The 135246-nt window shown below is 39.9% G+C and overlaps 1 protein-coding gene and 1 pseudogene across 5 annotated transcripts; one reads left to right on the top strand and one right to left on the bottom strand.

Annotated features, from left to right (window-relative positions):
* Positions 1 to 17362: 17362 nt before the first annotated feature.
* On the top strand, positions 17363 to 117648 carry LOC128579623 (rho GTPase-activating protein 15-like). Of its 5 annotated transcripts, none has more exons than XM_053581602.1 (5): positions 17363 to 17832; positions 31766 to 31827; positions 42799 to 42886; positions 75872 to 75961; positions 117603 to 117648. In XM_053581602.1, exons 2-5 carry the CDS (start codon positions 31766 to 31768, stop codon positions 117624 to 117626), a joined length of 264 nt encoding a protein of 87 aa, XP_053437577.1. In that variant the 5' UTR covers positions 17363 to 17832; the 3' UTR covers positions 117627 to 117648. The 5 variants fall into 5 exon arrangements, 2 of the variants coding, with proteins under 2 accessions (XP_053437577.1, XP_053437578.1); XM_053581603.1 differs by lacking the exon at positions 17363 to 17832 and adding an exon at positions 22922 to 23032; XR_008378226.1 differs by lacking the exons at positions 17363 to 17832; positions 42799 to 42886; positions 117603 to 117648 and adding exons at positions 58691 to 58744; positions 59361 to 59429; positions 60892 to 60957 and having other exon boundaries at positions 31787 to 31827; positions 75872 to 75934.
* Positions 69793 to 71419, bottom strand: LOC128579622 (methionine aminopeptidase 2-like; annotated as a pseudogene).
* Positions 117649 to 135246: the final 17598 nt, after the last annotated feature.

Genomic DNA, 135246 nt, shown 5'->3' with positions numbered 1-135246 from the left:
GATAACCCTCAATATGCTATCACTACCATTGGCAATGGCTTATTCACTGTCGCGTCCCCACACCACTCAGCAGAGTCCCCACTAGGTTATTAGCAAATGTTTTAAAGCAGATATGCTTTGCTTTTAGTAGAACTTGGATTTAAATTAGGTAAATACAGTTTGAAGTCCCTCATGACTACCAGCCTTGCTTTTCTGCTAATTTTGTGATAGCTATTAGAAAATCAGCATCCATGTCTGAGCCTGGCTGCACGGGTCACTGTCACTTCTTACGAGCTACCCCGAATCCTGCCCCAAAGTTCTCCAATATACATCCACAGTATGCCTCACTCAGAGGTAGACCTTGAGGCAAGCAGAGTGAACACCAGGACAGAGGAAAAGAAGTGGTCCAGGGAAGGGAGGGCAGATATCTGTTAATAAAAGTACAATATGAAATGCACTGCCATCGTGGGTAGTAGGAAATGGTGTAGAACACTTGCTCAAAGTCATCCCACTTGAAGGATAAGCTGAGGGCTGCTCCTGCAGGAAGCTGATTCCTGCCAGCAATGCACGTGGGCAGGCGTAAAGTGACCTTCCAGAGAAAGCCTCTGGTACAGAGATGCAGGCAGTCCCAGAGAGAAGCAGGCTGGAGCTTCTGGGCTGGAGCACAATGAACAAAATGTCAAAGTTCAAGGGATGTGGGAATGTATTTATAAATATTACAAACTCCTGCATGGCAGAATCAAGTTTCCAACTGCTAACTCACGAACAATGAAGTGGACGAGATGCCATTATCCTGTTGGAGCACCTCCACCTTACAGACACTGGGCAAACAGCAGTGAAATGCAGTGAGATGATTAGTCTGGGGCATGTACTGCCTTTGCTTCTATTATGATTTATTTAATTTTAATTTTGAATAGCTTAATTTTTATTTTTGAGACAGGGTCTCAGTTACCCAGACTAGAGTGCAGTGGCATCATCACAGTTCACTGCAACCACAAACCCCCAGGCTCAAGCAATCCTCCTGCCTCAGCTTCCTGAATAGCCAGGGACAACAGGTGCATGCTATCATATCTAGATAATTTTTCTATTTTCTGTAGAGAAGGAGGGTGTCTCACTATGATCTCCTAGACTCAAGCGACAGTTCCACCTTGATCTCCCAAAATGCTAAGATTACAGGCATGAGCCACTGCACCCGGCCCATAATTTAATTTTTAACGATCACTGTTTAACAGCTGTCTTGCAAAATACCTGCAAATTTAATCAATAGCATCCATAAACTGATTGAATATGAGGGATATACACTAAAGTATCTGTTACACTACCTGTTCTTTTTGAACAAAATGTACACTTTCTATGCTGTATTCCAACCACGTATTCTATCTTACCATGTGGGGCAACAAACGGAATTGTCCACAAGCCTAGGGTGCCTGGAAGCTAGCTGGAGATGGGTACTCCATTTTGCAAAAGAAGAGGGTAGCAGCAAAGCTGAGCTTCCCATAAAATGGGGGGCTACCTCCCCCCATGGACACTGCAACACTCCATAGGCCCCAGAGGCTGGGTTGACTTTCCAGACAACTATGGTTTCTGACTGCCTCGCCACACATAGACTGATCATTCCCCCACCGATAAGATTACCTGGACCCACAAAGATTGATTACCCCCCGTCCCACTGTTTTTATTCCTACTTTCTCTGTTAAAAGGGAACACCATGAGGGTGGGGAGCCGCCTTTCACTGGAACACAGACCCAAACAAAGTGCTCGGCAGCAGCCCTGGTCCCTGCCCACCTCTCTATGGGGATGATGAGAAATAGCAAAAACCTCCAATTTTTCTTACTCCTTTTTTCTTTAAGTGTTCCTAATAATGCCTATTTGTTCATCCACATTCTGACAGTGGGGAATTTGTCCCAATCCCTTTCAGGATAGTCATTTGACCACAAAGGGACTCACCTTGAACTTCCAAGTCTCAGTACTAGCTAGGAAATGAATGATTGTCATGTATTAAAATTTGAAATTCACTCTGTGTGTCCTTTCCCACTGTGGTTCTTTCTATTTCACACCTGGTATCCTCCATGAAATCTATGTTTTGTTTTTCAGATTATCCAGGCATTTGTCTCCCACTTCCTCAGATTCAGGGAGAATCGCACGCCTGCCAGACACATTATTTTTTGTTTCATGAGATATACTTTATCCTTTCCCAGGAGCCTATTATTCTTTTAGCTTAAGCCATAGCCAGAAACCCAAATCCTGTTTTTCAATATTTATCTATGTAGCCAGATGACCATATCCTATATGCCTCTTTCTCTTGCAAATGCAGCTTCCAAAGACAGTCTGACTTCCCAGTCTCAGAACCACAACTTCCAAAGGTGACGTGGAGGGTTCATGTAATGACTGTGTTCATCAAGCACCTTGGGCTAGAATATATTGCGCTCACAAACTGAGGGACAATAGCATCTGCTCCTGTTGCTAGGCAACCAGGCTGTCTGGCAGCAACGCTGCACCTATCCACCAGCTCTAACAACGAGCAGCTGAAGAACAGAGCTGCAGACATCTCCAATCACAGTGGCTATACACAAAAGGAAAAGCTATCTCTGCGATGTATTCCTTGAGCACGAGACCTGGCACCAGAAAGTGCTCAGTAAATGTTTGGTGAATGAAATTTCTCTGCACCCCAAGTATTTGTATGAAAGTACATTGCAGGTTCCTGGATTTCCTGGGGTTTTAGTTGGTCTCTAACCATATTCTATTAGTGATCAAATATGTTTCTTCCTTCACCACCCCTTCACTCTTCAATCAATTCCAAACCAGCTTCCACCTCATATGTACCCCAAGAGCAGCACTCCGCAGAAGTCACTAATGGCTCCTTTGTTGCTGAATCCAGCAGCACTTTTCGTCCTCATCTTACTGGACTCCTCTTTATTGCTCTATTCCCTCTTCCCTTAACTTCCGGGAGCCCACAGTTTTTCTCCCACATAACTGAAAGTGTTTCTTCATCCTTTACTGACCACCTTTCCTAATGTGTAAAGGCTGGGAATATCCTTTGGTCTCTGCCCACAGCTCTTTCGTATTCTGTTCCTATTTTTATGCTGTCCTACCCCCAGCTGGTCCTGACACCTTGTGCCACCTACAAGTTAGTGGATCTCAAGTCTCTCTCCTCTCGGCTCCAGCTTAGCTCCGAGTCCAGACTTCTACTTCACATCACCACTTGAATGTCTCAATGACATTCAAACTCAAATCTGTCTAAACCTGAATGTATAATTCATTTAGATAACCAACATTTGTTGAGTACCCACTGTGTACCAGGCACTGTCACATTTATTGAGTACCCACTGTGTACCAGGCTCAAAGACATCTGTGAATAAGACTGTGCCCCTGACTGCATGAGGCATGAAAACTCTCCATTCCCCTACCCCCAATCTGATCCTTTCTCAGTGCTCCCCACCTCCCTAAATTGCACAGCCATCCAAACAAATGCAAAATCCAAGGATTGAAATCATCTTTAATCTCTGTCACTGTCCCAACTCCCAGCCACATCCATTCCTAATACTGCCAATTTTATCTCTTAAATATATTTGATGTTTGTCCGTATCTCAAGTTCCATTCCAAGCTTCTATCTTGCATAAATTGCTTCCCTGGCTTCTTACCTGGTCTTTCAGCATTCACTCTAGTCTGCTTCCCTACATAGTCTGAGTGGTCTTTGCAAAAGGCAGATCTGATCATAGGACCCTCCTTCCCCACTCATACTCCCAGGCTAAAATCTCTCCTCAGCATCTCTGCATTCTTTGGATATAGGACAAAAATCCTTAAAAAATGGCCCCCACACTCTTGATTGCTCAGCTTCATCTTGCCCTGTCTGTTCTAGCCACATTTACCTTCTCTCTACCAAATCACAGAACCTATATACCAGCTATTTCGTTTCCTGAGAACGTTCCAATGTACATACTCACCTCTGCCTGGTAAAATTCTATTTCTTCTGCCACTGTGGCAGCTAAGCCTTCCCTGTCCATATGTTCTTTCAGTTTACATCTATATTCTTACTTTGAACTATTGCCAAGGGTATCTGTGAACCAACTAATGTCAACAAGTTAGCATCCCATCTTTATTTTATCCTCCTTATGGATAGGTCAGTGTGTGCACTTAATTGTCTTTAGCCTGAAATATGCTTTTGTAAGTAGGTGGCATGTACATAATAAATGAAGTAAATATATGAAAAGATCTGATGGAAGTGGGCTCTCAACAGATATTAAACGAATTAACTGGAAGTCAGAAAACCTGATCTCTAATCCCTGTTCACAGGAAGTGTACTAGGAAGATTAGGTTATTTTTAAAATGAGAAGACTACAGAGATTGAAATTCAGACGCCTACAGGCCAAATGTGGCCCACAGACAGGACACGTTTTATTAGGACAGCACATGTGTGAACAAACTTTTGAAGTTAATGCCTTTAAGTGAGGTTTATTGTGGCAGTCTGCGCAGACACCATCACATCCCTAGCCCGAATAACGTCACATAGTTATTGTTTGTTCTAGAAGGCACGTGGATTTGAAGATCTAAAGGATGGTATGATCGCTAAGGTCTCTTCCAAATGTAAAAATAATCTATGCCTTTATTACATAGGAAAAAGTTGCTTATGGAATGATAGAGGGGGACTGAATTTAGTTGACATCAAATTGTATAGCAAACAATACTAAAAGGTAAAGCTCAGAGATAGCATCCAAGTGCTCTCAAGTATAGAAAATATTCCGGTGAATTTACTTATAAAAGAGGAAAGGATAGCTTAATGCGTATAACATCTGGAGATCAGAATTCTAACAGAGATTAAAACACATGTATTAAAACAGCCTCATCTTAATAGGCTCAGAACTACAGGTTGTTGGTCACCATTACATAAGAGATGGCACAATCTGCCAGTTCTGGCAGACTCATCTCAGTAATGAGGCTCGGGACGGAACCAGAGGTAAATGAAGATACACACAGCAACAGACCACCTGCCCTATTTTCACTAACTCTTACTTCTCTGAATAAATTCTTCTTTATTTCATTAAATTTCCATTCCCCTCATGTAAAAGTTACTTTAGTAAAACCTTAGCTCCTGAAATTATTAAATCTTCCTATATTCTATGTTTCCCAAATGTTTTTAAAATTGAATATACCTTTAAAGCCTAAAGACAACCTTAATATCAAAATGTTTCCACGTACTGAATAGTCAACTAATTACCCTTTGATGTGTATCATTTTCATTCTAATTTTGTTTACAATAATCCTTAAATTTCAAATTCATATGTCTCAAAAGGTAAAAAGCGATCTAAAACCTAGTCCAATCTTTTTCTACAAATAAGGAATATTATAAATAGGGATGTCCAAATTAGTCATCATAACCAAATTACCTAAATATGCTGTTTCACTTATTCAAATACATATTGCCTTCTAATATAGTTTCTTTAATATAGGAACAGTAGTCTGAGACTATTGAAGAAGTGAGTTACCATATAAGACCACAGGCACTTGCAAGGCAACAGTATAAAATGGCTTTTAAGTAAACATACCATTTAAGACTCACTTGTCATACACATCTTTCTAGAGCAGTTTTTGGAAGTGGACACATACCTTTCTCGAAAATAGTTATATGGACGCTTTGAAAAGGGGATCATGAAGGGGAAAGTTATTCCATTACTTTCCTAGGACTTTAGGAGCTACATAAGAGATTCTTCTAATTTTTTTTTCTTTTTAAGACAGGGTCTCACTCTATTGCCCAGGCTACAGTGCAGTGGCATCATCATAGTTCACAGCCTCCTCAAATTCCTGGGCTTAAGCAAGCCTTATGCCTCAGCCTCCTGAGTAGCTAGGATTATCGGCGCATGCCCCACATCCAGTTAATTTTTCCATTCTTTTGTAAAGCTACGGTCTTGCTCTTGCTCAGTCTGGTCTTAAACTCTGGCTTCAAGTGATTGCCCCACCTCAGCCTCTCTCCTAAAGATTTATGAAGCCTGGATCTCTGTCCAATAAGCTTTTATCTCCCAAAGAAACTAAGAATAAGTAATGAATAATCTTGTATATATTTTCTATATAGAGAGTATAGAAAATACAGTAACATGTCCAATAAACATATGAAAACATATTAACCTCACTGATAAAACCCAAACAGTACTCAGACAGTAATTACTTTCTGTTAAAAAGGCAAAAACAAACACAGACATCCTCACCATTCCCACGTGAGGAGAAGATTCAGTATTGGAATAGGAGCACCCGTGAACACTGGTCGCTTGGTGTAACCATTCTGTGGGATAATTTCTCTATATGTGTCAAGAGCATTAAGATAGTCATGCTATTTGATCTAGTAATTACAATTACTACAGTAATTCTAGAACTGTATCCTAAGGAAATAATCAAAGATATAACCCAATATTTATGGTCAATACTATAAACTGCTATTTACAATGTCGAAAAACTAGAGTAGCCTAAATGTTCAATATCCAAAGAATCATTAAATAAATTATTATACACCCATGTGAACATCTATCATGCAGCCATTAAAAAGCTCGCTTTTTGAATAATGTGTATTAACATTGGAAATATTTGACAACAAAATGTTAAATGGAAAAAGTAGGAGGCTAAACTCTTGTTACAGTAGGATCCAATTTTGTTTAAAAGTATATTCACGAATGTTGCTTTATAAATGTTGTTGCTGTTGGTGTGGGTGAAGGTTATGTAGATCTGTTTAGCTTGTGAAAATTCAACAAGCTATACGCTTAAGCTACTTGCTATTTTTCTATATCCATGACATACATCAATAGGGCACTTGGTTAAAGGTTGATTTATAGTATTTCATACATATGCCCAATCCAAACAAATGGAGAGAAATATGGACAAAATAAATGTGAATCTCCCCAGCACTTGCCTTGGTAACCCATATAACTCAGGTCGGAAGAAGGCCTATCTTGAGAACAGACACACAGCTTCACTACTTACCGGTTGGGTTGTCTGGGGCTATATGACCTCTTTGAGTTTCTAAAGAAGGTCAACTGGGACTACCATGATTTAAGAATTAAATTAGATGATATATATAAAATTTTTAGAATAATTTCTGGTACTTGTGCTCAAACTGTTAGATTTGTTATTAAAATTACCATTGAATAGGATTTAAATTCTTATTGAGAATGAGGTTATTGCAAGCAATCACTAAAAATTTAGAGGGACTACCATACTACAGTACCAACCCCCATGCCCCACAACTGCCTCTGCTGACCAGCAGCTGCCATAATTTCCACACTGGCACCTCTCATTCCTCACAGCACCCCACAGAGTTCCTGGAACAGCATTGGAGCTTCCTGAGGCATAAACGTCCCATCTGATCCCTGAAAAGACAAGCATATATGAAACCTTAAAGACAGGCAAACTGCCTTCATTTGCCTCCAGATTCAATGAAATCGCTTCATTTGGAGGTAGCTGCGTGGGTGATGCATTAGATAACAGATTCGTAGAAGAAATACAGAAACCAAAAATTTCCACAGTTGATTTCGTTGATGAAGTAAATTCATAGGCTATCAGCTGTAGGTTCCATTTCCTTCCTTTACTAAGCTTTGCCTATTATCTAACACTTTGAAGGACATTTTGGATTCAACCCGAGCCTGGCAACTTCACTGTAAATTAATAATAACTTCTACTTCCAAAGGTCAAGAATGCATTGAGGTTAGCTACTACTCAATAAACATTCAAAATCCAAATCTTCCTCCCTCAATGGTATTACCTGCCTTGGGCACCTCCCCTTCCCTTCCTTCTCTCACACCACCAGGCCAAAACTAGACTGGTACAATTTGCCTAGGACACACTATCCCCTCAGAAGAGATCAGACTTTCATAACTCTCACCTTCAGTGAGTGTCCTAACAGCTGAAAAAAAAAGAAGATGTACTGAAGTTTCTACTACACTTACTCTGATCATAAATCCCAGACCCTCCTGGGTTTCCTCTAAGTGGTAGGTAAAATGTTTTTAGACAAACTGGAGCTTATGAAGACAAACGCAGGTTGTCAAGATTGTCCAAAAGGCATAGAAGAATTCAAGCTATTTTCTTCCTTTTAAAAGACACTGGCTTTTTCCCCTTCAGTCAAACTCCCAACGAGAGCTGATTTCTTTGTTTTTATTCACACTTATTTACACTGTGAAACTCACTGGCACTTATTAATATATTAATAAGATGTCATCCATAAAAACTGCCCATGTTTTTCTCAGATGTTCCCTATACAATTATGAGTTATGTGATAACAAGGACTGCATGTTATCTGTTGTGGTAACTGTATAATATTTGAGAACCTATTTCTGGTTGCTCAAAATGTTCTTTGAATGAATACATAAATTTATGTTAAAGCCAATAAATATTTACTATGGACCAACATATGTACAAGATGTTGTTTTAAGCCCAGAGCACAACAAGTTATATTTCTTGCCCTAAAATAACCTATAATCTAGTAAGAAAGATGCATGAAGGATAATTCATTTTATTTTCATTTGATTTTATTGATTATTTTTAATATCTTTCTCCAACCACACCTAGCCAAATGGGAATTATTTTTCAATTATTGAAACTAAATTACATTTTTCTGATTGTAAAGGTAATGCCTACTCATTTTAAAATTTTGAAAAAAAATGTAATGTTTTAGAAAAAAGATAAAATCACTTGAAACACTTTTATCTAGACATCTCTGATGTCAACATTTTATTCCAGGTATATATATAACTCTAACATTTAACCAAAGGATATTTGTCTACTACTTCTCTGGTAATCAAAGAACTTCTGACTTCTTTAAAACTAAAAATTATAAATCAGGCTATGAGTCTACTGATGACACCATCAGATTGTTTTAGGGATCTGCAGAACTTTAGACCACTGGAAGAAAAAGAGACAACTTTCCAGGTAGCAAAATCTCTTTAAGTAAAGCGATTTGTGGACATACTAATTTTAAAATATTATATGATCAGTATATTATTACATAATAATTATATATACTTATATGGCAATAAATATATGATCACTAATATTGAAGTATTTTACTCAAATAGCATAGTTAAGGTTAAAAATATAATTTATTATATTGTATATTTATACAATTTATTATATTTATTTCCATATTTATTATATTATACAATTTAATAGTTTATATATTATATCATTATATTTATTATATTACTTTACAAAAATATGCTAAGCTTATATGCTTTGCTATTTTCAAAAGCAAAGACTAAATTTATGCCTGCAACAATAAATTAAGAGACATGTTTCTTTTTCTTTTATTCACATATCCATCACCTCAGACCCCATTGTCTCATATGTGGTAAGAACATTTAAGATCTACTATCTTTGTAATTTTCAAGCCTGCAAAACATTATTATTAACAGTCACCATGCCATAGAATAGATTTCCGGAATTTCTTTCTCCTAACTGGAATTTTGTATCCTTAACCAACATCTCTCCCGCTCCTCCGTCCCCACCCAGTCCCTGGAAACCACCACTCTACCCTCCTTTTCTAGAGTTCTACTCTCCTGGAGCCCCCACATAAATCGGATGGTGTGGTATTTGTCTTTGTTTGCCTCACCTGTTTCACTTAGTTGAACGAGAGACACATTTCTTAACTCAATGATTCCCAAATGCAGTCTACAGAATACAACCTGTGTAGAAACCACTTCGAGGACTTAGTAGTAATGCAGATTTTCAACCCCAACCAAACATCTAAGAAACAGAATTTCCAGGCAGGATACGGGGAGTGGCAGAAGGAAAACCTACAGAGAGAGACCTAGAGAGACTGCTTGTTTAATAAATATACCAAATAATTCTTAAAAGCGCTAAAGTTGGAGAACCACTGGTTTGTCTCTTAATTAACAGAATTGGGAAGGAGGACTGTTTCAAGAATCAAAACTCAAGGAAACATATTTACATTTTTCAATGTCACTGTGAAGACTTGGTCGGTAGTAACTGTACACATAATATGATTTATTGACAACAATGACTTTCTCCTAAACTGAACACAATACATAATATGGGATAGGAAAAGAAGAACTAAATCATATCATTGCAATTCTAGTTTTCCTTCTCAAAAGAGAAAAGCTACGCTCTTCATCCAAAGAAGGTAGGTTTAGCCTTGGTCATATGGATGCAAGAGCGGTGGATATCAAGGTGGAGATAAGATGGGACACAATTGGATTAAAATTGTGACAGCTGTCTTGAGCCAGAAAAACATTTCCATCCTGACCATCAGCCAGTTAGAACAGCAACGTAAAGCCTTGTGCTTGAGATTTAATGAAAAGGAAGTCACAGAGATGGTTAGTGGTACAACAATGGAAATTTAACGACAACTTCTTGAGGCCACATTCAAGTGAAGACGTGCAAATTCTGGGAGAATATGTGCCTGAGAACTAACTCCACCAGCCCACCAGAGAATTAAGTACAACAAAAGTTGACCAAAATTAAGGAAGTCCGTTATCACAAACTGAGATCACGCTTCTGGTTCTCTAGGCCTCCCGGACATATTCCCCAACAGCTAATCCTGATCTCTAAAGAAAACCAATTCGATCTCTAAAGAAAACCAATTCTCATCTGTAATACTAGTTTGGACTTTAAACTGGGTTCAGTGTCCTCCCCTCCAAAGACTGATGGTCCTTAAGGTGGATGGTCCTCTCTGCAGAGAAGCTCCTCCTTCCAGCCCCTCTGCTGGTGCTCAGTCACTGCTTATGAGCCACATCATAACTGTGTTCCCTCAATAAAGCTTTCCCTAACCCCTCTGATCAGATTACAAATTCCATCAAATGTTCTCACAAAATCTCACACTTTTCCTGCTTAACACTTACTGTATTGTAATTAAGTAATTATTTGAGTACAGTTACGTGCCATACAATGATGTTGTAGTCAGTGACGGAGTGCACATATGACAGGTGAAATAGATAATAATTCTGTCTTTTGACTGTACCTTATCTAAGTTAAGCTAGGTTTAGATACACAAACACCACTGTGTAACATGGTAACATGCTCTACAGGTTTGCAGCCTGGGAGCAGTAAGGACACCTACTGTGTATAAGGACACTACACTCTATTAGGTGTGTACACAATGACGAAATTGCCTAATGATGAATTTCTCGGAACATATCCCCCTCACCAAGTGATTCATGACTGTAATTACTTGTTCAGTCTCTAAATCCCTCCTAAGCTTCACGAAGCACTGAGATGCCTTGTTCACTGCTGCTGTTTCCCCAGGGCTGAGCACATAATAGGGTTGAGTACATAATAGGGTTGAGTCATATCTACAGATCACCTAAAAATTAAAATCAATGTACAGTCACCACTCAGGTACTTACAGTTTATTTACGACACAAATTTAATCTCAACCATCACCTTTAAAGCTAATTATAGTTTAAATGTTAACAGTTATTGTTAACCTGTAATTTTTCATTCTGTTCTAGCTTATGAAACAGTGAATAGAAAGTGGTGGGAAATTCAAAATCATATTTACTTAAAGTAAAATTAGTCATTTTGTAAAGTGAACCTGCAATTAAAAATAGTAACTAAGCAGTTCTACAGTGACCATGGCTTCAGTTAAACAATGTCCAATCAAGGCAAGATATGAGTATTAAACATTCATGAGCTGCTCAGAATATTATGAATTAATCAGTACTTCCTCATTTAAATGTTTAATATTTAATGCTAGTGCTTCTAGTCTCTTGAAATTATTACAATCCAGTATGTCTTACAACTGAATAACAACAGAATTAATATATATTTCTTAGAATTCTGCTTATGGAATCTACAGTGATCTGTATGTTAGAGGAAAGTATGATTCTAATGCATTAATCTTTGGATAAAATTCTCAACACATTTATCTCAGAGGCAACAAACATTCATGATAAACAAAAGTAAGTGCTTGTGTGATGTGATTGCCTTTCATCTATGATGATTTGTAGAGGCTTACTAAAAATCTGGCTTTCATGAATTCCCCTAGACAAATGTTAAGTGGTCTGCCAAAGTCATTTTAGTTAATACAAAATATTAGTGCTTGCATGTTGGTCTAGTAAATCTTCTAAACACTAGCTATGGCGATAGAATAATCTCCCTGCAAATGAATCAAACCATTCCAAGTCCTCTCAGGCAGTTTAAAACTAACGTTGGCATTTAAAAATTCAATACTAGCCATAACATTTTATTCTTACATATCCTCTATCATTTAGAAATCTCAAGGAAATTAACTGTGATTCATTATATCTTACAACATATTCAGTTCCTTTAACTGTATGTAGCAAGGAAATACCTTTGGGCATCATATACTAAACAATGGTTAACTACTATGGGTTGAACTGTGGGGTCTTCCCCAAAATTTGGATGTTGAAGTCCTAAACCCAATGTTTCAAAATGTAATGTTACCTGGAGATAGGGTCTTTTCAAGGGTAATAAAGTAAAAGTAAATCTGGTATCCTTAAAAAAAGGGAAAATCTGAACACAGAGATAGACATGTGTGGAAGGAATTCGATATGAACAAACATGGAAAAGACAGGCATCCACCAGGCAAGGAGAGAGGCCTGGAACAGATCATGCTCTCACAGCCCTCAGAAGGGATCAAACCTGCCCCGGGATTTTGGACATCTAGCCTCCAGAGCTGGGAGACAATAAATTCTGGGTTTTAAGCAATCCAGTTTATAATGCCTTGTTACAGCAGGCCCAGCCAATGAATGTAGTGACGTAGTAAAACATTGTGTGCCACGAAAGAAATATTCCATTTGTAAAATATAAAAATTGTATTTTTCCAGTACGGCTGCAATTTGACTCTGGTGCATGCAGTACATTGACATGAGAAATTATCATATGTTATTTATTATGAAAAGTTACATCTTACAATGTCAATGATACTTTAGAGAGTTATAGTAGCAATGGCACTTGGTCCTCTGAAATTTATAACCTTTTCACATTAACAAAGATTTTTAGCATGAAATGACCTTTTTCCTCTTTCAAAATAAACTAATTTCTGTGTATTATCAAAACTACAATGAACAATAAGTATAAAATATAATTTTCATCAGATGAATAACTACTTTTTCTCCAGTAAAGCAAATTCAGAACAGACATACAAAGGCATCAACCAGGATGTCTACCAGCATTAATGCTTAGTGCTTCTAATGCCCATAACCATTATAATCATTAAGTTCAGTGGACTGAATTCATACTTTTGTGGCAAAATACAAAATAAGGCAACTCATATAAAGTTTTAGCATATGTATCTTAAAGGAAACCATGTTAGTCTATTCCAGGTTATTGTAACAAAATACCACAAGCAGGGTACTTCAAAAACAATAGAAATTCATTTCTCACAGTCCTGGAGGCTGGAAAGTTCAAGATCAAGGCTCTGGCAGCTTCAGTGTCCAATGGAGACCTGTTTCTTGGTTCCTAGATGGGACCTTCTTGGTGTATCCTCGCATGGTAGAAAGGTTAGCTAGCTCTGTGGAGTCACTTTTACAAGGACACTAATCTCATACATGAGAGATCTATCACTATGACCTAATCACATCCCAAAGGCCCCCATCTCCCAATACAATGACCTTGGGGATTAGGATTTCAATATATGAATTTTAGGGGGATACAAACATTCAGACCATTGTACATATTCTCTAGAACAGTCAAATTTATAATAATTAATATTATAATTGAATGAGATTCTGTAAAATATACTATATCCTAAAATAAATTCCAAGAAATATATTAATATAGAAGTAAATCTACTAATAAATTAATCCATGATAAATAATTCATGATACACTAAGATGAGAAATTCAGCCATATTAATATCAAAAAGGCATATTAAACACTAAATATAGATACGATTTTTAAAGTGGCTCCTGAGAGTTTGCCCATATTTATGCAAACATATAAACTTAAGATAAATAGAAAACATTTCAGGCATCAATCAAATATTACTAAGTGATTTAACATCCACTTTAGTTATCTAAATATATTTCCTAGTGCCATCTACTATCAGAAGAACATTCTGAATCTTTTCTATTTTTTTTTAACACATAACTTTGGCTCTTAAAGGTCAGTTTTCATGAAGACATTTCCCTTCCTACATTGGATAATGCCATGATAATTTATGCCCCTTTCTGTATTAAAAAGACTACTGACACACTACTGAAAATAAGATTTGTATAAATAACACTGAAATGCAATTCAGCATAAAAAGATCTCAGTGCTTTGTCATTATAATTGCTTTTTTTTGCTTTTTAAAAAAAATCAATAGGTTTCCCAGTCCTCCCTCAAGTTTACCAGCAATTAGCTTTACTAGAAATCTGACACTATTTGCACTAACCAGTTTGTAAGTTGTTAACAGTTTAGTACATTTAATTACAAACAAATAACATATTCATATTGCCTTTGAATTACATGTGAACAAAAATAGGAGGAGATAATTAAAAGACAATAAGCATGATATTTTGAAGGGAAATAAATACCATGTTCTTTAAGTCTCATAATTGTCATTATGTAATGACTACTTTGGATACTGCACCTATCACCAAATCGTAGTCCTAATAAAACACACTTAGCTAGGTGGGAGTTATGTTCATCTCAATTTTTTCTACAGACATATGCTTTAAGGAGATCTTCCTTTCAGTCTAACATTCCATGATTCAATGCAGTTGAGTGAGCCTAAACTTTTCTTATCAAATCTTCCAACATCCCTTGCCATGAAAATATTTTCACTATGTCATTTGTGTATACACGAATTAACTCTTATAATCATTTATTTCTATGCTTTCCTTCACTTTTGAGCCCCTAAATTTAAAAGTCTAATGGTGGCTGGTTGGGTAGCTCACACCTGTAATCCCACAAGGCAAGAGGACCTCTGGAGGCCAGGAGTTCCAGACCAGCCCAGGGAACACAGTAAGACTTAATCCCTACAAAAATTAAAAAAAAATTAGCCCAGCCTGGCGGCATGAACCTGTAGTCATAGCTACTAGGGAGGCTAAGGTGGAAGGATCCCTTGAGCCCAGGAGTTTTAGGTTGCAGTGAGCCGTGATCATGTCTAGAAGTATAATAATAAAATTAAAATGAAATAAAAATCTAATGGACTTATATTCAGATATCAGTTCTTATTTGAGAAGGCAAACATCTTTTCATTATGACACTTGCCAAGTTAGTACCCCCAAGATAATTTAGGCTACGCACTATTGATACGTACTGCTTTTTAGGGTTTGTTTAAAGCCAGTGGTTTTGTCTTTGTTCCATTTTGTTTTGATTTTGTTTGTTAATTATTTGGTGAACCTTAAGGCAAGAAGGGGAGAGCACAAGAATCAGTGAGAGCCTGAAGTCTGATTCTTCACCTCGCCCTTCATTCTACTAAGTCAGGAAACAGGAAAATGACAGTATGTCGGCTACATGCCACATACCACTCTCTACGAGTGTTGACTTCGCAGATACACTGTACAATATTCATTTGAAATGAATTTATTTAAAATATTTGTTTCTTGCATTGATTTTAAAATGTTATATTTTTGGTACTTAATCATTAGTTCACAACTTTCATTTTCAACTTCCAACTAATCGACATTCCTCCTGATGCATTATATAAACCTTGCTTTAAACCTTAATTTAAATCCTCTCTCTCTCCCTCTCAGTAAATACGATACTGTAAGAAAGTCTCTGGGGTCTTGAAATATGTCACTGGAAATGACCCCAAATGTATAAACCCATATTAAGTAAATGGAGACTTCAAATAGTCTCTTTCCCATATAAAAGATTAAGGAGATATTCACTAAAAACCCATTTATAGACCTGTTTATATTCAAAAGTCAGAAAATTATTTTTTAAATCATTATACTGTTTAAACATGAGGATACTGAGCAACACTATAAGTATTGTCTAACATTCACAGAAAGATGAAAAAATAGTCTCATAAAATGCCTTTTGCTTTTTGTTCTTAATTCTATCTTTCCTAACAGGAAAAATGATATTTTAACATGGAAATGGGCTCTGGCCTTATTAAAAGGTATTTCCTTCATTCTGTCCTTGTTAGATGATGTTATACTCCATTATAATGTGACAGCCACCCCTGCATTCACCTACCAATGTGCCTTCTGATGGGAACTACCCACCAATGCCTGGTTCCTCCCTTTCTTTTTCTCATGCTGTGTGGTGACTCAAGTGTCAAGATTCCTGCTGACTTCAAAGAGATCTCCGCTCCAAGATCAGCACCATAGGGGAAAAATATCAGGGCAAGAAAGGCTTCCCAAGGAAGATAAACTCTTGAAAGTATCCTGAATCCATATTTACTGCAGATTATTGAAAAAGCTAAACTACTGCCCTGCCTAAAACTCACAACAATAAGTGGAAGGGCTGTCATTCCTTACCTGGTTTTGCGTCCACATGCACAGCTTGTTGTACTCTTTGCCACGAAACATCTTAAGGACTCAGGGCAACTAAGATAATATGATTCAATCACTAGCAACACTCAGTTTTCTCTACAGCTTCACTCAAAGCAGTTACAATGTGCTCTTAACAAATTATATTTTGGCAGTGCTAATATTTTTTTAGGCCCTGGTTAGGGGACACATATACAGGTATATATAATACACAAAGAGAGTTTGGTAGAATGTGTATTAAATATGCCAATTTAACCCAAATGGTGATGTAATCAACTAGTAGTTATAATGAATTTGTTTTGGTAAAAAATAAATTATAAAATTTATGGCCTTACATAACCTGCATCTTGCTTCTATCTCTTCTAATTATTTTTTTTTCCTTTTTTTTTTTTATTGTAGGGGATTCATTGAGGGTACAATAAGCCAGTTACACTGATTGCAATTGTTAGGTAAAGTCCCTCTTGCAATCATGTCTTGCCCCCATAATCCAACAATACTCAAAATCCTAGCAAATAGAATACAGGTTTGGGACGGCGCCAGCGCCCGAGCACGCTGCGGCGGGTGACAAGGATCCCCTCGTCAGTCTCACCTCACCGGCTGCCGTGGTGACAACCGCTGCGGCTCCCCCGTTCCTCGCCGCCTTTGCCTCCAGCAGCCCCGCGTCCCGGCCAACTCTCCGCCTCCGTCAGCCGCCGCCTGCCCGACTGCGCACAACGTGACCGCGTCACGTGACCCGGCGCTGGAAGACGGCGTCCCCGCGCACGTCGGACGGCCGAGGCGCCTCAGGACAGCAGGGGCTCCACAGTGGCCCTGGGCCAGGAGGCGGTGCTCGCCGCAGCCCCAGTGCCGGCCCTTCCCGGGGACCGACGCCAACGTGGTCCTCCAGAGACTGCGCGACCGGCAGTGGCTGGAGGCGGTGTTCGGGACCCCGCGACCAGCCTGCCGGGTGCTGCAGCGCACTCACGCCAGGCCCAGCTTAGGGGAAGTGCGCGCGCGTGTGCTCGCGGTACTGTGCCTGGTGTGGCGGCTGCGCGACCTGAGCCAGGCCCTGCGGGAGGCCGAGGCGGACGGCTACAGCAGGCCAAGTGACTGCAGCCGCTGACCCAGGCCGCCTATCTGGACGAGGCGCGGCGGAGGCTGGAGGGTCCGGCGCAGCCAGCTGAGGCTTCGCGGGAGGGCTCGGGAACTGAAGGTCCACCGGAAGGAGGAGGCCAAACTATCGGGCCCGGCAGCGCGTGGCGCGGGGGATGGATGCTGCGCCAGGAACGGTCGTGGCGCGCGGTCAGACCGGCTGGACGGGTCCCAGACGCACAGCTCACAGCGCTGGGTAACGTGACGCGGTCACGTGGCGCGCAATCGGGCTGGCGGCGGCTGACGGAGGCGGAGACTTGGCTGCGACGCGGGGCTGCTGGAGGCCGAGGCGGCGAGGCACCGGGGAGCCGCAGCGGTTGTCACCACGGCAGCCGGTGAGGTGAGACTGATGTGGGGACCGTTGACACCCGCCGCAGCGCGCCGGGCGCTGACGCTGTCCCACACCTGTATTCTATTTGCTAGGATTTTGAGTATAGTTGGATTGTATTCATTAGTGAAATTGGGGGGTGTGCGTGTGTTTTTCTTAATGGGTCCTTTTTATGGTTTTGGTATCAGGAAGATATTTGCTCCAGAGGATGAATTGGGAGTGTTCTTTCCTTCTCAATGTTTTTGAATGGATTCTGCAGCATAGGTATGAGCTCTTCTTTGAATGTTTGTTTAAATTCTGGTGTAAAATCATCTGGTCCAGGACTTTTTGTTGTCGTTATTAGAAGCTACTTTATTTTTGCGATTACTGTGCTTGATATAGGTCTGTTCAAGAGTTCTAATTCTTCCTGGTTAAGTCTAGGTAGGTAGTATGATTCCAGGTATTAGTCCATTTCCTCCACAATGTTAAATTTCTGGGCATAGCAATTTTTGTAGCAATCAGAGATAATCGCTTGTATTTCTGCGACATCTATTGTTATTTTCCCTCTTTCATTTCTCAGTGAGGTTATTAGAGATCTTACTTTTCTGTTTCTAGACTAGCCAAAGTTTTATCAATTTTTTTATTTTTATCAATTTTATTTATTTTAAGGAACCAACTCTTTGTTTTCTTAATCTCCTGAATGGTTCTTTTGTTCTCAATTTCATTTTCTTCTGCTCTGATTTTGGTTCTTTCCTTGTGCTAGGTTTGGGATTGGATAGCTCTTTCTTTTCCAGTTCCTAGAAATGATGCATTAGATTGTTGATTTGTGCTTTTTAAATTATTGGCTGTGGGCATGTAATGCAATAAATTTCCCTCTTATGACTGCTTTCTCAGTATCCCAGAGGTTTTTCATCATCATTTTGTTAGACAAATCTAATGATTTTTCTCCTTTGTTTTCTCCTTGAAATAGTTGTCTTTCGCGTAAGATCATTTAGTTTTTATGATTTGGGGAATGAAAGGTTTTGTTGGAAATGAGTTCGACCTTGATTCCATAGTAATCTGTAAGCTACAAGGTATAATTTCTATTCTTTTAAATTAGGCGAGGTTTGATTTGTGTCTTAGGATGTGGTCAGTTTTGGAAAATTATTCATGAGCTAATGAGGAGAATGTGTATTTGGTAATATCGGGGTGGTATGTTTTGTAGAGTCATGTTAAAGTCGATTGTTTCTTTGCTCAGTTTGTGTTTGGAGGGTCTGTCCAGTTCTGTCAATAGGGTGTGCAGTCCCCAGAAATTATGCTGTTATAGGATATTATATTGTTCAGACTTGTTAGAGTTCATTTTGTAAATCTGGAAACATTTAATGAATTTGGGTGCATAAAGACTTAGGATTGAGATGTCTTCTGGTATTGTTCCCTTGACAAGAAAATAGAGTACTTTATTTTTATCATTCCTTACCTTTTGTGGTTTGAAGCCCAGTTTATCTTGAAATTGTGACCCCTGCTTTCTTTTGATTTCCATCTGCCTGAAATATTGATTTCTAATCCCTCAACCTGAGTCTTGTTTTGTCCTTAGCTGTTAAATATGTTACCTGAGGACAGCATAGAGTTGGCTTGTGCTTTTGATCCAGTCATCTGGTCTGTGTCTCATCAGTGAGTAATTCAAGCCATTCACTATGGCTTGACTATGATGGATTTGTGTTTGTCTTTTGTGAAGGTTGCCACCTACATTTATCACTTGTACCATTGAGGAAGTTAGGCTATGACCTTTAATTTCTGTGTGTCTTTTCTTGTGGTACATTGTTATGTTCGATGTGTAATATTACTCTGGAATACTTCCTGGACAGGTGGTCTTATAGTGGCAAATTTCTTCAACGTTTACTTGCAAGGAAAACATTCGATGTATCCATTGAATATGGAACTTAGTTTCATAGAATACAGAATCCTAGGCAGGGAGTTGTTGTGTTTGAGTATATTGAAAATGAGAGTCCTATCTATTCTAGCTTGTTGTTCTTCAGCTGAGAAATCTGCTGTCACTCTGATGGAATTGTCCTTGTAGGTCAACTGGTGCTTATTCCTGGTGGCCTTCAAAATTTTCTATTTCATTTTGGCCAAGTTTTTTACAATGTGTCTAGAAGATGCTCTGATTGAATTGAGATAAACTGGGCTTTGATATTTCTCAACGGACTTTCTCTGAATCTTTGGTAATACTTAAACATTTTTCATTTATGATATCCTCCAATAGGTCTTCTGTGCCTATAATTTGTATGTTTATAAACTTTATAAAATCCCATAATTCTCTAAGATTGCTATTCTTTTACTCTCTTGGATTTGTTTGTTTTGTTTTTTGAGATAGACTGTCACTTTGTCACCTGAGGTAGAGTGCCGTGGTGTCATAGCTAATAGGAACCTCAAACTCTCGGGCTCATGCAATCCTCTTGCCTCAGCCTCCCAAGTAGCTGGGACTACAGGCGCCCGCCACAATGCCTATTTTTAGAGATGAGGTCTCACTCTGGCTCAGGCTGGTCTCAAACCTGTGAGCTCAAGCAATCCACCCTCCTTGGCCTCACAGAGTGCTAGGATTACAGGTGTGTGCCATCACACCTGACCTTTACTCTCCTCTTTTCTACCTCATTAAGTAAGTGAGTTAGCTCAAGAGCCTTGTCTTCAAGTTCTAAGATTCTTTCTTCTTCAAGGTTTATGCTGTTATTGAAATTTTCTGTTGCATTTTAAACTCCTTGAATGACTCCTTCAATACTTTGAACTCTTTTCTAATTTCATCATGTCTTTTGATTGTTTCTTGGGTCAGTTTTTTTTATTTCTGTTTGGTGACTTTCCACTTGCCCTTTAATTCTCTTCATCACTTTGGACATCTATAATCTAAATTCTTTTTGTCTTTTCATCTTTGACAGCAGCTTGGTAATCCCTTGCAGGATTGGTCTATTCTAGTTTTTCAAGTTGATATAATTTTTATTTGTTGGATCCTCTGCATGTGTTGTTACTTCTTGTTATTTCCTTCCCCTACTTAACTTTTCGCACTTCCTAGTTGTCCTGAAGCCTCTTTGTTTCTGTGCTTTGAGATTAAAGTTGTCTTTTGGGCGGCGCCTGTGGCTCAGTGAGTAGGGCGCCGGCCCCATATGCCGAGGGTGGCGGGTTCAAACCCGGCCCCGGCCAAACTGCAACAACAACAACAAAAAAAAAATAGCTGGGCGTTGTGGCGGGCGCCTGTAGTCCCAGCTACTCGGGAGGCTGAGGCAAGAGAATCGCGTAAGCCCAAGAGTTAGAGGTTGCTGTGAGCCGTGTGACGCCACGGCACTCTACCAAGGGCGGTACAGTGAGACTCTGTCTCTAAAAAAAAAAAAAAAAAGGTTGTCTTTTGGTACAAGGATTAAGAAATGAAAAGGAAGGAGAGTAAAAGAATGAGAAAATGAGAGATAAAAAGAAGAAAGCTAATGATGATAATTGTAACAGGCCATGCATAGTGAAGCATACCAGCAATTATCAGTGATCTGGCGGCTCTAGGGCTGGTGTATTACCCAAAGTTAGATGATTCTGACCAGCCTTATCCAGAGTGAGACCCTACTTCCATCAAATATGGAAAAAACAAACAAACCAACAAAAACATGAACTTTAGTGAGGAACAGCTGTTGCAACTCCTCAGGAGGTCAAAGCAGGGATTTCCAAATCCAGGTGTTGAAGGCCACCATGAGCCAGATCATTGCTGCAACACTGCCATGGAGGCCTTAGAAATGGTCTTCCAAAAAACCAAACACAAAACAGACTCAAAAGAGAGAGATTATCTTGATTGTTACTTAAGGGATTTATGAGAGAAAGATTAGAAAAGTAGAAAAAGAAACAAAAAGAAAAAGAAATGGAGAAGAGAATAGAAATAGTATAAATTTAAAAAAAAGAAAAAAACAAAAAAGTTAAAAAAAAAAGGAAAAAAATCAAAAATACATGTATTGCATGGTCCGTAAGTAATGCTCCAGGATTAGGAAAAGCAAAAGAAAAAAAAAAAACCTTTTCTTCCTATTGACAATACGTGGCACTTCTTGGTTAAGGGGGGGGGGGAACCCAGGAATCTGTATTCTGCATGTGGTAGAGGTGGGATGTTATCAGCTAGTTGCCAAAGAGATCCAGTCTTGTTTTCCTGATTCATTGATGTTATTCTGGGCTTGGTAGCTAACTGTATGAGAGATGAATCCCCATGGGGGTGGTAGAGGCAAATTCTTGAAGCTTATGCCAGACTATGAGGTGGGGAGGCAGGGAAGACTCTGCCATCCAAACAGTTCCCTGCAGCCACAGATGGAGCGGTGTCGTAGGCATAATCTGCTCACCTCTGCCCATGTGTTCAAGGAAGTCAGCCCTGGGGTAGCTCCAACTGCTGGAGTCAGAAGCATTAACATAATGGGATACTGTGAGGCTTCTCCAAGCTTGGCTCCCTTGGGTGTCAGCCAGCTCAAGGTTTTAGCATTATCCACACCTGCCCTGTCAGTCTCCCTAGGCAATGGGGACCAGGCTGCCAGGCCTCCCACTGAACAGGCTCCAGGACCAGATCTGCCCAGCCAGTGGCAGTAAAATGATAGCCTGGGTTCAGGCCTCTGGCTTTGTCCCTAAGAGGCAGAATATACTCTCTCCAACCCTTGAACAAAAGGCCAGCTTCTGTGCACCTGAACGTCCTGTGGGACCTATATTCCTGCTTGTTTCGTATCAGTCTTCAGGCATGGATGGACAGGCCCTCCCAGAGTTCAGTTCAACTCCCAGTCCACTCCTACAGAATGCCATGGTGCGGTGTGGGGAAATCACCTGCAAAATTGATCCCCCAGGGATTCCACATGCAGGCTCTCTCTCTCCCTGGGTTGCTGCAGTCCTTTGCATCTGCTTTTCATGCGTGCCTCTCACCCTTCTTAACGTTTTACTCCTGGTGCTCCATTCTGTCTCACTGTGCCTTTGCAATGTTGTTTCTGGACAGGACAATCCAGATGGAGGCACCTAAAGACTCCGCTCATCAATTTGAGATCACTGATGAAGAAATGTCTCTAGTCTATCATCATGGAGCCTCCCTTTCTTCATTCTTTTTAAAACCCATCTGGGTATTTATGGACTGAAAATAGATTAGAAGATTTTTTTATATTTTCACAAAAATGAATGGATTATTTTGTTTCAACGTATTACTGGTGTAAAAATATTTCATGTTACATGGATCATTTTTGTGATGCTACAGTCCTGACTATAGGTATGCCCATCACTCATATGGTATTCATAGTACCCACTAGGTTGGCTTAGTCCATTTGCCTCCTTCCCTCTACCCCTTTCCCTTGGTTGATTTCCACATACTTTTACTTCCTTCTATGCACATGTGAGCTCATCAGTTAGCTCCAATTTAATAGTGACTGTATGTGGTGTTTGTTTTTCATTCTTGAGGTATTTTACTTAGAAGGATGGTCTCTGGTGCCATACAGATTGTTGTAAAAGGTATTAATTTATCATTTTTTGTGGTTGAGTAGTACTCCATGGAATACATATACAACATTTAATTAGTCCACTCATGAATTTGTCAGCACTTGGTTTGTTTCCACATATTGGCAATAATGAATTGTGCTGCAATAATCGTTCAAATGCAGGTATCTTTTTGGTAAAATAATTTCTCTTCTTTTGGGGAAAATAACTAGTAGTGGGACTACTGGGTCAAATTGTAGGTCTACTTTTAGTTCTTTAAGAAAACGTCATTCTCATTTTCATAGAAGTTTTACAAATTTGTGCTCTAACCAACAGCATACAAAAATGCCTTTCTCTCTGTGTCCATGTCAGCACCTATTGATTTGGGAATTTTAATAAATTCCATTGTAACTGGAGTAAGGTGATAATGTCATTGTGAATTTAATTTGCATTACCCTAATAGGTCATGAAATTGACCATTTTTTCTTATTTTGAGAATTGTCTTTTCACGTTTTTTGCCCACTTGTTTATAAGATGGTTTGTCTTTTCCTGTTGGTTGCTTGAGTTATTTGTAAATTCTAGTTACTAGTCCTTTATTGGAAGTGTCATTTGTGACTATTTCTTCCATTCTGTTGGTTGTCTATTTTGATCTGTTAATTGTGTCTAGCAGTGCAGACGCTTTTTAGCTGAAACAAATCCCAGTTTTGGTTTTGTCATGATTGCCTTTGGGGTCTTTTTCTTAAATTCTTTGCCTAGAATCATATTTAGAAGAGCTTTTTCTACATTTTCCTCCAGAATACTTATGATTTTGTGCCATAAATCTTTTGTATATCCTGAGTTTGAGCGGTGAGGACTAGTGGTCCTACTTCATTCTGGTGCATGTAACAATCCAATTTTCCCAGAGCCATTTATTAAATAAGGCTTCTTTTCCCCAGTGTATGTTATTGCCTGCTTTGTCAAAGATAACTTTGTTGAAGGTAGGTGGTTTTATATCTGGGTCCTCTGTTCCATTGGTGTATTTCCATATTTTTGTAGAAATACCATGCTGTTTTTGTTAAACTACAAGGCTATAGTTTCATAGTATGGCTGCAAGTGTGGCACTGGGAGTCCTACAGATTTGTTATTTTGCTTAAGATTCAGGCTCTTTTATGGCTCCAAACAAAGTATAAAATATTTTTTTCTTTATCTGTGAATTATGACTTTGGCAAATTGATGGAGATTGCATTGCATTTATTAATCACTTTAGGTAGTATTGATATTTTAACATTATTGTTTCTACTAAGTCAGGATATTTGTTTATATCCTCTGCAACTTTTTTGTTCAGAGTTTTATTGTTTTCCATGTTAGAGAAATTTAACTCTCTTGTGTGTAAGTATATCCCTACTTATTTTATTTTGTTTTTGTTTTTATGAATGTTACTTAGTCTTTGATTTGACTCCTGGCTTAACTGTCATTGTTATATAGAAATGGTATTAATTTATGTATATTGGCTTCTTATCCTAAGACTTTGCTTAATTTATTTATTAATTCCAGAAGACTCTTGGCAGAACCTTTGGGGTTTCTAGGTACAAGATTATATCATTGGGAAAAAGTGATGTCCACTTAACCAGTTTGGATACCCTTAATATTCTCCTCTTTTTTATCTTGCCTAGGACTTCTAGCACTATGTCAAAAAAGAGTGGTGATAGTGGGAATCCTTGTCTTACTCCAGTTCTTATGGGCAATGCTTTCAACTTTTCTCCGTTGACTATGTTAGTTGTATGTTTTCCAAATATGACTTTTATAATTCTGAGATATTTTCTTTCTATGCCTAGTTTGTTCAGGGTTTTTATCATGCCTTGTTTGCTATCCTTTGCATATGGAATGAAGTCATCTTGGCGCTTCATTTTTTTTTTTTTTTTAGTATGCTGTTTTATTCAGACTGCTAGTTTTTTTTTTTTTTTTTTTTGAGGGTTTTTGCACCTGTATTCATAAGGGATATTGGTTTCTACTTTTCTTTTGTTATCATTGTGTCTTTCCCTGGCTTTTGTACGACTATAACATTAGCTTCATAGAATGAGTTGGGGAGGTTTCCCTTTTTCTCAATATTATGGAGTAATTTCTACGTTATATGTGCCCGGTATTCATTGTAGGTTTGACAGAATTCAGTTATGAACATATCTTGTGCAGGGCTTCTCTTTTTTGACTAGATTTTTCCTTACTGGTTTAATCTCACTTTTCTTTCTGTTTTTTGGTCTACTCAGTTTTCTTTCTTTCTGGTTCAGTGTTGGAGGTTGTGTGTTTCTAGGAACTTTTCTATTTTCTCTCTGTTCTCTAGATTATGTGCATAGCGATTTATCTAGTATTCATGGATGATTTTTTTAATGAAAATTTTGAAATTATTAATGTTTTACTATACATATTGTATTCTCTCAGAACTGAGGGGAAGGGGAAGGCCCCACTCAAGTGAGGTAACAAACTTGCCATCAAAATTTAAATATAACTGACAATGTTATGGTTAGTCCAAAATTCCTGAGAATTTGAACATAATTTCGTTTCTGTGAACTTAAAAACAAATGTTTATAATTTTTAAAATAATATGTTTGAAAAGAAATTCAACATATCAACATGAATATGTTAGCAAGGCAAACCATCATCCAACTGTATGTCTGAAAATGTCTGTTTTCTACATTATGTGCATAGTGATTTATCTAGTATTCATGGATGGTGTTTATTTTTGCAGTATGTATTTCTGCAATGTTACCCTTTTCATTTCTGATTCATCTAATTATAAACCATTCTCCCTAGAATTAGGTAATAATCTCCCTGTGGTTTTTATTTGCAACTACCTGATGATTAGAGAAATGAGCCTTTTTTCATGTGTTTCTTGACCATTAACCTATCTTCAATTGAAATCTTTCTGCTCAAGTCTTTTGCCCTTTTTTTTGATGGAGTTGTTTGATTTCTCCCTTGCTTATTTGCTTGAGTTCTTTGTAGATTCTGGTCATCTGCTCTGTATCGGATGAACAGCATGTGCATATTTTTCCTCTTTTGGTAGGTTGTCTATTTATTCCTTGGCTGTGGAGCAATCATTTAATTTGATCTCTATATATCTCAATTTATGCGTCAACTTGAATTTCATGTAACAACAAAACCCATTCTATATAGAATTAGCAGTTTGTAGTCTTCAAACATCACAGCTTTGAGAACACTCCATTGCTTGATTTATGTTTGTTTTGGTCTTACTGGTATGCAGTTACCACTGCAGAAAAGTATTCATAACTTATTTTGTATAAATAGAAGTCATTTCCTTTGAGTACATACCTACAAGTGGGAATAGTGGATCAAAAAGTAGGTCTAAAATGCTTATGTAGAGGTCTAAAGTATATATAGTATTTCAGCAATCTGAGTCCATTCTGCAAATGATTGGGTTTTATATTCCTATAAAGATATGAACATATACTTAATTACATTAAGTGTTCTGCATAACTTCATAATTTCTATATTCCTTCCCTTCAGGTTTTGTTTTTTCAACAAACAAAGTTTTCATGCTTTCTTAATGCATTTCTTTTTAGTAGGTATGCAGTTGTATTAGGTTAAATGAAAAAGTATTTGGCAGTTCTAGACTGACAGTCACATATTGAAAATGCCTACTACATAGTATATTATGAAGGTTATGTAGACTTATTATAACAGGAAATGTCCTTATTCTCTCCATTTGCTGCTGTTTAAGTTGACAGCTTCTCATCACGATACAAATTTTATTATACTTCTTCAAAAAAAGAAAGAGATAAGTTAATAAAAGTCCATCACATAACAAGTTAATGAACAGTTATATAATCCTATTGGTTGATGCAGAAAAAAAGCATAAAGAAAATTAAACACTCTTTCACATTAAAGATACCAAGGAAATGGGGGAACATTTCAATTTAATAATGAGAAACAATAAAACACCTACAGCTACCATCATTCTTGTTTGGGGAAAACTGAACACTTTTCCCTTGAGATTGAAGAGTAGACAAGGATACTCACTTTTACCGCTTTTATTCCATGTTGTATGGAGGTGTTAGCTACTGTAGTAATGCACACAGGTGAGAAAGGGAGAAATAAAAAAATCAAAATAATATAGAAAAACTTCTATAATTAAAAAATGAATTCAGCTAGATTTCAAGATACATGGTCAACTCATAAAAATTCATCACATTTCCATATACTAGCAATAAACATTGGAAACTGAAATTAAAAACATAGTACTATTTACAACCTCTCTAAAGATAAGAAAATTCTTAGGTACACTATTAAACAAAATGTGCAGGGTGCGTGTGCTGACTATTACAAAATGTTGATTAAAAAGGCTCAAGGAATGTGTTTATCCAAACGGAGAGACATATTGTGTTCATGCTTGGGAAGACTCAACATGGAAACAGATTTAGTTGCAATAACTATCTGAATCCCAAGTTTTATTATAATGTAAGCATGGATAGGCTTTTTCTAAAATGTGTATGAAAAAGTATAGGTCCTAGAATAAGTAAAATCATTCTGACAAAATTGAAAGTGGGAGGGATTATTTTACTCGATATTTAGGCTTACAGTATTACAGTCAGTGCTGTATGAGAGGGGGATTGAGGCATAGATCAAAGGAATAGAAGAGAGAACTTAGAAATAGCCCCAAACCATATGGCCAACAGATTTTTGACATCAGTACAAAGCAAATCAGTGAAGGATAGAGAAACTTTAATACAAATGCAGTCAAAGTAATTGGACATCCATAGGCAGCATAATAAAGCCCCACCCAAGTGTCACACTCTATGCAAGAGTTAAATGATAAAATGCTATGGAAGGGGTCATATATTGACACTTCCATTTAAAAAACAAAATATAAACCCTTTAAGAGGTTTATAAAAGAAACACTAAGAGAAAATCTTTAGGATCTAGGTCCAATCAAAGAGTTTTTAGTCTGGACAACAAAAGCACAATGAATCAAAAGAAACTTTTTATAAATCAGACCTCATTAAAATTGAAACCTTTTGCTCTATAAAAGTCCTGATATAGATGTGGATATAGGAAGAAACAAACTACCGATATAGGGAGAAAATATTTGCAAACACATACCTAAAAGACTAGTATCCAAAACAGGTAAAGAATCCCTAAGCCTCAACATTAAAACACAAGGACAAAAGCCATAAACAATCCAGTTAAAAATGAAAACATCAAAAGAGTTTTCCCTGAAGAGGATATACAGATAGCAAATAAGAATGTAAAAATACAGCCCATGCTATTAGCCTTTAGAAAATTCCAAATTAAAACCAAATGAGATATCACTACATACCCATCCCACCTATCAGAATGGCTAAAATAAAAAAAAAGTGACAACACAAAATGTTGCCAAGAATGCAGAGAAGCAGGGCCACTCCCATATTGTTGGTAAGAATGCAGAATGGTATAGCCATTCTGTAACAGAAGACAGTTTGTCAGTTTCTTGTACACCAAACATGTAGCCACAGAATGTAACAATTCTCCTCTTGGCATTTATCTTAGAAAAATGAAAACGTATATTTACAAGGAAACCTGGATATTCATAGCAGTTTCCTTTATAATAACCCCAGAGTAAAAGCTTCAGATATCCTTCTCTGTGTGACTGGTTAAAAAGTGTGCGGTATGTGCTAGTTACCAAAGCTTAGCAGTGAGAAGAGAAGAAGTGTTGACACAAATAACTATTTGGATGCTTCTCTCAGGAATTATGCTTAATGAAAAAGGTTAAACCCAAAGGTTGCAAGGTTATACCATATGTGATTTTATCTATATAATATTTTTGGAATGGAAAAAAAGTTTAGAATAAATAACAAGTGAGTGATTCAGGGGTTAGAAATGAGGGAAAGATCAGGAAGGAGGGTGGTGTGGTTGGTTATAAATGAGCAACATGAGGTAGCATCGTGTTTAATGTACTGACTTTGGGAGTGGATAGGACACATCTGTACACCTGATAGGAGAAATCAAAGATTGGTGCACTGCATCAAATTCAATAGGCTGAGACATTGCACTATAATCGTGCAAAGTTATCATCATTGAGGGGGACCAGGTGTGACAAGCCGAAAAATGGTCCCCCCAAGTGCCATGTTCTAATCCCTGGAACCTGTGAATATGTTCCCTGGGATGGCAAAAGGGAGTTGGCAGATGTGATTAAGTTAAGGATCTTTCAATGGGGAGATTATCCTGCATCATTCAGGTGGGTCCAGTGTAAGCACAAGGTTTTTATAAGGGAAAGAAAGGAGGTAGAAAAGTAAGAGAAATGGATGTGAGGATGAAGTAGAGGCTGGAGTGATCCAGTGGCTGGCAGAGACCACAATCCCAGGAATGCGGGTGGCCTTCAAAGCCAGAAAGAGTAAGGACACGGATTTTCCCCTAAAGTCCACAGAAAGAAGGCAATCACACCATCCCTTTAATTTTAGTCTAGCAAAACCCACCTTAGATCAATGTTCTCTGGAAATTTCAGATAATAAATTTCTGATGATTTAAGCCACCAAGTACGTGGTCGTGTATATCAGCAGCAACAGGAGACTAAAATAACCTGTGGCATCTCCCTATATTAGTCCTTACAGTTTCATGTAAATAGATAATTATCTGAGTAATATTTTCAATTAAAAACATTAGGAATCTGATCTCCAGTATGAAGAATGCCAATTCAAGTTGCCGTGAAGCATGAAAGCTAAAGAACAGGGAGGTAAAAAATAAGAAATTTCTCCTGTTCGATAACACTTACAGTAACATCTAATAAACAGAATGATTTACTCCCGGTACTTGTACAGCTTTCTCCAACTTTTCTTACTTCCCTCCTTCTAGTACAGTGCAATGGTGAAATGTTGGCCCTCACATCAAAGTGCTTTGATCCATATTCCAGCATTACTCCTAGGGGCTCTGAAACATTGGATGGTTGTTCCAGAATTGGAAATAATAACAGTAATATTTTCCAAGGGCAGATATAAACAATTATTTAGGGGAATGTGTTTGTAGTATGTTGGTACCTAGATTGTAGTATTTCCCTAAATTCTCCACCCAGACCCCTTAACCAGTCTTCATGCTCTGGGCCTTCATCCTCCAGAATTCACTTTTCCCTGCATTAGACAGCCTTTAACAGTTCCCAGTGATCCCTGCAGTGGACAGCCTTTGTGGTTCTCAGTGATCCCTGCAGTCGACAGCCTTTAACAGTTCCCAGTGATCCCTGCAGGAGACAGCTTTAGTGGGTCCCAGTGATCCCTGCAGTGGACAGCCTTTATGGTTCCCAGTGATCCCTGCAGTGGACAGCCTTTGTGGTTCCCAGTGATCCCTGGCTTATTGTACCCTCAATGAATCCCCAACAATAAAAAAATAATAATAATTAAAAAAAAAAGAAAGTTTCATTTGGTGTAGTACATAATATAATCCTTTTTATCTCAATGAAACATGAAGATATACATATGTGTGCGCGTGCATGCGCACGCGCGCGCGCACACACACACATATATATAGAGAGAGCTGGTGTGCGCATAAAGAGTTTACCAAAGGGGGGAAAGTAATTGAACACCTAGTTTAGACTTTGCTGGGAATCAACACATTACAATTTGCATCATGCATTTATTTTATCCAGAATGCCACAAACCCCTCTGTGAATTTATAATGAATTATTGAATTTCCGCTAAGAAAGTCGCACTTGTGGCTCAGCACCCATAGCTCACATACACCAAGGCTGGCGGGTTCAAGCCAGGCTCCAACCTGCTAAACAACAATGACAACTGCAACCAAAAAATAGCCAGGTGTGGTGGCGGGCACCTGTAGGCCCTACTCGGAAGGTCGAGGCAAGAGAATCGCTTAAGTCCAAGATTTAGAGGTTGCTAAGAGCTGTGACACCACAGCACTGTACTGAGGGCGACACAGTGAGACTCTGTCTCAAAAAAAAGAAAGAAAGAAAGTTGCAATTGTATTAGCATTGAAAGCCAGTATATTACATACAAATAGGAAAAAGAAGTAATCCCACATCATGGAAGAAGGCAGTGAGGCAGTGCTGCAACAGTGTCTTGAAAACTGCTTGTGACACGTGAATTGTTGTGTTTTAAATGCACTTCCATGACCCAACTGGCCAAGTTATATGGTCCCATTGAATTTGACCCACACCCGTACACTCAGCCTCAGCAGGTATATGGGGATGTTAAAAAAGGAAGAATTTTTCCAAGAACAATAAGTAAAATTAAGAAGGCATTACATTTGTCTTCGTGTTACCATTTTCAGTCTATTTTTTAACCTACAGCCTTCGATGCCCAGAAAGAAAAGTGAGTAAAGGTGTATTGCTGTCCAACAAATCCTTCACGTTCTTCTTCACAATATGTCTTTGTCTCTTCAATGGCTTGTAATGATTATGATCTTGCAGGCACTTCCCATAAGCTATCTGTGCATTATTAATGAAGTTCTATGACGGGAAACGTCCATCACTGCAATGATTCTTGAAAAGCATAGATTCATTCAAACTAACAATGCATATGAGTTTGTCACAGTTTTAACATATGCATTCTTCTTGCAGATGGTTGAAAAAGAAGGTTATCTTCAAAAAGCTAAAATTGCAGATGGAGGAAAGAAACTAAGGTAATAAAAAGTTCTTTGACCCACTTTTATATAACTATGCTAGTTCCTGTATCCTTAACTTGTATCACTGCTATTGTTTGGGAAGCAAGGCCCTATGATAACAGACTGGTCCCTTTTGCTACCACTATGATCAACATTATTTTTAATATAATTGTAGTTTTTGAAGAAAGGCACAACAGTACATATTATTACACAGAGCATACAGATATGAAATGCTTCTTGTCCTTTTAAAGTATAAGTTCTTTAAAAAAAATTAAAGGAAGTAAGGCAATGGATCTTGATTTCTGGGATTAACAGATTTTGGAGTAAAAGGACTTATTTTCATTACATAAAAATTTCCTGGAGGGTGCAGTGAGTGTCTCATGCCTGTAATTCTAGCACTTAAGGATTCAAGGCAGAAGGATTCCTTGAGCTCAGGAGTTTGAGAGCAGCCTGAACAAGAGTGAGACCCTGTATCTACAAAAAAAGAAAAATTAGCTAGTAGTGGTGGTATATGCCTGTAGTGCAAACTACTCTGGAGGCTAAATCAGGACAGTCTCTTGAGCCCAGGAGTTTAAGTCTATAGTGAACTATAATTGGGCCACTAGACTTCAGCTTCAGACTGGGCAGCAGAGCAAGACTCTGTCTAAAAAAGAAAAAAACGAAAAAAAAAATCCCTACAGTAAATTAGGGGAGCAATTGTTTAAAGGATGAAGTAGTTGAACTATATTTTTAGATAAGTAAATCAGGACCCTTTCTTACCTCACCAACAGCATGGATAAAAAAATCCTCATGGTTTAATCTCATTTCCCACGTCAACCCTTCACTGGGGCTTGATGGGAGAAAGGAGGTAACATCATTGGTCAATCCTACTCTCCAGCCTCATGCAAAGAAGACGGGGGGTGGGGGGTGGGGGGGAGGGATATTACAAGAAACCAAGATGATGCCCTACCATGGGGGTTATGTAAAGTATCCTTGCCGATCCATAGCAAACTTTGTAACATCTCTGAGAAGGCAGGGCCAGGAGGAAGCAAAGGACCAGAATAGGGCCCTTCCCCTAACCCACTCACATGAATATGATTTTTGGTAGTTGTGATCGTTGTATACTATTGTGTACTTGCTTTATTTGCTTTTACTTTAATATGTTGTTGTACAATTTGCATGCTGCAGTTTAATTTCATATAAACATTTGCAGGCAGTTTCATTATTTCAATCTATTTGTAAACTATTATGCATTCTTTCAGCTTTTCTCACTTAAAGTTATACAAATTTTAGTTTTTCCTTTTTTTTTTTTTTCCTTTTTTTATTTTCACCATAGATATACAGAATTGAGTTTGTGGCCTTGTGTTATCATTACTCTGGGAATGATGTCTAACTGGTTTTATTTTATTTTTTGTTTCTAATCCTCACTTCCATCCCCTTTAGACCTCCAATTTAATGCATTTAATGTGTGTTCATCAAATCCACTTTCATATATATGTATGTATCAGAATATCTGTGTCACCTTAAAAGTAGTGTGTAGTTGTGTGTATGTGAATGTGTTGTATTGCATAAGCATTTTTGTGTAGTAAATTACATTATGGTTCTTACTACTTTCATTCAACGTTAGTGTTTGGACATCTTTCTATGGTGCTAGACAGACCTGTGTTTCTTAACCATGGGGAAAATAAGTCATTAGGTGATTTTGTCATTGTGCAAACTTCATAGAGTGTATTTACACAAACATACGTGGTATGGCCTATTACACACCTAGGCTGTCGCTCACTCCCAGGCTACACATTTACCATGTTACTACACTGAGCACTGTAGACAATCTTAACATAATTTGTGTGTGTGTGTGTATCTAAACATATCTAAACATGGAAAAGGTAAAACATTGTACAATGATGTTACAATGAACAGGATGTCACTAGATGACGGGGATTTTTCAGCTCCATTGTGATCGTATAGGACCAACATCTATATATGGTCTGTGTTTGACTGAGGCATTGTCATACAGTATACGAATGTATTCAAAGCTAGGTCATTTTTCCCAATTACTGCCCTTTGCACCCTGTGCAAAGACACTGTGGTTAATGATGACCTGCATATATGACGGTGATCTCATAAGATTATAATATTGATTTTTACTGTTCCTTGTCTATGTTTGGGTACAGATCTAAACACACTTACCATTGTCTTACAGTTGTCTACAATATTCAGACTGTACAGGTTTGTAACCCAGAAGCCATAGGCTATAGCACAGCCTAGGTGTGTAGTGGGCTATACCATCTAGGTTTGTATAAGGACAGTCAATGGTTTTCATACAATGATAAAAGTACCTAAGCTTAGACACATTTCTCCAAATGTCATTAAGTGACACATGACTATATACTAAATTTTACTTACCCAGTCCCTCAGGTACAAACCCTAAACTTCCTCTAACTCATTCCATCCAAGACAACATTTCAATGAATCACACATATGTGTCCTTTTAACCTGTTAGGAACTCTCAGGGTAATATAGCCAGGAGCACAGATCGCTTGGTGTTAAGTTATGTACATTTGTAAATCCACTGAATACCACTGCCAGACTTTCTCCTGAATGAGTGCCCCTGTTCACATAACTGCTCTGCAGTGCAGAAGGGATCTCATTTCCCATAATCTCATCAGCATACGGCATTATCTTACTCTCTTACTTCACTAAATTGGTGGCCATAGAATGTTACCTCAATGTCACTTTTATTTGTATTCTGCTGACTGGTATTGCAGTTGAACAACTTTGTCTGTTTAGAGTCATTCAGATTCTGCATTCTAAGAATTGCCTATTTATAAACTTTGATTATTTTCTATTGAGGTTTTTCCTTTTTTTATAAATTGAGGAAACTCTTAATATATTTCTGATAACATTTTGACAAATTTTGATATTGGAAATATCTCCTACAAGTTTATGGTGGTTTTTGTTTGTTTGTTTTTATTGTAAATACTTCACATATTGAATATTGTATGTATAATCAACAAGATAATAACATATGCTATCCTACCGTGTTGATGGTCTGTAATATACCGAATCATTTCTACTGTCCTTTAAAATTTGATTTTTAAGTTGAGTTCAGTTTTATGCTAATACTTATAATTACAGTGAACCCTCCTACTGCTTATCAATTATTATTTTATATTTTCTAGAGATCAATGCTAAACTTGGACTACTTGATCAAATTACATGACCGTTTTTTTATGACTCGTATTTTGTATTCCCATACTGCTTTACACTTTCATCACTAACACCAAAAATGTTGTTTACTTATAACTTTAAAAATCATGTTTTGATCACATGATTTAATCTTGTTTTAATCACATTTATAATTTAGCAACTAATAATATACCATACTTGGTATAATTTGTATTTTTATGTAAAATTTCCTTTGATAGGCTTTGTAACATTTCTCAACAATCTTTATATCTTTTTATAAATTTTAATGAGTTAATAGGCAATATTAATAGATGCTTACTCTGTCAAGAACTTGGCTAAATGTTTTACAAGTTTTAAGTAATAATTATTAATACAATGTAAACTCTATTATTACTTAGTATTGTACAAATGGAGAGTCTTGGTCACCTGTATTAACCTCTCCTTTCTCCTATTTTATGCAGACTTAGTATGACAGAATTTAGTCCTGCCTTCTGATTGAAATATGTTTGTTTTTTATCTTTTGCTTTCATCTGTTTGAAGTCAAGGACTAAAAATTATCTTTTTATCTCAGGACATCAACTGTACTAAAGACTTCAATTTTCACTTAATAAATATCATTTTATTAATTTCTACAACGTTTTCTGCTCATAAATCCATTCTAGATTATCTGTACTTTGTGCTGTTTTCTTATCTTCCATTTTCCTCCTTCTTGTTTTCTCTTTTATTCGTATTTAATTATTTCTATTTCTATCTAAGGAAATTTTGACTGATCCCTAAGTATGAACAGGAGAGGCTACAAGGAAGATGAATTCCTTGGCTGTATCTTACATTCAAAAAAGATCATACATTTAGGCTTATTTTGGAATGAGGTTGTACACATTTCCTTGGTGACACACTGGTAGATTTAAAAGCAGGACATATGCAAGATTCGGCTCTGCACCCATAGCACAGTGGTTACAATGCCAGTCACATACACCAAGGCTGGCAGGTTCGAACCCAGCCCAGGCCAGCTAAACAACCTTGACAACTGCAACAAAAAATAGCCGGGTGCTGTGGTGGGCACCTGTAGTCCCAGTTACTTGGGAGTCTGAGGTAAGAGAATCACTTAAGCCCAAGAGTGTGAGGTCGCTGTGAGCTGTGATGCCACAGCACTCTACCAAGGATGACATAGTGAGACTCTATCTCAAAAAAAAAAAAAAAAGGAATATATTCAGCATTCAACTTCAATTTTAATTTTGAACATCAAAAATCTACGTCAGTTTTTCTGATTAAGTTTAGGAATTTATTTAAAGATGTCCATCCCCCAAACTGTGAGTAACCCTGTCCTCTCTAAAATTCTACAAGCCCCTAGTAAAGTTAATTTCAATGCACTATTTCAACATGCTCTGCTAGCCTCTCCCTATGCACCCAGTCAGTCCTTCTCCTTAGCCGGCTCCTTTGTATGTCATACTTCTTATTACATGTAGATTCTTCCTCTGTTCTCTTGCTCAGAAAGAAATACTTGGGAGTGAAGACATGGACATAAATATGGGTATTAAAAAAAACGCAGAACAGGGCAGTGTAGTGGTTATGTCTGCTAGTGCCTGCTTTCATCCTAAACTTTGTTTGCTTGAACAATTGTTATTTAGAATGGACTTCCTGTGATACTAAGGTGCCTGCCTAATGCAAACATATCTTTTCTTTAGTATTTTCTGCTCAGGATCATAATAAATGCTTCATGGCTATATCTGTCTTTCTCAATTTCTTGCAACACTGACAGAAATGTGTGTCCTTTATACTTCACTGTCTCTTTAACACACCTTTTAGCAGTCATAAATCATAAGAAGCTTAGAATGTGAGAGAGAAAATACATTCCTAGACCTACTAGTTTGAGAACAAGTCTGAACATTTAACAGTGTCAGAGTGATTTTGCAGTAAATCAGTCAGAGACACTAGAGTAAATCACTTTCACTTCCATCACTGGTGCAGAATCAAATCAAATCCAGCATGACCAAGTCAGGTAAAAAAGGCAGATGGCCCAAATAGGGGAGGCTAAAATTTGCAAAGTAATCACATGTGTGTTTTCCTCTGGCTTTTTTGGTTTGTCAATGTGTTGTTACCTCAAGAAGGCATAAGAGAAGTGAGTGTAGAATATAAAGCTTTGGTGTTTAGAGCAAGCAAATGTGTTAAACCTAGAGCTGAAGCTAACAGATTCTTAGAATGGCAATGAAAAATTTAAGGGCGGTTTTCCATCAAGCTTTCTTCCAGACGAGCAGTGACAAAGTTGCTGTTATTATGTGCTGCCATCCGGTGTTCATTGTGTAGAATGTCAAGCTGATGTCCACACTGAGTTTTTGGTTATTGTTTTATAGGTGCTTTTTGTGTTTGTTTTCAGTTTAGTTTGGTTTTCTTTTTGGCATTTTGCAACTTCACAACTCAAGATCTGTTTTTAGGAAAGTTTTGTGAAGGGTTTCACTTGGATAAATGCCCCACTGATTGCATAAATTGTATATAATTGCCCTAATACAAATTTAGTTCTCCCCCCTTCCTAATTGTAGTCAGTACCTTTCTCCCCTCTGAGATGCGATTTTTTTCTGTGTGTCAAAATATTAATAAAATAAACACCTGAATTTCTTGTCCTGGTATCTGTTTCCTGCCCCGAGTCACTAGGATTAATCCTTTACCTGATTTCCTATAAATCTGTCTGGAGACCAGGGACTGCCTCGCTTATTCATGGGACTTTGGATTTACTAAAATTAGATATTTTTTGAACCGTATGTCTTATTTACCCCTTACATCTATCTCACAGCTTGATTTTTATCTCTTCCTGTGAAAAAATAGAAAAGAATGCTCTCCAAGTTGTGATGAAATGTGCGGACCTGACTGGGTATGGAATGGATGGCAGGCGGGGATAAAGGGTTTGCAGGGCAACACCAGGGGACAATCCAGGTCAAGCTAAGAGTGACTTTGCTCCAAGGGAGAAAGAAGGTCTGGCAATTCTTTGGAAACAGTTCTGTGACTCCCTCTCTTAGCTCCTACATTGAGGCCCCACACAGGCAAGCTGAGCACAACTGAAGGGTGGGCTGCATGCCACCTTCTCTGGGGAGGCTGGAATGAGCAGGGGCCTCAGGGTCTAGGAGGCTTGGTGGTTGAACCCCATCTTTATGACTTTTTTGCCCTTGGTGAGAATGCAACATCCCTATGCTTCAGTTTTCTCATCCATAATATGAGGTTAAGCCCACCTACTGAAATTATTTGGAGGATTATTTCTTTCCATGATTATTTCCCATCTTTCTATAGTTAGAGGTAAAGTTTTTTATGTATCTCTTATTTTCCTTAATATTTTAAGCCCTGAGAATTGTGTTTAGCATGTTGTAAATGTTTAGCAGGTACTTATGACTGGTTTAGTGATTAAATTACATGATTCATATAGAATACCAGGCGCCATGTGTGGCACACCATGGGGCCCAAAGCAAGCTCATAGTATTTGTGTAGGTATGAGACATAGGAAGACCCTTGGAAGAAGCTCAGGGATGAGCCACTAGAATTATATATTGGAAAAATAGCCTAAATGTTCAGGGTTAAATAATTTAGGGAAAAAAGGAATGCTAGCAGTGCTGTATTAAAATAGTAAAGAACAAAGAAGGGAAATTTAACTTTTTTTCTCTTTTTTTCTTTGTCTTTGTTGGTAAACAATAGTCAACACAGAGCAGGAAAAATCTTGATGCATGACCCTTTGAAATTTGAAAATCCATATATACCTGTACTTTTACTCAAAAAACCTTTAATGATCAACTACTGAAGGTCAGATACTGTGCCCCATCCTGGAAAGGACCTAAAAGACCAGAGATGGTGTCTCTCTTTGTGGGTGCAGGGAGACTGGGGGATTAGACGAACTTTTATTATTCTAAAAACAACTTCATTTTAGAAAGGTTTATTTGAAAAATTTTATCCAAAACTGCTAGACTCACCTGTCCTGGCTAAGTCCTTTAAGCTTACAGAAGTTACTCACTTTCTGAGGTGTCACCCAATACACTGAATAGCAGTCACCTATAGTTACTTGGTTGCATATGGAAAATATTAAAGGTTTCACTTGGAGCAAAATCTTGCCAACTGATTCTTCCCATGTTCTCTCCAGGGATGACAGTGTCTCACTGTGTTAAGTAACTGAGTGAAAAGGCCATTCCGCTGAGATCCTAAGAACTATTCCATCACAATTAGTCAAACATATCAGAATGAGGAATGGACTGAACAGATATTGTATGGACAATGATCAAGCTGCTAGAGTATTTTGTTCAGAGAGGAAGGGTCAGACTTGAGTCATAGGTTAAAAGTTGTTCCCATTAGATGAAGTCTCAGCTACTCCTAGACTACAGGCTCTTGACTCCCTTTCTGGTTTTATGATCCTTACCGAATACAGATGATTTGTTCCTTACTGAGACCAGAATAATCCCTTGTAGGAAAGAGACAGGTTCCACCCAGTTAGGAACATACACCTACTTCTGATTTCTTATGAGGAATAAAACGGTACGTGGTCCTACTCCTTGAAACAGTGCTAATTCTAAGGGAAGAGAGCTTGGGAGTGGTGAGTCTTTCCCCTAATTTTCTAATAAGAATAAGGTAAATTAGCTAATGACAGAATTCAGATGGCTGATATTTTGTCACAGGCTGTGCACACTAACTTTTATGATTTAATGATTTCAACCCAAACTATGTTGAAATTTGACATTGACAATATCCTTAACTAAGGTAGTACTGCTTCACCCTTTAAAAAAGTAATGAACAGATTATAAGTTTTGGAGTCAGAAAGACTGGGTTTAACTATAAATATAAAGGTATGACCTTAAGTACATCACCTAAACTCTCTGATCCTCATTTTCGTCCATTAGTAAATAAGGACATTATTCGTACCTTATCATTTTTTGATTGCGAAGTTAAACCTATGCTAAATGATCAAATTTACAGTAGGAACTCAAAATAACTTATGCTAGTTATTATTTTAAAAGAAATCATGGGGGGAAATGAAATGAAAGAAGGACATCTAAAAGGTTGTCAGCAGCATTTTATTCTTCATTTTGAAATGACATTCTTTCCAAGCAATAGATTTAAATGCTTTCACTTTTATTCTAATATGATAAAGATAATGTTTACAGTTTACGAACACAAAAAGAAATAGCACTGTATTTAAGGTGTCAAAGCAATTTATATTACTAAAGTTCCAAGACCTGTGGTTCCTACCCTCTCCAGCTCATTCTTCTGTTCACGTAATAAGAACACAGTTCACAGCAGTTCAAAGTCCTAATCAAGAACAATGAGATAATTGAATTTCATGCAACGTTAGTTCTAACCAGTTCCAGTTCCAACTTTAAGGAAGGAGAAGTTTTGCCAGAAAGTTTATAAACGATCAACATCTGAAACAGATTCAAATCAAAACCATTTAACCAGGACTTACTATAGATAGGACGCAAATAAGGTATAGTATCTCCTTGCCAAAAGATAAAAAATATAGTGGGAAATGTAACAGGCAGGTTAAATATGGATTCGTCATGTGTGAGGGTGTTCCATACTCTCTCATCACATATGGTTAAAATAATAAAATAAGGATGCTCACAGAAGATGCCCAGACTAGACCAGCAGTCTTTCTAACGTTTCTCTTTCTGCTATTTGGGGCCATGTAATATTACAACCTGTAGCATATGAAAGCTATGGCTCCTTCAGTTCACCTTGCAGCTACCGGTACCTAAAAGGAGAAATGAGCAGTAGGGCAGAAGAAAACACCTATATGATTTTCTTCCTGTGTTACTTCTTTACATCTTTTCATTATTTAATTGAAAAATTGACTCTTCATTTAAAGACAAGAGGATCCAAGAACGTGATGTTTGTATTCCTATGTTGGAAAATACACATTGTGTTTCTTGTGTGTCTGTTTATCCTGTTCTTTTTTATAATAACACAATGACGCGTCGTTAAAAAAGCGTCAGACGTGTAAGAGCAACCTAATTCTTGCAAACACTAACCTTGCTGAATCAAAGCTGTCTTTTCATCAAGATCCTAGATTCTAAGAGACAAATGGAAATAAATGACACAAAGTTGTTGAATGGTCATTTAAAAAATATGTTTGTGGGGTTTTCTATTGACCCGAATGAAATCTTTCTGTAAATATTTTAAAAGTTGAATTCAACTATTTTAAAGTTAATATTAAGCCAAAGCAAGCTGCAGCAATATGATATAATGGATAGAAACTTATGTATATTAATCTCCTTAATGCTTTGTCATCTAAAAAGAATACTTTTCACAACACAAACACACACATAGTCTAACTGTACAAATAATGTATGCTTAATGTAGAAAAGTTGGTAAACACCAAAAAATATAAAGGAAAAGAAAAAGCCATGATTTTACTACCTGATTTAAGTATTATCATAGTCAGACTTTTTTCCATGCCAAAGTGCACTCACCAATTCAATAAATATATATTGTGTTTCTATTCTGTCCAAGGCAGTATGCTAGGAACTGCGGATACCTCTATAAAGATGAAATTGTTTTTACCATTTGGGAACTTATTTTTTTAATGGGATAAGAGAGAATGAAATTTTAAAAATATTTTAAAATTTATTATAAGTAATATACAAGGAAGTCATGGAGGCACATTTGAAAAAGCAATATCTTGTCTTTTAATGAATGGAATTAATGATCAGAAGGGGCCTCTTTGCCTACTTTCCCTAGTAATGGAGGCCTGTTCATGTCCATGGTGAATGTATCCCACTTTATAAACTTTCTTACTCTGTAAGCCTACCTTTCTCATCCTCAAAAAACTGTTTCCTGCTTCCTTAAAAATGATAATAATAATCAGAAAGGTTTCAGATGGGTGACGAAGACAGCACAGCATGGAGTTTTGGACTGTAGATTGCATTATGGTTTGCATTAAAATCTTCCCATGTCAGTATTCTTCTGAAGTGTAGGGTTCATTATTTCATTATATGAATCTACCATATGCAATTTACTTAACAAATCTCTTATTTTTTGATATTTTTGGTACAGAATTAACAAATAATGATGTACATTTGTTTCTAAACATACAGCCTTAACAATGAGTGAGATATTTTTCTTTAGAATAAATTTAAATTAATAGTAATGAACACGTAAAGGCAAAAGATATGCATATTTTTAAAGATTGTTTTAAAAATATATTGTCAATGGCACTCCAGAAAGGACATACCAGTTTATACTCCCACCTATCGGGTATGAGAGAACCCATTTCCTATACTCTCATTAACCCTAGATGTTATCATTCCTTTTAATCCTGGACAAATTGATGGGCAAAGAGGGAAAAAGTATGCCTCTGTGTTTGTTTGCATTTCTTTGATTTCCAGTGAGATTCAACATTATGAAAATATTTTAAATTAAGCAATGACATATGAGCTGGTTAGTTTTTCATCCTCTGAAATATACTAAACCAATGAAGAGAAGACAAAATGAAAGAAGGGATTCTGATTTCTATTTTACTTTGCTATTTTTGGCTTGATGTAGAAATATAGACTTTTTATGAGAGCAAGGCACATGGTTACATAAAAATAGGAATTTTAGTAGTTGGAAAAGATTTCAGGAAGATTTATAAATTGAAAAATTTTTACTATAAAGACCATGCTTTTCAGTAATTACAGAATGTCTTTATTGTCACCTAAATTTCATGGCACCTATAGATTTTAATAAAGAGAATACTTCCAGGAAGACTACTTAAAAATAACGATGGTATTTACTCATTCCAAATGTTGCTCATACTGTATCTATAAATGATTTCTTCAACTGATAATGCTTTTTTCCTCTTTGTTTTTTCCTAAGGAAAAACTGGTCTACTTCCTGGATTGTTCTTTCTAGTAGAAAAATTGAATTTTACAAAGAATCCAAACAACAGGCTCTGTCCAATACGGTAAATAATTCTCTATTTCTACTGTTAATCATCTTTTCAGAAATATCGTTGTACTAAAAGTTTGGTTTTGTCAGAAATCACACTAAAACTTCCAAGCTACCAACATCTGAAATCAGATGGAGAAAATGACTCAATAAACTTTTAATCAGATGAAGGGAAATAGAACTTAGTGTCTATTTTATTAAGTGGTGCATTTGGAGAATAATCACAAAATGAGATGAATGGTGAGCAGCTATATAGTAATGTGAAGGTAACACTTCAAATTAAGGTGCCATTTATAAATATGTTATTCTTATTTATGAAATGATCACTAAATGTAGCTACTTGCTCAAATAATGTATTATAAAGAATGTTATAAAATGCATTAGTAATAAATGCTTAACGGATGATACCAAGGGAAGCTGTTTTAAAGAATAAGACATAAATTGTATTAAACCATGTATGTGCATCTTTAACACATGAATTTAAGTTGTTATCTAGCATGCTATAAAGTACTTCAGACATTAATAAATAATAATAAACTATTCATAAATGGCACCTTAATGTAGGGTGTTACCAATGAGGAAACACTCTACGTTAACAAAGTGATTTTTTTCCTTAGTCTAACTGTGACATTCACTATATAAAGCTAACCTTTCTCCACATTTCTGTGATTCCATCTAATGGAGCAAATATAATTTCTGTATCCTGTAGTTATTACAAAGTGAAATTAGTAGGGTTTCTTCATTATACCTGGAGGAGGGCCTCATACATGCCTGCAGAGATTTCACAGTGATAGCTAGCAAGTGGAGGCAATTTGTTGGGGCCAATTCAAGCTCACAACCTTGCTACCCGAGCCAAGAGACACTGTACGATGTAGAAGACAGTGGACAGGGAACATAACTGACAGCCTCCTGTTTAGGAAGGACTTCATAGCCCACTGGCCTGATGGACAAGGAGAGGGGTCGCCTGGCAGGAGTAAACCACAATAAACTAATTTATATTTGGCAGGTAATAAAACGATGGTAAATTCTTTGCTCTCCAGCCACTGTTGTGTTTGCTATGTAATCCTCTTTAAATAGGAAATAGAAAATCATTTGCTAGAAGATTTTTTTTTTTTTTAAGAAGATTTTAGCAAGAACAAAAGGTAGCTTTTGGCTTGCTTCTGATAATTGCAATAGCCCTTATCCCCAGGTGGTGTGCTGATTTTGGAGTCTCAGTGTGGGCCAATCTGTAAACTAATTATGAATAAATTAAAAATATATCTCGGTTCTTTGTATTTTTAATTCAAACTGCCTGAGAAAATTGTTTTAGTATTTTGTTTTGTTTTTATTTTTGGCTACAAGAAGGTTGACATAATCTTTTTAAGAAAAATAAAGTACCCCTAAGGGCCAGGCACAAAACAACTCCCATCCACTTGCAGGTCCTTTGTCTTCCCTTTGAATAAGTTCTAAAGGGGAAGTCAGGAAGGAAGGAAAGTGGCTGGCCTTGCTGAGTTAGGCTGCTGAGAAGATGATCTTCATCCTGCTGAGTGAAAAGAATTCCACTGGGAGGAGAGTTTATGTGAATGTGTGGGATAATGGGAGAGATTAGATTCCATAGTAAAGCATTGGTTTATTTTTATTTTATTATTTTAATCTCTTCCTAACAGGAGATATAATTACCAGCTGTTTAATTTTATACAGGTGAAAGAAAACTCCCTTTTAGATTGGAGGCAAACCCTGCAAGTTAGCTTACTAATTGCATCCCTCTAGTTCAACCTTCAGAATTATTGTAAATTGACAATAGACTTGACTTATAGAGGAAATTGGTTAACGTTTTTTTGGCAGTCCGTATTTATTACTTTTGGCCCTGTTTTCAATGCTTTGTACAGTTTCTCCAAAGCATTCATTGTCTTCAAAGTGAATTCAGGGCAGGAACTAACTGTTTTGTGGTAACGAGGAAGAGAATTACAGATTCGATTCATGTTTGTACTGCTGGAATTGTCTTGCTAGTCAACTTCTTGGATTCGTTTCTAACCAAGTATTAAAGGCCTAGTGGGATAGCCCACATTACCAGTTCTAGTCTCAGAGAAATGATAATGATGACTGCCAGGCTTTGATTAAAGATGCTGTGGCTTTATTTTGGATGAGATTTATGCCCAAGTTTCTGAATTTCTCTTGCAACCCTTTATGCATGTCCTGGTGTTGTTAATTGTGCTTCTGGGAAAGTCTGTCCTTTCCTCCAAGGGATTGATAGAAGTTGCCTGAGTGAGTTAGGAAGGTGATTTAAAAGAGTAAATGACATTTTAATCTTTATACAAATGATCTTTGAATGTTAATGCTGTGGTGAAACAAAGCAGCAAAGTAGCTAGAGCAGAGTTTTGAAGTTGGACCTCAGGGATATAATTCTAGTAGCTGACAAAGTTGCTCACTTCTTTGAACTTAAGACTCCTCACCTGTAAGATGAGAATGGTGACATTTGACAACAGAAAAAATAAGAGATGAAATTAATTAATAAAAATAAAAATACATAATGACTACAAAATAATTATGCTCTATTAATCATAATGTGGAAACAGCCTAAATGCCCACCAACCCAGGAATGGATTAACAAGCTGTGGTATATGTATACCAAGGAATACTATTCAGCCATTTAAAATAAAATGGAGACTTTATAGTCTTTGTATTAACCTGGATGGAAGTGGAACACATTATTCTTAGTAAAGCATCACAGAATGGAGAAGCATGAATCCTATGTACTCAATTTTGATATGAGGACAATTAATGACAATTAAGGACACGGTAGGGGTGGGGGAAGGGGAGAGCAGAGTGAGAAAGGAGGTAGGGGTGGGGAAAGGAAGAGGAGAGAGAGGGAAGAAGGGAGGGGGTGGGGCCTTGGTGCATTCCACACCTTTTAGGGGCAAGACAGGATTGTAAGAGGGACTTTGCCTAACAAATGCAATCAGTGTAACCTGGTTTCTTATACCCTCAATGAATCCCCAATAAAAAAATAATAATAATAATAATAAATGAATAAATAAATAAATATGTTGGCTGGGCTGGTGGCTCACACCTGTAATCCCAGCACTCTGGAAGCCTGAGCTCAGGAGTTCCAAACCAGCCTGAACCAGCAAGAGCTCATCTTTAAAAATAGCTAGGTGTTGTGGCAGGCATCTGTAGTCTTAGCTACTTGAGAGGCTGAGGCAAGAGAATCTCTTGAGCCCAAGAGTTTGAGGTTGCTTTGAGCTATGACGCCACAGCACTGTACTGAGGGTGACAAAGTGAAACTCTGTCTCAAAAAAAAAAAATACGTAAGTAAATATATTCTATGGTACATGATATAGTATAATTAGAACATATTATTACCCTATATTAATTTTTCATTTGAGCTGATTCAGATATTTATACAAGAGACATATTTAATTATGGAGACTACATAACGCACAGCCTCCAGAAATGAAAATGTATATGCGTAAGCAGCATAAAATGTCATATGCGAGCACTAATACGGAAAATGAAGCCATCTGTCCATCTGGGGCCCTAGATATAACTTCCTGCATGTCTATATGAAGTTTCCCAGAGCCCTTATTTTCTTCCCTTGACTCTTACCCTTACTGTTTTCACATTTAATATAGCATATTACAAAATGATCCCACATTCCATGTTTGGCTCCCTTCTTTCTGAATGAAGTTCTTTTAGTTCATATCTGTCTTATTCTCTTAGAGCTTCTACAACAGAATACCAGCAACCAACTGGTTGTTTTAAATAGCAGACATTTATTTCTCATAGTACAGGCACCTAGCAAATCAGGTGTCTGATGAGGGACTGCTTCCTGGTTTCCATTTAGCCATCTTCTCACTGTATCCTCACTCTACAGTAGAAAGTGAGAGAGAAAACTTTTACGTCTGTTAATATTAGGTCACTAGTTTGATTCTTGAGGTCTTTATTTTTATGACCTAAGTATCTCCTAATGGGCTTACTTTTCAATGTTATCAAATTGGGGTTTAGAATTTCAACATATGAATTTTAGGGGAACACAAACATTCACTCTACAATACCCAAGTCACATTTTTATCCAAAGCAGCTTTCCCCTGAAATAACCACAGAATCACTTCACTGGTATGTGTAGATTAGAGAATTATAGGCTCTTATTCCTCAGTGGTCTATTAAAAGAGCTAGCAGACCGACCTCTTCTGGTTTTGTTTTTATAGTAAGGACACTACATAGTAACCTGCCACCTACTATCATCACCATTTTATAACAGAAAGGACATTATAAAATACTCAATCCAAAATCTAGGAAGGATAAAAATCTCAGAATAAACACATCTCTTTCAAGACATGAAATTATACATCTATATACATAGTTTTATTTTGCCCACTTTATCTCAAATTAGGACAAACTTTATTCAGAGTTTGACTAGCCCTCCAGTGAGGAGGACTGCCAGTGTCCCTAGATATAGTTTTCCTGGATTGTGAAGGAAAGGATAGTTTTCACATTCTCATAGATTTTCTTTTGTATATATACACATATACATATTCTGATCCATAACTTACTAAATTTTTTAAACAAATATTATAAAATAATGTAGAAATAATTTTTAGTAAAATGTATAAAATTCCTATGTAAATATAAACAGTTAATACTCAGTTACCTACATCAGCACCACCCACAACAAGATATAAACCCTCTCAACCTTCTAGAAGCCCCATTTCTATCATTGTCCCTTTGCCATCGTCACCACCTCTTCTTTTTCTCTGGAGTTAGGAAGATTATTTGCATTTTATTCCTTATTTTATTGTTTTTTTTAATATTTCTCCACCTATATCTATATCCCTTAAAATATTAATATAGTCTGTTTTTTAATTTATATAGATATAATTATAGTATTTATTTCTTCTTTTGCCATGTATGTCTTGCTTTTTCTGCCCTTTAATACTCCATCATTCCATGTTTTTCTCTGCTAGTTTGGGAGGGACATACTTTTTTCTCTTCTGTTAGTAGTTAGCCTAGGATTACAACACTGGTTCATATCAAAGACTAAAGTGAGTCAAATCCTTTACTTTCTTCCAAGATATTACTTCAGAATATTTTTAATTCATTTATCTCATTCCTAAGGTATTGCTGCCTAGCATTTTAATTTAACACCACTAGACATTATTCTCTTTTATACAGTAAAGGTAGGTTTATATTTGCTCAATGTTTACAGCATTCTTTGTTATTTATTTCTTCCTGAATCTTAATCTTGCATTTTAGAATTATTTTTCCTTCTGCTTGAAGTGTATTCTAAGAAATTCTTATATTTAGAGTCTTATGTTAGAAATGTATCTTAGTGTCTGCTTATTTGAAAAAAATCTCTATTTTTCCCTCATTTGGGAAATATATATTTTCTCTGGGTATAGAATTTTGAGTTGGCAGTCACTTCTTTCAGCTCATCAAAAAATATCATTCTACTGTTATCTGTCATCCATTATTGCAATCAAGAAGTCATCTGTTAACATAACTGCTATTCTCTCATTGCTCATAATATTTTTCTCATTATCTTTATTTTTCCACAGTTTTAGGATGATGCCTAGAGACATCAATATCTTTTTACTTTTTTCTGCCTAGATTGTTATGCTTTCTGAAATTGTTTATTGATGTCATTAATATATTTTAGAAAATTTTCAAGCATTGTTTTTTCAAATGTATCCCCTTTTACATTCTCTTATTTCCTTCTAAGCTTCAAATTAAACCTACATTAAATGTTTCTTCAAATTTTTTATACCCTTCCTTGTCATATCTTTTTTCTTTTTTTTTTTTTTTCAGGTTTCTGGTGAATTTAATACATGTGTCAAAAAAAATCAAAGGCAGGGGAAGGGTAAATAAAATTATAGTGAGGTCGGGGAGGATGGCCATGGAGACACACAAAGAGGGGTGATAAATGGCAGAGTGGGGATCTGGAACAAATGGATTGCTTGGGTGTCACATCAATCCAATCCATAGTCCTCTTCTGGGAAATTTTTCTCTTTTTGAGCTGCATTGCAAGTAATTTATCTTTATTTATCTTCCAGGTCTTTATATCAGTCTCTTTTTGTGATATGCAATATGGATTTGATTTTAATTCTTGCAATGTTTACTTTTAGACATTTGTTTCTTTGTTTGAACTTAGTATGTGATTGTTAATTGTTTCCTGCAAGCATTTTGAAGACTTTATTTTGTTAAAACTTGGAGACATAGTTGTTTTATAATTGATGTCTTGTGATACTAACATCTGAAGTCTGTTTCAGTTGATTTTTGCTGGTTCTTACTAATGAGGCTTTGTTTCTTGTATGTCTGGTTATCTTTGACTGTGTGCTGATCATTTTTATTCAACTATTATCATAGGAATTTCCCTGAGAAAGTATCCTTCTACAGAGTATTTTGCATTTTTTCTTAAGAAGCCTAGGACATTACCAGTAACTGATTACTTCAATCTAAGTTAATAGAATAAAATTTGCAGGTTATACGTACATAATAAGAAGGCTAGAGCTGTGCTACAACTTCTCAGGGACCATGTTGTTTTTCACTTCTATCCTTCTTTTTTTTTCTTTCTTCCTAAACACTGTACTTCTACCAAGAAAGTCTTCTTTATATTCTTTGTATTCACTTGGGATTGGAGAAAGAGAAAAGCTTAATGTTTGGTGTCCATTTTTTTTTTAATGAAATCTCAGGCAGAACCTTGTTCCCTTATTCTGTTAGGTGCCGCGGACCGCCGGTCGATGGGCCTCAGTCCGAGGGTGCTCAGGGTGAACAGTACAGGTTGGTTGAAAAGGTCGACGCAGGATGAAATGACAGACTGCCACACACCACGAGTGATGAAGAAAGCAGCTGTACTTTACTGAATTTTAAGATTGGTATTTATACATTTTTGACAAAGCATTACAAATTACAAAAGGTATTTTTACAACTTGCTGATCCTTACAAGTTATTATCTAACTTTGTAGACGTGAGTATTCAACTGTTCTTCTTCCACAATGTCCTGTCCGCAAGGGGTCTTGCCCGCAAGGGGGAACAAAGGTTGTTGGTTATCAGTAGTTAGTCTTTCACTTCTCCTTATCTACTAAATGCTCTAAAAGTTTTTCTTTAAAATGTGAAGCTTCTCTTTTCTAATGATTTGCTAACATTAATAATAATAACATAAATTATTTGTTTTTATTATGATTAAAAGTTTATATAAGTGAATTACATAAATGATTGGAGTGCTAAGAAATATATGAAATGTAGAAGCGTAAAAGTATGTGGAAAGTTTTTGAGTCGTGGGTGGCTGTGGGTGGTAAAAGCACATATCTAGATGGAACATCTTGTTTGCTGTTCCTGCATTGTCTCAATTCACTGACATTTATGGCAGGGACGTGCTGTTGCACCGTCCCCCTTGGAGACACTGAGTCTCCATAGATATTCTTACTATGTTTAATTCTGGATCAGTAAGTCATTATGTTTATTCTTGGTTCCTTAAAACAATCAGGTAACAATCAGGCATACAACTCAACAAACAGGTTTCAGGGTAAAGGTTTCTTAGGCTTTTATGCCGCACCTCGTGAGTCATTACGTTCATCAAAAAGTATGCTAGGCAACTTTTGCGCTGCTGTCGCATACCAGGGGGACTGGGGGTATCGCTCCGGGGAGCACAGACCACCTACCCATGCGTTTTACAACGCGGACAGCGCCACCTCACCACGGCTAGATGCCGGGGGTGCGGCATTTCCCCCTTTTTTGTTAATGAAACGTAATTCAAAGAGGTCTTGGCGAACAGCCTTTATGGAGGAAAACACACAACGAAGGAGACATGGTAACAGTAAGACAATACAGAATATCAGACATCCAATGATGACTATAAACACAATGTACTGAATCCAAGTTAAGGGATTTAAAGCCTTGAAATTGTTAGTCAGTGACTGAGCCAATGCATCTAGAGATGTAGTAGGTAGATGAGCTTCACTTATGGCTGTGATGTCTTTCTGGAGGGTGTGTAAATCATGAGTTATGTCATTGTCCTTCCATACACCCTGTAAATGTGTCTTTGTTTTCTTCCATGATGTAGAAAGATTGTAAGGTAAAGGTGTAACACAGATGGCTTGAAAGGTTGAGTGACATTTAGTCTGTAGTTTATGTTGTATGAATTTAATATCTTGTTTTAAGGTTAATACTACTTCTTTTAAAATATTTAATTTTGTTTTAAGTTTATTATTTATACTAGTTTGTGTCATCAAGGCTAAGGTAATGTTGTTACTTAAAGAATTGACAAAATGTGTAGTATGTACTTCCTGCACTAAGGTAGTTGTAGCTACTGCAAATGTAGTTACTATAGAAATTAAAGCTAAAATTCCTAAAATTAATGCTGTTATAAATCTCTTTGGTCGAATTAATTTATTAACAGTATGTAAAACTTGTAAAGCAGAGTTATCATACCATGGAGCATCTTGTAAGTCTACAGGTAACATTACATATGAGGGTCTTTTAACAATTAGTATAGAATTAAACAGTCTTTCATTAAACAAATCAGTAGAAGTGAGACAATTAGTTACTTTACATGTAGTACAAGTTATATGATAAGAATTCTTTAACTGTGTAATAGTTAAATACTTATTGGAAGTTAAAAGTAAAGTATATGGATATCTAACACAAACTCTTACTGATATTGGTATGGGCTTAGCCATATCAGGTTTCTTCTCTAATATTAAGTTGGATGCAGCAACAAGTCTAAATAAATTATAATGTATTTGACTTTTATTTTTGTTCTGGGTAATCCATATGGGTTTAACTAAACCTGGTGTAAACCATCGTCGTATGGTTTGAGGGGCACCAAGCCATTGATAAGAATTATATTTGCCATAATTCCATACATGAGCAGTATAAGAAGTACGTGAATAATTTCAAATAATTGTTTGTGAGTTTGTGGGAACATGTTTACTGGCTGTATCTGGGAACCTACAGGAAAGTCAAGTAGGTGTCTTAGTTAAAGATGATTCCCAGAATTGATTGTTATCTTTATATTTTTCTTTACAATTGGAAATAGGAAGCCAGTTCACTGACAAACAGGTTTCATTATAATCTGGTGTGTCAATAGTTTGTAACTCATACTTCTAAACATAACGTTTTTTTGCATGATTAGGATCCGGGGCATCAGTTAAAAACATTCTATAACTAGTAGGTAAACAAAAAGGAGGTGTTTTGTCTCTCAGGGTAGAGCAAATGGGCATTGAATTAGCTTTACCAGTAAAGTTAATGAATGCCATAGTATGACTTCTGGACTCTGAGTCTTGTAGTCTTCCCAACCGGAGGGAGTCATTAGTTAGAATTTTAACAGGGTCTTGATCTAGCTAACCCACCGGATGGAGTAGTGGTGGGTTAGGAATGTAAGACCAATATGCAGCACTCTCTACTATAGGAGTAGATATAAGTGAGAGAAAAGCTATAAAATACATGGTAGGAGTCAGAGGGTTATTTTGTGATAAGACAAGTTGTTTAGTTTGTTTCACTAGGGTTCTGATCTGTGTCCACGTGATCTTGGGAGGCCTCGATAATACTTTCACTTTCTTCATCTGTGTCGTCAGGTTTTTCATCTGTTGCAGGCGTCGCCTCCTGCGTCTGATCTTCCAGGGGAGCCGGTTTGATGAGTCGGTCTGGAATCCAGATGGGGGAGTCGGCATCCTGGGGAAACACACAAGCATAGCCTCGTCCCGAGGTTAGCAATATATCGGGGCCCTTCCATTGGCCCGATAATAAGTCCTTCTACAGCACTTTTGGGAATGTAGCGGCTGACTTGGGCTGCTAGTGAGTTAATGTTGGTGTTTGATTGTTAGAGTTAACATTTAAATGATTGAGAACAAATAGAGCATGAGATAAAATATGGTGAGGAGAGAAATACTTATGAGTCTTTTGTAGTCGTTTAATCTGTAGTTTTAATATTTGATTAGTTTTTTTTACAATATCTTGATTATGAGGATTGTAAGGAATTCCTGTAGAATGGGCAATTTTCCATTGTACACAGAACTGTTTAAATGTTCGTGAGGTATAAGCTGGAGCATTATCTGTTTTTAGTTGAAGAGGGACACCTAGCTGCTGAAAGCAGCCAAACAGGTGTTGTACAACATCCTTATAAGCTTCGCCAGTTCTTGCAGAGGCACAAATATAATGAGAAAAAGTATCCACGGTGACATGTACATAAGTTAATTTTCCAAAACTTGGTACATGGGTAACATCCATTTGCCACAATACATTGGGGCGAAGACCCCGAGGATTGACACCAAATTTTAAAGGATGATGAGTAAGAGGATATGTCTTGCACTTCAAGACTATTTGTCTTGCCTGTTTTCTGGTAATTTGAAACATTTTTCTTAATGCATTAGTATTTTGATGATGTAAAGCATGACTTTCCTCAGCCTCAGTTACTGATGTCACTATAGTACGTGTTAAAAGATCTGTAGTGGCATTTCCTTGGGCCAAAGGGCCAGGTAAATTTGTGTGTCCCCTTATGTGGCCAATATAAAACTGATTATTCTTCTGTTGAATTAAAGTTTGTAATTTCTTTAGTAAAGGTAAAATAGTTGAGGCTCCTGTTAGGAGAGCAGTTTCGAGGGCTGGAAAAAGGGAAGTAACATACTTAGAATCTGTGTATAAGTTAAACTTCTGCTTGAAGTTATTAAAAGCCATAATCAAAGCCCACAATTCTGTTTGCTGAGCAGAAGCCTGTGCTACTTCCTTAACGAGAGGAGACAGACCTGGGTTGAAAACTACAGCTCTTCCCGTAGAGGAACCATCCGTGAACAAAATTATTGTATCTGATAATAATGAAACTAAGTATGGATAATCTGCAACGATTTTTGCTTGAACATGTGGTAAATGAATCCATTCTAAGATACCTTCCTGCCATAGGCAGCCTGTAGGAGTATACTCAGTAGAAAAAATAAGTAAAGACCATGGGTTTTGATAATTAATTTGTTTAAACCTGGCTTGGGTTAAAGCCTGCTCAACGACTTCTAAAGCCTGCAAGGCCTCTTTAGTCAAATGTCTTGGGGAACGTGGATTTGAGTCCCCTTGTAAAATGGTAAATAAAGGGCTAAGAGTTCCTGTAGTAATTTTTAAGAAAGGCCGAATCCAATTTATTTCTCCTAATAACTTTTGATAATCATTAAGTGTCTGTAACTTATCTCTCTGTATTTGTACTTTCTGTGGTGTGATGTAATTTGAATGAATCTATTGTCCCAGGTAACTAAGTGGCTTATCTCTTTGAACTTTTTCTGGGGCAATAACCAAGCTAAACTTAGTCAATTGTTCTATAGCTCTTTCCAAGATAAATTGTACTTGTGATAGCTGTGGGTGAGCCAATAAAATATCATCCATATAATGAATAATGTAAGTACCAGGAAATTGCTCACGTAGTGCTGCCAATGCAGCGGCCACAAATTTTTGACATAATGTAGGGCTATTTTTCATGCCCTGTGGTAAAGTTTTCTACTGATATCTTTTAAATGGTTCCCGTAGGTTAGGAGAAGGAACACTGAATGCAAAGCGAGGACAGTCATCAGGGTGTAAGTTAATGGTAAAAAAGCAGTCTTGCAAGTCAATAATTATAAGTGACCATTTTTCAGGTATTGCCACAGGAGACGGGAGCCCAGGTTGAAGGGTACCTATGTTTTTCATAATGGCATTCACTGCTCTTAAATTCTGTAAAAGTCTTCATTTGTCAGATTTTTTCTTGATAACAAACACAGGAGTATTCCACGGGCTGGTGGATTCCTCCAAATGTCCTTTATTTAATTGTTCTTGTACTAAAATTTGTAATGCCTGTAATTTTTCCGTTGTTAGGGGCCACTGACTAACCCACACAGGAGTGTCTGTTAACCATTTTATTTTACAGGCATAGTTCTCTGCAGTGGTTCCTATGAAAAACATTGATTATTTAATTGATCAGCAGTAACTAACTTCATGTCCATAACATGCAAAAGATCTCTGCCCCACAAGGTATAGGGTAGAGAGGGCAACACATATGGTTGAATGTAGCCTTTCTTGTCTTTGTATTCCCATGCTACAAAAGATGTGCTGCGCATAACACCAGAAACTGAACCCAAACTAATCAATGAAGAACCGGTCCTATGAACTGGCCAGGATTTTGGCCAGTCAGAGGCTGTAATACAGGTTACATCAGTTCCTGTGTCCATTAATCCTTTAATAGGCCTGCCTTCTATTTTTATTTTTAACATTGGTCGATCATACAAGTCATGAATAAGAGCCACACAATCCTGATTAGTGGATCCAAACTGACCTTCTCCCCTTGCATCGTGTAAGTGATAATTGGGGAGTGGCACATATGGTAATAACAGTAATTGAGTAATTCTCTGTCCTTTATGAATCTGCGTGGTCTCAACCAAGGCCTTGACCATAACTTTAATGGTGTTCTCAGTATCTGAATCAATTACTCCCGGAACAACTTCAAAATGCTTATCATAATTAGAACTGCGTCCTAATATAACACCAACCGTGCCTGGTAATAATTTGCCTTTAACACCAGTGGGAATGAGAGTGACACCATCCCATTTAGATAAAATTACATCTTTAGAGCTGGTAAGATCTAAACCTGCGCTGCCAGGAGTTCCTCGTGGGAGGTCATGAATAGTAAATTTAGGGGGTAGACAGTTTAATGTAGATGAAGGCTGTAAGCCAGGCTGCACTTCAGTAAGCGCAGCCAGCTCTCCCTTGGGGTTGGGGCTGGGAGAATGTCCCTCATCTAGTTTTTTGACTTGTTGCCTTCAGTGGAATTAGCGCCCTTGTCTGACAAGGGGGTCCCATCCTTATGAAACTTAGATTTACACTCATTTCTCCAGTGTCTGCCCTTTTTACAACGAGGGCATGGACCCGGGGGAAGTCCACGAGTCTTGTTCCCATTATTTCTATTATTAGTAAATTTCTTACAATCCTTCTGTATGTGACCCGGTTTTCCACAATTGTAACAGGTGGGCACAGTGTGCGGGGGGTCACAGCTGAAACATGTATTACTGGGGTCTCTATTAAAAGCATTTTTAACATATGAACTGAATTTCTGACCTTGCATTGCTGCAGCAAACGCCATCCCCTGTACGATTGCTGGTGAGGCATCCATGCATGCTTTAATATAATCCTGTAATGTGCCTGTCTTCCTGACAGGGCGTATTAAATCCTGACACAGCGTGTTAGCATTTTCCCAAGCCAGTTGCTTGAGCAATAATGTGGTACCCTCAGATGGTGGAAGCATTCTAGTAATGGCTTCTTCTAAGCGAGAAATAAAGTCAGGATAAGATTCCTCCATACCTTGCTTTATTCCTGCTAGAGTGGTACTCTTGGTTCCTGGAGGAGGAAGTTTGCGCCAAGCGGCAACCGCATTATGACTAACTATCTCCAAAAATTGTCGGGGCAGTGCAGTTTGATTTTCTGTAGAAGCAAACTCATCTGTCCCTAGGAGCATTGACATAGTTGGCTGTGCTTTCTTACCCTTGTGCTGGGTAATGCTTTCTCTTGATCTATCTTCGTACTCTGTTCTCCATAAGATATAATCCCCTGGAGAAAGTGTGGCTTTGGCTGTTTGTTGCCAATCATAAGGAGTAAGCCACAAACTACCTATTGATTCTACAATTTGCAAAGTATAAGGGGCAGAGGCTCCCGATGTACGAACAGCCTGCTGCAGTTCCTTTAGTGTCTTTAACGACAAAGGCTCCCAGACTGGCGGCGTTCTTTCATCAGTAGGAAAACGTACTGGGAAAGCGAAAGTAAAATCACCCTGCTGGCGGGCTTCACGTACTGCCGCCTGAAAACCCGCGGCCGGCGCGGGGGGGCAAGGAGGCACACGAGAATGTGGAGCCCGTAAAGCCGGTCTAGGCTTTGTTATTGGAATGCGAACTGCTGGGTAGGCGCGGCGGTGATCAATAAAATTATCCTCCTCATTCTCCTCATCCTCTTTGGCCAATTCATCTACCACATCCCATTCATCACTGTCAGAAAGATTATCCTTAACTGGTGGAGGCGGCGGCAAAAGTTCTTTAAGTGTTGGTGCCGAGGGAATTACGCCCTCGGCATTCAATGCCGGCTCAGGTTCCTTGAAAGCCTCCGGAGAGACCTCATCATGAATGGGGGCTGCCTTAGTTTCGGGGCTTCCAGCCTCCGAAGCAGTTTCCCTTATAAAAGCCTCCAGAAAGGTATTGTCAGCCAAAAGTTCCCTAACCTGCAGCCATAAAGGATAAGCCTGTGGGGGCAGAACCTGCTCCCCATGCTCCTGCACATAAGCTCGCATCTCGCGCCCCACTCTCTTCCAATCGGAGAGAGAGAGAGAGCCCTCCTCCAGAAACCAAGGACTAACCAGCTTTATAAAATGCATAAGCTCCTCCAACTTTTTGAGGGACACATGAAAACCATTTTTACCCAACAAACGCTGTAACATGACACTAAGCATACGCTCTTCCTTAACCAAAGTGTGCCCCATGAATACCTGCGGATTGCTCACACTTAACCGGTCAGCCTTTACCGGCGGGACTCGAGCTCCCTGGTGAGAGTCGCCTTCAACCTGAAAAGAGAGGAAAGAAAGAAAAAGAAAGATCACCTGTCCTTCAGGTCCCTGTTCGAGGGCGCCAGCTGTCGCGGACCGCCGGTCGATGGGCCTCAGTCCGAAGGTGCTCAGGGTGAACAATACAGGTTGGTTGAAAAGGTCGACGCAGGATGAAATGACAGACTGCCACACACCACGAGTGATGAAGAAAGCAACTGTACTTTACTAAATTTTAAGATTGGTATTTATACATTTTTGACAAAGCATTACAAATTACAAAAGGTATTTTTACAACTTGCTGATCCTTACAAGTTATTATCTAACTTTGTAGACGTGAGTATTCAACTGTTCTTCTTCCACAATGTCCTGTCTGCAAGGGGTCTTGCCCGCAAGGGGGAACAAAGGTTGTTAGTTATCAGTAGTTAGTCTTTCACTTCTCCTTATCTACTAAATGCTCTAAAAGTTTTTCTTTAAAATGTGAAGCTTCTCTTTTCTAATGATTTACTAACATTAATAATAATAACATAAATTATTTGTTTTTATTATGATTAAAAGTTTATATAAGTGAATTACATAAATGATTAGAGTACTAAGAAATATATAAAATGTAGAAACATAAAAGTATGTGGAAAGTTTTTGAGTCGTGGGTGGCTGTGGGTGGTAAAAGCACATATCTAGATGGAACATCTTGTTTGCTGTTCCTACATTGTCTCAATTCACTGACATTTATGGCAGGGACGTGCTGTTGCACCGTCCCCCTTGGAGACACTGAGTCTCCATAGATATTCTTACTATGTTTAATTCTGGATCAGTAAGTCATTATGTTTATTCTTGGTTCCTTAAAACAATCAGGTAACAATCAGGCATACAACTCAACAAACAGGTTTCAGGGTAAAGGTTTCTTAGGCTTTTATGCCGCACCTCGTGAGTCATTACGTTCATCAAAAAGTATGCTAGGCAACTTTTGCGCTGCTGTCGCATACCAGGGGGACTGGGGGTATCGCTCCGGGGAGCACAGACCACCTACCCATGCGTTTTACAACGCGGACAGCGCCACCTCACCACGGCTAGATGCCGGGGGTGCGGAAGTTAGGTTGATTGATCAAAGATAAAATGTGTAATATAAACAAATGACTATAGGAAAATGCACTTACGTTGCTTTGATGTTTGGTTTCTCTCACTGCATTCAGATTCCCATCCCCCACAAATATTTCCCCTAGCAGTTCCAACTATCTTTATATACTTTGAATTCTTTTAAGACAATTTTAAAAAATATTTTATCCAGCATTTTTTTTTTATTGTTTCCAGTGGGAGAGTTGATCCAGAAACATAGCTTCTCATTACAATCTACCTCACTTTAATGTAAGTATACATTTGGTTAATCAAGTTTGTGCTATTTATATAAGCCTTGGTGGGAAAAGACTTCATAAGAATATGTATTGAAATCCTACAATGAACAGCTTGCTCGTTAGGGCTACATATAAGGCATAGAGATATAGTCAAGATATAGTCTTTGCCTTATAAAATCTCTGCCAAAAAATAGGGTGAGATGAAATATGAAACATAGTAGAGTTTTTCTTTCTTTCTTTCTTTCTTTTTTTTTTTAGTGAGCGCTCACATGTGAAAGATTTGAACTGGGACTTAGAGGATGGTTATAATTTCAATACATAAACATTTGTGGGCAAGGAATACAGGGCAAATTAAAAACATGAACAATGGCATAAGACGAAGAACCAGCAGAGTCTGTCCACTAAAAAAGAGAAAAGAATCCAGTAGAAACTCTGTAAGATGACCACCAAGGGACTATAACAAACTGGTCAACATATTAAGGTGGTCAATATAAGGGACTAGACCTACCGAACTGATACGTATATATGTTGCATGCCTAGTCTATGAAAATTAGGTCAACTTGAGGTGGTCAGTGTAGGGACTTGGTCAACTATGGAGTTTCCACTTATTTTGTGTCATTGGAAGACAGGATAAGTGAAAAGGATTGAGAAGAGTGCTGTAGATTGTGATTTGCTACCTGGGACAATTCTGTGATAAGGTATGTCAGTATTCTCCAGATAACTTCTTCTTAGAATAATCTATCATGACTATTCTTTTAATAAACATGTATTGAACAGCTGTACAAGCCAGTGTTATGAGTCTTAAAAGAGCCAGACCTACAAGATGGATCAAAGCAAGAGAGGAAACTGGTTAATTTCAGATCATAAAAGCTTCATCTCATTTAGCATAGGAACAAAAACTTTTGCCTGAAAAACACCTAGATTATTATTTGTTTCATCTGGTAGTAGAGAAACACTAGAGGAACAGGAGTTGTCAGTTTAATTTATCTTCTCAGTCCTTGTATAATACACCTTGTATCTTTCAGATACACTTACCTATTTTAGTATCAGTGAAGCATTTCAATTGGCCCCAACACTTCTGATTCAACTTACCTTCTCAGTATTTTATATACTTCATGATTTTAGAACTTCTGCTTGATACGCAAGGGAGGCAACTGTAATGTGCATGGTATATGGAAAAGTTGTGTTCCTGGTTTAACAAAATCTATTGATGAAATGCCTCATGGAGAAGAAGCTCTGTAATTTATAGCATCCATTCATTTATTTATTCTAACAACAATTAACTCCTACCAGGTGTGATATAATGCTTTTTCCCCCTAGAGGCAATAAAGATTCCAGATGAATGACAAAGGATTCCTGTTCTCAAAATGCTTATAATATGGTAAAGGAGACAGAATTTTATATATATGTGTATAATTATATATGTATGTATATGTGTGTGTATATATGTTATATACATATGTATGTATATGTTATGTACCTATGTATATGTATATGTGTATATATATGTAGGTATTTTTTTATAATAAGCCATGACAAAAGTGATACAAAATTTCAGACAATATTTCATAAAACCATAGATTTAGCTATAGGTAGTCCTAATAATGGTTAGTCTATGTATCTTTCCATTTGTTCAAATATTATATCAAATATTACTGACATCTTCTATGTTTAAGTTACTATGCCAGATGTTCTGAAAGATACAAAAATGAATCAGAATGAAGCCCTATCCTTGACAGTCTAGAAACAAATAGAAAGTATGCTCATAAACTGAATAATTCTAGTGAAAAAATGAACATTGTAGTTGTTGTAAAATGGCATGAACAGAGGCATGCGTTAGTTTTATGGTAACTGAGATGGGAGTGATTGCTTCCATCTGGAAAGGTTTTTAATTATATTCATAGAGAGAATGACATTTTAGGATGACTAGGATTTTGATGCAGTGATAGGAGAAAAAAGCTTTATGTAAAAATAAGTATTAGTAAACAGGGAAAATTATGTCCTTAATTTATGTTTACTTTACAGATATGTACCAATCTCTCGCCTTCCCCTCATTGCACTGTGTGCTAGTTACTGCTCTTGAAAACATTTTAGTAGAGCTTCTCTGATGTCTGGAGTGAATATTCCCCAGTATAGACTACTTTGTTTATCTTTTGCTAGATGCCTGGGAACAGTGTCAGTGAGCGATATCTTCAAAACAAAGTTGAGCAACAGCACTGTAGAACAGTAAGTAGTCTAATTTTGCTAGAAAGTTTGTGTGGGACTGGTTTATGAAGAACCTTGATTGAGAGAAGAGATGATTGAATTCTCTAAGAAATATAGAGCTTTTTGTAGCTAATATGAAATCTCCTCATGTTAGGAGTGACTCAGTTTTCAGGGACATGTTTGGGAAATTAAGGTGTATTTTTTTCTATTTTTAATAAGAAACACATATAGAACTTGTTACATTATCTGAGAGGCATGTTCTAAAATTTTATGCAGATTGACAAAAGCAATAAGGCCTGAGCTCTTATTGATAAAGAAAAGGGCAAAATGGCTAAGTTTATCATAATTTTGGTTTAATGCATTTAGTAAATCACAAAGTATCTTTTCACTGACAAAATATTTTTATTGTCTTATATGTCTTTGACCTTCATGGTCATTTCTAAAAAAGTTCTAGGCCATAGAGAATAAGCAGGGCAATTCATGCAAGGAGAATTGAAAATATCCGGTCCCAAGAACACAGGTATGTCACCTGTAAAGCAAACCTGAAAGCAGTTTTCTGTGACTCCAGAATATTTTTTCAGGGTTACACCCCACTATTACAGAATAAATCCATCTTGTAAAGTCTTTGCAGTTTGAGAATTTTTTCTTGTATCCACTGCCACCATCCATGGGACGAACTCAGTCTCATTGTTAGGTGGATGAGATCCACTGTTTCCACTATGTTCAATATTGCTCAGAAAACTTAGTATCACTTTTGACATACACTCAAAAGCATTAAACATGTTTTAGGGAATATTTTTTCTCTAAAATTATGTGGTTATAAAGTCAGTATATTAAAAAATTGTTTTTCATTTTACATTGCATTAATATGTACTTTTTACCAAAGGAAACAGCTGGCAAAGTTTCTTCTTTTTAAATTGCATATGTATGGAGTATAATGGGATGCTTTGATAAATGTATATATTGAGGAATAATTAAATCAAGGTAATTAACATATCCACCATTAACTTACCATTTTTTTGTGATGAGAACATTTAAAAATCTATTCTCTTAGCAAGTTTCAAGTATATGATATACTATTTTTAAGTATAGTTAGCACACTGTGTGATAGATCTCCAGAACTTAATTCCTCTTATTTAATTGAAATTTTGTACACTTTGATCAAAATTTTCTCACACCCTTCCATCCCCAGATGCTAGAAACCACAATTTCACTCTCTACTCCTTCTATGAATTTGACTTTTTATGCTTCAGACTATACTATAAATCTATAGTGATCAAAGCAGCATGGTACTGGCACAAAAAATAGAGAGGTAGATGTATGAAAAAGAATTGAGAACCAAAAGATGAACCCAGACACTTATTGTCATTTGATCTTTGATAAGCCTATCAAAAATATAATTTGGGGGAAAGATTTCCTATTTAACAAATGGTGCTGGGTAAATTGGCTGGCGACTTGTAGAACACTGAAACTGGACCCACACCTTTCACCTCTAACAAAAACTGACTCTCACTGGATAAAAGACTTTAACTTAAGACATGAAACTATAAAGATTCTCGGAGTGAGTGCAGGGGAAACACTTCAAGAAATTGGCCTGGGAGAATACTTTATGAAGAAAACCCCTGGGGCAACTGAAGCAACACCAAAAAATACACCACTGGGATCTGATCAAACTAAAAAAGCTTCTGCACTGCCAAGAACACGGTAACTAAAGCAAACAGACAGCCCTCAGAATGGGAAAAGATATTTTCAGGTTACGTTTCTGACAAAGATTTAATAACCAGAATCCCCAGAGAATTCAAACTTATTAATAAGAAAAGAACAAATGATCCCATTTCATTGTGGACAAGAGACTTAAATAGAAGCTTCTCTGAAGAAGACAGGCACATGGTCTACAGACACATGAAAAAATGCTACTCATCTTTAATCATCAGAGAAAAGCAAATCAAAACAACTTTGAGACATCATCTAAGTCCAGTAAGAGTAGCCCACATAACAAAATCCCAAAATTACAGATATTGGTGTGGATTTGGAGAAAAGGGAATACTTCTTCACTGCTGGTGGAATGAAACCTAATACGTTCCTTTCAGAAGAAGTTTGGAGAACACTCAAGGATCTAAAAGTAGACCTGCCATTTGATCCCACAATTCCTTTATTAGGATATATTCCTCTATATATCCAAAAGACCAAAAATCACTTTGCAACAAAGATATTTGCACCAAATTATTCATTGCAGCTCAATTCATAATTGCCAAGTCATGGAAGAGGCCCAAGTACCCATTAACCCATGAATGGATTAATAAATTGTGGTATATGTATACCATGGAATACTATGCAGCCTTAAAAAAGGATGGAGACTTTACCTCTTTTATGTTTACATGTATGGAGCTGGAACATATCTTTCTTAGTGAAGTATCTCAAGAATAGAAGAAAAGGTATCCAATGTACTCAGTACCTTTATTAAACCAATTTATAATTAGTCACACTTCCTTATGAAAGATAAATCACAACTATAGCCCTGGATGAAAGAGGGAAGAGGAAAAAGATGGGAGGAGATGGGAGAGGTTTGATAGAGGGTGGGTAAATGGGGGGAACACACCTATGAAGTGTATCGCAAGGGAATAAGTCAAATCTATCAAGTATAGAACACAAATGTCTTAACACAATAATTAAGTAAATGAGGTGAAAGCTATATTAATTAGTTTGATGTAAACATTCCAAATTATATAAAAAATGAACACATTGTACCCCAGAAATGCATAAATGTTTTCATGATGTATGTGTATATGTCTTAATAAAAAGAAAAATAAAGAAAGAAAAGAATTTCACTTTTTTAAAATTTTATTTCTAATGACAGAAAACTTTGCGAAGGCTGTGAATAAACGGTTAACTTGTTCAAACCACTCATTCAGCCATAACCTCAAAAGCAAAAAAGGTGTAGTATAAAAAGCCTCATTAAAATAATCTGTTTGCTTTTTTAATATTGTTTACTTCCCGTGTGAATAATGAACATAAGCATTAATTAAATAATGCAATGCATACAATACTCATCCACTGTAGTATAACTTTAACAACAAAACAAACTTATATATGGAAGTAAAATGATGTGATTTAGCAAAAAGATGAAAATAGTTTCAATCAGAAAACTATTCATGAATTATTGAGTATTCTTCCGTGCAAAATGAATATAGAATGATTTTATCTTTGTAGAGTGAGTACTGAGCCTTATTCAGACCCCCGCTCAAGGATCTCATGAAAAATGGAGAGGCAAACAAGAGAGCTACCAAGTTTAGCCTAATGAAGGCATTTAAAATCTCTGTTTATATTTTAATTTTTATAATGGTAGTCCTCTTGCAAAGTGAGCATGGTTATCTTTGGTGCAGCTTATTAGTATAGCCATATGTATTGCATCATCATATGGCCTCATCAAACATTTAATAATTAGGAAAACAGGTTACAGTCCAAAATCTAGAGAGTAGTGGATAGAGATGGAAATAAAGAAAGAAACAAAAGAAATTAAATTCTAGTGTTTTATTAATGTAAGCTTTGGAAAGAAAAAAAAGGAGATCAAGTGATCAATATTACTATAAATGAAGCCAGGTTCTCTAGTTATAATTTTCTCAAGATTTGGCCATTAACCATAATAAATTCTATATCTTATATAATTTTTAATAACCACAAAAATCCATGAAATTGATAGAATGCTTTATAAATGGATAATAGTTTACTGTCCCTCAATAAACCTCACCTTAGGCTCTCTCAGAAAACTATTTTAATTATAAAGCTTGCCTCTCTGTGGTTTATCATTTTGGTCAGTGTAATGCATCTGTTTTGGAGCTTACATTTTTCTAAGATAAAATAAACTTAATCCCAGAGTGTATTTCTTAATTTATGGACTATATGTACTTAGTCTTCCTTAAAAATTCCCTACTAAATTGAACTGCTCTGGGAAGCAGCATATCATATTAGGTAGGAACAGAGGCTTTCAAGTCAGACCACCTAGGCTAGGAATCCCAGGTTCACATATTTACAGCTGTAATCTTGGTTGTCTCATTTGCAATATGAGGGTTAAAAGAGTACCTATCTCCTCGAGCTACTTGTGAGAAAATTGGAGTAATGTGCCTAGCACCTAGAAAACACAATAAATCGTAATTATATTTATTATTGCAGTTATTACTACATGAAGCAATGGAGTGTGGTGGGTAAGAGCAGAGGCAGATGAGAGAAGGGGAAAGAGAACCTGGGAAAAAGCCTAATGACCTTTAAAAGGCTTAAGCTAAGAGGTGTCCTATTGTTTCTGCTCAGATGCCAGTGGTGGGACTAAGTAATTGGTCACATTTTGATGCAAAAGGAGATAGGGAAGAAATGGAATGTCCAGCTGGTTTGCTGCTTGCAGTGACAGCTCTAGACCCCTGAAGAGAGAGCACAGCACACATTTCGGTGGAGAACTATCCGTCTCTGCAACAAGAGCAAAACTAGCTGTCTCAACCCTATATATACATTTTTTTTTTTTGAAAACAATCACATAAACAAAGCTTTATGGGAGAGGTACTTGTACAAATCAAGGACACAGAGAATGAACTCAGAAAGAAATGAGGCTGGAAATGACAGGAAACAGTTCCTGGGATGTGTTTCCAGGACGGTGTCCACTCTGGCTGCTACTGTGCAGGGAGCCTCAGCAGACAGGTGCGCTGCTCAGCTGGAAAGGGAGCTGCAAAGGGACTGTGTAGGAAAAGCTTAAAACAATTTGTAGGCTGGGCGGCGCCTGTGGCTCAGTGAGTAGAGCGCCAGCCCCATATGCCAAGGGTGGTGGGTTCAAACCCGGCCCCGGCCAAACTGCAACAAAAAGATAAAATAGCCTGGCATTGTGGCGGGTGCCTGTAGTCCCAGCTACTCGGGAGGCTGAGGCAAGAGAATCGCGTAAGCCCAAGAGTTAGAGGTTGCTGTGAGCCGTGAGATGCCACGGCACTCTACCCGAGGGCGGTACAGTGAGACTCTGTCTCTACAAAAAAAAAAAAAAAAAAAAAATTTGTAGGAGGGAGGGAGCAGAAGGAGTGACAGAATTTATCTTCCACATTTCTTCCGATTTCTTCACCAACCAGAGTCTTCACTTGCCTGCTTCTTAAGGGCCCTGGCCTCACCCTCACCCAATGAGGGGCATCTGAGGTGGGTTCAGTGAACAACAGGAGAGACTCTGAGGAGGCACCTGAGACATCAGAAATATGCCCAAGATAGTCACCTTGAGGAAATAAATTAGCCTTTTTGTGTAATATAAATGTAAAACTGTATCAGCTTATAACAAAAATAGACTGAGTAGAAGCTATTATATTTATTATAACAAGATTTTAATTCAGAAATAAATGCTCATTTCTTGAAAAAGAGAGAATACTTTCTCTTCAAAAATAAACAAAAACACCCAACATTCTAGTACCCCAAATCACTAGCAAAGTTTTATTTTTCTGAAAATCTGGTTTGATTTGGGCATGTAATATACTGAGAAATTTCATTGAAGAAGCAGTTCCAGTTATTATTGACATCATTGATATTCATATACATAAAACTCACATCTTATAATCAAAGTATCATCTTCTATGGTGACAGGGGCCATACTTTAGACATTAATAAAATCAGGTATCCATTCAGCACTCTTTACTAAATCATTTGGCCCAAATGAGAATTTATAAGTGAGTTTTATCCTCCTCCATGAACAATTTTCCAGAATCAAAACCAGTTATGTGATAAAACTTAATCCCTCTAATCAGATTTTATATTTCACATGTAAGAATGATAAGGACCATTTGAGTCTATATTCTGGAATAGCAATTAATCCAAAATAAAAAGATGGCAGCTAATAACCTGTTGCATAAACTCTGAGCTTTGTCCATTATTTTAAGCCACATCTAGTAATAAGGGTGGAGGATGAAGGACCAGAGGATTGTTGCCTACATACATGCCCAGTCTTCATCGTGGAAACTACCACCAAGCAAAATCTGACCTTTGATATTTTATTAGTACACATTAAAAGACAATGGACCCCAAATATCCCATGAAAAATGGAAAACTTAATCTGAATCAGAGACAAAAAATATTAGAGAGAAAATACTCAATCAGTTATTATTGGGAAATGATGAAGATGGACTAAGAGAATAATAAACATCAGAAGTGGATAAGACCTAGCATCAATTTTTAATAACTTCATATCACTCCAACAAAGAGGCTTTTATATTGTCCAAAAAACAGTCACTCTTACATAATTCTATTTCAGTATTTTAAAAATCAGTCATTTCTATTTTAAGTTTACCCCCAGAAGAAATATATGTGCATTCTTCAATTTTTAAATTCATATTTAGTCAGTTTTTTAAAAGTTTATTTTTATAATGATGTACAATATGATCCATTGGCATCATGCAGTTTATTAACAGACTTTTTTCTTATGTTTTATAGCTGTAGAATCAGAAATACGTTTTCTATTAAAGGAGTCTTTAATTTCAGGCTTCTTGAATAAAATCTTGATCATCTTCCAAATAAATTCTACAACTTTTCTGAACTACTTATTCCAGTGCTTAACACTGAAATGCTGAAAATTTTCCCTTCTAATAATTCCTAGGCCTTTCTGCTGTAGCTTTGTGAATATGAACTACTGATCAGTACAATTTTTACACAGTCCTCTCTCTACTTGTCTCAATTTTCTCCTCTGAGGTTAAATGTATTTGTTGGTTTTAATCTTACTCAAATAAATTTACATTTATCTTTGATACTTATGAATCCACACCAAATCTTTATTTGCTTCAGTTCTTGCCTACAATCAGTGTAAATGGAAACATTGTGCTTTAACTTCCTATGCATTTCCCACTTTGTAAATCTCATTCTGAGATGTATTATTTGTTTTTGTTAACATATTGGACTAACCCAGATATTTTTCATTATAATTCTCCATGCAGTTCATCAATTGTTTCAATAGTATCTGTTGAACACTTACTGTGGGCCACTTGGCTAGATTTTGAAAAAATAAATGTAAGACGAACCCAGTTATCTGACTGCATAGCTGGAGGGAAGAGTCAGCCCCCCCAAATGGTTACAATTCACTCTGTGAATAACACAGAGGGTTGCAAACGAGTATGTTTTGAAGTAGGAGAAAGGGAAAGGAGTGACTTGCCCAACAATAAGGAGAACCTGTGGAGACCTTCTTGGAGTTGCATTGTGAAAATGAGCAGGCAAGCAGGCTGGGTTGAAGAGGGAGATAAATGTATTCTGGGTGAAAAGAATGAATGCATGTTCACATCCCAAAAGTATATAATTGTGGAAACGTGTTGTATTTGGTTGCTGCCATGGCTATAGCTAATGTGGACTAATGAGGAGAATAATTGGAAAAGGAATGAAAACAAGAAGGATGGGGAGGAGAGGATACAAAGCAGCCTGTATGTACCTCACTGATAGATTTGAACATTATCCTGTCAATAATATGCTTTCCAGGAAAATAATGTGAGGTTTGTAATTTAGGGGGGAAAAAAAGTCAAAAAAGTGAAGAATGAACTGAAAAGATTTTTATTGGTCACAAAGGCAAGAGCTAGAATAATTTAGGTGGGAGAAAATAAAAACTCAATTGAGGTTATGATCATGAGATAGAGAAGATGAAGCTAATTCTGGAATTGGGGCTGCTGTGCCTTTTGATTTTGGATGGCAAGAGAAAGGGCGAAGGGTTAAAAAATTTTCAGGTGAAATTATTAGTGATTATTTTTGAAGACAAGCCATAAAGAAAAGGGGCCAAGTCTGTGAACACAATGATTCCACTGAAGAGTCTGTGCTATCCTCTAGTGACGGCGTAGAAAAGGCCTGAGAGAGGGACGGAGGGAGGGGGGTGGGGCCTTGGTGTGTGCCACACTTTCTGGGGGCAAGACATGATTGCAAGAGGGACTTTACCTAACAAAATCAATCAGTGTAATCTGGCTTATTGTATCCTCAATGAATCCCCAACAATAAAAAAGAAAGAAAAAACAGTTCTGGCATGTGGAATAAGCTGTGGGCCAGAGTAACCCCCCGAGGAGTCAGCAAATGACAGGTGATGGTACAGGACTGGGAACATGACTGACACCCCCTGGAAGCAGTGAGCTGGGAGAGATAACAAGGGCCTAGAAGAATATGCCAGGGCTTACCAACAATTAGAAGTGGGGAAAGGAAGAGAAGTCAGTGAAAGAAAAAAGAAGGAAGAGTATAAAAAGAGAAAGAATTTGGTCTCAAACTCATCAGCTCAGGTGATTCACCCGCCTCAGCCTCCCTGAGTGCTAGGATTACAGGCATGAGCCACCATGCCCTGCCCAAAGAGACATAAAAAGTGAAAGAATTTGGAAAGAAAATATGGTATTTTTACAGCTCAGGAACAAGAGGGTTTTAAGGAAAAAGGTCGACAGAAGCTAACGATACAGAGTTCAGGTAAGATGCTGATGGGAAAGAAGGGCACCAGATTTTTTTTTTGTTTGTTTGTTTGTTTGTTTTGTCAGATCTGAAAATGTCTTTATTTTTTTTAGAAAATGGATTCCAGGAAGGTTAAAAAGCAATACCAGAGAGTATCGATGCAGAATTGGATGTAGTCATTCAAAGCATTCAAGTAAGAATATGGCAATATAAACATCCAAAAAGCATCCCTTAGATGTTCAAAACAAAATGTTTAAGTCATTCCTAACTAATTTAAGCTTTATAGCATTTCCTAGACAGGAGAAACTAAAACAGTTAACATTTGAAAAGTCCTGAAAGCTTTTTCCTTGGTTAATTAGACCGTTTGCCTTTGATCAAATTCCTTCTTTTTTAACATGAATAAAAAGTATTACAAAGGTCCACGGTTAAAACAGACAACATGTTGCAAATTAATTCTAGTATAATGTATTCCAACAAAGCTTAGAAAATAAAGATGTTGAGGTGGCTTTGGACTAAGTTTAATAGTCATCTCCTCTGCTGACAACTTCTTTGCATGTTGGACGCAACGGTATGGTATGTTCAAACTGTGCTGTACATGATCCTTTAATGTCACATAATGGTGGATATGGATCTACAATGCCCGAGTCACACAGATTCTTCAGAGCCATTAAATATTTACTTTCTCCTAAGCGATCAAGCCATCTGCGGCAGAAGGCAAGGGTGCCGAAGCCTTATCGGCACATGTCCAACATCAAAATTTTTCACGTAATGTGAACATTCCATGTCATCATGAACAACACCTTTTCCTGTACTACCAAAGGGTTCAATTGCATACACTTTTCCTTCTTCCATTCTTGTTGCCTCTCCTTTCACCATGGGCACTGTTTTCCCAGCATGTATTCTATACTGCCCAATTGAATGTCCATTCAGATTACGGATTGGTTTCACTTGTTATGTCTTCCCATCTATTTCAACTTCATAGGATTCCATAACTTCTTAGATGGCCTCCCCAACGTCTATGATGTTCACATAGACGAACATCAATTCCAGCACACTTTATTGCAGTATTACTAGCATCCTTTACAGTTTTTAATAATGTATCATATTTGGGATTAAAAGTGACAGTAAAAGCACAGTCAATAATCCTACCACTTATGCATGTTCCAAAATCTATCTTACAGATGTCATTATACTGTAATACTGTTGTGTCACCAGCATTGGGAGTATAATGGGCAGCACAATTATTGAGAGAACACCCAGTAGGAAATGCCAGGCCTGCATTTAATCCATTCTCTTTTATCAATTTGCGTAAACAGTCTTCTAACTTTTCACAGATTTCTATCATTGTCATCCCAGGCTGGATCCAACTCATAACATATTTTCTAACTTGTTGATGTGCTTCTGCAGCTTCTCGAAAATCATTCCAAATCTCTTCACTGGCCTGATCTAAGGCTTTCTTTTCTTCACTTGTAGTTCTCCAAGCAGCTGTTTGCCCATCTTGTGTGGGTGGATATTCTCACTCTTGTCCTTTGGGAAATACACCATTGGGATACAGGTCACATATTGGAACTGAGGGTCTGTTTGAACTTTTGATCTCTCCTTCCTTCCTTCCTTCCTTCCTTCCTTCCTTCTTCCTTCCTTCCTTCCTTCCTTCCTTCCTTCCTTCCTTCCTTCCTTCCTTCCTTCCTTCCTTTTCTTTTCTTCTTCTTCTTCTTCTTCTTCTTCTTCTTCTTCTTCTTCCTCCTCCTCCTCCTCCTTCTTCTTCTTCTTTCTTCTTCTTTCCAGTTGCTCCATCCCCATCACCATCTCCATCTTCATCATCATCATCTCTTTCTTTTTTTCTTCCAATGCTTGTTTTTCCAATTTCTTGCTACCTCATCCACTGAGGCTCCTGATTCTTTATCAGGTTCTTGTTGCCCTACTGCAGCAGCCCCTTTACTCTTCTTCTTCTTCCATCTTTTTTTCTTGGCTGCTTCTTCAGCCATAGAGGCAGCTTCCTCCTCCCTGTCATCTGCATCCAAGTCACCATTCAGGTGGCTCCCGAGGCCGCTGCCTCCTCCACACCCGCCATGTTGCCTGAGAGAGTGTGAGGGAATGAGAGCGGCACCAGATTGTGTTGATCTGAATGGTCAAGACCTTTTAGAAAAGTCAGATGTCAGTGGTTAGGAGAGAATGGAACATGATCAGACAGAATGTGAATGCAAAACAAGGAAGAATCTGGCAATAATGAAAGGGAAATAGGTAAGACCAAGAAAAAGTCAGGTTGTGGAGCTGATGCTTGCTTTTCCTTTTTTTTTTTTTTTTTTTGGTACAAAGAATTGAATTGAGCATAGTTACAAGCTAAATGATATAATCCATTTGAGAGTAGGAGAAAGGGACAGCTCAGAAAATAAGACACAAGATTGGATAAAATTAGGAACTAGAGAGGTATAAGCTTTGAGCTCCCTTTGGGGCAAGACAGGGCATGCCTTGTGGGTCATTTATGGACCATGTGGCACTGATGGGCCAGGTAATGTTGATACTGGTAGCAGCAACTTGTCATATCCAGGCAAGCAAGTTCATTAGGTAAGAGTCACAGATCCAGGCTTGGAATTTGGAAGCCAGAGGGAAAGGGAGAAATGTTGACACTTATAGAGAAAAAGTAAAATATGTGAATACTTGTTCTTGGACCTAAAAAAGGCATTGATTTTTAGGTAAATAAACTAGTAGGAGGAAGATAGAGGTATGGTGGGGAGGCCATGTATTCTGTTGTGATCAAGGACTTGGAACTTGGAGTCAGATAAAAGTGAGTTCATATCTCAGGTGGGGCACATCCTGAGTGTGTGATCTTACATAAGGCACCTGGTCACTACCTGTTTGAGATTGTTCATGTGTAAGTTGAAGGCAATAGTAATATTTTTATCAGATTGTTTTAAGGGATAAATGAGATATCAATATAAAGTGTTCATAGAGCAAGATAGGAAGCTGTCATTAAAGTTTATATATTTTTTTATTTTAATTATACAAACTAAATATGAAAAGTGTGAAAATTTGCGAAGTTTCCAGCATAAAAACTCCATGATGCCTGTGAAGTAGGAGTAAATCACTGGATGGGGCAGACTAATGAGGCCCAAAGCTTTGGAAAAGAGGTGTCATGAGGAAGAAGAGAAAGGGACCAGAAACACATCAAAAGTTTACCCAGCAAAGTCGAAGACCCAGCCGAAGGAGGTCTTGTTAGTCCAGTATTCGGTGGTATGAGAAAGATCACAGAGGGACAAGCAGATGAGAAGGGTATCAGTGGAGGGAGTTGCTGACTGTTGAATCAGGGACCACTGCTGGTCACAAAAGAAGTGAACTCAAGAGGGGCTTGAGAGGCTGGGAGACTGCACAAAAGTGGACGATTTCAATAACTTCAGAATCACACATGATAACAGAGTGGCAGTGAGGAAGGCTCTGGAAGTGGGATTTTGGAGTGAGAAGCAGCACAAAGACTTCTGAAGTGGAGAGGAAGTGAAGGGATGAGATCAGGAGGAATGGAAGAGACAGGGCGATGTGGAGAAAGTGCTCAGGTGGATGATGCCATGAGATTATTGAGAGAGTTCCGAGGGCAAGAAACCTGAGCCAGCTGCCATGTGATTTAGTCCATGATGCTGACAAGAACATTTTCGAGATTGACATCACTAGAGTATGATAAGACTGTGGAAAGCTTAGAATGCTTTTTACCCACAGGTTTCCTCTGTATCCTATGGAGTCTATAGGTAATATTACAGATACTGAGGCTAATATGGGATCCATAAAGAAGAGCCAATATTTTCCTTTAACCTGGAGGCCCAGTGCCCAGCAAAGTGACTCCCACATTGATACACAGCAGGTGTACAATAATTGCTCAGTGAATGATCCGTGACATCCCACATTCTATCTAAATATGAGTCCATTAAACCGTTTGTCACTTCTAAATCACAAACCAAAGACTTCATACCCATTGGGAAAAAAATACAAATCTTAATTTTTGTAAAATTGGAATTTTAAGATACCCAAGTCTCCCTTCCAAATCACAAATGATAGTTGCATTTTGGTATTTTTCCTTCATTCATTAATTCAGCAAATACTCATTGAACAACAACTATGGGCCAGGCAATCTTCCACACATTGGGAAAAACAGTGGAGGGAAAGGCAAACAAGGCCCAAGCTCAGGGAGCTTAATTCAAATGTAGCGGGGGTAGGACACAGACGGTCAGCATATAAAAATATATATGTTAATTTCTGTCGGGAGGAGGGCTGCAGCGAAATTAAAATAAGTAGTGAGCCAGAGAGTAACCAGGAGCACTGAAGCACAACTCTTTTATACAAGACAATCAGAAAACACCTCTAACAAGGTGACATTTAACTGGGACCTAATGGATAAGAGGGAACTGGCCATGTGAAGATCAGGAAATATTCTAGGCAAAAAGGTAGGGCAAAGGACCTTCTGCGAGATCAAGTTTAACAGAAAAGGACAAAAGCAAGATCACTATGCCTGTCCTAGAGTCTAGTGTGCAAGCCATAACTTTCCCCAAATTCATACATGTTTAAGCATGAGTCTGAGCACAGCGTATAGGCAAATTTCAAGCCCTGCGTAGTGGTGAAGAATAGGCTCTGAGCGACACTGCCGGCATCTAAATCCTGGCCCCTCAATTTCTAGCTCTGTTATCTTGAGGAAATTTAACGAATCATTTGACACACTTTCTTACCTGAAATATGGTAATAATAAGAATACCTACTTCATAAAGCTGCTGTAAGATTTAAATGAATTATTAATAATAGTTGTAAAGAACTTAAGGAAGGGTTTGACACATAAAAAGTGCTTGTTATATAAAATATATATATAATACTACATATAAGACTGTATTATATAGAAAAGATAATCCCTTTGTTATTATTAGTGATTATTTTTGTTGGTTCTGAGTATCACCTAATTTAATTAACTCTATAGGAAGGATGTCGTTTTTAATTTTCCTGCATCACAAATCACCTAACAATGAACACCATAATCATACTTTGAGATTTTCCACAATAGTAATCGCCTGGCTGGCAAAGTGTGGGTAAATCATTAAACACTTTCATGGATCAAAATATGAGGTATTTAAAGGTGATGGCAAATCTTGAGGAATTTCTTATGAAGTCACTATTAAATAAAAAAGGGAAAGGCAGGTATATTATAACTTTTATCCTGTCAACTGAATTTATCCTGCAGGAAACTTATGCTTGGCTTGTACAATGTTTTGAACAAAAATTATACAGTTGTCCCCCCCCAAAAGCCCTCACAACTTATTTTTTAAAATTCCAGAGATGTGGCTTCAGACAAATAGTATTTCTATTAAGCTCATAGAATTAGACAAAATAGTTATGAGGCAACATATGTGACAGATAATATCTTTCAATATTTTTACCATTATATTATTATTTTATGTATTATGCTCACGTTCATGTTGAAAACATTGCCCAAAAAACTATTATAGGCTATGTATATTAAAACTGATAAAGTAATGGTTTTTCTTTAATAAATTTTAGTTACTAAAAATGTTTAATAATTGGAGTTATGAAAATTTAAAATTATATGTGTGACTCACTTGTATCAAATGAAAATAAGAAGCAGCAAATATAAATGATATTCCTATAAATTTATTATTATGAATTATCAAAATAAAAACAAATTTTAACTAACATCTACACTGTAATTGGGTAATGATAAAGAAACTATACATTATAATCTATTTAGTATGTATTACATTTATTAAATAAAATTATACATATACTTACAGGTATAATCTTAATATCTAAATTGTGAATTTCCAGAAGGCATAGTTGGTACAATAAATACAGTATTTACTGAGTTTGTTAATATAGGAAACACAAACCTAAAAGGAGTCTTTGAGATTAATTAATCTGCCTGCTCACTTCTCAGATGATGTATGTAACAAGGCTCTATATAACGTTTCTAAAGTCACAAAACTAAAAATTAACAATTTTTCGCATTATAGTATGATTTATTAATTTTTCTTTTCCTTTAAAGTGTAATAATTTGTGACTTACAATGGTTTTATGTTATCAATTGAATAGCAATATTCCACATTATTGAGTAGCAGATTTTAAACTTTTTTTAATAATTACTAAAAACACTATTTCAAAATGTCAACATTTTAAATATTATTTTTTTATATTATCTATAATGAGTGATATAATTTAAAAAATAGACTTCTAATTTTATATGGTAAAAATTATAAAGTCTCAGGCAGCGCCTGTGGCTCAAAGGAGTAGGGCGCCGGCCCCATATACCAGAGGTGGTGGGTTCAAACCCAGCCCTGGCCACAAAAACGGCAAAAAAAAAAAAAAAAAAAATTATAAAGTCTCAAATGAAAAATTCCTTCAAATTAGGTTTCCAGGAGATTGGAGCAAGGCTTTATATTATAACTATGTATAGCTACTAACTCAATAAAACCTATTTTCTTTGAAATGTATCTACAATGTTATATGCTTTTTAATCTTATTTCATTTTGGTTTACAGAAAACTGGGCACAAAGCAGAAAGTGTGGATTTGTATGGGGCACATATAGAATGGGCCAAGGAAAAATCAAGCAGAAAGAATGTCTTTCAGGTAAGAATGCTACATATATTCAGTTTATTCCTATTTCCTCTAAATCAGAGCTTTCTTGAGTAATCAAAGTAAGATTACCTTCTTGTGATGTGTTCATGTGCAAGAACTAGTTTTCTGAAGGTTATTACGAAAAATTGACTTGTTGAATCTTGTGTTTGGTTTGTTGTTTTCCCCTGATGATTAGTTGCTATCTGAACACAAAATATCTGTCGTGCATGAATTAGTTTTACACACAGATCATTGAATTTTGTGCTATCTTTTATGGTTTGGGGTTTAATTGTGTTGGAGTTTGAAATTGAGAAGTAGTATTTGAGTCTTTTGTACAGGCCAAGTGGCTAATCTGAATATTAAGACTAATAGTCATAGCAGGCATTATAAAATGGTTAAGAAGACATATTTGGTAGAAATGAAGGGGTGTCTATGACTATGGCAGGTGTTGGGGAGATGTAGTTTTTGAGTATATTTATTAGGTGTGTCTGGTGAGTGTTGTACGTTTTTGTATATGGTTTATGAAAGGTGCAAGATGTGTAATAGTGTAGGGACCTCAAGTGTTAAATAAAATTTGATATATTTATTATTAGGTGAATTAAATAACTTTATACATTTTTATCTTGATGGAAGGGTAGAATGTCTATCTTTTGAGTCATTGTTACAGTCTCAGTTAATTAAGAAGATAGAGGGATGTATTGTTCTAACTGGAGTTTGCTGTCCTTTTCTCTCTGTTGTGGTCCACGAATCCCAGTCATTGACTGTCTTAAACATTTCTTGATGAAAAGGGGGCAGTGTGAATAGTGGGCTCTGGAATCAGTTCTGTGAGGGCAGAAGTGGATATTTGTTTAGAGCAGTGTTTTTCAACCTTCTTTATCTCGTGGTGCACATGAATCTATATTTAAACTTTTGTGGCACACGTAAATTATGTTGATCAAAAAAAGAGTAAAAAAAAATTGTGCTTTGAACTTCTTTTGAAAATAATGAAATTTAAAAACTATCATGGCACACCTAAGATCCAGATCCTCTCACGGCACACCTGTGTGCCATGGTCAACAGGTTGACAATCACTGGTCTAGTGGTTGTTTTTATATAGGCATGTGTTTTGTTTTTGTAAATGCAGATATCTTGTGGTGACTAGTATTTGTAAGTGGATAGTCTCTAAAGTGTAGATTGTGGTTGAAAGGGACAGTGAACTGGTCCCCTCTTTAAAAAGTTTGACGATCCCTGAAACAGAAATCATTTTACCACAAAGATATTTGCACCAGAATGTTTATTCCAGCCCAATTCTTAATTGCCAAGTGATGAAAGCAACCCAAATGCTCATCAACCCACATGTGGATGAACAAATTGTGGTATATTTATACTATGGAATACTATTCATCCATAAAAAGATGGAGAGTTTACATTTTTTGTTTACCTGGATGGAAGTGTAACACATTCGTCTTAGTAAAGTATCTCCAGAATGGAAAAAAATGTGTCCAGTGTACTCGGTACTATTATGAAACCAATGTATAAACACTTACAGACTCATATGTGTGATAAAAGACAAATATAGTCTAGTGAAGGGGAGGAGAGAGGAGGGATAAGGGAGGGGAAGGAGGGAGGGCAATTGGCCAGAGGAGGGAGGGCATTTGGTGGGATCTCACCTAATGTGCACAATGCAAGGGTATATTTCAAATTAACTAAGAGTGTATTTTAAATGTCTTAACTCCCCCCCAACAAATAAATAAACAAACAAACAAACAAACAAACAAAAAAACAAGTAAATGAGGTAATGGTGATCTTAATCTGTTTAATTTAAGCATTCCACATTGTATATCAAATCATGACATAAATGTATAGTTATGATTTTAATTAAAATTAATAAAAAGAGGGTGGTGCCTGTACCTCAAAGGGGTAGGGCACCGGCCCCATATGCCCAAGGTGGTGGGTTCAAACCCAGCCCCGGCCAAAAACTGCAAAAAAAAAAAAAATTATTCAATGAACTGTGAATGAACACAAGTTAACCATACATAGATCAATATTCTCTCTACGTCCCACTATTTCATTTGGATGCTTGAAATGCAATTCTGATGTCTTTGGACATGACTTACTTGCAAACTGCCTAAATGAAGCAGAAATCATTGGTTTTGTTTTTGTCTCAGTGTGTCTATTTATTGTTTGTAAAAATTACGTTAAATTTTTCACTTTTTGCAAGTGTTAATAAGTAATATCTTATCAGTGTCCAGGTCTTACACAACTTTTTTCAAACTTCATCCTACGTATTTAGTATTTTTGATGGTATTGTACATGGAATTACAGTATTAACAGACTTTTCCTTTTAGAACAGTTTGATATTTACAGAGCAGTTCAGCAGATAATGTAGAGTTTTCAAATACCCCCTGCACAGATGTCATGTAATCCTTACATTAACAACTTTTATGGTACATTTGTTTTAATTAACAAACCAATATTGATAACATAATCAAGTATCCATTTGTGGGAGGAAGATCACGGATAGAAAGTGCCACTTTCGTCACATTGTATCAGGATACATACTGTCAACATGATCTATGACTCTTGACATGGACCTTGCTCATCTGGCTGCCATAGTGTTTGTGTGATTTCTCCAATGTCAAGCTATTCTTTGTTCCCTCTTCCATCATGTGCTCATTGGAAGGAAGTCAGTATGTCAAGCCCACACTTATGAAATGGGGCGTTGTGGTCCCGAGTATTAGGGTACAATATCTACACCATTTATTGAAAATGAAAGATTTCTCTCTTCTCCCCCACTTATTAATTTATCTATGTAGTAAATATCTATGGACTCAAAGATTTTTAGCTTATGTTATGAGTTATAATTCTATACTCCATTTTTGTTGCTTAAGTCGTTAAAGCTTTTGCCCTTGAGAGCTTCTTCTACTGGTTTTGTTTGTACTGTCGTGTTGAAATACGATACTGATGGATGGTGTTGTGGTTTGGGGTTTTGCTTTGTTTTGTTTTTAAGCACTTTTGAGTAATGTTAATCAAGGCTGAATAAAATAGTTTGCGATTTAGAACTTTTTCATTTTTTATTTATTTGCATTCTTCAAGTTTAGAACAGCAGAAACCCATTTGGAATAAGTAAAACAAAGTACTTCAGTGGCTCAGGGGAAACAAAGTCCACCGGTCAATCAGGCATAGCTAGATCAAGGTAAACCATGTAAGAACCCAATCTCTATTCTCTCCTCCACCCCAATCTCTTTGATTTATGTTCTGTTGTATTGACTTCTCTTTGGCCAGTTTCCCTCCAGGGATGGCTCCACTGCATATTTAAAGCCTTACAGTTGTAATGTCATCAAGTAATGGAAGGATTTTACTTTCAACATGTGCATAGAAGTCTCCAAATTGAAACTTTGCCCTGTCTTGGGCACATGTACGCTCTTGAACCAGATGCTGTTGTGGAGGGATTGAATTCTCAGATCAGCCAGGTCCAGTCACCAGCCCAGATGAATCTAATTGAGGTCAGCCCCTGTGAAGCGTTGGGACTGAGCATAGTGGACGTTCCCTGATGAAATAAGGCTTCCAATACCAGCTGATAGGAGTCGATGCTGGGCAGGTTACAAACAGAAGCCCTCACAGGTGATGATCAGCATGCACATGTTTTGGTTTGCCTCTTCTGCACTGCAGTAGAATTCTTCGTCCTTATTTCTCCTCCTTCAGGCTGGAAGTCATACCAAATTCATTTGTGGATACCTTCTTTCTCTTCTTTCCAGATTCATCTTCAGTGTTTGGAAAGTGACCAATCCTGGAACGATGAATCCTTGTTCTGATGAATGAATTTTTTACATGCATGACGTATCGATTGGTGTGTGTAAATAATGAAAATACAATAAATCCATAAACACAAGATAATCTGAGAAACGAATATTATATAATCTGATGAATGTGATCCTCTTCTTGTTTCTGAAAGACTAATTATTTTACATATCTGCTGATAATCATGTCTGAGTCTTATACAGCACATCTTAGTTGCCAGCATTTTCTATCTGGTCATTTAATCTTTATAACAATCCACTGAAGTATAGATGCCTTTACAGTGCCATGTTTCAGTAAGATGAATGCCTCAGTAAGAGTGAGAGCTGGGCCTATGAAGGTGGGGAGTCTGGATGGAGTCCACATTCTTTTTTTTTTGCAGTTTGTGGCCGGGGCTGTGTTTAAACCCACCACATCTGGTATACGGGACCGGTGCCCTACTCCTTTGAGCCACAGGTGCTGCTGGATTCCACAGTCTTTACCACTATGCATTCCTGTCAGGCACTGAGCTGAAGCCTGCCATGTGAGTAGGACAGAGTCTCCCATTTTAAAGACTTGTGCAAGCAGGAGGCAGACATCGTGTGCATACACATGAAAAGTGCTTGTAGTCAGAACAGCCCTGAAGGGGAGCTGTGTCTTGGTCCATATCACTAAAAGATATTGCATGAGGGCCTGCTCACGTACTGAGGCTGTAGTGGGGCAAGGTGATGTACTTAGAACCTCCCAATGTCATATTGTGTGGTGAATGCTTTACTATGTTTATGCTAAGTTTGGATTAATGTTGACATAGCACTGACTAGTCTTATGATTAGATTACATATCAGAAATGGTTCTTATGAGCATGTAATTGTTGATATATTGATTTCTTATGACCTTAATAACTGGCACACTAGGATGCAATGTATGGTGTACATTGGATATTTATTTTTCCATTCTTGCAACACTTTACTAAGAAGAATGTATTTCAACTTCATCCAGGTAAACGTAAATGATGTAGAGTTTAATAAAAGACTAATATAGTCCAGTTCAGAAGTAGAGGGAAGCAAGGTGTGGGCATTTGGCAGAAGGAGGGAGAGCGTGAGGCAGGATCTCACTTAATGTTCACATTGTCGTGGTGTATAACACACCCTTTGAGGGGCTCTTCAACAAAGTTCTTCAGGAAATTTACCCTGAAATGGGAACAATGTAACCTCATATTGTAACCTCATAGTATTTAAAAAATATATAAAAAACATACTAAAAATAAAAGAACTGAGGAAGATAATTTGCTACTTACTGGTTGTTTCCTAAGGATCAAATACAAAATTGAAAGATAAAGGCGTTGCATCTGAATGTGAACATTTTAATTATTTGTATTATCAATTGTGAGTCTAGGCTTTGGGAGATAATAAGGCAAATTCCATGTCAGAGGAACAGTGATTCCGTTCATTTGCACCTCATGTCAATATGACACCAATGGGACAATATTTCTGACCCCTCTGCCTTTTACAGAGAAACAAACTGGATCATACTTTGATAAAACCCAAACTGATGGGAGCATATTCACAGATACACTTCGATGACTGCTGATCTGTGGTTCAGAAGAACATGTGTGGGTTAAGGGGAAGAGGGCTTAGGTATATGATGTTGAAAATAATTTTCTCTTGTTTTAGTGTACTTAGTGGCAAAGGTCATCATCAGCTGGGGATGGTTGTTAATCCAGAGCGTTCTGATTTCTTTCCTCATATACTAACAAAGGGAACTTGGCATTCATCTGTTCCTGATGGAATTCTGCACTCAGGTGGTGGCTTTCAGCAGCAGGTTCTGTTAGAAAAAATAAAGGAAAGAAAAGATTATATTACAGAAATGAGCTCAAAGCTAAGCTAACTCCTCACTTCTCTAAGGATGGTATGTGGACCAGCAGCTTCCACATCACCTCAGAACTTTATAGAAATGCAGAATTTCAGCCCCACCTCAGAGCTACTGAACCAGAATGTACCTTTTATGAGATTCCTAGGAGATGTCTGAACACAGTAAAATTGGAGCTAAAGTAAAAATAGAAAGTCAGCAGTTGGATTTGTCAGTATCATCTGATGAATCCTGATTGTCCTTAGCGGCTGAAGCAGTTTATCTTTACCTGGCAGCCTGGACATTCAGATTCCGTTCAGCCTGAGATCCTGGCACATGATTAGAAAAGGCTAGCCTGACCACCAAAGAAGGGCAGAGATTCCTTGCAACACAGGCCCACGCAATCTGGGGCTCCTGGCTACCCTAATGTGGTCAGGGTTGAGAGGTGGAAACAGCAGAAGCCCCTCAGGCAGCAGAAAAAAAACCGCTTGGGTCCAGGCACTGGAGTAAGCAGTGAGCTCTCCAGGAGCTTGGTGAGCAAGCCACCCCTGGAATGGGAGGAGAATAGTACCCTCTGCTGACAGTGCTGGACATCCCTGCTTCTGGCAAAGGAAAACTGTTTCATAGGTCCAGGTCCATTGTCATAGAGCAGGCAATGAAGCATGAATTTGGAGCTGACAGGCAATACCTTAATAACAGCACAATAGGATGCATTTAACCAGTTTCCCATTAGCGGACGTGTTGGTGTTTCCCGTTTTTCACCATTCTCAACAATGTTGCTATGAGTGACCATAGGCATACAGATTCTCACACTTGAATGATTATTTCATGAGAATTTGAAATTGCAGAGAGGGACATGAGGGGTTTTACATCCCATTCTAGTGTTAATCAAGTAAGTCCTGGGCTGAAGTTTGCTGGTGAAAACATAGAAATCAGCAGCTGCCCAGATTACTTAGGGATGCTCAAAGGCCTTAGTGGGAGTTAGGCAATGTTGCTTTTTTTTTTTTTAAGATTCACTGTAGATAAAAGAAGAAGAGTTATTTACTAAATCCTCAAAGGCCCCAGGTTTCCTCTTTCATCTCTGAATGATCTTAGCCATTGGGGGCTCTCCCAGGATAACACACCCCTAGCCTGCCACACCAGAGGACCATCATAGCTCCTTCAATTCCTTCTTTGTTTGGTACCTGAAGAGCCTATTTTTCACCCTTGGGAATATTTCTATATTTGTCTTGTGCTATTTGAAACATGTACAGGTGTTTGTACAGAGAACCAGGAGGTCCAAAAGGCCCTGTTTCCTGCATGGAAGGCATGTCCATCCTTCCTTTCTTTGCCCCCCTTTATCCTCAACACATCCTCACCCAGAAATCCCTTCAGTTCAGCCTATGGGTGGTCACTGCTTGAAGACATACTTTAATCCATTCATCAGCTAAGCACCCTCATTATGCCAGGCAATCCGTACACGGATCCTGAAGGACAGATGCTGTTGCCTCCATTTTGTACACATGGAAACTATGGGTAAAAAGCCTAAACGACATCTGAGGTGCAGTGTTTGACTGTGACACCAGATTCCCCAGTGGAAGCCCAACGCATGGCCACGTTTTAGAAAATATTGCAATTACTGGAAGGGGGAAAGGGCCAGTGGGCTTCTGTCCTGACTCAAAAGGCCTCACTGTGCCGTGCCTATGGTATCTGGTGGCTTCTAAGGAAGTCCTTCCCTGTTAGTTCTGGCCCAGGTGGGGGCTTCCTCCAGTGACCCTTCCCATGGTCGCCCGAACACCTGTTCACACATACAGAGGGTCTTTCCTAAGACTTTGTTTCTCAGAGGCCCCGTTGTGTTTGGAGTTCTTGATCCAGCCAGGTGTTACCAGTCAAGGTGCGGTGCTTCCTTCCAAGAGTCAGGCCCTTCTGGCATGGTTCACCTCTTAGAGATGTTACCGGGCAGAGATTAACAACAAGCAGTGAAGGTTTCACCAACCTTTCCTGAGCATCAGGCGGAAGTACAGGATGGGGACCACCCACCTATGTCTTTGATTATTGCTTCCCAGAAGAGCCAGTCATCCGTTACTTTTGTTAACTTACATATTTTTCCCAATTTCAGATTCACACAGAACACACACAAAAATACATCCACAAAGACCCCGAAACATCATCGCAATATGTAACCAAGACGATCTTGAAACTATTCTTCTCTCCTTACAATTATTAGTAACTGTTTGGTATGTTACTAATAACATACTAATTACATTTTAATGGACTATTTCCTGGGCAAAGTCAGGTGCTCAGCAAAATTGAACAGGGAGTTCCATATGGCGCCTGTCCCCACTCGCTCAGAGCCTTCAGACTACCAACATCCCCCACTGGAAAGGCACATCTGGAACAATTGAATAACGTACATTGATATGCCCTTATTATCCAAAGTCATAGCTTACATCAAGGCAACAACTTGATATTGTACATTCTCTGAGTTTGGACACATGTCGTGTATCCACCACTATAGTATCATACCGAGTAGTTTCACTGCTCTAAATATTCTTTGTGCTCTGTCTGTTCTTCCCAACCTTCCCCACAACCCCTGGCAACTACTAATCTTTTCACTGTCTCTAGTTTTATTTTTTCCAGAATATCATATTTCAGCTTGTATGGCATATAGCAATTTCAGAGTGGCTTGTTTGTATTTTTAAAATGTTTTGTGCCTAAGCTTACATGACTGTTCGTGTATTATATATTCATTAACTAGTGATAATATCAAACACAGTTTAGCAACTTTCTTCCATAAAAAGTAAGTCTTCTCCATATTTTCTCAACAGTATGAACAAAGATTAGGGTATCAACCACAATAGTCACTAACCGACTTGAACATTTACTGTGCCATGTACTGTTCTACTGTAACTGTTTTCCACCTGCAACGTGGACTGTATTGTGCCCCCCTGAAGAGCATATGTTGACGTGCTAACCCTCAGTATGTCAAACTGTGACTGTACGTAGACAAAGGACCTTTAAGGAGGTATTGAAGTTACAATGAGGTCATTAGGGTGAACTCTAATCCAACGTGACGGTTGTCCTTAAATACGGTGGAGATTAGGACATGAACACACAGACACACACAAAGGAATGATTATGTGAAGAGGGATGAAGAAGACAGCCATGTATAAGGCAGGGAGAGGGCTTCGGAGGAAGCCAATCCTGCGGTCATGATCTTGAACTTCCAGCCTCCAGAACTCTAGGAAAATAATTGTTCATGCCATCAGGTCCGTAGTACTTTCTTATGACTTCTCTAGCAAACTACTATAATGTGTAACATTTATTCTTGCCGTAGCCTCAAAAGGCAAGTACTACTGTCTGCGTTTTATAAGAAGAAACCTGAGGCCCAAGGAATTTTATAAGAAGATAAATAACTTGCCCACGATCCACCACAATGTAATATCCAGCTACCAGGATATGCTGTGCTACCATAAAAATCCCCAAATCTTAGTTGGTTAACACAACAAACGGTTACCACTGACTGATGTGGACAGTGTATCAAGGGTTGGTGAGGGATACTTCTTCCTAGTTTCTCAGGGTCCCAGACTCATGGGCCCTTCATCCCAACCTGTTTCCACAGGCTCCTGAGATCAGGGAAGGGAACATGGTGAACCTATGTTGATTCTGAAGTTTCTGCCTTCTCATTATTTCCTCTTACATTTCCCCTACTAAGGCAAGTCATTAGGGCACATCTGTCTTCAAAGGGCTAAAGGAAGGAAGCATAACCCCACCACGTGCCCAGAAGGAGAGGAAAACCAGGATGTTTATGGATAGCGTCATGGTAGGTACACAGGGCAAGCAAGCTCAGGGTGAACATGTCTTCCCCGATACAGGCGGGGCAGTGTGGGGCAAAAAATTCTCTTCACCTGGAGAGAGGTCTGGTCTCTGGCTTCAGCTACTGGGAGGAAATCTCAAGGTCCCTGGAGTGTCCTGCCTCATCACAACATCGTTATCTGCCTGGGGGCTTTAGCCATGAGACAGTCTAAGAAGGTGATGTATGTTGGGTGCTTTGGGACATGCCATATGACTTCTGACCTCCTGAGGGGCTGAAGGCTAATGGTCAGCTACACACACACAATGTGATCAAGTTCACAAAAAAGCCTGAACACTTGGGGATCGACTGAGCTTCCTGGGTTGGCGGGACTCTGTGTGTACTGCCTCACCTTGTTGATACTAGGAGGGGAACGTGTTCCCAGGACATGAGACTGCACATCTGGACCTGCTCCAGATTCTGCTCTAGGTGTCTCTTACTTCCGCAGTTCTAATATGCATCCTTTCACTCTAAGAAACTATACTCACTAATGTAACACTTTCCGGAGTTCTGTGAGTCATTTGGTCTTTTCAACCAAAAAGGTGGTTGTGGGAGCCCCTAAATTAATAGCCAGCTGGTCTGAAGTGAGGGTGGCCCTGGGATCCCCTGAACATCTAAGTATTCATCTTTTCCTTTTTTTATTTTTATTTTCATTTTTTAAATATTTATACTTAACATAACACTTTATCCTATTGCTCTGCTGAGACTTTTCCTCCATTTAGAGAAGAGAACCCATCTTTTAGTGGTTGCCACTTCCCTCTTTCCAAATTAGGTATAATTTGACATAGGAGAATTACAAAATTCACTTTTCAGTAATACAATCCAATTTAATTTTTTATACAGCTTGAAACTGAGGGTTACAATACATACATTTGAAAATAAAATGACATCTTTTCACATAACTTATTCTGAACAGTAAAAATTAACTTTATGTACCTGACCGTCAACTTCCATGCAAATGAAGAAGCAACATTGTCAAACAATATATCAATATTCCCAATGATGGTTATTACTGAGGTTTCAATTTCTGACTATCTTACAAAGTTAAAATTTGTTCTCAGAATTTTGTTTTTAAAAACCCTTTTGGAAGTGCTTTTATTTCTTCAGGGTGATGGCAACGTAAATTGTGAAAACAATGTGTAAGGTGTCAAAGATAGTATAAAAATACATACAGATACACAAATATAATAAATATTCCTGTTTTTTTCTGATTCCAAAAGCAGATATCTAGCCATCTTCCTTAAATGGTATCAAAAATCTCCAAAGAGCATCTAGGTAACTGGAATATGCAAAACCACTCTATAAGAAACAGATAAATTGGAAGTAGGGCTTCTGTCACAAACAGGATGGCTATAAAGCAAACAATCTATGGAAACATTCGTATGTTGGAAGTGGCGACAGAAACACAGGTATTTTTCTTGTTGTTTTAAGAACAGCTATTCTGATTTTTATAACCCTAAATTCTAATACATCAAACAAAAGGTATTAACATTTCACTTAAGATCACTCAGCATCCTCAGCTTTCAAAGAAATATAGTAAACACCTTAAAACCATGAAAATAGTGTTAACAAACTATACTCTAAATTAGTATGTGACCCCAAATGTTGGTCTTCTTAACAGGTGATGGGCAAAATCCCAATCGTAGAACAATCTTCAGAAAAGTTGGCATGACACTCATATTCACTCTTCTCCCAAAGAGGATGGGCATGACAGTGGGGCTCCTGGGCCTAAGCATCTGGTTGTAGTATAAAGCAGGAAAGGGGAAATGACCGGACAGGGCTCTCGGAGGGGAAATCACTAAGATACAGCCTGAAAGTACGGCTCAGGAAGGTAGATTTTGTAACTTAGAGTGTGGGTGAGGTAGCCCCCAGTGAGGTCTCATAAGTGGAGGGTAATAATCCCTCATCCCTTGTAGGATTTCATTGTTTGAAAATGATCTTGAAGTTCAGCTTTATCTTGGAGACCACAGTATGTGCTGCCTTTGCCATTTTCCTCCTGCCATTTCTCAATCAATGTCTCATCTCCGGTCCTCTCTGGCAGTTTGGCCCCTAAGAGCTTGGTGGCAAAAGACTGTTAGCATGGCAGAGCCAGACGTGAGCTACTTCCCTCCAGGAAGGCAAAGCTCTAAGAGCAGGCAGGACACACAGGCCCGCTGTCTGCTGCCTCCTCGCCCCACCTCCCTGGTGGCCTCATGGGGCCATTGTCTGCCTCTCCGAGATTATATGTTGGTGGACTTGTCCTGTGATATTTGTGTGACGCTCATGCCTATGAATGTGGACAGGGAAGAATTGAATTGTATGAGTGTTGGCATGTTGGGAGCGCCAGGCTCAACTGCTTCAAGTTTACGGGCACCCAGCTGTCACTGGAAAGTATGTACTCCCCGCCTCCCCACCCCCACCATCCAGGTCTGCCAGCCCTTAAAGGCAAAAACCTTTTGAAATTCAGGGTCAGCACTTGCAGCCAGACAGTGGTTGTACTGTCCACCTTCAGATAGCAGGGCCCTAGAAAACTTGAAGCAGTTAAGTCCCAACATGCCGCCACTCATACAATTCAATTTCTCCTCAAACATAGGCAGGAGCATCAGACAAGTAACAGGACAAGGCCTCCTACATATCATCTTGGAGAGGCAGACAACGGCCCCATGAGGCCACCAGGGAGGTGGGGTAGGAGGCAGCTGACAGCAGGCGTGGGTTTCCTGTCTGCTCTAAGATGAGAGCTTTGCCCTCATGGAGGGAAGTGGCTCACCCCTGGCTCTGCCATGCTAACAGTCTTTTGCCTGTAAGCCTTTAGGGGCCAGGTGGCAGAGAGTTTGGGAGATGAGGTCTTGACTCGGAATAGAAAGGAGGAAAATGGCAAAGGCAGCACACACTGTGATTATATCTTACAAGGGACAAAGCAGCAGGAAATGGAGAAAGAGTCCTCTAAGGCAGTGGTTCTCAACCTGTGCGTCGTGACCCACAAGAACTGTATTAAAGGGCCACGGCTTTAGGAAGGTTGAGAACCACTGCCCTAAGGGAACTCAGGGAAGAGAGCCACTTCTGATAGTTAAGCCAAGTAAGGAAATGTTTTAGGGATAAGAAGTCTTTCCCAATCCTATCAAATGCACAGACATCCAAGTGGGCTGCACCTTGTAGCTGCCAGCAAAGATGGCTCTCAGGGATTAGTTTTGGCAGCAGGGCCTGGGGTTAGTTTTGGCTTTTTAGCTGGGGGTGCGGCTGCAGAGTTTCCACAGCTTGGGGGAAGGCGTCGCTTGGGAGCTCGGCGTCGTGGCCCATCAGTGGCCTTATATGCAGTCTGGGGACTGGCTCCTGGATTTGACGGGAGAGGAGGTTTCTCACTTGAGGCAAAACTGATGGTCAGCGCTGGCTGGCTGGTGGGGGCTGGGCGTGAGGTGGTCAGGGTGCCGCCCAATGTACGGAAGCCACCGGAGCTGCTGCTGCTGGCTGTCTGAACAGCACTGGGAGGGGACTGGCTGAATCCAGAGGTGGTGACTGTGCTTGATGTATGGTTGGGAGTAAACATGGCAACCTGGACGATGGAAATCTGGGCTGGGATAAACCTGTCAGCAGAGGCAGGGAGTGCCCCAGAGAGAAAGGGCTGTGCAGCGTAAGTGGTGGCGCTCCTCACGCTGCTCCTGGTGCGGCTCACACTGCTCAGGGGAGATGAGGAAGACACAGCAGGTGCCGCAGAAGATGGAGGTGCCGCCGAAGATGGAGGTGCCGCAGAAGATGGAGGTGCCACAGAAGATGGAGGTGCCGCAGAAGATGGAGGTGCCGCAGAAGATGGAGATGCCGCAGAAGATGGAGGTGCCGCAGAAGATGGAGGTGCCACAGAAGATGGAGGTGCCGCAGAAGGTGGAGGTGCCGCAGAAGGTGGGAGGGGTAGAATGCTCAGCATTCCAGACTGAAATCGTTGCTTGGCGGTGGTGGATGGGGCAGATAGGGCTTGGGATTTAGTAAACGTCTTCGCTGGAAGAGCTACAGGTTCTGGGCTATCCTCAGTCATCTCGACGTCTTCGATGGCAGGGGGGGCTGCTGGCGGGTCCACCTCCATCATCTCGACTGTGGAATCGGTGGTGGTGTCAGTGTCTGGTGGGTCCACCTCCATCATCTCGTCTTCAGTCGTGTCTGCCAAAAACTTGTTCAGCCAGTCAAATGAAGCTTTCTTTTCTAAGTCCAGGTGTTTAGCAGTGACTGAATAGCCAGGGTCGGGAGCTGGAGGCAAAGTCAGAGGTTCCCCTCGCGGACAGCGCAGCAGCGGAAACTTCCGTTTTCGTGGCCTAGAGCTGTGAGTTGTAGATGGGGAACTGCAGACGTTTGTGGTCGTTTCTGCAGCCTTCTCTCCCCGGGACTCCTTGTCTGGGACAAGTGGAGTTGAGGAACTGAAATGATGACCCAGCTCTTCTCCTCTTATTTTCTTTGCTGGCCTCAGTTGTGTCTTGGAGCGGGATGAGGAGGGTGAGGAACTGGGGCCGCTTCTCTTCTGGAGCTGTGAGAAGCCTCGGGTAGAGCTGTAGGAGCTGGTAATGGCATTGCGCCTGGGGACAGGGATGCCACATGTGTACGTGCTCGCACAAGATGTGCACGATCTCTTATTCAAGGGGTCCTCTGAGCTCTGGGAATCGGGACCTTTCTTCAGACGCTCAGGCTTAGGCAGCAAAGGAGCCCGGACTCCTTTGGCCACCAGGGGCTCAAGGGCTGAAGGTCCAGTCCCACTGCTGTCATGGCAACTTCTTGTATTTTTCTGGCCATCAGCAAATATTTGGTCTTCCCCCCTCACTGTATTTTCCATCCTGTCTTTGAGGGCACTTGGGTCTGAGACGTCGCGTGATAGTGAGGACAGTGCTGAGCTGATCACCTGCTCCCGTCCTGCAGAACGAGTCCATTTTCTGTCAAGAGGGGGGATCCTCACAGTCCCCGGGCGGCCCACCCACCGGAAATGATGAACAGGTAGCCGGGTCTTCTTCTTGGGGAAGCCATCCCAGCACACCCTGGGAAGTACCCCCACATGGGAATACCCGGGCTGTCGAAGGGGATCCCATCTTCGAGGTACCATCATGGAGTGCCTTGAGGACATCCCACCGTCCCTGTGGCAAGGCCTCCTGGAGGCCGGGAGCAGAGGAGTGGGGAGCAAGGGGTAAACATGGCGGACAGGATGGGCCACCCGGGCTGGAGGTGAGGGCCGGGCGGGAGGTGAGGGCTGGGCGGGAGGTGAGGGCTGGGCGGGTGGGCTGCGGTCAGGCCTCTCCTGCGGGTCCCCGCCCTCCTGAGCTGGCGCAGGCTGCTGCGGGCCAGATTTGTCCAGATAACTGCCCATGAGGGCAGTTCAGCAGAGTCAGGTCCTTCGAATAGGGTCCGCTACTCTGGGAGGTTTGTGTTGACTACAGACTTTGCCAAGGTGAAGGGATCAGTGTGTTCGCTGACGTTCCGTGTTCTGAGCAGCGCGTTCTGAGTTCCAGCATCAGGAGCCTCCATGACCAGCCTGACCTGAGCACCTACAGGCGGCACCAGGTAGAGCAGGAGGGCAGGAGGTGGAGCAGTAGTGGAGGAGAAACACCCGGGACGGCCCTGACACTCGCTCTCGGCCTGTATATGTGCAATGTTGTCCATCTTTTCCACATGTGATGCTGGTGTTGACAGCATGGGTACTACAAGAGGGCATACACACTACTCAGACTATGATGAAATTAATGGCCTGATTCTTCACCCTTGTTGGTATCCACCATCTCAGCCATGCAACTTTGCACTGCTCTACTACTCAGCAGGTGGGTGTAATCTTCCAACCCCGAGCTCAGCATGTGTCTGGCTTTGGTCAATAGGAAATCAGCCAAAATGCAAGCTGCTGTGAAGGTATCATTTGGCCTACTGACCTTGACTTTCTGTCATCCCTGGGAAGACATATGGGGTCCAGCCATCTAGTCTGTGTAGGATGAGGGATTTGTGACACTGAGCTGCCCTAGCCAAGGCCAGATGAGAGCACATCTCCTAGGAAGCCTGCTGATGCACAAGAAATATTCATTGTTCAATATCCCTGTGTTCTGTGGTTATTTGTTATGCAGCTACAGCTAACTGCCTTATATTCTAATTAGTTAGGCTCCTTGGGTAGTGCACCAGCCCCATACACTGAGGATGGCAGGTTTGAGCCCTGCCCCAACCAAACTGCAACAAATAATAGCTGGGTGTGGTCGCAGACACCTCTAGTCCCAGCCACTTGGGAGGCTGATGCAAGAGAATCACCTAAGCCCAGGAGTTGGAAGTGCTGTGAGCTGTGATGCCGAGGCAATCTACCAAGGGGAATAAAGTAAGACTATGTCTCAAAAAAAGAAAAAGTCACTTTTAAACACTCTTTTCTTTAAACATCCCCCTCCACTTTCAGAAATAACACATTAGAAGCTGAGTGAAGATTGCCTCAATCTATCCCGTTCTCTTTTTTCATTTTATCTTACACTATGACTCTTCTTTCAAACTATGACTTACTCTTACTAACACTTACTATTTTTTCAGCAGGTCAAGTGCTGACCCAGCACCCCTTTGCACCAGTCTTTCAAACCCTGGCCACACTAACTAATCAACCTGATTGCTGTTTATGCCAAGATCTAGACCATGCAAAGCAACCTGAATTCATTTTCATCCCTGCTGATGTCAGTGCCTGGTGGAACCAATCTGGAAAAAGCATGAATGATAATATGTGGTATCCACAGCCAGAGAAGAAGCAACATACGACTTCACCTGCTGGTGAGACAACTGGTCTGTAAAAACTGTGGAGATATCTTTTGCTCAGGGACACATAACAACCTGATATGTGAATATGCCAGTGAAGAGGACAAGACATGACAATCCCCAGGCTGGAAGGTCACAGGTTCTAACCTGACTGTCTATAAATCATACTGGTCTTTTTATCTTGTGTGGTAATAAGGTATACAAATGGTTCCCACTCAAATGGTTAGGATGCTATAGTCTTGGCTATCTGACACGCTCTATTACCAAGTATTCCACTTTAAATTCCAGTCAAATTACAATCTTGGGCTCTGTTGCTCATAAGGTTGTACCTTATGAACATACAAAATGTGACATTATAAAAAATCCCCTTGTATATCATAACTCAAAGTTCTTTTCAATGCTCAGGATCCTTTATTCAGCATTTGGAACTTAACAGAATTGAAAGTGCAGTCATAAATCTCTCCATGGTAATAGAATAAGACCTAAACATCACCATGTGGGCATTGGGAACACTTCAAGCAGAGATTAACAGCCTAGCATCTGTTGTAATTCAAAATCACCACATCCTGGATGCTTTGATAGCTCAACAAAGAAGAGCTTGTGCTGTTATTTGGGGGAAAATGTTGTTTTTGCATAAATCAGTCAGGGAAAACAGAGACTGATCTACATCTCTTAAAGAACAAGATAAACATTCTTCATCAAATTAATGAAGTGAAACCATTCTATTGAACTGACCTTTTCCCAGGAATGGGAGACTGGTTTAATGGGGGTATGAGGAAATGTGCTTAGATCTGTTCTTTTCTGCTTATTCATTCTCATCCTAATTTATAGTCTCTTTTTTTTTTGAGACAGAGTCTCACTATGTCACCCTTGGTAGAGTGTTGTGGCATAACAGATCACAGCAGCCTCAAAATCTTGGGCTGAAGCAATTCTCTTGCCTCAGTCTCCCAAGTAGCTGGGACTACAGGTGCCCACCACAATGCCTGGCTATTTTTGTTGTTTTTGTTGTCACAATTGTCATTGTTACCTTAGCCAGCCAGGCTGGGTTCAAACTTACCAGCCTCAATGTATGTGTCCGGTGCCTTACCCAAGGCAGGTATGGGTGCCACCTCTAATTTATACTATTATATGTCTTATCAAACATCTTATCTTATTACTAAATTGCTAACCTGCTTTCTCTCTCTCTACATTTACCACCTCAGCTCTTAATGTTTGAAACTTCTAGGGAAGTTCTAGACCAGAGAAATGAAGGAGCTAAGGAAATTTCACCCTCAAATATAATTCCTTGGTGTATATATATATATATATATATATATATATATATATATATATATATATATAAAATGAATTAAAAGGCAATTCATGATCAGAAAGCACTGGCCTCCCCTCTATAAAACCCAAGTACCCTGATTTAAAATCAGAAAAGGCTGCTGGCCTCCTTATCACATGCTAATAGATCTGGCTCCAGGGTCATTTGAAGCTCAATACCTGTCTCACATTAGTTTACAAATCAATCTGTTTCCACTCATCTACACTCTCCCGCCATAGCAACCACTTGATACATGTATACTTTCCAGTTTCTCTCCTCTCTTCTTTCTAAAAAGCATCTTTAAAAGTCACTGACCATCACTGAGACTTTGGGTACTCATTCTTATGCTTCCCCCCATTCACGTGGTATTTGGAAATAACCTTTCTCTTATTGTTGCAGAAAGACAAGGCCCAAAGGAGAGAAAGAGCACCCAAACACCACATTTATAAGAGGAAGGGCTTTATTCACCAGCTGGGAGCTTATAGAAGAATTCCAAACAGCCGTGCTCCCTGACTGCCTTGGTCTTTCTCTTTTTATTGACAGTCAAAAAGTTCCACCCCACAGGTACCCTTCTCATTGGCCAGTTTGAATCAAGCGGGAGATGCTATTCCACCCTTACAGAACTACAGGATTTCACAGAACTTAGAAATTTCCAAGTTTCAGGAAGTTAAGTTTATAAATTCCCAAGAGCTGAGTCACCGTGGAGCAGACCCTGCATATGTATCCTGGTGGTCTCCTTGAGAAGACCTGTTCTTCTAGACCTCACCCTTCGCGGCTATCCTCTCTCATTCCCCTCTTTTGAGATTCCAAGATATTTTAATTTGAGGTCTCACTATCAGCTTGTTTCTGCAGGTGCCAAGATTAGTTACTTTTCAGCACTGAGGTTTTAGGGACTGTGACTCTTCTTGGGTTCTCTACTCGGGCCTTAATAGTACCATGGTGGTGGGCTAATATATATATGAGTTTTTACGTTTCCCTGTGACATTCCCCCACTTTTCCAAAGTTTAAAGTCCAAAAAGTCCCTTGAGGAGTTTCCTCAAGCTTCAGCTGTGCATTGACCAGCCAGCTCCCAGTATGTGGCTGGAGCATGGCATGTTGATTGTTTCAAAAGTTACCTTTACTTTCCAAGAAGCAGTGAAGCCCTAGTCAGCCAGCTATGATGATTCCAGGTATTTCTTTCACCTTTACTGCTGTGCATGTGGTCAGGATGATGGTGTAAAGTTCTTTCTACCTTGGTTTCAGGGGGACCAGGTTCTGATTCCAGACCTAGACTGGGTCCCCTTGATCCTCCAGAGAGAAAGGATGTACAGACAGAAAAGACTAAACAGAACACAGTTAATTATCCCAGTGGAGATTTTCCTTGTTACTCTTTCTAGGGTTTTTATCTATTCAGTTCAGACTTTTCTAGTTCTTTTAGGAGTTCCTGCTAAATTGCAGAGAATTGACAGAGACCTCTTTGAACAACACCAGTGGCAAGGCCTGCATCCAGTTAAGCTTTGCTTCCTAGCAGAGTTTACCAATTTCTGCTTTTATGGTCCTGTTCATACACTTTATCCTGTATAAGCTTTGAGGCCTATAAATTATTTAAAGCTTTATCTTATTATTTGCACTAGTTCTGTTATGAAGGCTAGCCCATTATCAACTTTTAAACAGAGTGGTAACTTAAACCATGGGATGATTTCTCCGGGTAATACTTTACTACTTTAGGAGTCCTTTTTATCCCAGTGGGAAAGGCTTTTACCTATTCCAAGTCTGCTAGACCATCACCAGCCAGTACTTGTTCCCTCTAAACCTGGGCATTTCAGTAAGGTCTACCTGGAAGTCCTTGAAGGGCGTTGCTCCATACGAGTGGATTCCTCGGGGTACTGTTAGTCCTTGGCACGCGTTGAACTGGCTGCTGGTGATACACTGTAGACTGACAGTTTTGGCCAGGGATGCCAGGTGGGAGATGTAGAAGTACTGGCTCAGCAAATTTATCAAACACTCTTGTCACCACGGTGGCTCCTAGAATCTGGGGGACTGCTACTTGTCCATCTGGCATCTTTATTCATTGTCCCTCTGCTTCCTGGCTCCCTTCTGCTGCCAAACATTCCCTCTCCTCCCTGGAGTAGATAGAGTGAGTTCCGGGACCCATGGGATGAGGGGAGCCACTTGCGACACCTGGTATGGCTGGGAGGCAGCCCTTTTTGCCTCAGTACTAAACCCAGTGTCCCTTTAGTGATGATGGAAGCATTTCTTTGATGTCCACAACAGTGCATAACTGCCACTTTTTGGGGATTCCATACTGCCTCTCGCGATTGGAGCATTTCTTACTGATACATAATGTCCTTTTTTCCCAGAATTTAATAGTCCCTTCTCCTTGTACAATGCCCTGCGTACTTGGAGAGTCAGAAAAGCATTCAAATTTTTCCCTTGACTTAGTTCTAAGGCTCCAGTCAAGGCAATGAACTCAGCCTTCTGAGCCAATGTTCCTTGGGGTAGGGGCTTAGTCTCTGTTAAGGTAACCGCTGCATACCCAGCCCTCCACTCACCTTGCACCGTCATGTAACTGCTTCCATCTGCATACAAGTCCCAATCTGCATCTGTCCAGGGCTGGTCACGCAAGTCAGGTCTGCTAGAGTACACATTATCTATAACTTCCGTAAGGTTACGCTCAGTCTCTCTTTCACTGACTGGAAGGAGCGTGGCTTGTTTCAGAGTGTTGCATTAGAGAGCCAAAAATGTCCCTTAGTGTCCATTAAATTGACCACAGAGTGGGGTACTTTCACTCAGATCCTGTCCTAGAGTCAGCTTGTCAGCTTCTTGCACAAGGAGAGCAGTAGCGGGTAGAGCCCGTAAGCATGGTGACCATCCTTTTACCACTCCATCCAACTGCTTAGAGAGGTAAGCTACAGGCCTTGGCCAGGACCCAACCAGCTGGGTTAACACACCCACAGCCATTTTATCTCTCTGAGACATACAGAGTAAAGGGTTTGGCCAAGTCTGGCAGTCCCAATGCAGGTGCAGCCATCAGCCTCACCTTTAGCTGGGAGAAGGCACATTCCTGTTCTCCTTCCCACTCCAAGGGCTCTTCCTTCTCTTCTTTAGTTGCGTCATACAAGGGCTTAGCTAAGACAACAATGTTGGGGATTCAAATATGACAGAAGCCGACCGGGCCTAAGAATTTCCAAACCTGCTTTTGGCTCATGGGGCTGAGGAGGCAATTAATGACCTGCCTCCATTTTGTGCCTAGATACCTCTACCCCTGCTTGACAGTAAATCTTAGATAACGTATTTGCTGCCGGCAAATCTGGGCCTTCCATTTGGATACTTTATAGCCACATACCTCTAGATGTCATAAAAGATAGTCCATGCCTTGGGTGCAGCCCTCCTGGGTAGGGTGTCCTGAAAGGAGGTCATCGACATATTGGAACAGCACACATTCTAATTCCTCAGCTGGGAATTTCTGGAGGTCACAAGCCAGCGCTTCTCCAAAAATCGTGGGTGTTTTGAACCCCTGTGGCAACCTGGTCCATGTGCACTGTTTCCATGTCTGGTCTCTCCCACTGGAAAGAAAACAGCCTCTGGCTTCCCAGAGCCAGCCTTATACTGAAAGATACATCTTTTAAGTCCAGACAAATGGGCCGCTTGGCTTCTGCTGACAGTAGATTCAACAGAGTATGTCTCATTTTATAAGTTGACAGTACAGACAAGGCTGGGATCTAAATACAGGTGGACCACAGCCTCTTTTTTCTCCTTTTAAACTATTTTTCTCTCTCCAATTTCTCTCTTTACTAAAGGCAAATTATAGTAGAACTAACTTATTTGCCAAAATAAACTGTACCTTCAGTATATGGGGTCTGATTATTTCCATAAAGTGCAGTAAGAATAATTAATTATTAGCCATCTAGGCTCTTCTTTCCTTTAAAATTGGCTTTGCTGGAACCTTTTATAAGGAATGTCAGGCTGGACTTTTTGAAAGCCTTTCAGAGCCCAAGTTTTATCTGTGCCATTAGATACCTGTATGTATTGGGTAAATCCCTCTTCTCTTGAGGTCCCCAAGCACATTTCGATTCCTGGACCCGTCAGCAAGCGACCTTCATTACTTACCAGAGATCAGGAAATGTTACTGATGGGTATCTGGCCAGTTTTCCAAAGGGCTTTTTTTATTGGCCTTATAAAGTCAACCTTAATTCTTTAATGCAGTCTGGACACCTCTGGAAATGCTATTCCAGCCAAAGCCTTGGTAAAATAATGAGTGCCTTCATCATGTCATATAGAACAAAACAGATTCTTATTGAACTTATGAAAATAACTGTATTGTCAGAAATTAAGAATACATACAAATGGCTTGCAAATTCCAGAGAAAACAAGGAGAGAGAAAAATACATGTTTCAAATTCTGCTCATAAGTACACACATTGCTTGAAAAACTACAAATAGCTCAAAAGACAGAAAATTATTTCTTGACTTCTGGAAAACAGAACACAGAAAGAATCAACAATATTTTGACCAAAAAGCCATTTCAAACTAGCCCAGATCCGCTTAACCGATTTCTATTCTGTTGAGTTAGGTTAGCAATACTCATAGACATGTTAACTTTCCAATGAACGTTCTAAAAATCTGCTTTTTAGTCTGGCGGTATTCAATTTCCAAAGACATCAGGAATTTGAATTTGAGAGAATTTGTCAGCCTCTCTTAATATTTTTTTTTTCTTTTTAGGATAAACTTTGGACTCAGCCAGTTACATAAAAAATACTTTCTTTTTTAGATGAATTAAAATTATTACCAACAATATATGTTAGGACAGACCAATGTCTTATACATTAGGACAGACCCATGCTTTATAATATTGGAACATATATATAACCATAACCTACATAAAATTAATCACCATTTCATATTTGACAATGTTTCCTATATATTTTGAATAAATCAAATAAGTTTAATTTGTTTTCCCATGACTTTCAGTGGTCTTAATATTTCAAGAAGACTAAATTTAAAGTTGCGTTTTTTTTTTGCTGTTGGCCTTGGCCAAGTTTGAACCCACCAGTCTCAGTGCATGTGGCCAGCGTTGCAACCACTGCCCTTTGGGCTCCAAGCCCCAGATTTAGAGTTTTTATTTTGAAAGTTTTGTCAAATATCAAAGGCCTAAAACATTTGTTTAAAGAAAATTACAAGCCAAAAGATTTTAAAGGAAATAAATAGTCAACTGGATCATATGTAAATTCTTTCACAAATTCTCTTTTATGAGCTTCATTTAACCTACACAGACCACTTACAAACATTCTAAACTTTCTTTAACTTTTTCCCTGCCTTTCACTTTCTTATACAACCATTCTGTTTTCAGTGCAAATTTTATCACACAAGATTCTTTCTTTACACAATGCCATTCTCCTTTCTGTTTAATTTCTCTTACTCAAAAACTCACTTCCCACAAAACAGGATCCCAGTTTACCATGAAGTCACCCATTCACTCGGCCAAACTGATAACTAGAAGGTTTAAAAGGCAAGAATCTTATTCTTTGACAAAGATTCAGTTTCCACAACAATTTAAACAACCAAATTATTACATTTTACAAATGAGAGACATTTTATGAGATATAAGATTGATACAGGATTTTCCCACTCTGGAAAGGGAACCCCCATTTTTCAGGCTCAGGTGAGCTTAGACATCAGACTCCCATCTCCAGGCACAAACCCTCCGAGCCCCAGCAAGGTCATAAACAAAGCAGCCGAAATCTTTTGGAAGGCTCCACCCTAAGGAGCACACACCTTAATCCCCTCTCCAGACAAAAACTGCAACAAAGACCTAATAACCTTGCCCAGGGTGAGGCGCTGCATTGATTCATTTGATAGAACACCCTTTCAGTTTGTAAAGTTATTTTTCCATCTACCAAGTCCTGGACAAAATATCTCTCAGAGATAATTATTTACCCCTAGAAAAAGGACTTATGCAGGGAACCTCCAACCTGGGCCTCCTCCCCACTTCCAGAGGCTGTTCACCTTGGAAACCTGTTGCTTATATGGATACAGCCTCATTCAGCATGAAATTTACACTCTCTTCCCCATATTTCCAAGGGCCATCCAGAGCTCACTGGACTGCCTAAACCACAACACTTTTCAAGGCCCAACCCCTCTGCCAATAGCTCTGGCACTCTCCACTCTCACTGCGTGCCCCTCAGTCCAACAAAATGCCATTTTATCACTGATCTGTGGCCCGCTGGCACAATTCTCAAATTACTGAGACCAAACACTCACTGAAGAAATTCCGGTAACAAAAATACAACAACATTCTTTCTAATGTCTTTTCATACCCCCCCCCCAAGTCCCACATGGCCAAGTCAGGAAGATTGTTCAAGTCACCACCAAAGACAGAAAGCAGAAAACCTGGAACTTCCAGTTTCTCTCATAATAGCCAGGAGGCAAAGTTGGAGCAGGAAAGAAAGGCACACTCACACATTTGTTTCACCCCATGAATGGAGGGGGGGTAACCCCACCTATTGTTACCCATCTCGGTCGTTCTCAAAGCACTCACATGCACACAATTCCAACCCAATTCTTTTTTCTTTTATTAAATCATAGCTGTGTACATCAATATAATCATGGGGCATCATTCACTAGCTTCACAGACCATTTACCAAGTTTCACATATACCCTTGTAAGATGCACCGCTGGTGTAATCCCACCAATACCCTTCCCTCTACCCCCCTCTCCCCTCCCTCCTCCCTCCTCTCCCTATCCTCCTTCCCCCTATTCTTAGGTTGTAACTGGGTTATAGCTTTCATGTGAAAACCCTAAATTAGTTTCATAGTAGGGCTGAGTACATTGAGTACTTTTTCTTCCATTCTTGAGATACTTTACTAAGAAGAATATGTTCTAGCTCCATCCATGTAAACATGAAAGAGGTAAAGTCTCCATCTTTCTTTAAGGCTCCATAATATTCCATGGTGTACATATACCACAATTTATTAATCCACTCGTGGATCGATGGGTTACTTGGGCTTCTTCCATGACTTAGCAAATATGAATTGGGCTGCAATAAACATTCTGGTACAAATATCTTTGTTATGATGTGATTTTTGGTCTTCTGGGTATATGCCCAGTAGAGGGATTACAGGATCGAATGGCAGATCTGTTTTTAGATCTCTAAGTGTTCTCCATATCTCTTTCCAAAAGGAATGTATTAATTTGCATTCCTACCAGCAGTGCAAAAATATTCCCTTTTCTCCACATCCGCGCCAACATCTCTGGTCTTGGGATTTTGTGATATAGGCTAGTCTCACTGGAGTTAGATGGTATCTCAAAGTAGTTTTGATTTGCATTTCTCTGATGATTAAAGATGATGAGCATTTTTTCATATGTCTGAAGGCCACGCGCCTGTCTTCTTCAGAGAAGTTTCTCTTCAAATCCCTTGCCCAGCCTGCGATGGGATCCCTTGTTCTATTCTTGATAATGTGTTTGAGTTCTCTGTGGATTCTGGTTGTTAAATCTTTGTTGGAGACATAACCTGCAAATATCTTCTCCCATTCTGAGGGCTGTTTGCTTGCCTTACTTACTGTGTTCTTGGCTGTGCAGAAGCTTTTTTGTTTGATCAAGTCCCAGTAGTGTATTTTTGAAGCTGCTTCAATTGCCCGGGGGGGTCCTCCTCATAAAATACTCGCCCAGACCTATATCTTCAAGGGTTTTCCCTGCACTCTCCTCTAGTATCTTTATAGTTTCATGTCTTAAGTTTAAATCTTTAATCCAGTGAGAGTCTATCTTAGTTAATGGTGAAAGGTGTGGGTCCAGTTTCAGTCTTCTACAGGTTGCCAGCCAGTTCACCCAGCACCATTTGTTAAATAGGAAACCTTTTCCCCACTGAATATTTTTAATTGGCTTGTCAAAGATTAAATAACGGTAAGTAGCTGGGTTCATCTCTTGGTTCTCTGTTCTTTTCCAGACATCTACTTCTTTGTTTTTGTGCCAATACCATGCTGTTTTGATCACTATTGATTTGTAGTGTAGTCTGAGGTCTGGTAGCGTAATTCCTCCTGCTTTGTTTTTATTTCTGAGTAATGTCTTGGCTATTCGAGGTTTTTTCTGATTCCATATAAAACGAAGTATTGTTTTTTCCAGATCTTTAAAGTATGACAGTAGAGCTTTAATAGGGATTGCATTGAAATTTTATGTTGCTTTGGGAAGTGTGGACATATTAACTATGTTGATTCTTCCCAGCCGTGAGCATGGTATGTTTTTCCATTTGTTAATATTTTCGGCTATTTCTTTTCTTAGAGTTTCATAGTTTTCTTTATAGAGATCTTTCACATCCTTTGTTAGATAAATTCCCAAATATTTCATCTTCTTTGGGACTACTGTGAATGGGATAGAGTCCTTAACTGTTTTTTCAACTTGACTATTGTTGGTATGTATAAAGGCTACCGATTTATGAATGTTGATTTTGAAGCCTGAGACGCTGCTATATTCCTTGATCACTTCTAAGAGTTTTGTAGTAGAGTCCCTAGTGTTTTCCAGATATACTATCATATCATCTGTGAAGAGCGAAAGTTTGATCTCTTCTGACCCTATATGGATACTCTTGATCGCCTTTTCTTCCCTAATGGTGGTGGCTAAAACTTCCATTACAATGTTTAAAAGCAATGGACATAATGGGCAGCCTTGTCTGATTCCTGATCTGAGTGGAAATGATTCCAATTTACCTGCATTCAATATGATATTGGCTGTGGGTTTGCTGTAGATGGTCTCTCAGTTTAAGAAATGTCCCTTCTACACAGATTTTCTTAAGTGTTCTGGTCATGAAGGGATGCTGGATATTATCAAAATCTTTTTCTGCATCGATTGAGAGAATCATATGGTCTTTGTTTTTTAATTTATTTATGTGCTGGATTACATTTATAGATTTACGTATATTGAACCAGGCTTGAGACCCTGGGATAAAACCAACTTGGTCATGATGTATAATTTGTTTGATGTGTTGTTGGATTCTGTTTGTTAGGATCTTGTTGAATATTTTTGCATCCATATTCATTAGTGATATCGGTCTGTAATTTTCTTTTCTTGTTGGGTCTTTTCCTGGTTTGGGGATCAGGGTGATGTTTGCTTCATAGAACGTGTTAGGTAGTCTTCCTTCTTTTTCTACGTTTTGGAAGAGGTTGAGTAATATAGGTACTAATTCCTCTTTAAAAGTTTGGTAGAATTCTGACATGAAACCATCTGGCCCCGGGCTTGTCTTTTTAGGGAGGTTTTGTGTGGTTGATACTATTTCCGAACTTGATATGGGCCTGTTCAACATTTCCACTTGATTCTGGCTAAGTGTTGGAATGTGACGTGCTTACAAGTATCGGTCAATCTCCTTCAGATTTTCATGTTTCTGAGAATACAGTTTCTTGCAATATTCATTAGGGATTTTTTTTTGATTTCTAAGGAGTCTGTTTCATCTTTGCTGTTTCTGATTGATGAAATTAGAGATTTTACTCTTTTTTTTCCTGATTAGGTTGGCCAAAGGTTTATCTATTTTATTGACCTTTTCGAAAAACCAGCTTTTGAATTATTTATCTGTTGTATCATCCTTTTGTTTTCAATTTCATTTAATTCTGCTCTAATTTTGGTTATTTCTTTTCTTCTACTGGGTTTGGGGTTGGAATGTTCTTCCTTTTCCAGTTACTTGAGATGTCCCATTAAGTTGCCTCTCTTTCTGTTCTCTTGAGGAAGGCTTGCAGTGCTATAAATTTCCATCTTAGAACTGCTTTTGCGGTGTCCCGGAGGTTCTGATAGTTCGTGTCTTCATCGTTGTTTCATTCCAAAAAATTGGCGATTACTTTCATTTTTTTTTTTTTTTTCTTAGAGACAGAGTCTCACTTTATGGCCCTCCATAGAGTGCCGTGGCTTCACACAGCTCACAGCAACCTCCAACTTCTGGGCTTAAGCGATTCCCTTGCCTCAGCCTCCCGAGTAGGTGGGACTACAGGCGCCGGCCACAACGCCCGGCTATTTTTTGGTTGCAGTTTGGCCAGGGCCGGGTTTGAACCCGCCACCCTCGTTTTATGGGGCCGGCGTCCTACCGACTGAGCCACAGGCGCTGTCCGGCGATTTCTTTCTTAATCTCATCTCTGATCCAGCTATCATTCAACATAAGGCTATTTAACTTCCATGTTTTTGTATCAGTATGCAGATTCCTGTTGTTACTCAGCTCAAGTTTTATTCCATGGTGGTCCGAGAAGAAGCATGGAATAATTTCTATTCCTTTAAATTACTGAGGTTAGACTTGTGACCTAAGATGTGATTGATTTTGGAGTAAGTTCCATGGGCTGATGAGAAGTATGCGTATTCAGTTTTGTTGGGATGAAATGTTTTGTAGATGTCTGCTAAATCCAAATGTTGGATGGTTAGGTTTAAATCTAAGATTTCTTTGCTCAGCTTCTTGTTGGAGGATCAATCCAACACTGCCAAAGAAGTGTTGAAATCTCTGACTATTTTGGAGCTGGAGGAAATAAAGTTGCTCATGTCTGTTAGATTTTCTCTTATAAATTGAGATGCATTCTGGTTGGGTGCATAGACATTAATAATTGATATCTCATCATATTGAGTATTACCCTTAACAAATATGAAGTGACCATTCTTGTCCTTCCTTACTTTTGTTGATTTAAAGCCTATTGTATCTGCAAATAAAATTGCAACACCTGCTTTTTTCTGATGACCATTTGCCTGAAATATGGATGATCATCCTTTCACCCTGAGTCTGTATTTGTCTTTTAGGTTAAGATGTGACTCTTGTATGCAACAAATATCTGGCCTGAGTTTTTGTATCCAGTCAGCTAACCTATGCCTCTTTAGAGGACAGTTTAAGCTGTTCACATTAATGGAGAATATTGATAAGTCTGGTGAAGTTTTGGGTATCGAGTTTTTCAAAAGTCCAGTGGGCACTTTTAATCCTTTTGCCAGTGTGGAAATTGGAATTTGATCCGAAGTTTCTGAGTGAGTTTACTTTTGTGGTATAGGATTGGGTTAGGCATTATGGAAGATAGGTCTGAGAATATGGTGAAGAGCTGGTTTTGTTATGGCAAATTTCTTCAACATATGACTGTCATTCAAGTATTTAATTTCTCCGTCATAAATGAAACTCAGTTTAGCTGGATACAAGATCCGGGATTGAAAGTTATTTTGCTTTAGGAGATTAAAAGTCAGTGACCACCTTCTTCTGGCTTAAAAAGTTTCAGCAGAGAGATCTGCAGTCATTCTAATATTCTTCCCTTTCAAGGTAATGGTTTTCTTTCTCCTGGCAGCTTTGAGGATTTTCTCCTTCATATTAACTTTAGTGAAGTTAATTATGATACGCTTGGGGGATGTCTTATTGGAGTTGAGTCATGCTGGGGTTCTGAAGCTGTCTCCTATCTGAATTTCAGAATCTCTTGGTATGTCTGGAAAATTCTCTTTCATAATTTCATGCAGAAGGGCCTCTGTGCCCAGCGAGGCCACTTCATCTGTTTCTGGAACTCCAAATTTCGGATATTCACTTTCTTTGAATTATCCCAGAGCTCTCGGAGAGAATGATCCATTTTTGCTCTCCATTTCTCTTCCTCTTTGAGAGTTTGGGAGCGTATAAAGGCTTTATCTTTAATGTCAGAAATTTTTTTTTCTCCTTGCTCCATTCTGTTGCTGAGGGATTCTACTGTATTTTTCATATCTTTGAGGGCTGCAATTTATTGCTTCAGTGTGTCTAAGTCTTTGGTGGTTTTGTCTTAAATTCTTGAGACAACTTTTGATTTTCTCCTCGAATTCCCAATTCCACTTTGTTAATCTTGTCTGCAATCCAAATTCTGAATTCGATTTCTGACATCTCAGCCAGTTGTTTATGAATAGGATCTTCAATTACATCTGCCATATCTTTCCTTGGGGGGGGGGCGGTTTGATCTATTCTGGTTATTCATGTTACCAGAGTTTTTCTGCTGATTCTGCCCCATGGTTGTTTTACTCCCTTTGATTTTTCCCCCCTGGGGCTTTGTTGAGGGCCTGTACAGTGTTGTGGCCTGAGAAACTGAGACCCTGTCTGGTGTGGTGGGGCTAACTGGTTCTGTCTTGTTTTCAGTTGGTTTCTGTTCCACCCTAGTGAAACAGATACTCTAGATTGAAGTCTCAGCTGCGGAGAAATATCAGCAATTAAGTCACCCCACCCCACCCCCACCAGCAAACAATTGGAAAAGGAAAGTCAAACCTTCCTACCACGGTGCACCCAGGGCGCCACCTGATTTGTCCTCAGGCGATTGGTTCAGTTCAAAAAGTCCAAATCAGTTCTCTCAGTCTGCACCTGTCTCGGGTGAGAGTTTAAGAGGTCTGTGGGAACTGAATCACAGGGGTCTGGTGACTACTCTGGTGTGGCTTTCTCCAGTGCTGCGTGGACTCAGGAGGAGCCACCCAGGCAATAGATCAGTCTGGGAAGGTTGATGCCTCCTTCCCCACCTTGCACCGCTGTCACACCCAGTCACTGATAGCCCTGCAGTTGGCTGACCCAATTGCCTATAGTGAATCGGTACTCCAGGAGTTTGTACCTGCCTGAATCACAAGGAAGTCTGCCAGGCCACTGTGTTCTGCTTCTCTCTAGCAGAAGGAGGTGAGGCCTGACAACCTTGGGCGCTTGATGAAGGTTGGGGGGTTTTCACTCAGGTCCAGACTCGCCCCTGATTAATGTTACTGACAGAACAGAATAGAACAACTCTGCGGTTCCCCTGCAGAAGAGAAGCTGAATTGAGTTCCAAATTAGCTTGTCTTTGCTCTTGTATTGTCTATAGGCTGATGATCCCCTGAGGTCCAGGTGCATCTTAGGTTTAGTATAGCAGACCTCTGCGTCAGCCCCACTCTGGGAGTTTCCCCCGTTTGCAAGTTGGAGTTGCCTAAGGCAAATCCTATACTCACAGTCTCTGGTTGCCCAGGGAGACAGGGGGTGTGGCTTCAGAATAATTGGTAGTGAACCATATTGCTAGCAAAAGAGGGCTGCTGCTTTATGCCTCATGCAACTGCTGCTCCTGTGTAGCTCCCTTCCGGCCAACCATCCTCTCTCTGCTCCTGTACCCCAGAGTCTGCACTGACCAGCTACAGCCCAGCACTGTCTACACCCCTTGAGCAATCGCCTAAGAGTCTGAACCCCTGGGGGACAGGCCTCTAGACCTTGGAGGGAGAGCAGAGGGGAGCACGCAGAACGCTGGGAGCCTGGGGTTGCGGGCAGAGAACACACACAGCTTTACACAGTTTTATGCCTGGCCGTATTGTCACCAGAAGACAGCTGTCACACTGTGCCTCAGGGAACTGCCACTCTGGTGCAGTACCCTCTCTGCTGACCAGGACTGGTCTCCAGACCTCACTGTGAGTGAAGGGGAGTGCTGGGAGTTCAGAATTCCAGGTAGATACTATATACAGTTTATACAGTTTTATGCCTGGCAGGAGGACGCCGTGACACCCTAGTAGGGGAGGTAGGTCAAGTTTTTAGAGGGTCTCTCCCGTGGTGTGTAGTGGGAGGACCTTTGAACTCTTCCCCATTGTTTGTGGGGCTCTCTGAGCCGTTCTCATGGGGGAGGGGACTCCCATCTGCTTGGTGATGGATTTTGTACCTTTTGTTTGTATCCTTGTGGTCGCAGCTTGCCTCAGTGGGGTTGATGTGCGTTCTTCAACCTTCTCTCTTAGTGCAGCTCAAATCCACCAGGTTACTTGCTGAATTTTTGTCCTTAAACTCTCCTACTGGACGGGAGCCTCTGTGGAAAGCTGGCTTCAGTCAGCCATCTTGTCTCCTCCCCCCCTCCAACCCAATTCTTAACCTGGACAGCTTCGATTTCCCACTCAAGCTGCTACTTAGCCATAGGAGGCAAACCAACACTCCCCTAGGCCCTGTGAAGGGAGGTCCAACTCCACCCTCGGAGTTCTTACAGTCACACCACATCCACACACTCTCACATACCTCTCAACAGACCTGTCAACAATCTAATGCCCAAGGAGTTGATCAGGCTCCTTTTCCACTAAAACTGTAATGGGACCTCCAGATCGATCATACCTTGCCTTACACTTCTCCCTGTGTAAGTACCCGTTCCCGCATGTCAGTTCCTCCTGGTGTTTGACTCCTTGAAGACCTGCCAATGGGGTCCTTTCTCAGCCTAGTTAAGGCGTCTACACAGGGAGGCCAAACTGCCTCCCTGGAGTGCTCAGTGGTTCACGTCACCCAGGCTGATCAGGGGCCCCCACGTGGGTGTCCAAAGGATTGGCAGCAACTACCAGGTGCGTGTTCTCTCCGGGGGGATCTTACTTCCCGGTCAGGGAACCAAAAATGTTGCAGGAAGACAAGGCCCAACAGAGAGAAGGAGCACCCAAACACCACATTTATAAGAGGAAGGGCTTTATTCACCAGCTGGGAGCTTACGGCATAGAAGAATTTCAAATGGCTGTGCTCCCCGACTGCCTTGGTCTTTCTCTTTTTATTGACAGTCAAAAAGTTCCACCCCATGGGTACCCTTCTCATTGGCTAGTTTGAATCAAGCGGGGGATGCTATTCCCACCCCTACAGAACTACAGGATTTCACAGAACTTAGAAATTTCCAAGTTTCAGGAAGTTAAGTTTACAAATTTCCAAGAGCTGAGTCACCATGGAGAGGACCCTGCATGTGTATCTTTGTGGTCTCCTTGAGTAGACCTGTTCTTGTAGACCTCACCCTTCTTGGCTATCCTCTCTCATTATTAATGTACCATAATTGTGAGTTGATCTTTCAGGGAACCAGATCAAGGGAAAAGGACAGGTTTTGCTATGACCCCTACAATACAGATTAGTAGAATAGATAAAAAACACAACCCTAATATCCAATGTCTCCAAGAAAACCATTTAGCTCATAAAGATTCTCATAAACTCAAGGTTAAAGCATGAGAAAAAAATATCCCATGCTATGGAAATCAAAAGTGAGCAGGAGGCCTGGTGTGATAGCTCACACCTGTAATCTTAACATTCTGGGAGGCCAAAGCGGGTAGACTGCTTGATCTCAGGGCTTTGAAACCAGCCTGAGCAAAAGTGAGACCCTGTCTATAAAGAAATAAAACAAATGGCCAGGAATTGTGGTGGGTGCCGGTAATCCCAGCTACTCAGGGGGCTGAGTCAGGAGGATTTCTCAAGTGCAAAAGTTTGAGGTTGCTAATGCTATAATGCCATGGCACCTACCCAGGGTGATAGAGTGAGACTTTGTCTCAAAAAAAAAAAAAAGTGAGCAGGAGTAGCTACTCTTAGATCAGATAAAACAGATTTGAAATCAATAACTGAATAACTTTAAAAAAAAAAGACAAAGATAGCCATTATATAATGATATAGGGATCAATTCAACAATTAGATCTAACAATCCTAAATATACATGCACCTAACACCAGAGTCCCAGATTCATAAAAGAAATACCACTTGATCTAAGAAAAGAAACAAACAACATATTAATAGTGGGGCACTTCAACACTCCAATGTCAAAACTGGACAGCAAAGAAACACTGAATAAGACAGGACTCTAGAACAAGTGTACTTAACAGACATTTTCAGAATATTTTACTCCCAAAGTATAGATTTATGTTCTTCTCATAAGAACATGGGACATAATTATCCAAGATAGATCATATGTTAGGCCACTAAACAAGTATCAAAAAATTGATAAAAATCAAAATAATACTATGAATTGTCTCAGACTACAGTGGAATAAAACTAGAAATCAATTCTAAAAGAAATTTTCAAAACCATACAAATACATGCAAATTAAAAGGCATAATACTAAGTTAACTTTGAGATCAACAATGAAATGAAGGTGCAAAATTTAAAAAACATTTTTTAAATTAAAAGACGAACTAACAAAATCTCTGGGGTAAGTTAAAAGCAGAGCTCAGAGAGAAGTTTATAGCACTAAATACTTCCGATTAAAACACAGAAATATCATAGGCTTGATGCCTGTAGCTCAACGGCTAGAGTGCCATCCACATACACCAAAGCTGGCAGGTTTGAATCCAGCCAGGCCTGCCAAACAACAATGACAACTGCAACAAAAAAACAGTGGCCACTGTGATGGTTGCCTGTAGTCCCAACTACTTTGGAGGCTGAGGCAAGATAATCACTTAAACCCAAGTGTTTGAGGTTGCTGTGAGCTGTGATGCCGCAGTACTCTACCCAGGGTGAGAGCCTGCGACTCTGTCTCCCCCAAAAATAAATAAATAAAAGACAGAAATATCACAAATTAATAACCTAATGTCACACATTGGGGTTCTAGAAAAATAAAAACAAACCAAACCCCAAGCTGGTAGAAGACAAGAAATAACAAAAAATCAGAGGAGAACTAAATAAAATTGAAACAAAAAAGAACAATATAAAGGATCAAGAGAACAAAAATTTGATTCTTTGAAAAGACAAATAAAACTGATATACCACACAAAAAAAATAAAAAGAAAAGAAAAGAATTGATAGACCACTGGGTAGATTAACTGAGAAAAGAAGAAAATGATTGAAATAAGGTCAATCAGAGATGTAAAAGGAGACATTATATCATGATATCATAGAAATGCAAAAGATCTTCTGAGACTACTATGAACACCTCTGTGAACACAATCTAAAAATTCTAGAGAAAATGAATAAATTCCTGCAATCACACAACCTCCCAAGCTGAGTTGTAGAAAAATAGAAATTCTAAACATACCAACAAGTAGTGAGAATAAATTAGTAATAAAACATATGCTTCCTCCCCAGAAAGCCAAAAACCAGATCATAGTGATTCTTACCAGACATACAAAGAGGAACTGGTACCTGTCCTACTGAGACTGTTACATAAGATTAGAAAGAGGAAATCCTCTCTAATTCATTTAATGAAGTCAATACCAACCTAATACCAAAGCCAGGAATGAATACAACAACAACAAAAAGAAAACTAAGGGCCTGATTAGCATCTATCCAAAAACAATCAAGAAAACACTAGCAAAACAAACCCAAGATCACATGAAAAGTATAGTTTACCATGACAAGTGAATTTCCTCCCAGGGATACAAAGATGGATTAACATATGCAAATCAAGATGTGATTCACTACATAGGCAGAATTTAAAACAAGTATCATATGATTATTTCGATAGATACAGTAAGAACATTCACTAAAATCCAGTGAAGGAGCTAAGGAAATTTCACTCCAAAATTGACTACTTGTATAAAGAATATTTTGAATTAAAGGCCATTCACAATCAGAAAGCATTTGGAAGGGGCTTCTTCTCTATCTACATAAAACCTGACCAATGTGATCAAAATATCAAAGGGGCAAAACTAACTTTCTTTGTTCACCCTGAAGGCTAGCAGACCTACTGCAAATTGTTTAAAACATAATAACTGTCTCTCAGGTTAATTTACAAGTCAATTCATTTCCCCCCATCTATTCATCCTTCTTAGCATTCACCTGCTGCTCCTGTACTCCACATTCTCCCCCTCCCTTCTAAGAGGCATCTTAAAAGGTATCGGGCCATCATTAAAACATTGGGAGATGAATCCTTTAATTCTCCCCATGTGCATGATATTTGGAAATAAACATTTCTCTTACTATCCTGCCTTAATTGTGAGTTGGTCTTTCAGCCACCTTTTGGGGGGAAAGGGCACATTTCCCCTCACCCTACGCCAGCAAGTGTTAATGATAAAAAACCCTCAGCAAAATAGGCATAGACAGAATAAATACATACATCAACATAATAAAAACTACATATGATGTCAATGGAAAAGAAGCCATACTTGTAAAAATAATTTAAAGAGGTTCATGCTGAGCCAAATTTGAAGACTATGACCCAGAGCCACACCCAGGAAGCCTTGAGCAAGTGGACTCCCAGTTATGGGTTTGCAGTTTGGTTTTAGGAGATAGGAATTACAGGTGAAGTTATAAATCAATAAGCAGAAAACATACATTGGTTTGGCACAAAAAGCTGGGACATCTGGTGGGTTGGGGCTCACAGATTTATACGTGGGTTTAAAGATTCTTTACCTGATAATTGTCTGGAAGAGTTAGACTTTGGCTAAAAGACCAGGAGTCAGCAAAAAGACATGCTTAAGGTAAAGGGTTTGTTAATCGGAGACAAAGCACTGGACAGACTCAACTGGTTTGTTGTGTATATTGAGGACGCACAGGTAAGTCTTCCACAGCCTTTGGCTGTTGTGAGTCACAGAGGGCATCTCTAATAAGAGGAGGGAGCATGATGAGACATGTCAGATTTCCTCTCTGCTGCCTAGCAACTCAATATAAGGGATCCCCTTGGCCAAGGGGGGGGGTCCATTCAGTTAGTTGCTGGTGGAGGGGGACGTAAGATTTTATTTTAGTTCACAAGACAAACCCCTTCCAAATCCTTTCTGATTGTGAATGGCCTTTAATTCAAACACTATTCTGAATGAGATAAAGTTAAAAGCATTCCCAGTAAGAATTGAGACCGGACGATGCTCACTCTCACCACTTCTACTCAACATAGTGCTGGAAGTCCCAGCCAGAGAAATCAGGTAATAGAAAAAAATAAAGGACACTCAAGTCAGAAAAAAAAAAAAAAAGTTACACTATCCCTGCTGCCAATGAGATGATCTTAAATCTAGAAAACCGTAAAGCCTCCTCCAAAAGACTCCTAGAATTAATAAATAAATTTAATTATCTCAGGTTACAAAATTAATGTACACAAATCAGTAGCATTTTTATACACTAATAAATGCTAAGGTGATCATCACATCAAAAATTCAATACCATTCACAATAGCTACAAAATAACATAAAATGCCTAGCAATACATTTAACCAAGGAAGTAAAAATCTCTAAAGTAAGAACTAGAAAACACTAATGAAAGAAATTGTAGATTACGTGAATGACAAAACACTGGAAGAATCAATATTGCTAAAATGTCATATTGCCCAAATATGACTTACAGATTCAATACAATTCCCATTAAAATGCCAACATCATTTTGGAAAGAATTAGAGAAAAAAATCCTAATTTTCACACGGAATCACAAAAGAGCCCGACTAGCCAATGCAATCCACATCTGGAGGCATTACATTTCCAATCTTCAAATTATACTGCAAGACCATAGTAACCAAAAAAGCATGATATTAGTACAACAATAGACACATAGATGGAGGACACAGAGTTCTGAATAGAGACTCAGAACTATACATAAATAGTAAAGAAAGGCCAGGTGTTGTGCATGACACCCTTAATCCTAGTGTTATGCCCAGAAGTTCCCCCAGAGATCACACAGCCACACGAGCCAAATTTTCAGGGGAGTCCTTTATTGGAGAGCCGACTGACAACTGCCTCAGTGTCCCAAAATGAAGTTTCTGAGAGCAGCCCCTAGTTGTGTGTGGCTGTGTGTGTCTCTGTGTGTGTATCTCTGTGTGTCTGTGTGTGTTTGTCTCTGAGTGTCCGTGTGTGTCTGGGTGTGTGTCTGTTTATGTATCTGTGTGTGTGTCTGTATGACTCTGTGTGTGTGTCTCTGTGTGCCTGTGTATGTCTGTCTCTGTCTTTGTGTGTGCCTTTGTCTGTGTTTGTGTTTCTGTGTGTTTGAGTCTGTGTGTTTCTTGTGTGTCTTTGTGTGTGTCTGTGTCTCTCTTTGTGTCTGTGTGTGTGTTTCTGTGTGTCTAATTGTATGTTTGTCTGTGCCTTTGTCTGTGCCTTTGTCTCTGAGTGTGTGTGTCTGTCAGTTTATGTATCTGTGTGTGTGTCTCTGTGTGTGTCTCTGTGTGTGTGATTGTGTGTCTGTGTGTGTCTCTGCATCTTCCTCTGTGTGTCTCTCTGTATGTGTCTGTGTGTGTGTGTGTGAGTCTCTGTAATATGTCCCTCTGGGTGTGTGTCTCTGTGTTTGGGTCTCTATTTGTGTCTATGTGTGTGTCTCTGTGTGTGTCTGCGTGTATTTCTCTACATGTGTCTTTGTATGTGTCTGTGTCTGCATCCCTGTGTGTGTCTGTGTGTCTCTGTGTGCATGTCTGAGTGTGGGTCTTGTCTGTGTCTCTATGTGTTTGCGTGTGTGTGTCTGTGTTTGTCTCAGAGTGTCTGTGTGTGTCTGTATGTGTGTCTATGTGTGTGTCTCTGGGTGTGTCTGTGTGTGTGTCTATGGAGGTGTCTCTGCGTATGTCTGTGTATGTATCTCTGTGCGTCACTGAGTGTGTGTCTCTGTTTGTGACTGTGTGTCTCTGAGTGTCTGTATGTTTGTGTTTCTCTGTATGTCTGACTGTGTCTGTCTTTCTATGTGTGTCTGTGTGTGTCTCTGTGTGTATTGCTGTGTGTGTGTCTGTGAGTGTGTCTTATGTCTGTATGTGTGCCTATGTGTGAGTCTGTGCGTGTCTCTGTGTGTTTGTCTGTGTGTGTGCGTGTGTCTGTGTGTCTCTGTGTGTGCCTGTCTGTGTCTCTGTGTGTCTGTGTTTGTGTTTCTGTGTGTTTGAGTCTGTGTGTTTCTTGTGTGTCTTTGTGTGTGTCTGTGTCTCTCTTTGTGTCTGTGTGTGTGTTTCTGTGTGTCTAATTGTATGTTTGTCTGTGCCTTTGTGTGTCTGTGTGTGTGTCTCTGTGTGTATCTCTGTTTGTGTCTGTGTGGGTGTCTCTGTGAGTGTGTCTGTGTATATGTCTGTGTGTCTCTATATATGTGTCTCTGTGTATGCCTTTGTGTGTGTGTGTCTGTTTGTGTGTCTCTGTGTATGTCTGTGAGTGTGTCTGTGTGTGTGTACGTGTGGTTGTCCATTTGTTTCTCTCTGTGTTTCTTTGTGTGTCTGTGTGTCTCTGTGTGTGGCTCTGTGTGTCTCTCTGTATATGTGTGGCTCTGTGTGTGTCTCTGTGTTTGTGTCTGTGTGTGTGTCTGGGTCTGTGTGTGTATCCATGTGTGTCTGTCTCTGTGTGTGTCTGTGTATCTCAGTATGTGTGTCTCTGTACCTCTGTCTATGTATGTATCTGTGTCCATGTCTCTGTGTGTCTCTCTGTGTGTGTCTGAGTGTGTTTCTCTATGAGTGTCTGTCTTAGTGTTTGTTTACCTCTGTGTCTGTGCCTCTGTGTGTGTGTCTGTGTGCGTCTGTGCATGTCTGTGTTTGTCTGTGTGTGTCTCTGTGTGTGTCTGTGTGTTTGTCTCTCTGTGTGTCTGTGTGTATGTGTGCATGTCTTGTGTTCTCTGTGTGTCTGTCTCTGTGTGTGTCTGAGTGTGTGTCTGTGTGTGTCTATGTGTATATGTGTATGTCCTTGTGTGGGTCTTTGTGTGTGTCTTTGTCTGTGTGTGTGTCTCTGTGTGTGTCTGTGTCCCTGTGTGTGTTTGTGTGTATCCGTGTATGTGTCTCTGTGTGTCTCTCTGTGTCATGTGTGTGTCTGAGTGTGTCTCTGTGTATGTCTGTGTGTGGGTCTGTGTGTTTGTATCTCTGTGCGTCTGTGTGTGTATGTGTGTGTCTTTGTGTTCTCTGTGTCTGTGTCTCTGTGTATGTCTGTGGGTGTCTTTGTTTGCATCTGTGCTTCTGTGTGTATATGTGTGTGTCCTTATGTGGGTTTTTATGTGTGTCTCTGTGTCTGTGTATGTCTTTGTGTCCTTGTGTGTGTTTTTATGTGTGTCTCTGTGTGTGTTTTTGTGTGTCTGTGTGTGTTTTGATAGAAAAGTATAAAATTACTAGAAGAAAGTGCAGGGAAAACACTTAAAGAAATTGGCCTGGGAGAATATTTTCTGAGAATGACCCCCAGGCAATTGAAGCAACACCAAAAATACATTACTGAGAAATGATCAAATTTAAAAGCTTCTGCACAGCCAAGAACACAGTGCATAAAGCAAGCAGACAGCCCTCAGAAGATATTTTCAGGTTACGTCTCTGACAAAGGTTTAATAACAATAATCCACAGAGGGAGCGGTGCCTGAGGCTCAAAGGGGTAGGATGCCAGCCCCATATGCCAGAGGTGGCGGGTTCAAACCAGCCCTGGCCAAAAACTGCAAAAAAAAAAAAATAATAATAATAATCCACAGAAACGCAAACATATTAGCAAGAAAGAACAAGTGATCCCATCTCAGGGTGGGCAAGGGACTTGAAGAGAAACTTCTCTACAGAAGACAGGTGCATGGCCTACAAACACATGAAAAAAATGCTCATCATCCTTAATCATCAGAGAAATGCAAATCAAATCACTTTTAGATATCATCTAACTTTAGTAAGATTATTCCACATCCCAAAACCATAGATGTTGGTGTGGATTTGGACAAAAGGGAACACTTCTGCACTGCTGGTGGGAATGCAAACTAATATATTCCTTTTAAAAAATGTTTGGAGACCACTTAGGGATCTAAAAATAGACCTGCCAATCCTTCAATTCCTCTACTAGGTACATATCCGGAAGACCAAAAATCACTTTTTAACAAAGATCTTTTCACCAGAATGCTTATTGCAGCCCAATTCATAATTGCTAAGTCGTGGAAGAAGCCCAAGTGCACATCAACCCATGAATGGATTCATAAATTGTGGTATATGTATGCCATAAAATATAGCCTTAAAAAAGATGGAGACAAACAGCACCTGTGGATCAGTGAGTAGGGCGCTGGCCCTGTATACCGAGGATGGTGGGTTCAAACCTGGCCCTGGCCACATTGGAACTAGAAGTAGCCTGGTCTATTGTTGTGGAGGGTGCCTGTAGTCCCAGCTACTCAGGAGGCTGAGGCAAGAGAATCACCTAAGCCCAAGAGCTGGAGGTTGCTGTGAGCTGTGATGCATAGCACTCTACCGAGGGTGATGGAGTGAGACTGTCTCTTAAAAAAAAAAGGGGGGGGACTTTACCTCTTTCATGTTTACATGGATGGAGCTGGAACATATTCTTCTTAGCAAAGTATCTCAAGAATGGAAGAAAAAGTATCCAATATACTCAGCCCTACTATGAAACCAATCTATAAGCATCCACACTTCCATATGAAAGCTATAACCCAACTACAGATGAAGGGGAAAGAGGATGGGCAGGGGAGGGAGGAGGATGGCTAGAGGGAGGGTAATTGGTGGGACCACACCTATGGTGCATTTTATAAGGGTACATGTTATATCTACTAAGTGTAGAATATAAATATTTTAACATAATAACTAAGAAAATGTGGTGAAGGTTATGTTAACCAGTTTGATGAAAGTATTTCAAATTACATATAAAACCAGCACATTGTACACCATAACTGCATTAATATACATAGCTATGATTTGAAAAAAAATAAATGAATGAATAAATACATAAATTTGACTTGATGAAAAATTTTAAATGTGTTTGTCAATGGACACAATCAAAGAGAGAGAAAGTCAAACACTAACAGAAGAAACACATGCTGATCACATATCTGAGAAGGCTCTACTATCTCATGTATAATAGAAAGTCTCACAACTGAACATAAAAGCAACCACCCTGTCATGGTGCATCATGGGCAGAGGGAAAGCAAAGCCAGCATCCTAGGCCTTTCCAACTAACAGGTCTTGGCTGGGCTGTCGCTGTCCTTTGTGGTTCTAGTGAGCTGACCCCACAACAAATCCACAGTGGAAGAAATGGCCACAGATTAAACTGCCAAGGAGTCCCTGTCACTGAAGTCAGCACTTAGCCAAGGTGAACAGCTGTCCTGTGGAGGAGCCACCGGGGAGTGAAGGGGTCCTTCTGTTGAGGACAGCAGCAGAGAAGGGGTGGGGAGCCCAGTGTTCTTCCCAGGGTCCCCTGTTGGGCATCCCAGACCTGAGCGAATCCACCCCAGGGGCAGTAAGGGGCACTGTGGGGCTGCCCAGCTGGAAACCAGCCACCTGTTCTCTGCTGGGGGCCTGGGGCTCACTGTCCAGGGGACAGACTGGCTGCTTAATCTTAGTCCCAGGGAGGCTCAGGCCAGGCCCTGCCAGCCTCATGTAGAGAAATCTCCGTGCCCAGGGACTGGGAGGCCATGTGAGGGGAGGGGACTGATTTGAATGAAAGGCCTCTCAGTCCCCACAGGGGGAAAGTAGGTACAAGAGACAGGGGCAGCTCTGAGGCAGCTGTGGATCCCCAGGAATCAGAGCTGACAGGAATCTCCACCATGGCCTGTGCCCCTCTCCTGCTCACCCTCCTCACTCTCTGCCCAGGTGACAGGCCCTGGGAAGCAGAAGTGCCTGGGTGGGGTACACCTGGTTGATTTCTCCCTTTCATTTTGAGAGCATGTGGTGGAAAATGACCCCAGACTACCTCTGTGTGTCTCCATCTCTTCTGTTCCAGGATCCTGGGCACAGTCCAGACTGACACAGGAAGCCTGGGTGTCAGCGTCTATGGGAGAGACGATCACCCTGTCCTGTACTGGAAGCAGCAACAATGTTGGAAAGTATAATGTGGGCTGGTACCAGCAGATTTCTCCTGGTGCCCCCCAAACTGTCATGCTTGGAATTTCACGGCCCTTAGGAATCCCTGATCAGTTCTCTGGCTCCAATACTGGCAACACTGACTCCCTGACCATCTCGGGCCTCTAGCCTGAGGATGAGGCTGTTTATTACTGCTCATCATGGGATGATAGCCTGAGTGCTCACACAGTGCTCCAGACACATGGAGAACTGAGACAAAAACTGCCCTTGGCCTCCCGTGAGGTAAATAACCCCATGACTGCCTGTGACAAATGCAGACGATGACTGTTGCCAACCCTGTGTTGTCAGTGTTAGAGGAAGTGAGGTTGAGCACATTGCACCTTCTAATTGTCAGTGGGGTTTTTTCCCACGTAGTATTCATTTATTAAAAATAAGAGGGCAGCGCCTGTGGCTCAGTGAGTAGGGCACCGGCCCAATATGCCGAGGGTGGTGGGTTCAAACTCAGCCCCAGCCAAACTGCAACAACAACAAAAAAATAGCCGGGCGTTGTGGCGGGCGCCTGTAGTCCCAGCTGCTCGGGAGGCTGAGGCAAGAGAATCACGTTAGCCCAAGAGTTAGAGGTTGCTGTTAGCCGTGTGATGCCACGGCACTCTACCCGAGGGCGGTACAGCGAGACTCTGTCTCTACCAAAAAAAAATAAATAAAAAAATAAGAGATATACTCGACATACTATAAAAGGTACAATTAAATCGTTTTACTATGTACACAGAATTATTCTTCCACCATCATAATCTAATTTTACAATACTTTTATGAACTCCCCCACCAAATCCCACAATTATCAGTCAGTCCACATTCTTCCCCCACCCCCAGCCACTGGTAATCCCTAATCCACTATCTATGAGGGATATAAACTTAAAGAGCAAAGAAACTTAGTGACTCAAAAACAGATACACTTAATAAAAACCATGTCCAAACAATAATAATGTGCTGAAACCAGAGATAAAGGCAAAGTCACATAAATAAAATCAGACAGAAAATATTATAATATATACAGAAGATCAACAAATGAAACAATTGTGACTATTTCATGTGCACACATTGAGAAATTATAGTGACATTAGATTTTCACACTGTTAAGAAAGAAAGAACTGTCACCATGTAATGAACTTTCCAGGTGTATTTTTTTTTTTTTGAGAAAAAAGGACAAATTAAGATCTTGTCAGCTGAAGACAACCTGAAATGTTTCATCTCCAATAAATACCCCAAAGTCAAATAAATAAATAGATAAATAAATACATTAATAAATTAAAAAAAACACAAAACGAAGGTCTTTGGGTGGAAGATAAATGCTAAATGAGAAAAATATTAAGCCTAAGGGATGTGGGAAGAAAATCAATAGGTATATTAGCAAAATATTTATTTTTCAGCTCTTAAGTTTTATCTAAGTTATAGCATTTTAATGGAATTTCTGCATATAAATTATGTAATGGGAAAAAATTGAGCTTAGTATTAACTCTACATAGACTATGAAAAGTTAGGCATATTGTTGTCTTTAGAACAACTAGAATAAAACTAAATAAAGAGATAAATTCAAACAACCAATAGAAATATCAAAAGAACCCACTAAATAATTTTCACCTATTCCAAAAGAAGGCAGCAATGAGGTACAGACAAACAGAAATCATGGAAATAAACAGAGAATGTATGTTAAAATTGCAATCTTAAATACATTTATACCAGTAATTTCATTAAATGTAAATGAACTAACCACATACATTAAAAGGAAGAGATTGTCACTTTTAAAAATCAATAATAAAACAAAGAGACAACCACATAATTCTACCTGAAACCCCACTTAAAATATAATTCTATACAGAGGTTAAAAGTAAAATGATAAAATGGCATAAAGCATTATTTCAATGTTAATTTCATCATTTTGATAGTGTATGTTGCATATAGTGTTATGAGACTCCCTCAGTGGGGGAAACTGGGCAAAGGGCACACAGGAACTCTGTGGATTGGAGATCTGGGTTAAAGATCAGGGACAGAAGTAGCTTAGGCTGACATTCTGGAGGATGGGCTGAAAACAGTCCAGATTCCTCAGACAACCCCCACTGCACTGCACACAGCACAGTGTTGGAAACAACCTGGGGGGTCTAAACAGAATATTCAGTGACAAGACTGCCCAGAGCTAACATTCCTGAGTCTGGACTCCTTCGTGACCTCCCCAGGCTGCGCATAGTGTGGTCTGTGGTCTGAACAGAATGTTTAGCAATTATAGATTAAGATCTGCTGAGCAAGTCAAAGTATAGAATGGGACCAAAAGGAGAGCTAAGGCAGTTAGAGTTTACACCCTAAACACTGGCCCTGTTTCTTTGGTAACTTTCTGACTTTATGATTATAGGACATTGTTCTTAGATGTTTCCTTCCACTTTTTCCTATTACTTCCTCATTCTTTACCAAAAAAAAAAAAAAAAAAAAAAAATGACTCTTAACCTTACATTGAGTAATGAGGTTAGAGTTTCTTAAAAAATAGTGACTCTTACCCTTACATTTAGTAATGAGGTTAGAGTTTCTCTGTGTTTGTTATTAACTGTTTGTTGAGTACTTTGTTAGCCATACACATTTTTCATGCTCAGTAAAAGACCACTGAGGTTTTTGTTTGAGGCAGCTCTTCCTTGCTACTTTCTGAGCATGTGAAGCAGCTCACCTCTCTGAGCCCCCTGGGTTATTTCACTGCAAGTGTGAGAGGTTTCCATCCATGCTGCACCCTCGCCAGCTTGTCCACAGATAGCAAATGACTACATAACTCAATTTAATATTTTTCATCTTAATTTGTATGTGTAATTATATTTAAAAAAACATGAAAGAAATGTAGACAGATGGGGAAAGTTCTATGTTTGTTATACTCTATCTAATTAAAAAGCCTGCAGTTTCTATGCTATGCAGGTATGTTTTTATTGTTTGTTTGTTTGTTTATTTGCGACAGGGTTTCATTATGTCATTGTCGGTAGAGTACTGTGGTATCACAGCTCACAGCAACCTCAGAGTCTTGGGGTTAAGAAATTCTCTTGCCTCAGCCTCCCAAGAAGTTGGGAGTACAGGGGAATACTGCAACCCCTGGCTACTATTTTGTTGTGGTTGTCATTGTTGTTTAGCAGGCCCAGGCTGGGTTAAAACCCACCAGCCCCCGTATGTGGCAGTGCCCTAACCACTTAGCTATGGGTGCCATGCCATAAACAAGGGATGTTTAATGTACCGTAATCCCCACGAGATGGTGTCCCCTGAGCTATCAACCCCCATATATAATTTAAATTTTGATAAATCCATTGAGGTGATGAGCAGAAACACCAGAAAAGTTGATCTAGGAAATCTATGACCCCCACAGGGGAAAGCTGAAGCACAGTAAATGGCCAGACGCAGACTGAGGCAATGCACTTACTGTGGGGCACTAAGGCTCTCCTGGGATTGTCCCATAAGTTAGAGAAACACTCAGAGCTTCTCAAGGAGCTGAGCAGATAACATGTGAACCAAGTCCTGATTGGCTGGAAGATTTGACCTGCCAAGAGCAGAGGCCTATCAGAGTCCACGATTCTCTTCCCCATTGGAACTGACTCAGCTCATTCTTCTCCACCTTCTCCTGCTGACATAAGAGCACACAGGGCAGGAAGGGTCTGGGTCTGGGGACAGACCTATATTAATTTATTTCTAAAGGTAGGAAATCTGACCTCTTGATTCCTGGAACAACATAAAGGGACTTAAAGAGCTCATTGTCTCAAATGGAGCATCAGGAAGTCTGAGTCCAGGCCCTTCAATTCCACGTACTCTCTATCTACTTACACAAGGACAACAAACATAGTTATGTCCTATGTTTACAATATACACACACGTTGATGAACATGTGTCATATGTACACACACATCCACAATCACATTTACACATAATATGCATTTAAAATACCAACTGATGTTATCATAACCATTTTACATACTCAATTTTTATTTCGTTTTACTCATATTTCTCCACTTTCTTAGTACTTATTTAATAATTATTTGTTGTTAAATTTTTAGCTACCTGTTGAGATTATTTTTCATCTCATTGATAAATAGTTTTAGAATTTCCTTTAAAGCAGGCCTGGAAAATTTGATGGCTTTTGTTAACAAAAAAATCCATCATTCTCTTTTTATTCTTTCCTTGTTTAAAGTTAACTTACATAGAATGACATTTGGGGATATTAAGTACACAGTTCAATGTGTCTTTACTAATGTAAATGATCCCAACAGCCCAACCATGCTTATGTTTTCATTTCTGAAGAAAATTTTCACACTTTCCCTTGTAGTCAATCTAATGCTCACTATGGCCACCACGGAGAATGTGTCCCTAGGGGCCTGTAACATTATCATTTGCCAAAGGACACTGAATAGAAAACTCAAAATCTGCCATATGCTCAGTAAAATCAGAATATCCACATCATCACTGCAAAATCCCACAAAGGACTTTAGGGAAAACTCTTGAAGTGAGGATGATGGGTTTGTGGGCTTTGTGTCCACAGATGAGATAATTAAACACTGGGAAAGTGAGTGGAGGAAGCCAGTGAATGATTTTCTGAGAAGTTATGTGCCAGGCTTAATTCAGGCTTAATTCCAACAGATATGAAATCACAACCATGAAACAGAATCCCTTTCATTTTCTGTACTTGACAGTCATGACAACTCCTACGTCATCTAAATAGTTTGATGAATGAAACACAGATAAACTTATGTGAAAGTAGTTAGATTCTATTTCCTGACTGTGCAGCAGTTTTGGAACTTTAAATACACAGAGCGAAAGAAAGGGAGAAAGAGGAGAGAGGAAAAGAGAGAGACGTTGATCAGTAAGTGACACAATCACTGGGTTTTTATAATATAACTCAGCCAGGGAGTAGGATATATGGTAAGAGGGGCAGATTTTCTTTTATTTTTACATATACATGTATTTATTAGGTTTCCGTTTTTTGCCATCACAAAATTAGAGGCCTAAAATTTAATAATACTAACAATGTTTAAGATAAGGACTAGAAACAAAAGCCACGTAAAGAATGAGCAAACATAAATACATTCAGAAAAGAAATCAGATAATTGCTGCATCAAAATATTCAGCAATACTACTACTAATAATGCAATGAAAGTAACATTCACATTGTCAAATAAGAGTATATCTATTATAGAATGCTTTGACTGTGAGATTCAGTGTGGAGTCATCAGTTAACTTTTTATTATTATTTTAAGTCTCAAAAAATAGACAACGAATATTTATAAATAAAAGTAAAAGGTCATTTCAAAAAACAGATCATGCCAAATCTTATAGACAAAAGAAAATGAAGAAATACTTCAAAATCATTCTACTTGATCTGGGTACACCTGATATTAAAACTGGAGAGACTGTATTATTATAAAGGGGAAATTAAAAACATATTTCACTTATAAATGAGGATGCAATATCCCAAACAACATATTAAAAAGTTGAATGGAAAATTAATGTTTAAAGTAATGTATTTTAGTCAAAATTAAATCCAATTTATGTGAGAATTAGTCACTATTTTCTTTTCTTGTCTTTTTCTTTTCTTTTTTTCCTTTCCCTCACCCACTCCCTCCTTCTCTGGTCTTCCCTTCCCCCCTGCCCCACTGTGTCATTAATTGTTCTCATATCAAAATCGAGTACATAGGATTCATACTTTTCCATTCCTGTGATGCTTCACTAAGAATAATGTGTTCTACCTCTATCCAGGTTAGTACAAATGCTGCAAAATCTCCATTTTATGGCTGAATAATATACCATGGTAGACATATACCACAGCTTACCAATCCATTCCTGGGTTGAAGGACATTAAGGTTGTTTCCACATTTTAGCAATCGTAAATTGGGCTGCAATACAAGTATCTTTATAATAAAAGGTTTTGTTTTTTTTTTTTTTCCGCCTGGATAAAAGCCTAGTACAAGTGTCTTTATAATAAAATGTTGTTTTTCCTGGATAGATGCCAAGTAATGAGATTACAGGATCAAACGGGAGGTCTAGGTTGAGTTGTTTGAGATTTCTCCATACTTCCTTCCAAAAAGGTTGTATTAGTTTGCAGTCCCATTCACTCCATTTTTTTTTTAGCCCTCCCTTCCGGCATGACCATCTCAGTTAATCACACAGTTGTTCATGTCAGAATAAACATGGACTGTCACCAGAGCCAGGAAATTATCCCTTGAACATCTGTAATCCCTTCAAAAGAAGCCCTAAATATACTAATAACATTTTAATTTTGTTGTGTTGAATTTTATTGTTGTTTTCCTTTTTTAATTTCTTGGTTTCTCCTTTTTAGCAGAACCTCCTGTGAACCACAAAGCAGGGTAATTTCCTCTCTCCAGTGCTCAGTACTCTTCATCTGGGTGCTGATCTATTGAACAGTCAAGCAGGGAGAGAGAACCCTGGATCTATGAGTAGTCTGAGAACAGTCCCTGTTCTCACCTAATGCACATTTTATTTCATGCACCAGTTATATGTATGAGACACCCCTCCCTTGGAAGACATGTTAAAAGCAAGTGGCTGGTGTGTCCTGTTCCGCTGAGTCTCAAATAGAGAACTCAAGACTGAGACAGATAGGAGGATGTGCTAAAGTGGGGCCTCGCTGTGTCCTGGACAGGGAGTGGGCAGTGGTCAAGGCCCTGTTGGGGCAGGAGACTCTTTCAGGACGCCCTGGCATCTGGTCATAGACACGCGGGACCTGGGCCTGGGCACCAGGGGGCACTGAGGGACTGTCACTGAGGGCTCTTGGGGCTCAGCTTCCACCTGGCCCTGGGCTCAGCTCAGGGCTCACTGGAGCCAGAAGCTATGTCCTCTCTGCCCCCCTGGGAGCCTCAGGCCAAACCCAGCATATACCCACTTCTACAAGAAATGATACTTAGCCACTGTGGTGGCACAAGGCCCAGGGAAGGTTTGGCTGGGTAGGGGAAGAGCAGCACAATTGCATGCAGGGTCCCTCTCTCTCCTCTGGAGTTAGAGGGAGGATAAGAGAGACCTGCAGCATGTTTGCCTCAGAAGAGCTCTGGGGTGTCTGCAGAATGGCCTGGACAGCACTCTTCCCTCTCAGCCTCCTCCTTCATTGCACAGGTCAGGATGGTCCTCAGCATCCTCACCCCCTAATCCACTCACACTTTCTCCCACACCCATGCTAGGACTGTCCTTCCTCCAGGCCATAAAGGGTGTCTGTGTTTCCAGTGTCCCTCTGCCAACCTGTGCTGACTCAGCCATCCTCTGCATCTGCTTCCCTGGGAGCCTCGGTCAAGCTCACCCGCACCCTGAGCAGCGCACACAGTGACTACACCACTGAATGGTATCAGCAGCAGCCAGGGAAGGCCCCTCAGTACCTGATGTATGTTAGCAGTGACGGAAGCTCCAGCAATGGGGATGGAATCCCTGATTGTTTCTCCTGCTCCAGCTCTTGGGCTGACCACTACTTAACCATCTCCAACCTCCAGTCTGAGGACGAGGCTGACTATGTCTGTGGTGCAAGTTATACCATTAGTGGTTCATTTGCATGAAGCACAGTGATCCAAATGAAGGGGGAAGTGGGACAAAAACTGTTTCTCTACTCTGCTACCAACACTGCCACCTGGGTCCCAGAAACAGGGTCTGGTGACCTGACCCTTCAATAATGTTGATCTATTTGTTGAAAGTTTACACTAAGAGAGCCAGATGCATTCTGATGCCTTTTAAGGGTTCCCTGGGAAGCAGACTGTTAGGCCAGGCTGCAGTAGAGTGAACAGATCAGCAGCAATGACGGAAATGTTACATCTCATCTGTCACACATGCTGGTTTCTACGTGGTCACTACATAGGGGGAGGCGGTGCAAGGACAGTCTCCTTTCCACATTTAAACACTGAGACTCCACGACACACCTCACTCATGCCTCTTGGAGCTTTATTTAAATAATCACATTTAAAAATAATTGTATTCATTTCTAATAAACTCTGAAAATCCTTTCATATGGTGGAAAGCCGATCTGAAAAAAATAATGAGAGAATAAAACTTCGTGGGTAGTGTGAGGAACAAATCTTTTTTTTTTTTTTTTTTTTTTTGAGACAGATTCTTATTTTGTTGCCTTCGGTAGAATGCTGTAGTGTCATAGCTCACAGCAACCTCAAACTCTTGAGCTGAAAAGGTTCTCTTGCCTCAGCCTCCCAAGCAGTTGGGACTTCAGGTGCCCGCCACTATGCCAGGCTAGTTATGGAGATGGGGATCTCACTTTTACTCAGGCTCACCTCAAATTCCTGACCTCAGGCAATTCACCCACCTCACCTCCCCAAATGCTGGGATTACAGGCATGAGCCACCATGTACAGCTTTGAGGAACAAATCTTTTTTTTTTTTTATTGTTGGGGATTCATTGAGGGTACAATAAGCCAGGTTACACTGGTTGTATTTGTTAGGTAAAGTCCCTCTTGCAATCATGTCTTGCACCCAGAAGGTGTGGCACACACCAAGGCCCACCACCCCCCACAAATCTTAAGCGCTCTGGCTGTTTCCACTGAACACTGAGGTGTTCAGTGCCTTCAGGATAAGGTTGAGGAATTTATCTCAAGGTCCAGTAGATGGCAACTGATATGCAATAATCTAAAAGAAAAAAAATAAACAGTCATTCAGGTCACTTTGATAACTCTGACCTAGAATGGATTTCTTTTTTCAAAAACAGGTAGTCAAGAAATACTTACCAGATAGTGGACTGACTGAGGCTCCCTGAAATCCTGTCCCACCATATAAGGCAATGTACACAATGGTATCAATTGTCTAAGTCAACTTTTTCACACTTTTTTAAAATTTTTTCACAATTATGGGCATTTACTAAGGGCTTACACAAATCTTAGGACCATTTGAAAAAGAGGGAGCTTTGTAAAAACGAAAGTCGTGTTGTTTTTATCATATCTTCTGTGTATTTCCTGAAACCTATGGCATCCCTGAAAATAACAAGCCTCAAAACCTTTGTAGCTGTGAAGCACAGAAGAATGATATTCCCGGAAGTTACAAAATGGTAAGATTCACATTTTTTTTCAAAAAAATCCTATCTACAGACAACTGCATTAGTGAGCTTTCTGGTTGTTCTAAGTGAAGCCTCATTCTTAGCACTTCTCCGAATTAGAACTGACTCAGAGTTTGTTTGTTGAAGCTGCCCCATCCTCAGTTTCTTGTGGTGTAAGTGTAGGCAGTTGTTAACATTGAGGGTGTCTGCGATGGTGGCATTGATGGGACAGACAACAAGCTGAACAAAAAGCTTATAAGGAAAAACTGCAAGGTGTGGGAGTCCATAGGTGGTGCTGACGAGCTCTGACACGTTCCCGTGGATACAGAAAATCACTTCTATGCTCTGAGCTGTGTTATGTCCTGCCTAGAAAGAACTAGAAAGGTCCTGATGCTTCTCCACCAGCTGAAAGTGAAGAGCTGTGCAAAGATGAAGTGAGGCCAAGGCAGAAATGTGAGGTGACAGAGTGTGGAGCTGGGCCCAACACATGCAGGGGCTTTTGGGAGGGGCTGAGAGCCGTGTTCCTGAGAGTGGTGAAGGAAATCTCTGCCCAGTAATTAGCCACTAATGTAACTGAACTGGGACGTCAGCGACCACATGTGCAGAGGATGCAGACCTAGCCCAGAAAACCAGGAAGCCAGAAATGACCAACAATAATAACTACAAAAAACATAAACCAAAAAAATAAAAACAGTAATCATCAAGGAAGGGATCGGACTTCCAGAGTGGTCACGTTATAGTATTAATTAATTTATTTATTCATTTATTTACCTATTTATTTATTTTTCGAGACAGAGTCTCACTATGTCACCCTTGGTAGAGTGCCGTGGCATCATAGCTCACAGCAACCTCCAACCCTTGAGGTTAAGTGATTCTCTTGCCTCAGCCTCCCAAGTAGCTGGGACCACAGGCACCCACAACACCCCCCAACTATTTTCTGCTACAGTCGTCATTGATGTTTAGCTGGCCCGGGCCAGTTTCAAACTCTCCAGCCTTGGTGCATGTGGTGGGCACCATAACCACTGTGCTATGGACACTGAGCCCACATCGTATTATTTAAAGGTCTCATGTTTTAAGATGAAAGTAGGAGACAGATAAAGAAACAAGAAAGATTTTCCACCATACACTACAAGACACCAAGCATAACAGCAATGAGAAAACATTAAATGAACAATTAAAACAGCAAAAAAATCTGATAAATACTAACTCCAAAGAGTCACAGACACTAGAACTAGTAGAGAAAGTTCTGGAACCAGCTAACATGCATTAAATGTGATCTTAAAAAGTCAAAATAATGAAATGTTCAAAAGAAAGTCATATCATGTATAAAAAATTAAAAAAGAAATGAGGAAAAATATAACTCGAGTTGGATCAATTGTTATTACTGTGCCTGAAAAACAGAAGGAAATAAGAATAAAAAATGCACAGAACTTGAGAAACTTGTGCAACACAGGTGGAAGTCTCAGAAAGATAACATTGGGATAAATGGACAGAAAAGGAAGAGCAGAGAGAGGGATGGAAGGAGGGAGGTGGGACCTTGGTGTGTGCCACACCTTTTGAGGGCAAACACGATTGTAAGAGGGACTTTACCTAACAAATGCAATTAGTGTAACCTTGCATTGGTTTCTTATACCCTCAATGAATCCCAAACAATAAATAAAGCAAAACTAAAAAATAATTAAAACCAAAAAAAAAAAAGACAGAAAACACATTCAAACAATAATGACCCCAAACTTCCCTAATTTGATGAAACCTACACACCCGAGATGCTCTGTAACCCCCAGTAGAAATCAGTCAGGCCCGATTTCTCCAGGCATAAGCAAAGTATCACAGAGGGATGAAACCTACCCAATTCTAACAAGATAAGAAGGCAAAGACAATGACACCACACACCTGTCATGACCCCTGATTCCATCCAAGACATAGTAGACAGTAACTGGTGAGGTCCTTACACCTTGAACAATCCCAGGACTGGTCCAGATACATGGAACACAGCAGGTGTTTCCTGACACCGGATACTGAGGAGAGCCAGCCTCTGTGACCTCAAGGAAGAAAAGTGAATTTGTACAAGTACATGCACATACACATATGGACACCCAGGCACACATGTGTAACAGTGCATACCCACCACACATGGACACACACATACACACACATGAGCACAACATGCCTATGTGAACACACACAGGTGAGCCTATCTGGCTGCAGATTTATTTCTAAACTCAGTCCTGCCCAGATGAGGTGGAACCCCGGCTGATCATGACTGTGTCACTGAGCTGAGGACACAGAAGGGAGAAGTCAGGGGACAGGGATGACAGGCATTCTCAGGGCAATTCCCTAGAGAGTAGGTGGCTGCACAGGCAAGGTCTCTGTCCCCTGCATGTGGCCCCTGTGGCTTTGGCTGAGCACAAAGTGGCCACCTGCAGGTTTGGGGTTGTAACTAGTAGAGCTAAAGAGCGAACTCAGCAGTGTGTGGGCCTAGGGGGTATGTCATTCCTATCAAAAAAAAAAAAAAACTCTTCTTCATTCAGGTCTACACAACCAGCTAGGACAGTATACGTGTGTGGGATTATATATTTATTTATTTATATATTTTTTGGCCATACACCCTCAGTCCACCTTCACTGGGAAGAGCGGCGTGGCGCCATTCACAAGTCACAGCACACTCGAATTCTTGAGCTCCAGGGATGCATTTGCTTCAGACTCCCGAACAGGTGGGACTATGCTGGGGTTGGGGCGGTCGTCTCCTGTCTCCACCGGCCTCGGCCTCCCAGAATGCTAGTATCAGAGTGGAGATCAAACGCCCCCAACCCCATAACTTCTTTGGGTGTGTATGGAGCTGTTCCCGGCGACAGATCGGTCCTCTCAAAGCCCAGTGGGGAGGCGGTGCTGAGAAGGGCGGGGACAGATCCTAGAGGTTTCCCTTCAACCTCGTCTCCGGTCAGGTCAGGTCAGGTCAGGTCAGGTCAGCGCCTCTGTGCTTGGCTGCTTAGCTCTTCTGTAAAACGGAACAGATCAGAAATAAAGGTCGAAAACTTAACTGAGGGGCGGCGCCTGTGGCTCAGTCGGTAAGGCTCCAGCCCCACAGACCGAGGGTGGCGCGTTCAAACCCGGCCCCGGCTGAAATGCAACCAAAAAATAGCTGGGCATGGTGTCGGGCTACTTTCCTCTCAGCTACTCGGGAGGCTGAGGCAAGAGAATCGCTTAAGCCCAGGAGTTGGAAGTTGCTGTGAGCTGTGTGATGCCATGGCACTCTACCCGAAGGGTTTAAAGTGACACTCGGTCTCTACAAAAAAAAAAAAAAAAAAAAAAAAAACAATTCATTACTGAAGTTTTTTTCTGGATTGGAAAGCGGGGGTTCGGGGAGAGGAAGAGTTTCTGTTCCAGGAAGTGTGCTACGTGTCTATTTACTTCTTTATTAGATCAATTTTAACATTTATTAATTTATTTTTTGAATTTTTGAATTCAAAATTGAATTCATTTGAATTTTTTTTTTTTTTTTGGTGAGGCAGACCTTCACTGAGTCACCCTCCGTAGATTGCCTTGGTGTGGTGTCACAGCTCTCAAGAACCTCCAACTCTTGGGCGTGAACGATTGTCTGGCCTCAGCCTCCCAAGTACCTGGGACTGCATGAGCCCACCACAGCGCCAGTGTATTTTTGCTTTGTTGCAGTTGTCATTGTTGTGTAGCTTGTCAGACAGGGCTGGAATCCGCCAGCGTCCTCGGTGGATGTGGTTGGTGCCTTAACCACTGTGCTATGCACCACGCCCCCACGCCGCGCCAGCCTATTTATTTATCTATTTATTTATTAAATATTTTCCTTCTTCTGCTGTGTTTGACTGGGGCCCGGATTCAACCCGCCGCCTCTGGAACTTGGGGCCGGTGCCCTACTCCTCTGAGGAACAGGCACTGAACCACTTTTAATCTTTCAGATTCCTTCCTTCCTTCCATCATTCCGTCCCATCCTTTTTCCTTCCCTCCATCCCTCCCTTCCTTCCTTCGTTCTTTCTTGTTTGTTTTCTTTCCAGTTTTTTGTCGGGGCTTGGTTTGAACCCGCCACCTCCGAAATATGCGGGCGGAGGGCGGGGGTGCCCGCAGGCGAACTCTTTCAACGAAATGGTTTTGAGGAGGGGGCAGTTTTTCTCGACACCCACCTCCTCTGTATATGGGGCCGGCACCCTACTCCTTTCACCCACAGGCGCCACCCGTTAACTTGTATTCTTTTTCCTTTTTGTAGAGACAGAGTTTCCCTTTATTGCCCTCGGTAGAGTGCCGTGGCGTCACACAGCTCACAGCAACCTCCATCTCCTGGGAATAGGCGATAATCCAGCCTCGGTCTCCCGAGTAGCTTGGATTACAGGCGGCCGCCAGAACGCCCGGCTATTTTGTTGCAGTTCGGCCTGGCCTGGGGTTGAACACACCACCCTCCGTATATGGGGCCGGCGCCTTGCTCACTGAGCCACAGGCCCCGCCCCCGTTATTTTCTATACTTAACAATAGCTTCCCCCCACACATACATGTCTCCAGATGCAGTGAAACCAGGTGTGGGAGAAGGATATTTAACTAAATCGAATTAGGTTGGGCGACGTGAGGTGGCTCAGGCCTGTAATCGAAGCACTTTGGGGGGTCTAGGTGGGCGGATCTCTTCAACTCACTGAGTTGAGCTCCCGAAAATGGGTTCGTTTCTTTGCTTTCCAGTTCTGGCGGAGTCCAAGCTTGAACCAACACCCACGGTATAATATGGGGCCGGCGCCCTAATCCTTGAGCCAGGGGCTGCGCCCACGCACAGGCACAGGCGTTTCTGAGCTGAGAAAAAACCCCGCTGAGGCCCCAGCTCTTGACCTCTTGTTGGCGGCCTCCAATTGGCTGCGGAGAGGGCCGGTCCTCCGTGTCTGCAGGTTGCTGACTTGTTCTGACTGCGTGTCCCAAGGCACCACTTTCGGGGTTTCTTTTTTCTTCTTTTATCCCTTGTTTCTCTCATTGCACATCTCACACTTGTGCTGAAACACATGATCATGACGCCTATGAACTACTAAAGGAGATGCTGCCACACACATCCCTCCGTCCTCCACTCCCTCTCCCCTTTCTTTCTCTCCTTCCCTCCTAACATCCCCCCTCCCCTGGCCCCCGCACCTGCATAAGAAACCAGAGAGCTAGCTAAGAATGAGCACGCCGGGTTCTCCTGCCAGGCAGGCAGGCATGCACGACACCCACGTAGAGCACATGTGGCTGTTAGGAAACTTGGGTGTGCACGGTGCCCCACGGATGACCAGACGTCCGTGGCAGACCTTATCCGGGGATCTTGTCACCTTAGCGCCTGTTGGTCGACCAGATGTCTCTTCTGCGTGTTTTGGCCTAGTCAGTCCAGCAGGTGGCGGCCTTGTATAAGTTCTGGTTCCCCTGGGGCTCTGAGACTCGCCTCGCTCCTCCAAAGCCCGTGTTCCTTCTTTCGTGTTCGTTTTCTCTCTCTCTCTCTCTCTCCCTCTCTCCCTCCCTTTCTCCCCCCTCTCCGTCTCTCTCCCCCTTCATTCTCACTCTCCCTTTATTCTGAAACGGTTCTTCTGACAATACGCACTGCTTGCCTCCTGTGTAACTACTAGAGCTAAAGAGCGAACTCGGCAGTGTGTGGGCCTAGTGGGTGTGTCATTCCTATCAAAAAAAAAAAAAACTCTTCTTCATTCAGGTCTACACAACCAGCTAGGACAGTATTCGTGTGTGGGATTATATATTTATTTATTTATATATTTTTTGGCCATACACCCTCAGTCCACCTTCACTGGGAAGAGCGGCGTGGCGCCGTTCACAAGTCACAGCACACTCGAAATCTTGAGCTCCAGGGATGCTTTTGCTTCAGACCTCCGAACAGGTGGGACTATGCTGGGGTGTGGGGCGGTCGTCTCCTGTCTCCACCGGCCTCGGCCTCCCAGAATGCTAGCATCAGAGTGGAGATCAACCGCCCTCAACCCCATAACTTCTTTGGGTGTGTATGGAGCTGTTCCCGGCGACAGATGGGTCCTCTCAAAGCCCAGTGGGGAGGCGGTGCTGAGAAGGGCGGGGACAGATCCTAGGAGTTTTTCCCTTCAACCTCGGCTCTGGTCAGGTCAGGTCAGGTCAGGTCAGGTCAGCGCCTCTGTGCTTGGCAGCTTAGCTCTTCTGTAAAACGGAACAGATCAGAAATAAAGGTCGAAAACTTAACTGAGGGGCGGCGCTGTGGCTCAGTCGGTAAGGCTCCAGCCCCACAAACCGACGGTGGCGCTTTCAAATCCGGCCCCGGCTGAAATGCAACCAAAAAATAGCTGGGCATGGTGGCGGGCTACTTTCGTCCCAGCTACTCGGGAGGCTGAGGCTAGAGAATCGCTTATGCCCAGGAGTTGGAAGTTGCTGTGAGCTGTGTGATGTCATGGCACTCTACCCGAAGGGATTAAAGTGACACTCGGTCTCTACAAAAAAAAAAAAAAAAAAAAAAAAAACAATTCATTACTGAAGTTTTTTTCTGGATTGGAAAGCGGGGGTTCGGGGAGAGGAAGAGTTTCTGTTACAGGAAGTGTGCTACGTGTCTATTTACTTCTTTATTAGATCAATTTTAACACTTATTAATTTATTTTTTGAATTTTTGAATTCAAAATTGAATTCATTTGAATTTTTTTTTTTTTTTTTTGGTTCGGCAGACCTTCACTGAGTCACACTCCGTAGATTGCCTTGGTGTGCTGTCACAGCTCTCAAGAACCTCCAACTCTTGGGCGGGAACGATTGTCTGGCCTCAGCCACCGAAGTACCTGGGACTGCATGAGCCCACCACAGCGCCAGGGTATTTTTGCTTTGTTGCAGTTGTCATTGTTGTGTAGCTTGTCAGACAGGGCTGGAATCTGCCATCCTCCTCGGTGGATGTGGTTGGTGCCTTAACCACTGTGCTATGCACCACACCCCCACGCCACGCCAGCCTATTTATTTATCTATTTATTTATTAAATATTTTCCTTCTTCTGCTGTGTTTGACTGGGGCCCGGATTCAACCCGCCGCCTCTGGAACTTGGGGCCGGTGCCCTACTCCTCTGTGGAACAGGCACTGAACCACTTTTACTCTTTCAGATTCCTTCCTTCCATCGTTCCGTCCCATCCTTTCTCCTTCCCTCCATCCCTCCCTTCCTTCCTTCGTTCTTTCTTGTTTGTTTTCTTTCCAGTTTTTTGTCGGGGCTTAGTTTGAACCCGCCACCTCCGAAATATGCGGGCGGAGGGCGGGGGTGCCCGCAGGCGAACTCTTTCAACGAAATGGTTTTGAGGAGGGGGCAGTTTTTCTCGCCACCCACCTCCTCAGTATATGGGGCCGGCACCCTACTCCTTTCACCCACAGGCGCCACCCGTTAACTTGTATTCTTTTTCCTTTTTGTAGAGACAGAGTTTCCCTTTATTGCCCTCGGTAGAGTGCCGTGGCGTCACACAGCTCACAGCAACCTCCATCTCCTGGGCTTAGGCGATAATCCTGCCTCGGTCTCCCGAGTAGCTTGGATTACAGGCGGCCGCCAGAACGCCCAGCTATTTTGTTGCAGTTCGGCCTGGCCTGGGGTTGAACACACCACCCTCCGTATATGGGGCCGGCGCCTTGCTCACTGAGCCACAGGCCCCGCCCCCGTTATTTTCTATACTTAATAATAGCTTCCTCCCACACATACATCTCTCCAGATACAGTGAAACCAGGTGTGGGAGAAGGATATTTAACTAAATCGAATTAGGTTGGGCGAGGTGAGGTGGCTCAGGCCTGTAATCGAAGCACTTTGGGGGGTCTAGGTGGGCGGATCGCTTCAATTCACTGAGTTGAGCTCCTGAACATGGGTTCGTTTCTTTGCTTTCCAGTTCTGGCGGAGTCCGGGCTTGAACCAACACCCACGGTATAATATGGGGCCGGCGCCCTAATCCTTGAGCCAGGGGCTGCGCCCACGCACAGGCACAGGCGTTTCTGAGCTGAGAAAAACCCCCGCTGAGGCCCCAGCTCTTGACCTCTTGTTGGCGGCCTCCAATTGGCTGCGGAGAGGGCCGGTCCTCCGTGTCTGCAGGTTGCTGACTTGTTCTGACTGCGTGTCCCATGGCACCACTTTCCCGGTTTCTTTTTTCTTCTTTTATCCCTTGTTTCTCTCATTGCACATCTCACACTTGTGCTGGAACACATGATCATGACACCTATGAACTACTAAAGGAGATGCTGCCACACACATCCCTCCGTCATCCACTCCCTCTCCCCTTTCTTTCTCTCCTTCCCTCGTAACATCCCCCTCCCCTGGTCCCCGCACCTGCATATGAAACCCGAGAGCTAGCTAAGAATGAGCACGCCGGGTTCTCCTGCCAGGCAGGCAGGCATGCATGACACCCACGTAGAGCACATGTGGCTGTTAGGAAACTTGGGTGTGCACGGTGCCCCGCGGATGACCAGACGTCCGTGGCAGACCTTAGACCGGGAATCTTGTCACCTTAGCGCCTGTTGGTCGACCAGATGTCTCTTCTGCGTGTTTTGGCCTAGTCAGTCCAGCAG

Source organism: Nycticebus coucang, unplaced genomic scaffold (assembly GCF_027406575.1).
Source record: "Nycticebus coucang isolate mNycCou1 unplaced genomic scaffold, mNycCou1.pri scaffold_90, whole genome shotgun sequence".
NCBI classification, from domain to species: domain Eukaryota; kingdom Metazoa; phylum Chordata; class Mammalia; order Primates; family Lorisidae; genus Nycticebus; species Nycticebus coucang.
Note: the sequence above shows the minus strand (reverse complement) of the source record. Positions and strands in the feature narration are given on the sequence as shown.

Bases quoted from the DNA above. Each gene is read 5' to 3' on its own strand.
- LOC128579623 (XM_053581602.1), top strand. From the start codon at position 31,766: ATGGTTGAAAAAGAAGGTTATCTTCAAAAAGCTAAAATTGCAGATGGA. The intron at 42,887-75,871 runs GTAAATAATTCT...TTTGGTTTACAG, and splicing joins AACAGGCTCTGTCCAATACG to AAAACTGGGCACAAAGCAGA. The intron at 75,962-117,602 runs GTAAGAATGCTA...CTTCTGTTCCAG, and splicing joins GCAGAAAGAATGTCTTTCAG to GATCCTGGGCACAGTCCAGA.